Raw genomic sequence first — 113,388 nt, 5'->3', positions numbered from 1 at the left:
TCTCCCACTTGAGCCACTCCACCAGCCCTTTTTTGTATTGAGACGGGGTCTTGTGAACTATTTGCCTGGGCTGGTTTTGAACCGTGATCCTCCTGATCTCTGCCTCCTGACTATCTGGGATTACAGGTTTGTGCAACTGGCTCCCAGTTTCAGAAAGTTTTTTTTTTGGGGGGGGTGGCTCAAATAATGTATACAGGTGTAAGTGCATGCAAAAATGATTAAAAAAAAGGTTTTCTGATGGTGATGCTGACCGCGTCTTTTTACAGCTACAAGGCAGGAATCAGGACTTCTGGGTCCTTCTGCCTCTTGGGTGAGCATCTGCCTCGTCCACACGTCCTTAACCCAGCCTAATTTTCCTAAATGGCCTATTCCATCTCAGCCACCTGATAGAGGGGGCGCCTGGGATTGAGTCCAGCTCTGCCGTGAAAGAGCTGATCCCCCACAATAATCGCATCTGTGAAATTGCAGAATTGAGGGTACATTAAGGATTTGACCTGTGCTCCACAGGGCTCCAGACTCTCACTTCCACCCACAGTGAGAAAGATAGGAGTGGAAGCCTGGAACCAGTGGCTCACGCCTGTAATCCCAGCTACTCGGGAGGCTGAGAGCTGGAGGATCTCTGTTCAAGGACAGCCCCAGAGAAACAGTTCTCAGGACCCATCTCCAAAATAACCAGAGCAGAAGGGCTGGCTCGAGTGGTAGAGTGCCTGCTTAGCAAGTGTGAGGCCAAAATAAGCAGAACAAAATGGACTGGAGCTGTGATTCAAGGGTAGATCACCTGCTTTGCAAGTGTGAAGCCCTGAGTTCAAACTCCAGTTCAAAAAACTTTTTTTAAAGATTCTATTTTTTCTACAGATTCTTCCCACCCTACCCTGCCCCCATTATTCACTCATTTTCTTCCTTTCAATCCTCTTCCCTCCTGATAACTAAGTGGCCTGTCCTGAATTTGGTCGCTTCTTTTTCTCAATATCCTCTAGTTTTTTAAAGAAAAAATGGGAAGAGGTGAATCGATGGCTTATAGAGTGACTCACTAAATTGTCATCTCAGCTCTATCCACCTGCTCCACTCCCAGGGTCCCCTTGTCTTTTGGGCTATCACACAGGGACTCGAAGACCTTCAGCCAAGACCAGCCATCAGCCCTGGGGCAGGGTGAGGCTCACAGAGGCTGGCTCAGATGAGACCTAGCACCTGGAAAGTTCCTGGACAAATCTGGAAGAAGGAGAGGCTGGGCTGCTCTGCAGGCCCCTGAAGATTCTGGCATTCCTCTCCCTAGGTACAGTACCAAGGAAAGAAAAAGAGGGGGAGAAGGGATAAAGGAGAATGATGGCATATTGTAAGAACTTTTCTAAATGTCACAATGTACTCCCAGTGCAATAATATGATAATTAAAAAAAAAGTAAGTTGGGCACTGGGGCTCACACCTGTAATCCCAGCTACTCAGGAGGCAGAGATCAGGAGGATTGCAGTTTGAAGCCAGCCCTGGGACAAATAGCTCACGAGAGCCTAACACAAAAAGGGCTGGTGGAGTGGCTCAAGACATAGAGAGTGTACTTAACAAGCATGAGGCCTTGAGTTCAAACCCCAGTACTGCCAAAAAAAAAAAAATGTAGGAAGTACACCAAAAATACTGGATGATCTAACAGAAGTGGCTGTTTTGTGGGTTTTGTGGTTGCATTGCTTTTATAATAAGACTTAAATATGTTAACTATCTCCATTCTAATCAGAAAAACAAATCAAGACACTTTGGGCTCCCACTGAAAGTAGCAGTGTCCAGTCCTCAAAGGAAGACCTTAGAAGGAGAGCATCTGCCTTCTCTCTCCCCCCAGCTTCCCGCTGGGCTCTGGTTCACCGAGACCCAGCTTATGGTAGAGCTGCCCAATGCTGCAAAAGCAGTGCTGGAGGGAGTGAGGAGGAGGACGAGGGGAGGATGGGGAGTTCCCAAGGACTGAGGATCCTTACCCATTGGCTGTGGTGACGCAGACTCCATAGGAGTCAGGACACCTGGTTTTAGTTCTCTGCCACTAACTGGCTGTGTGACCTTGGGCAAGTCAGTCTACCTCTCTGGGTCTCAGTTTCCTCATCTGTAAAATGAGGAAACTTGGTTAACTTTAAAAAAGAAATATGTCTCAGGCCCTTCCTCTGTGCATTGTCCTGATGCTGTAATACAAAAAGAAATAAGGGAGTCATTTATTCAAAAAGGACTTTGAGTGACAAATGCATTTGGTTGACATTGTGGTTAGAAATGAGTTATGTCATTGTCACCATGGAAACATTCAGCCTGATGGGGAGTAAACAAGTTATGACCAACCAAACGCTTGGTGTGGAGATAGGGGTGGGCACACTGGGGTGCAGGAAGTCACCTGTCATACTGGGGCCCACTGCAGAAGCATCAAAGCAGAAAAGAGGCCTGGACCAAATCTTGGAGGCGCCTTGGCTTCTCTCCTCAGAGTGTGCAGTCAAATCAGGCCTTAGGATGAATACCCAAGACAGAATGGCGCTCCAGGGGAACCCAAGTTCAGAGGGAAAAGGCAGGGCTGAGAAAGGGGAAAACAGGGAGACAAGTAGGTGTTGAGGTAAGCCTGGAAGGATTGAGTTTCATGAGAGCCTGCGAGAACATTCCAGAAAGCCATGCTAGTGAAAATGACCTTCACATGTAAAGGGTGAAGAGTCACCATGATGACAGCCACTGGAAATGATACTAAGCCAAACACTTGACATCCTCCACCCAGTTTTGAGACCCTGTCTCAAAAACAAATGGGCTGGGGGCATGACTCAAGTGGTAGATCACTTGTCTAGCAAGCTCAAGGCCCTGAGTTCAAATCCCAGTACTGCCAAAAAAATGGTGGACACTGGAGCTGGGGGTGTAGGTCATGGGTAGAGCATGTGTTGAGCATGTACAAGGCCCCTGGGGTCAACCCCTAGCTCCAAAAAAAGAAACAAAGAAGAAATTTGGGCCCAGAAGGGTCGATCTTGGCCGGCTTGATTCAGCCTCTTGAGATAGACCATCAGTGGGACTAGGGGATCTCTGTGACCAGGAGAAGGGATGGAGTATTAGAGGGGAAGGAATAGCTGAAGCACTGAGGGTTTGTGCTCTGCTGCCCGCTGGTCTTGGTTTATTGTCCTATGGTGGTGCAGGCTGCTTCCTTTCAGTTCTCTCTGGTCTGGCTTGTGTGGTGGGCCTGGGCATATCAGTGTGCACAATTAAGGTGGATATTTTTTCTTGTGGGAGTGGAGTTGCAATTTGTACACGCGCATACCGTCCAGGTACTGCTGGACATCTCATGGATTCCCGCCTCCAGTGCCCCAGCTTTCTCAGCTGGTCGGTCATGAACTTTTTTTTCAGGTGGTCATACAAGTGGCTCATTTTTTTCTTGGTCTTGTCCGAAGCGCTTGCCTTACAGGAAAAAAAAATACAGGTGAGGGCTGGGTAGACAGTGGCTCACACCTGTAATCCTAGAGACTCAGAAGGCAGAAAACAGGAGGATGGTGGTTCGAAGCCAGCCTGGGCAAATAGCTCACAAGACTCTAGCTCCAAAATACCCAACACAAAAAAAGACTGGTGGAGTGGCTCAAGTGGAAGAGCACCTGCCTAGCAAGTGTGAGGCCTGGGTTCAAGCCCTGAGTTCAAGTGTGAGGCCCTGACTTTCTAGTACTGAAGAAAAAAAAAAGCCTCTTCAGCAACAGAGTAATCGGGTGGGGGGGGCTGCTGATTTGGGGGTGGGAAATTGTGCCTCCTGACCCAAAATTGATTCCATAAATACATTGACTCACAGGGAGCCTCAGTTTCCCTATTTGTAAAAAGTCAGCAGTAAGCTGAATCATCACTATGGTACCTCTGACAGTCTGCAGCTTGTCACAGATTGTGACATCCCTTCTATCACAATAAATTCTAATTTAATCTATGACATCACTTCTGTCCTGCCCCTCAACAACACTGTAAGGTCTGGGGAGGCACGGCCTACGTCTTACTCATTCTGTTATTTATTGCATGAGCTAGCTGCAGGAAGGGACACTAGAAAAATCAGCCACAGGTGTTCCCAGCATGTAGGTGTTCCCAGTAGGCGAAACACGTGACCAAATATTTCTCAGCCAGGCCAAAAGTGATCTATCCCTAAAAGATGCACAGAATTTATAGAAGGCAGCTATCAAGAAAAATTGCATAAGCCAGGTGCTGGTGGCTCACACCTATAATCCTAGCTACTTGGGAGGCTGAGATCAGGAGGATCATGGTTCAAGGCCAGCCCAGGCAAATTGTTCTCAAGACCCTCATCTCCAAAATAACCAGAACAAAATGGACTGGAGGAGTGGCTCAAGTGGTAGAGCGCCTGCTTTGCAAGCTCAAAGACCTGAATTCAAACTTCAGTCCCACCAAAAGAAAAAAGAAAAACAAAGGTTGCATTGGGCTGGCTGTGTAGCTCAGTGGTAGAGGCTTGCCTAGCATGCATAGGGCCTTGGGTCCCATCCCCCCACAGAGAAGAAAGGAAGGGAAGGAGGAAGAGAAGGAGGAGCTGCCTGGAGGAGTTGTGTTAGTGTATAAACTGGGGTTAGAGGCTGAAGGAGTAGCTCAAGCAGTACAACACCTGCTTTGCAAGTGTGAAGCCCTGAGTTCAAAGCCCAGTCCCACCAAACAACAGTAACAATAAAAGTTTGGTTGGAACTTAACCTTGAAAAGTAAATCTAAAATGATAAAACGTAACGAGCTAATTTTACCAGGCACCAGTGGCTCAAGCCTGTAATCCCAGCTACTCAGGAGGCAGAGATCAGGAGGATTGTGGTTTGAAGTCAGCCCAGGCAAATAGTTCAAGAGACCTTATCTCGAAAATACCTAACGCAAAAAAGGGCTGGTGGACTGGCTCACTGTGTAGGCTCTAAGTTCAAACCCCGGTACCCACAAATAACTTAATGAAATTGAATAAACTGGGGTTGGGTTGGGAGGATGGGGAGGTTTGCAGGCATGTGAAGACTGTGGAAGGAGGCGATCTTGGGAGTCTAAACTTTAACAAGCTTTCCAGGCAATTCTGCTCAACTTGGCCCTAAATTTTAGTTACTACTTGAAGATGCAGCACAATGTTAAGCAAAGAAATCCTTCTTAAAGGCCCATCAACGTTGACAGGAGTTAAAGAGCAAGGGTAGGTGACAGAAAAAAACAAAAAGGCACTAAAAGACACAGTTCAAATCAGAGGTGTCCATCTTGTCTGAAGATAAGCTACTTGATAAAAATATAGGACCCAGAGATTCTACTTGAGTAAGTAGGGTTTGGATGGGAGCCAGAAATCTGTATTTTTGTCGTGTACCTGAGATTTTGTGACCAGTCATGGAGAAGCAAGTGGCTGTTTGCAAGTGGCTTTTTGACCTGTCAGCTGGTAATGTCACCTTGAGCATGACTCCCCTGGGCTCTCCCTCCTAAATGCTAATGGTAGCCACCTCCCTTCCACGGTGATAACTAAAAAACGCTCCCAGACATGGCCGATGTCCCCTGGGAAGCAAGACCTTCCCTGCCTGAGAGCCACGGCCACAGACTATGACACCAGCCACCAACCACTGTCTTCAGGGCATGTGCAGGGAGTCCCAACACATAAACTCTGGCTGTCTTCACTGAAATCAGTGGCTGGTCCAAGCTACCTCTTCCCCCCGACATGTAGCAGTAAGCCATGGATGAGGAGATATGCACTGGGAACCTAAAACGCAGGAAGAGCTCACAGGTCTCTAAGAAAATATTATAAATTCCCAACTTCCAGGTGACTAGCCCGTTAAGGTCAAAATAGCCCACCGAGGTCACGGGATGTCAGAGATGGTTCTGAGTCCCCTACCGCCTAAAGATTAATGAATGGGTTTATTCAAGTCCAATGTGGGTCTCTTTAATTTAACAAAACAAATACCTAGGTGTAGCTTAAGTGGTAAAGCACGTGCCTGGTAAGCTTGAGGCCCTGAGTTCAAATCCCAGGAAAGTGAAAGTGTGTTCCTTTCCTAATAAACTTTACCACCACTTTCACTACATTTCCTGTCCGGTCTGAATTCTTTTCTCTCTGGAGCAAGAATCAGACAGCTATGCTGACCCTTGGGTGATTCTCCAATGTCAACACTGAAAGGACAGAAGCACTGCCACCCTGTTCACTGAATTCCTATAAGCCAGACTCTCAGTCAACAGGTCAAATGGGAGAACCTTCCTACCCTGTGATTAACCAGACTTAGGTTGGTGACTCTGCTGTGTGACCTTAGTGAAGTTATCTGTGTCTCCCAACCTCCATTTCCTAAGGATCCTAATATACAATGGATGACAAGTGCCACTATTTAAGTGGTTCAATACCACTTTAAAAGGAAGCTTCTGGATGCCAAAGGCAGGACCCAGGCAACACAGAACTGTGCAGGTACTGTATTCCACACATCCTTGCCCACTTACGAAAGGCACAGCCACCCACCACCCACGCTCCCCACAGTGGGTATAGACGTTGGCTCTCAACCCATCCTTGGGCCACCCAGGATACCCCACACTATTTTGGCCACGGTGCCTGGAGCAGTGACTTGGCCGTGACACAATTAGAGTTTTCTCCAGGACTCATCTAACTTGAGCAACAGCAAAAACACTCTGCTTCCTTTGTGGCCTAAGCCAGGCTCTCCTGGGGGACAGGCTCCCTAGAAACAGCCAGTCAGATGCGACCAATGTTCACAGGTGAAGTGGGGGAGAGGAAAACATCCGGATGGCACAGGAGCCCCTGGCTTCTCTCATCCCAAACACTGGTGACCCCACCCTAGCCATCTCTGGTTATGTAAGCCCAGCTTCATTTTGCTAGGACTAGTTCAAGTTCAGTCTGTATAACCTTCCCTGTAACTGAAAGGGTCTTAATAGATCATGTTCTACAAATGAGAAGAGAGCTCGGGAGGAAATGGGATTCTCCCAAGGTCATACAAATTGCCCCCCCCACCTCCAAATCTACCCTATTTCCACTTCATCATGCCACAGGAAGTTGCAGAGTGAGAGAAATTCCCAGGCCCCTGCTCTGCTTCTGTTTTGTATGATTCCAGTTGCTGGTGGTGGAACTCAGGGCCTTTGTACATGCTACCACTGAGCTCTACCCCTGCCTTTTGCTTTTGGTGGCCTTGAATTGGATCTGGCACCATCTCTTAAGGCTCTTAGGCTCTTTTTGATGTCAGAATTCCAGACTTGGCCCTGGAACTTAGAGGGAAACTCAACAGGTAAGGAGGCAGCAGCTCAACTCTGGGCTGCCCACTTGCTTGGCTTGAAGAAATGCGTTTTTGGAGTCTATCCTGTTCACTCGTCCTTTCTAGTGCCTAACAGTGTCTGTCCCAAGCAGACCCTAAAAACACAGTTAATGAATTAATGAGTCAGGAGCAGTGAGGTGACTGTACTTTGGTTTTCCACTAAGCAGGTCAACTCTTTCTTGTCTATAAACAAGAGTGAAACAAGAGCCTCTGTTCTTTTTGGGGGCGCAGAACTGGGGTTTGAACTCAGGGCCTCACGCTTGCTAGGCAGGCGCTCTGCCCTGTTTTGTGTTGGGTATTTTTGAGACAGAGGTCTCACGTGTTGTCTGAGCTGGCCTTGAACTGTGATCTTCCTGATCTCTGCCTCCTCAGTAGCTAGGATTACAGGTATGAGCCACCAGACCCACCAGACCCAGTGAGCCTTGATTCCTTTCTAGAAAATGGGGATGACCCTCCCTGCCCAACAAAGGGAAAAAAAAGTGATCACATAGTGTTGATGTGGATTCAAACTCTGAATCTGAGGTTTTGTATAGGAGACAATGTGCTTTGAGAAAGAAAAATGCCACAAGAGCCAGGAGCTATGAAGTCTTTCTCCCAGGAGAAGTGTGACATGCTGAGCAAGCCACTAATCCCAAGTGTCATCTTCATCTACCTCTTCTGTAAAACTGGGGCCTGCCTTAAAGCACCTGATGGCTTACTGTGACCTCTGGGACCATAGACTCTCCACGCTTCACCCTGACCTCTGGCATTGACAATACAGTCAGTGCTGGTCCATTTTCAAGGGAAGGCATTTAACCCTAGCTGCCTGCTTTGGTATCAGCTTGCAGCTGTTGGTGGGGAAGGGGAAACTGATAAAGGAACTTAAACTGGGAGGGGCAAATCATGATAGAATGAAGAAATGGGTAAAATGTGTACTGCCAGAAAGCACGTGTCACAGGAGACCTTCCCCCACCTCACCACAAAGGGAGGTGGGTACCATTTAAAGCGTGCCTCTAAAATGTCACCAATCCCAAGAAAGGCACATTTTAAAATAACCCAATAGGAATTAGGCTACGCAGGGGGTAGGGGGGAACAGTATATAAACCCCAAAGTACTCAGCCAATGACAGACCTGCACAGTACAGAATACAATGCTTGCAATCACTTTGGGGGCCTGTGCTCATCAGGCACCCCATCTTGCAAGATTGCCATTAAAGTCTCACTTTCAGCCAGGCACTGGTGGCTCACGCCTGTAATCCTAGCTACTCAGGAGGTAGAGATCAGGAGGATCACTGTTCGAAGCCAGCCCAGGCAAATAGTTTGAGAGCCCCTATCTCGAAAAAACCCATCACTAAAAAAAGGGCTGGTACTGAGTTCAAATCCCAGTATCCCAAAGGGGAAAAAAAGTCTGGTTTTTCCTGTGCTCCACGTGTCTGAGACTATTCTCTTGAGTTTGGATAGATGAGTGTTATTTCGCACACCTAGGTATGGAGCCTGTGAAGTAAACATGGTCCCAGCCACTAACAGTCTGGAATGCAAGAGCTTGTGGTTATCTTACCTCCATCTCATAGATTCGCTGTGCACTGAAGTTGTCATGGATAATCACCCGAGATAAATGGCTCTTAGGTAAGCATTTTCTCACCGCTGCTTCACTGGAATTCATTAGGCTGGAGTGGGGAGGTAAAGGTAACACAGGTTACAGATGGCCGGGGCCTGACTCCATGGGGTGCTGGCGAAGCAGGGGCGGCCTCCCCAGGTTTCTCAGGACAACCTCAGTTTTTCCGTAATTTTCAGAGAAGCAATGGAGCAGCGTTAAGTTTCACTTTGTGGATGTGATGAGCTAAAGGGTTGTTTCTTGGATGTCAAGAGGAAAAGCCATCCTGAGAAGAGTGTAGGAAAGTTCAGAGCAGAGCAGTCCACAAGACTGTCAACAGAGGGTTGGGCTTGGTTGTACATCCTTATAATCCCAGCACTAGGGAAGCTGAGGCAGGAGGATAGAGAGTTCAAGGGCACCCTGGGCTGCACAGGGAGCCCCTGTCTCAAACAAAACAAGAAAAAAACCCAACAAAACAAGAGACCACTCTTTTTATTATTATTATTAAATCTTTCCTGTCTTGCTATTCACAGTACAGACCAGGTACAGGGTCTGGGCCAAGGTATATATGGGGTAGGTTTAATTTGCTTTCTTTTTGTTGTTGTTGTTTTTTGCAGTACTAGGATTTAACTCAGAGTCTACACCTTGAGTCACTCCATCAGCCCTTTTTTGTGATGGGTATTTTCAAGATAGGGTCTTGTAAACTATTTGCTCAGGCTGGCTTCAAACCACGATCCACCTGATCTCGGCCTCCTGAGTAGCTAGGATTACAGGCATGAGCCAGTGTCCAGCAGGAGCAGTTATCTTAATGAGAAAATGCAGGATGAGGCAGGAGGTGGGGGGGTCTTAGAGGAGACAAACAAACAATGAAAGGCAGAGGTCCCAGGGATGAATTTTTGGGAGGTCAAGGCAGAAACTCTTCCTTCACTAGAGGGTTTTTGAGAAGTGGGGGCAGATCAGAGCAGAGAACAAAGTTTGAATGGGCGCTGGCTGGTTTAGGAGGGTAATCCTAAGGGAAGAGGGCTTGGGAAAAGTTTACAGAGGTGAGGGAAGTTTGGGGTGGGCTGGGCCTTAGGAGACGCTAGAGGGTGGGAGGTAGACGATGGGATGGGGTAGGGAGAAGTGGGGAAGAATGGAGCATGGTGCTGCAGGCAAAAAAAAGGGGACAAAATGAGAAATTGATCAAAAATGGATGTTGCCAGCCACTGAGTTTTCACTTCTTGATAATTTGGTTACACCATGAAGTGGCTTTACAAATATATACCTTTAAACGGTTTTGCCCATTTAAAAACAATTGTTCATATTTTTTCTTTCTTTTTTGGGGGGAGTGTAGGATGTAGTCTCATGTAGCAGCCTGTCCTCAAACCCTCAGTTCTCCTGCCTCAGTCTCCCACGTGCTGGCACTACAAGTATGTGCCATCACGCTTTGGCCATGTTTCCTTTTCTTTTCTCTCTCTTTTTTTTCCTTTTTAAGTGGTACTGGGGATTGAACTCAGGGTGCCACATTTTCTTTCTAAAATTTGGAAAGTAAATGGTACAAGGAAACAAATTAGTAATTTTGGTAAAATAAAATACACATAATTTACATAACCATGTAAAAACATAAACATAACCACGTAAAAAACATAAACAACTTTGGGGTACCAGAGAGGGAGAAAAAGCAGGATAGAAACAGTGAACTTTTTGTGACTTTTTTTTTTAAAGTATAGCACTATATATGAATGAACCTAGAATCATATACATCAAAAAGTTAGTGCTTGTCCCTGGCCTCTCATTTTGTTGGTCTGTCTTCTCTGATTTTTCTCTAAGTGTACACTACTTCACTAATTAGAAATTTTTTTTAAAAAAGATGATTTTTAAAGGGTAAAACAAGGCAGGTACTGGAGGCTCATACCTGTAATCCTAGCTACTCAGGAGGCAGAGATCAGAAGGATCACAATTTGAAGCCAGCCTGGGCAAATAGCTGGAGAGACCCTATCTCTAAAAATCCCATCAGAAAAAAAAAGGACCGGTGGAGTGGCCCAAGGTGTAGGCCCTGAGCTCAAGGACCAGGACAGCAAAATAAATAAATAAATAAATAAAATTGAAAAGACCAGGCTCACACGTGTAATCCTAGCTACTTGGGAGGTTGAGATTGGGAGGCTCGCGGTTTAAGGCCAGCCTGAAAATATTTAAGGACACGTAAAACTCTCTTCGCCCACTTAAGTGGTGCGCTAAACTCACCAATACTGGCAAGGTTTTTTTATTTTTTAAGAAAATGATTAAAAGTCATCTTTTCAAGTAATAAATAATGGTCATTTTGAACCAAATCGCTTTCCACTTAAGTCCTCTGGGAGCCTGGAGGACGCAGGAAGGGAGGTCGAGGAATGGAAGGGGGTGGGGGAAATTGGGGTTCGTGAAAATTGGGTCAAAGGGAACTGGGCGGCTTTTCCAAGGCTGTGGGGAACGCGAAGGCTGAAAACAGGGGTGTCGGTCAGGTTAGCACTTGAGAGGACCTGGGCCTTGCCAGACTGTATGAGGTTCAGTGATCGCCCCAAAGGGCGCTGGGGGCGCGCGATGTCCAGCCTGGGGGACCAAAAGGCCAAGACTGGAGGGCTGGTAGGTGGGTTGGAGATGGCGACGGGCCTCCGCCCGCGATCTGGGACCCTGGGGTCCCCAAAGAGTTGAACTGGGAAGGAGCCAGGGCTGAATCGGGGTCTGAGAGTGGACTCTTGTGGGGGGGGGGGACAGGCAGGAACTATCGGGTCCGAGGGTTCGGGGTCCCCCACGGGTCCAGGACTCTGACAACCGCGCCGCACCTGAACAGCACCGGCGGCTTTGGGGTCCGCGGCCGCAGGAAGTAGACCTGCGGCTGGGACCCTGCGCGGACTTCTTGCTGGCTGTCCAGGGTATCGCGCCGGAAGTTCGAACCTGAGGTGGAGCCGGAAGTGATGGACGCCCTGGCCATGGTCTCAAAATCAGTAGACGAGCCTAGATCCCATTTGACTGCGGGCCTCTGTTGGGTGGCAGCGTCTGACACCCTCGACGAGTCGAAAGAAGAACCCATGATGTGTGACCTTGCGCGGACAGCGGAGTGAGACCCAGAGCAGCCTCCGGAGCGGTAGTCCGCGCGTTGCCTGGGAGACGCGTGAGAAGGGCGGGGCCAGAGGGCGGGGGCCTGGGGACCAGAGGGCGGGGCCTGAGGGTGTGCCTGGGGCGGGGCCTGAGGGCCAGAGGGCGGGGCCAGAGGGCGGGGGGGGGGGCTGGGGGCGGGGCCTGAGGGCGGGGGGGCCTGGGGGCGGGGCCTGAGGGCGTGCCTGAGGGCGGGGCCTGAGGGCGTGCCTGAGTACGGGGCCAGAGGGCGGGGCCAGAGGGCGTGCCTGAGGGCGGAGCCAGAGGGCGTGCCTGAGGGCGGGGCCTGAGGGCGGGGCCTGAGGGCGTGCCTGAGTACGGGGCCAGAGGGCGGGGCCAGAGGGCGTGCCTGAGGGCGGAGCCAGAGGGCGTGCCTGAGGGCGGGGACTGAGGGCGGGGCCTGAGGGCGTGCCTGAGTACGGGGCCAGAGGGCGGGGCCAGAGGGCGTGCCTGTGGGCGGAGCCAGAGGGCGTGCCTGAAGGCGGGGACTGAGGGCGGGGCCTTACGTGTTCGCGAGACTTGGAGGTTGCCAGAGCGGCAGGATTGTGGCTGCTCCGCCGCCGTGATGCCGCCATGGGCGTTGCGGTGGAGACGGGATGGCGTGGTCTGGCGTAAGCTGAGCCCACCTGGCTTCACCACGTGGTCTGGGGTATAACCGAGTGGGTCAGGGCGACGCGGAGATTGCTCCGAAGACTCGGGATGACCCGTTTCGTCCCCGCGAGGAGGGACCGCTGCTACGGGGCGGGCCGGTACTGTGGTCCAGGATCCTGACGGGTCGGATTTCTCTCTCTCTGGCGAGATCATCGCCTGGGGCTTCCAGGCCATCCTGCCAGAAAGAGGTAAAAGGGTGGGGTCTTGTCACCGCGTTGGAAAGCCCGTTCCAATGCCATCGTCTCCCGAAACCTGCCGGGATCACCTGGAAGTGGCGCCTGGCACCCGTCAATGCGTGGATTTACCAGAACTTAACCGTCGCCCGCGCATTCGACCCACTTCGTCCACATATTAACGGACCAGGGGCATCCGCTTTCGGACTTGCTGTGTGACCAGGACACAGCGCTTTCCTCCTCTGTGTCTCGCGTACCTGTGACTCCGGGCCGATTAGGTTGCTTTGAAGATGGAGCCAGAGGAGAGAAGCCACGAGTTTGAAAGGCGGTAAAACGGTGAGACGCCAAACTGTTTTGAGACGGGGTCTGGTTAGGCAGTTCAGATTGGCCTCCACCTCCCGATCCTCCTGATCAAACGCTCAGCCCAGCTTTAAGGTCTTAGTTGGCTTTCTTCACTTGGACTGGCAGGTATTAGGGTTGGATTTGAACTCCACACCCCGCCCTTGCTAACCATGCAGGGCCAGAACTCCGGCCCTTTTTGCATTAGTTATTTTCCAATAAGGACTTGGGTTTTTCCCAGGGCGGGCCTGGACAGAGATCTTCTATCGACTTACACCTTCTGCATAGCCGGGGGACAGGTGCCCCCACCATGCCCAGCTTGTCTGGTTAGGCTGGACTCTTGCTAACTTTTTGCCTTGGGCTGGCCTTGAACGTCAATCCTCCCAGCCTCTGCCTCCCGAGTAGCCGGAATTTCAGGTGTGAGCCGCAGTGCCTGGCCAGTGGGCTGGTGTTTTAAACTGGAGCACTGAACTATATCCCCAGCCCATGGTTTTGGTTTGTTTTTTTCTTTCTTTGCTGGGGGTCAAACCCACAAACCTAAGGCCTTTCACAAGTGATCTACCAGAGTTATATCCCAGCTCTTTATGTTGTAAAATCAGGCAACACTTTATTCTACAAATTTGAAACATTACGGTGAGACAAGCGGGGGCGGGGAGGGGGGTATGGTTTTATGGACAGGAAAGGGTTGAAGAGCAGAAGCAAATAGCAGATTGATCATTTCAAAGTTACTTTCCTTGACTGGTGGAATAGTAGAAAAATGACTGGCTAACGGTTGATTTAGATTAGCCTTTATTGTGAAACGGTTAAGACAGAGGGAACTTAATTGTATCATTTGAAACTGGTCTCTATTCTCCAATGGCCAGATAAGCAGCTTAGTTTTGTTACCAAGGGAAACCTAAATAAAACCTGTAGCTTTATCTGCTCTTAGTTGACTTAAAGATCAGTAATTGTGATCCTAGTTACTTGGGACGCTGAGTAAAATAGGAAGGATCACAATTCAACGCCAGCCTGGGCAAATAGTTCACAAGACCCCGTCTACAAAATAACCAGAGCAAAATGGACTGGAGGAGTGGCTCAAGCGGTAGAGCACCTGCTTTCCAAGTGGGAAGCCCTGAGTTCAAACCCCAGTCCCACCAAAAAAAAAAAAAAAAGCTCAATAATTGTGCAGGTCACCCCACTGGACAATACCTTATTGGTTTCCCACTGGCTTTGCTTTGGACGACACCTCTGACTGTGGCTGCGGTAACCTAGGTTACCTTTTACCAATCTGAACGTCACTTTTGCTCAAAGTGCTGACTCCATGTAGGCCTGCAGACATTTGAAACAGGATGAAAGTGGTGGCATCTGTGTCTTCCCCATTTGCTGCTTTGAGCTTGACCTTGACCTTTGGGTTGAATTCTGTTGGGCATGATTGTGAATTGGAACTGGTCTAGCAGCTTAAGCACCTGAAATCCTGCACTTTTTTCTCCACCTTCTTTCCCCTGAAGTCCCTGGGGATGTCCTTCCATTATTTGCCACACAGCAGAGTAGTCATTCAGATATGTTGGACCACTCAGCCGGGGGCGTGGCTCAGTGGTACAGTGCTTACCTAGAATGCACAAGGGCCGGGTTTGATTCCCAGTACTGCAAAATAATTAATAATAATATAAAGTGAAGAGTGAGTCTCGCTCCCACTTCTGTTGCTCAGGCTGCATGCCCGTTTCCCTCTCTACGAAAACTATAAATTATAGAAATACGTATACACGGGCTGGGGGCGTGGCTTAAGTGGGTAGAGAGCCTGCCTAGTAAGCACAAGGCCCTGAGTTCAAATCTCAGTACCTCCAAAAAGAAGTATGTACACAGATTGGCAGGCGCTGGTGGCTCACACCTGTAATCCTAGCTACTCAGGAGGCAGAGATCAGGAAGATCAAGGTTTGAAGTCAGCCTGGGCAAATAGTTTGAGAGACCCTATCTCAAAAAAACCATCACAAAAAAGGGCTGGTGGAGTGACTCAAGGTGAAGGCCCTGAGTTCAAACCCCATTACTGCAAAAAAAAAGAAAGAAAGGAAGAAATGTTGGACACCGGAGGCATGGCTCAAGCCGTAGAGCACCTGCTTTGCAAGCGGGAAGCCCTGAGTTGAAATCCTAGTGTTGCCCCCACCAAAAAAAAACCAAACAGAGACTGGAGAGAGAGACTGCAAGTGCTTTCCCACTTAGAGGGGCTGGAAGGAAGGAGAGAATTGTGAAGAGATGGGAAGAGAGAAGTGGAGAGTCAGGCAGGGCACAGCTGAGGAACACAAGTTGACCTACTCATCTCGATAATGAGGAGGGGACGGTCTAGGGAGTTTTAGTGCCAGGCTCAGGGACTTGCCTGGTGTGCTATAGGGTCACGCACCTCAGACTAACCTGAGAAGCTAAAATGCAGGCTCACTGTCCTCGCCCAAGGGTGTAACTGGTGGATTTGGGGCAGGACCTGTATAATTAGTGAGTTCCCTGAGTGATTCTGCTGAGCTAGTCAGAGAATCCCTTAGGCCCAGCCATCCAACTCCCAGAAGCCTCCTCGGGTTGGCCTGCTGGTCCCTACCATCTAAACATCTTCCTCCCTGCAGGGTTTGGTGGCCACAGCCCAGCGGAAAGGCGCGAGTCTCAGCACATCCCTAACTTCTGATCCATCGCCTTGATGACAGCACCCCCGTGTGCCTTCCCGGGTCACTTCCCGAAGCCCTCAGTCAGTGGCCTCTCCCAGGTCACCAGAAGCTTATATATCAGCAGCCGTGCAGCTGCCAACAACAGGCTCCTCCTGTCCAGCAACCGGATCACCTCAGTTATCAGTGTGTCGGAGGAGGTGGCAGACACCCATGAAGACATCCAGTACCTGCAGGTGCCTGTGGCTGACGCACCCATGGCGCAGCTATGTGACTTCTTCGACCCCATCGCTGACCACATCCATTCAGTGGAGATGACACAGGGCCGCACACTGCTGCACTGCAGTGCTGGCGTGAGCCGCTCGGCCACCCTGTGCCTTGCCTACCTCATGAAGTACCAAGGCATGTCCCTGCTGGATGCCCACACGTGGACCAAGTCATGCCGGCCCATCATCCATCCCAACAGTGGCTTTTGGGAACAGCTCATCCGGTACGAGTTCCAGCTGTTTGGCAAGTGTACTGTGCACATGGTCAGTTCCCCACTGGGAATGGTCCCTGACATCTACGAGAAGGAGGTCCGCTCCATGATTCCCCTATGAGCCCAGCCCCTCCGTTGGTGTCAGCATGCCAGATCTGCCATGGATCCTAGGTGAAGATCTAGAATTCAACATTCTACTTCTGCTGACACAGGAGCACAGCCTTTTCTAAAGGCAAGAAGAGCCCGGTGCCATGGCTCACACCTGTGTAAACCTACTCAGGAGGCAGAGATCAAGAGGATCGAGAGGTTTGAAGCCAGCCCCAGGCAAATAGTTCTCCAGACCCTTATCTCTAAAAAAAAACCCTTCACAAAAGAGGGTGGGTGGAGTGGTTTAAGGTGCAGGCCCTGAGTTCAAGTCCCAGTACCACAAAAAAAAGTAAAGAAGAAAGAATGGCTAAAGCTTTTAACCATACAGCCCACATCTTTAAAGATAAAGGTGTAAGATGGCAAAGATAAGTTTTCCACACTGTGAGTAGCAGGCCACAGCTACTGGCCAGAGGGCAGGAAGGTGGTAGCCAGAACCAAGGGCCTAGTGCAGCCCTCCCCTAGACTGACCAACCCAGGAGTGAGCCTGTCACAGTCCCACCTTGTCCCTTCAAAGCCAGAGCCCAGAGCATCCTGGCACTCAGTCAGGAGTTTCTCAGGAAGGGCCACCCTACAGGATAAGTGGCCTTCCAGAAGTGCTCCAGGAGCACCTTCACTGCTGTGGCCCAGCTTCAGTTGTCTACATTGGACTTAGGCAGGTGACAGTAGAGTTGGGCCACTGTGGTACAGGTGGAAGCCATCCCTGGTCGCCAGTTGTCTTCATGAAGTCCTTCCTTCCACTGGAGCCCAGCCTTTACTGTTTACAAAGTGCTCCTCCAAAAGTCACTGTGTATGGGGAAAACATGGTTTAAGTCCTACATGAGAAGAGGCCGAGACCTTGAAGGCTTCTTGGGTTCCCCGTGTTTAATCCAGACGTGACCTAGCAGTCCGGAAGCAAGGGCACGGTTCCGCTTATCCTAAAGGCCACTAGAGCCAATGTCGCAGTCCTGTGACTACAACGATTCAGAAGGACATATCAAAGGGACGGACTGCTGGACTCCAGAAGGAGTGACAAGGGTCACTCAAACATCGGTACGAGCATCTGGCTCAAGACCAGACGTTCCCAGAACTTTTCAGACAATGGATGAGACAAACAAAAGCACAACTGCTCAGCTTGATGGCTTGACCCAGCTGTCCATCCCGAGCCGAGAGAGGCGAAGACCCCTTCTCTCCAGGTCTCTCCGTGCCCCACTGTCACGGGGGCGGCAGGGGTGCGATGTAGGGGAGGCAGGGGTGCGATTTAGGGGAGTCAGGGGAGAAGAAGGGAAAAGCACCGTTCTAGACTAATGTCAAGAACGTTATTTGAATTTTTTTCATTTTTAAAAATTGTAAATGACCATACCATAAAAGTAACTCTTTGCGATGTACAGTTCTGTGAAGTTTGTTGTTTGTTTTCTGAGATAAGGGCTCAGTAGTCCAGGCTAGCCTGGAGTTCACTACATAGCCCAGGCTGACCTTGAACTCTCCATTCTCCTGCCTCTGACTACTGGGATTACAGGCTTGCACCACCATGCCCTGCTGATAAGACAGATGCAGTTTTACCTTCATCAGTGCCGCATCAGCTTGACTTCTGTGGCGTTAGAATTACATCCTAAAACCAGGTAGTGTGATTCCTCTCGTTTTACTTTTTTAAGTGGTTTTGGTTATTCTAGTTTCTTTGCCTTTCCAAATAAATCCTAAAATCATTTTGTCTATATCAGTAACAGCAGGAACCCTGCTGGAATTTTGTTTGGAGGCAGTAACTCAGTTAATCAGCTGGGGGAGTGCTGATGTCTTTCTCCTGTGGGAGCTTCTGGTCCGTGAACATAGTATACCTTTCACTGATGTAGGTCTTTCTTTCATTAGTGTAGCTTTCAGCATCCCAGACTGTTCATACTGACATAGCAGTATATGTATAGTACAGTTGTGTTTCTGGTGAAATAATTACCTCATTTGGGAGAGAGGATTGTAACTTTCCCCTAATTGTTCACCGTTAGTATACACAAATGCAGTCGATTGGCAATTGTGTCACCTGTGACCTTGCCGCCCTGACTTTTATAAGCACCTTTTTAGGCTCCTTGGCAAGCTACATGTAGACAATCACGTTTGCAAGTAGGGATGGTTTACTTCCTTCTAATCGAACTGCCTTTGATCTCATTTTCTTCTTGTTTTATTATGCCTTCTAGGACTTCGTGTATGATAATGAATCCGAGTGGCGATGCAGACACTCTTACCTTGCTCGTAGTCTTAGTCTGCTGGTTGCCTGAGGCCCACTCCTTGGGAGACTGAGAGCAAGAGGATCGAGGGTCAAGGCCAGCCCAGGCAAGTAGTTTGCAAGACCCCATCTCCAAAATAGCTGGAGCAAAATGGACTGAGGTGTGGTTCGAGTGGTAGAGCACCTGCTTTGCAAGCTCAAAGTTGTGAGTTCAAACCCTAGTCCTACCAAAAAGAAAAAAAGTGCAGTCTTTCATTAACTGTAGGATTTTTTGTAGATTCCCTTTATCAAGTTAAAAGAGATTAAGAAAAAGGAAAGTATTCCCTTCTGTTTTTTGGAAGACGTAGAATTGATGTATTTTTCTTCTTTTCTTTCATTCCTTCCTTCTTCCCTCCCTCCCTCCCTTCCTTCCCTCTTTCCTTCCTTTCTTCCCTCCTTCCTTCCTTCCCTCCTTCCCTTCCTTCCTCCCTTCTTCCTCTTTTCTTGCTCAGACTGGCCTCAAATCATGATCCTCCCAATATCAGCCTCCTAAGTAGGTAGGATTGCAGGAATGAGCCACCGGTGCCTGGTTCTCTGTGGTTTCTTATTAAATCCAGTCATGTTACTTCTTGTTCCCAGTAAGAAAGGCTTCATTTTCTCCAGCTCCTTTAAGAGTTTCCCCTTACGGTTTTCAGCAGTCTGGGGGTGACGTGTGGGCGTGGGTTTCTTCAGGATATCTTGTGAGGAGTTCACTGGGCGTCTTGGTTCTGTAATGTGGGAAGTGTCCAGCACATTGTATTTGTACAAATGCTGCTTTTTTGCACTTACTCTGATGCCGACAACGTGAACATTAACTTTTTGAGACCGTCCACGGATTCCTGTGACCATTGTCTTTTTCAAATATTGTTTTCTCTGCTGTTCACATTGGATATAATTCTGTTGTGATAGTCCCCCCGAGTTCCCTCTTCAAGTCGTTGATTCATCGTCACACTTACGATCGTTGGACTTAACACATTTTACCTTTATGGTGCTGTGAAAGCAGTACACTTTTAGTGGGAATTGTACTTTAAATTTTAAGTTTCCATCTTTTCCTGGGCTAGCCACATTCAGTATGGCTTTTGGGGGTGGGATTGGGGTTTGAACTCAGGGCTTTGCACTCTGCTGCTTGAGCCCCACCTCAGTCCTTTTTGCTCTTATTTTAGAGATGGGGTTTCATCAACTGTTTGCCTGTCCTGGCCTCGAACCTCGATCCTCCCAATCTCAGCCTCCCAAGTAGCTAGGATTACAGACATGAGCCACTATGCCCAGCTGGTATGTTTTGTGGTTTTGTTTTCTATTTTTTTTCCTCCTAAAGCATTTTTGCTCGCATACACCAGTTGTAACGGGGGATTCGCTGTGACATTTTGAATGTTCTCACATTGTCCATGGGTTAAGTTCTCCCTCATCACCTCCCTCTGCTAGTTCGTGTAAGTATATAAAGTGCATCGTCCACATTCACCCACCCTCCTTTACCCCTCCATCCTCCCTCCCCCTCCCAACCCCCAGGACCTATTTTACCATCCTGACCTCCATTTTTAATTCCACAGTCAGTGTTCACTGGGGTTTCCCATGTATCCGAGCTGTGAATATTCTTTACTTCCTTCCCACACCCTATTCAGTTTTCATTACATGTCCTGTGTCACCTACCCGCACAGGTGCCATGTTTTGCTGTATTGTTGACTGTCACTCTTTCCCTTTCCCTGCTCCCGAGTTCCATGGCGTGGTTCCACTGTTACAGACATGTCCTCTAATAAATGTGTGTGTGATCAGTGTGGTTCTGTGTATGTTTATCTTTTGGGTCTTTCACATTTGGAAGAAAACATGCTACCTTTGTCCTGAACCTGGTTTACTTCACCTAAGATGATGTTCTCCAGTTCCATCCATTTACTTGTCAACAAAACAGCTCTTCTTCATGGCTGAGTAATACTCAATTGTGTATCTATACTGCATCGCTTTTCTTTTTACTTCCTTTGGTGGTGCTGGGATTTGAACTCAGGGCCTCAGATTTGCTAGGCACGTGCTCTACTGCTTGAACCATTTATCAGTTCTGTTTTGTGATGGGTATTTTTCAAGATAAGTTCTCACAAACTATTTGCCCAGACTGGCCTCGAACTGCATCTTCCTTATCTCTGCCTCCTGAGGAGCTGGGATTACAGGCGTGAGCCACACTTCCTTGATCCGTTCATCAGCTCTAGAGCAGCTGGGCTGGGTCCATAGCCCGGCTGTTGTGGACAGAGCTGCAGTAAACATGGGTGTGCGTCTCCATTACATCCTGGTTTATATTCCTTTGGAAATATGGCCTGGAGTGGTATCGCTGGATATGGTAGGTCTATTTTTAGTTTTATGAGGATCTCCAGGTGTGACACTTGTGACACTGTGTAGGACCAGTCAGTCATGTGATCACGAGGCTGATGACCCGGGCCCCACAGTGTGCTCTGTGACTAAGCAGTGACGTTTGCTGGTGTATTCAGTGCCCTTTTCAACGCACAATGGTTGAAAAGGGGCCAAGGTCAGACGGATGCACGCACTGAGAAGCTCGCTCTTGAGTCTCAAGCTCCCTCCTCCTCAGCCTCCCCCACGCGCTCCATTTTCAAGACCCCCTGCCTGGTCCCCAACTACAAGGCAGGGCCTTTATCTCTGTGGTCCGCCATGTACCTTCTGTGAGTGGGTCTGCCCTGGAGCCCGGTCCAGAAAGGAGACCGAGGAAAGACAGGGAGGGTCCCTTAACCAGTTTTCAGACCACAGTCCTGTGTTCCAAACAAGGGGTCCCCTCTGTTGCAGGTCCTTTCCTGACCACTACCTGCTACCAGTGCCCAGTTTCAACTGGACTGTGGGACTTGCCCAGGACAGGGCCACAGTTAAATGAAAGTGAGGACTTTCTGTCTTCTGGAGTCCCCTTGTGCTGCTCCGACCAGGTCGGGCTGCTCTCGTAGCTTTCTCTGTGTGTCCAGTGAACAGTTTAGGATCCCCACCTGTTTTTTGCAGTACTGGGATTTGAACTCAGGACCTTCACCTTAAGCCACTCCACCAGCCCTTTTTTGTGATGGATTTCTTTGAGATAGGGTCTCATGAGCTATTCCACCAAGATCCTCCTGCTGTCTGCCTCCCGAGGAGGTACGACTACAGGCGTGCACCACCGGCACCCGGCTTTCACACTGCTTTTAAGATGAGGCTGGGAGAGAGAGACCAGAGTCAAAAATAAAACAAGAGCCTGGTGCCCGTGGTTTACACCTATAATCCTAGCTATGTGGGAAGCTGAGACTGGGAGGTGCATGGTTCGAGGCCAGCCTGAGCAGATAGTTGGCAAGACCCATCTTGAAAATAGCCCACACAGAAAAAAAAGGTCGGGCAGAGTGGCTCAAGTGGTAGAGCGCCTGCCTAGCAAGTGTGAGGCTCTGAGTTCAAATCCCAGTACTGCAAAAAAAAAAAGGAAAATCTGTCTCTTTCCAAATAAATAACATCAGTTAAATTTAGTTGAAAAGTTTCTGTTACTTTCCCTGAATGACCTCTTTAGGCATGGTCGTCTCATTACAAATGCCAGGGCAGGTCTCGACCTCGAAGCACACGCTTTGCTGTCTCTTAGTTCCCTTACTGCTGCTGCAACACGACGCCTGAGTCTGGATGCTTTGCAAAGAAAAGAGGCATGGCTAGCTCACGCTTCGGTGCTACGAGACCAGGACTGGGCAGCCCCACCTGGTGGGCCTCTCGGAAAAGCAGCCATCGCTTGGTGTGGATGAGGTCACTTGGTGTGCGTGTCGTCCCGTGGCGACAATGCACACAGGCCATCACATGGTGAGACGGAGCACGAGAAGAGTTAGCCTAGCTTTTTCTCTTCCTTTGATAAAAGGTCTCACTGTGGAGCCCAGGCTGGCCCAGTGCTTGGATTACAGGCATCGACCACCATGCCCAGCTCAGCTTGATTCTCTTCTAACAACTCACTGTCAAAGGAACTAATCTACCTGACGACCTAAACAGTCCAGGAGGCAAACATGGCTCTCTTCCTGAGGGTGGTCACCACCCAAACACCTGCCTTAGTTCCCTTGTCTTCAAGACCCCACTAGTGCGCTGTCACTGGGGACCCAGCTTCCTGCACGTGAACTTTTGGGGAAGAAACACCACCCAAACCTGGGACATTAACCCCAAAAGCCCCAAGAATCCACCCCCTCTCCCTGTGTCACCTGGGAAGCGCCTGGGATGAGAACAGAGAGAGGGGGGTTCTCTGACTTCCACCAGCTCTGTGACCTCGGCACCCCTGGAACGTTCTGGAATTCTACCTTCTCTGGCAAAGGAGACTCGGTGTCACTTGGTGACCATATGCAGGACTCCAATTCCAGGAAACAGTTGACCAAGGGCCCCCTCTGTGACCCCATGAAATCCTTCACCCTGGATCTGCTGAGACCAGAAATCCTGACTCAGGCTCGGTCCTGAGATGGGAGTCCATTGGTTCAAGACCTCCTGACGACCCTTGCTGAACCTTCCTTGGTGGGGTGACTGAGGAAGGCTTCTGCCCAGCCTTGCTCCCTCTCCCACCTGTTACCCTTACAAAATCCTCACCTTCAAACCCCATCTTTTTGGGGGTGGGATTTGAACTCAGGGCTTCACCCTCTACCACTTGAGCCACACCTCCAATCCATTTTGCTCTGGTTATTTTGGAGATGAGGTTTTGTGAACTATTTGCCCAGGCTGGCCTCGAACCACGATCCTCCAGCTCTCGGCCTCCTGAATAGCTGGATTACAGGCGTGAGGCACCGGTGCTGGACTGGAACCCCATCTGGGTGTCTGCTTCTCAGAGGACCCAGCGTAACTCATCAGCCTGGAACCCCAGGCTGGGCCCGCACAGCCTGGCTACTTGGTAGCCTGGGTCTCTTCACGGCAGACAGGAGCAGAAAATGACAAAACCTGCTTCTCCCTCTTTGCACAAGGTCATCTTGGTTCTTTCTCCTGCTTCAGCTTCAGTTTCTTCATGTATTATATAGTGGAGATTGAACCAGATCTGTAGTTTTCAATTTTTTTCTGCCGTTACTGGGATTTGAACTCAGGACCTCCTTGTGCTTGCTAGGCAAACATTCTGTCATTTGAGCCATACCCTGGCCCTTTTTTTTTTTTTTTGCTTTAACTATTTTTCTCGAGAGTTTCTCATTTCTTGCCCAGGCCAACTTCAAATTGCAATCCTACCTACCTACATCACCTGAGAAGCTGGGATTACAACTGTGTACCACCACACCCAGGTCACTTGAGATAGGGGTCTTGCTAACTTTTTGCCCCAAGGTGGCCTCAAACCGAGATTCTCCCAATGTCTGCCTCCGGGGTAGCCGAGATTACAGGCATGAGCCACCATACCCAGATGGGCCTGTGGTTTTTCAACCAGGACTCCTGGGACACAAGGTGGTGTGGAGAAGAGCTCCACTTGCCAGGCACTGGTGGCTCACACCTATAATCCCAGCTACTTGGGAGGCTGAATCAGGAGGATCACAGATTCAACACCAGCCCTGGCGAATCGTTCAGGAGACCCCATCTCCAAAATAACCAGAGCAAAATAGATGGAAGGTGTGGCTCAAGTGGTTGAGCCTCTGCTTTGCAAGCGAGAAACCCTGAGTTCAAACCCCAGCCCCACCAAAACAAAGAGTTCCTCTTCCAAATAGTTTGAATACACAAAGGCAAATGTCCACCCTAGGCAGCAGGTGCTGTCGGGTCAGAATCTACCCAGTGCCCCCAAGCTGGCCGTCCTTAGAGAAGAGGGGAGGGGCAGAGGGAGTCTAGCTACCGGGAGGTCCAGTGGACATAGACTGGGAGCAGGGGTGGAGAGGCTGGGGCAGCTCGGAGATACCAGAACATCCGGGGCTTCAAATACCAGGCCAAGGACCCAGAAGGACAGAGAAGGCTTCACTACGTGCTGAGTGCGGTGCGTGTGTTGGGGCCGAGGGGTATGCAGAGTGTTGTCAGGGAGCCTGTGACCTGTGGCTAACGAGACACGACCCAGACCAGAAAGTTCCCAGGAAAATCCTGGTGACCCCAGGCTATGTGCTCAAGTCACTCAACAAACATTCACGGGGGAGGCAGCCAGCCTCCAAGATGGCCCCAAGGATCCCATCCTGTATACATGTCCTAAGTAGCAATGTGGGGAAACCCACACTGAATAGGTTTGATCTATACAACCAAGCTGATGACAGGTGCAGTGGGTCACGTCTGTAATCCCAGCACTCAGAGAACCCAGCCTGGGTCAGACCTTGTCTCACAAAAAAATAAAATAAGCCAGGTGCCGTGGCTCACACCTGTAATCTCAGCTACTCAGGAGGCAAAGATCAGGAGGATCACAGTTCAAGGCCAATGGGGCAAATAGTTTGAGAGACCCTATCTTGAAAACACCCAACACAAAAAAGGGGCTGGCAGAGTGACTCTAGCTGTAGAGTACCTCCCTAGCAAGCATGAGGCCCTGAGTTCAAGTCCCAGTGCCACCAAAAAGAAAAAAAAAGTGAAGTAATAGAATCTAATAAGGTCAGAGTGTGACATTGTGGCTTCTTGCTCTCTGAATGACTCACTCTGGTGGAAGCCAGCAGCCATATGTCCTGTGGCCAGGAACGGAGGCCTCCAGCCAAGTCATGTGAGTTGACTTTTTGTTTGTCAGTTTTTGGAGACGGGGTCTCACTTTGTAGCTCAGACTGGCCTTGAACTCACTCTGTCACCCAGGCTGGCTTCAAACCTGTGGTCCTCTTACCTCAGCCCCGAGTGCCGGGATTACAGGTGTCACCACCACGCCAGCATCTAGACTACAGCTTCAGCAGAGCCCCTGAAGCAGAACCACCCACTAAACCACGTCCAAATTCCGATCCACTGAAAGCAAGAGGTGGTACATTTGTGACCTTAGGTCATTGCGTTTGGGATAATTCTGCCAAAGGACAAAATTAAAATTTAGTGTAAAGATTTTTTTGGGCCTGCCTAGCGAGCATGAAGCCCTGAGTTCAAACTCCAGTACTGCCAAAAACACAAAAGGATTTTTTTGGGGGTGGAGGGGTGGGGAGCAGGACTGGGATTTGAACTCAGGGCTTTGACCTTGCAAAGCAGATGCTCTAATCCTTGAGCAACCCCTCCAGTCCATTTTGCTCTGGTTATTTTGGAGATGGGGTCTCGTGAACCTGGCAGGCCTGAAACCTCAGTCCTCTTTATCTCAGTCTCTCAAATAGCTAGGATTACAGGCGTGAGTCACCGGTGGCTTTATTTTTAATTGTAGAGGACAACAACACTCCACTGTTACTGGAAAGTCAGAAGAATTCGGGGGGAGGGAGGAGTGACAGTGACAGTAACTTTATAAGGAAAGGAATACACTGCAGGCCATTGCCTCAGAAAGAGAAGTACAGAAAAATATTTTTACCCTGGCAGGAGCTTTTAGAAAAGTGGGAGAGGCTGGGAACTTTAAATCCCTTCCTGGGACCAGCCCTTGAGGCTGGGGGGGTCTACAGATTTAAACTATTACTGGGTCCATCGGACCCCCGGGGTATGGTTTACAGGTCCAGGTCTTTGCTTTGTTAAATTAAAGATCTACTGCTGGGATTACAGGTGTGTGCCACCACACCCAGCCTCCAAAGTCACTTTCTTCATAAGGCCAGAACCGGAGACAACACACAAGCGGTTGGTTAACAGCAGGTTCCTTCATGTTACTTTTGTGTAAGGATTAAAGGATTAAGGCAAAGGGAATTTGGCTGTGCCATTTCAAAGTGACTTTTGGCTATTTCTTCCTCTCCCAGTTTCTGACTAAAGTCAGATAAACAACTTAGTTTAGGCTTGATGGTGTGACCTTAGCATAGGTGACTTCCATAGTCTGGGATATTGGGGACTAGTACAGAAGTTAAGTCCAAAATAATGGCCTCTTGAGCTGGCTAAGTGGCTCAAGTGGTGGCACCTACCCAGCAAGCCTGAGGCCAGTCTCTATCAAAGGAAAAAAAAAGAAGAAAGGAAGCTACTTTGAAAAGAAGGAAGCCATGATTCATGGCTGTAATCCCAGCTACTCAGGAGGCAGAGATCTGGAGGATCACGGTTCAAAGCCAGCCCCGGGCAAATAGTTTTCGAGACCCTATCTCAAAAAAACTCAGAACAAAAAAAGGCTTGTGGAGTGGCTCAAGGTGAAGTCCCTGAGTTCAAATCTCAGTACCACAAAATAAATAAGTAAAACGTTAAAAAAATAAATAACATAAAAGTAAAAAACAGTGGTCTCCTATAATTTTTAAACAATCAGCCAAATCAATACAACTATTTCCCCCTGTGACCCTAGGCAGTGTCCCACTGTCATCAGTGCACCCGGGTCACTACATCAGGTCTCCCCAAAAGCCCTGAGTTCAAACCCTAGTCCCACCAAAAAACGAAAAAAACCAACTAGTCCTTGTTTGCCCCTCGTCCTGGAGGACAATCCAGGGGCCCCCGGGCGGGGCAGAGCAGGAGGGGCACCCTGGCAGCTGGACTGAGACAATGCTTTGTTCTGGTCTCCATGGTGGCAGGAAGCCCAACACAGCCCCGCCTTCCCTCTTCCTCCAAGGCAGGGCGAGGAGGGTGTGTAGGGGCCCCAGTGTGCGGTGGAGGCCAGGCGGGGTGGGGAGGTGTGCACAAGGAGCCTTATGGGGGGGGAGGGTGGAAGCAGCTACAGTGAGTCAGTCTGCTATCACTGGCTGGGGTCCTGTTGCTAAGCAACAGCCAATCATGTCTTCCTGAGGTTGGCCGGGGTCACCTTCTACTGCTGCCTGAGCCCTGCCTCACGCCAGAGCCTCATGGCAGGACTCGAACCCAGGTCTGACTCCACAGCACCTGCTCGTCACTAAGATGCCAGTACTCCCTTATGGCTGGTTTCATTTGCCACAGTTGCTGTTATTATAGTCAACTGCAGTCTGAAAGTATGGGTTTATTTTTATTTTTTTGGAAATTCTGGAAATAAAACAGTCCATGTCTTTTCAATTTTTTGCTGTTCTGAGCACACATTTCATGCCACACTCTGCATCCCTTTGTGCAGTGTCTTCGCAGTATATGCTACCCTCCCGGTAGTCACTTAGAAGGTGTCTTGGCTATCATGGCTATCACGTGGGTGCTGCTGTCACAGTATCCCTTACAGGAAAAAGGGGTTTATTAAGTAAATATTAAGAGCCCCAGTCAGGCGCCAGTGGCTCGCCTGCAATCCTAGCTACCTGAGAGGCTGAGATCAGGAGGATCAAGTTCTGAGGCCAGTCCAGGCAAATAGTTTGTGAGACCCCCATCTCCAAAATAACCAGAGCAAAATGGACTGGAGGAGTGGCTCAATCAGTAGAGCGCCTGCTTTGCAAGTTCAAATCCCAGTCCTACCACCCCTCGCACCCCCAAAAAGATGGAAAAGACATTGAGTTTGTACACGTTTGCATAGGAGAGCATAGCACAGACGGGGCTCGGTACCCCCCACCACACAGTTTCAGTCGTCCCCCGGGGATCGTGGAATGCACCCCTGGCTACGGGACAACTCCTGTGCTCTCTGTCAGAGAGACTGGATTCAAAGATGGAGGCTCAGAGAGGTGAAGACACTTGTCTGAGGCCACAGAGCCCAAAAGTACAATGACCTTGCAGGGGGACTGTGCCCACTGGCTATCCCTCCATCGTCACTCCTAGCAACCCCGGCCTGAGGGCAGACGGTGAGGAGAGGAGGAAGGGCCGGGACTGAAAGCCAGGCTTTCTAACTCGATGTTCGGGGCTCTCTGTGTCAACAGGAGGAGTGATGACTGTTGCTACCCAGGAATCTCATCAATGTCTCATGGTCCTGCATCTGGTGACAAGCCAGCTCCCGAGTCAGGCAGATACCCCAGCCACCAGGGTTTGGACTGACAGGAGGCCAGCATTCCACAAGGCCCAGCAGCCTGGGGGCCTCACTTGTGTCATCAGGACAGTGGGTCCCCATGGATCAGGAAGGGCTGGGAGTCACCCCAGAGGCTCTGACCAGCCGAAGCCACCTTTCTCTGTCCTGCCCGGCCAAGCCTGAGGGTGCAGTCTGGAGGTGCCTGAGCTGCTGGGCTGGGCTGGGACCATGGCATCTCTGAGTCACAGGGAAGGAGGGGGTGGCAGTGACTCAACCAGGCCCACTTCCTCTGCTAAAATGCCAGCCTGGGTGGAGCTGGGGACGGGAAACCCCAGGCCTGTCCTCCTGGGTCCTCACTGCCTGCTCCCCACCCAGCCTGGGGCTGACCGTCCACACAGCCCTGCCTGGCTGCACAGCTTCGATGCCCTCTGTGACTAACGGTCTAGAGGAGGATGAGCTGTGGTCTAACTCTTCATTCTCACACAAAGGGGGGACATTTCCCAGACGGGTCTGGAACGTCAGAGAGGGACAAAACAGGGACAAAAGCCCCGCTGGACACTGGCCATCTCCTTCCTTGACCATAGTCTTGCCCACGGGGCTCCTCATCTGGATCGTCAACCCATTTTGCAGATATGAAAACTGAGGCCCAGAAAGAGCTACAAAGCGAAGGAGACATAGGACAGGATTGGGCCCCAGGTCTCTGCCCTCCAGGCAGGGTCCTTGTCATTTTTCACAGGTCACTGGATAGGGGAGTTGAGTGCATAACCCCAAGGAACGGCTGAGAGGTGACATGGTAGAGCCAAGGCCAGCTGGTCGAGGGGGGCGCCAGGTGCCCGTAGCTCTGGGCACAGCCCTCTGTCATCAGGTTTTCTCTCCCACTCCCAAACCAGGATGTAGCCAGGAACAGGGGACCGGACAGTGCAATGGCACCAGTGAGTGTGGGTGGCACTGCTGGAAGGCAAAGTCCATCAGGAAAAAGCAGCAAAATGAGACGGGAGCCTGGTCTCAAACTCACGACCTTCCTTGCTGGGATTACAGGCATGCGCCACCGCTCCAGCTCAAGGAAGTTTTCTTGTTTGTTTCTTTTTCTTTTTTTTTTTTTTTTGCAGTACTGGGGTTTGAACCCAGGGCTTCGCGCTTGCTAGGTAGGTGCGCTACCACTTGGGCCACTCCGCCAGGCCTCAAGGAAGTTCTTTGTCCCCAGAGCTGTCCCTCCAGGTGAAGGGGACATGGAAGATGCAGTAGGTGGGGCCAGAGCAGCAGAGAGGAGTTTACTGCCACCCTCAGGAAAGCAGGCGATGGTGACCGGGCCAGGGGAGGGATTGTGACAGGTTAGTGACAATGTGCTAGTTTCTGCCTGGGGTGGGGGACACCACTCTCCCTGAACCCCGAGGAATGACACAGGTGTCCAAGCAAAAATAGTGTATTTGAGGGTGGAAGACCCAAAAGCAGAAAGCCCAGGGAATGAGGCCACCTGGAGCTGGCACAGACACGCCAAGTCCCTGGGACCCCTCACCGCCTCCCCACGGAGGAAAAAGGACTGTGCAGCCACCAAGAATCATGGCCGTCATGACAACACTACGGCTTTCTAAGTTTTGACCAACAATGTTCAGTGTAGCCACTGGGACAGTGACCGCCAGGCTTGGACCCACCGTCCAGTGGTGGGTGGGTGACCCTGTGACAGGGTCAGGCAGGCCAGGGCAGGACGTGGGTCTGTCTGGGACAGCCTGGTCCAGCCTTCCCGAAGGTTCCTCTCCTTGCCCTCAGCCTCAGAGTGGCCACCTGCTCTCTCTGTCCGCTCTCCCCATGGCCAATGGCCTTGGCCAACGCTGGAGTGACATCGGGGCTGTCCCGATGTGGCTCGTGGACGCTCTCAGGTGCTAAAGTCCTTTGCCAGGCTGGCCCCTCTGCCACAGGCCCCGGCGGGCAGCCCAGGAGGCCACAACCTCACAGTTGTGATAAAGGAACATTCCAGAAAGGATGAGTGCAATGCCCACATAGCTGAGGGCGCTGAGGTGACTGCCAAAGAGGAATCGGGACAGGGTGAGGTTGCCCACGACGCTGAGGTTACCCAGGACATGGACGGTGAGGGCGGAGGTGAGGGCCAGCAAGGAGAAGCTGGCTAAGTTGTAGACCACGGACAGGAAGCAGCTGAGCAGGACACAGGCCCAGAGGCGGGAGTCAGTGGGCACAGGCGCTGGGGACACGCCAGCCTCCAGCACCAGGGTGGCACCTGCCAGCAGGCAGAAGCTGGGCACAGAGGTGGCATACAGCAGGGTCACCGCGTCCATCCTCCCCTCCTGGAGCAGGGCACCTGGGACCAAGACAGTGACTGTCAACACCCAAGGTAGAGACGACCCCCGCTGGTCAGGCCACCCTGACCACCCGCCACCACCATCACTGACTCCTGCTCAGAAGTGTGACAGAGAGTTGGGGCAACGGAAAATCCTAATGCACCGTGCAGTTGTGAAAACCTACAAAGATAGAGATAAATCCGCGGCCCGTGGCTCACGCCTGTAATCCTAGCCACTTGGGAGGCTGAGATGGGGAGGCTCGTGGTTTGAGGCCAGCTCAGGAAAATAGTTCAAGACACCCCATCTCCAAAATAACCAGAGCAAAATGGAGTGCAGGGGTGACTCAAGCAACAAGCACCTGCTTTGCAAGCTCAAAGCCCTGAGTTCAAACCCCAGTCACACACACATACATCCCAGGCTTTGAAGAAAGCAGCCTTAGGTTCTTTTTTTTTTTTTTTCCTAAGACAGGGTCTCATTATGTAGCCCAGGCTGTCCTTGAAATCACTATTTCGCCCAGGTCAGTCTCGAACTCACAACCCCGTCTTGGCCTCCTCCAGAGTGCTGGAATTACAGGTATGCTCTACCATACTGGGTTCTTAACCCAGCTGTGCACCAGGTGGGTGACCTGATTTCTCTCTCTTAACCTCATCTCTTTGTTTTTTTTGGCAGAACTGGGGTTTGAACTCGGGGCTTTGCACTTACCAGGCAGGCACTCTACTCCAGCTATGTCCCCAGCCTTTTTTGTTTTGTTTTGTTTTCTGGATAGGGTCTTGGGTCCCTGCTTTTTGCCCCAGGGCCAGCCTTGGATCTGATCTTCCGTCCTACAGTCCCTCATGTACCACAGATGTCACCGCGGCCGGCCTATCAGCAGTCTGCTCCCAACACTGGGACTGCCCAGGTGACTTCAGAACTAAGAGAAAAGTCTTTCAGCTTTGCCACCTTGTCCAGGTGTGCCTGGGAGTCTACACCTGCCACCACCCAGCCAACTGAGAGAGGAAGTGGTGTCACCATCGAATCCAAACCCGGCCCAGGTGACACGAGGACAGTGACGGTTCGGGGCCTTCTCCAAGCGTTAGGGGACAGGGAGATGAGTAATGACACAAGTCTCCTCCCAGGCGGGGTTTCCTGACACGCACTTTCCACAGGCGAGGCTTAGACAGGGAAATTTTCGCCTCTCTCCACCTCGTTCAGTTTGGCTCTGCTCTCTAGGCAGCCACCATCACGGCTCCAGCCTTTCTGGAAATGAGCAGAAACTTGGACTGCCTCCTGCTTGTTGGCTCCGAATTTAGCACTAATCGTCTGGGCTGGGATTATAGGTGTGCGTCGCCAGACTTGGGTTCCAAGGCTTTTTGGTTTCAGCATCTAATTGTGCCAGAGCTTCTGTCACACACAGATGGCAGATGGCCCTTCTCTAAGTCCTGATGCCTGTCCCTCTTCACCCCTTCACTTGCTCTCTGTCTCTGTCCCCTTACAGGAGCGTGCGAGGTGCAACTCGGGTCTGATGCCCAGTGGGACCGCTCAACATGACGTCCCCCCAAGCTGATCCTGCCGGCTGACACTCAGGATGCCCTTCCCTGCTTGTTCCATGTGGGTAAAAGGCGGCATCGCCCTTTTTAAGGGCCTGCAACGGGACCCTGCCCAGAGAGGCCTCTTCCTGGCCTCTCATCCTCTGCTCCCTGGGGGCTGCTCAGTAAAGAAGCTGGCATCAGCCATTTGCACTCTAGTCTGAATTTGGCTCTGGCAAAAGAAACCTCTTTTTCTTTATCTTATTTATGTATTTACATTTTTGGTAGCACTGGGGTTTGAACTCAGGGCCTCATCGTTACTAAGCAGACACTCTTACTACTTGAGCCACTCCACCATCCCTTTCTTGTGATTTTTTTTGAGGTAGGGTCCCACGAACTATTTGCCTGGGTGGCTTCAAACCACGACGATCCTCCCAAGCTCTGCTCCTTCGTAGCTGAGCCACTGGTGCTGGCTCTTTTTTTTTTTTTGGTTGTACTGGGGATTGAACTCAGGGCTTTGCACCTGTGAGGCAGTCATTCTACAACTTGAGCCACTCCTCCAACCCAACTTTTCCAGAACCCATCTCGGTTTCTGGCTGTAGTCTGTCCTCATCGTGGCCGGGCTGCTACCTCTGTGAGAGGGCCTCTAACTCCCTGAGCCACCTCTCTACATTCTGAGCAATAAAACCCTCATTTGAGGGCTGGGAGCCTGGCTCAAGTGGTAGAGCACCTGCCTAGCAAGCGTGAGGCCCTGAGTTCAAACCCCAGTCCCACCAAAAAAAAAAATAGTAATAATAATAGATCTATCATTTGAGTATCTGCTCTGTGCCAGACACACAGATGCCCCCATCCTTGTCTGGAGCTTCGTAAAGGGGAAGCAGAGGACACCGTGGGAAGCCAGTGCAAGCATCCAAACTACCCAGCAGGGCAGGAAGTTGAGACTTAGGAGGGAAGGAGCAAGCTGGCAGAAGCCAAGAAGTGACCAGATGCCAGGCATTTTTGTTTGCAGGCCTAGGGCTAAAGGGACCCCGCGTGAGGCGCACTGTGGGCCTGAGGCCTGGTGACTCTGCCCAGGAGGGCCCCACAAGGCCCCAACTCCTGCCTACTTCAGGCCCCAGCTCATGTAACCTGAGTTCTAAAATAGAACTGGGTTTGGCGCTGCCTCAAGGCCAGGGAAGATGGGGACAGGAGGACATCTGAGGCCCAGCTCCCAAGATGGCAGTGCAGGCTAAAAGTTCTGACTCTAACTGTCCCCAGCTGCAGGTTGTCCCCAACCTTAGCCCGGCATACCTGAGGTCCCCCCACCCCTTCTCCTAGGCTGGAGCCATCAGACCTCAGAGCTGAGAGGGAGGGAGAGCATGCAAGAGGCCCCTCCGGCCGGGGGCTGGTGGCTCACTCCTGTAATCCTAACTATTTGGGAGGTTGAGAGTGGGAGGACTGCAGGTTGAGGACAGCGCAAAGAAACAGTTCACAAGACCCCATCTCCAAAATAACCAGAGAAAGCGGACTGGAGGTGTGGCTCAAGTGGTAGAGCACCCACTTTGCAAGCGCAAAGTCCTGAGTTCAAACCCCAGTCCCACCAAAAGAAAAATGAGGGCCCTTGCGCTCTTATCAATTCTCACACTACTTCCCTGAAGAAGTGGGGAGACTGCGGCCTAGAGAAGACCCAGACCTGCCAAAAGTCACCCAGCAAATAGGAGCAAAGGCATGGCTGGAGCCTCGGCCCTGTCTTCTGCCCCCTCAATGCAGACAGAACCTGGAGTCGCGCACGCCATGCTTCCAGCCTCAGGAGCCCTACCTGTGATCCTGGGACGATAATAAACCTCTCTGGCAGCACTGAGAAGGTCAGGGAGGAGGAGCTCAAGTTCAAGGTCAGCCTGGGCTATATAGCTTTCCTTACACATCACTTGAACAGCATGAAGTCTGAGTGTCTGGGTTCAAATCTTGCCTCTGCTGTTCACTGGTACATGGCCCAGGGCAAACCTGCCTTGGTCAGGGGCAGGACGGGGGTACAGCAAGATAAAAGACTTGACAAAGGTCACAGGTCACTATTCTTAACAATTGGCCTAGGCCTCCAAAGACGAAGTTTGGGGCTTGGAATTCACGGAACTCTTGACCGTCTCTGAGCCTCAGTTTCCTCATCTGCAAAATGGGTTAACAGCCACACCTCTGGCTCAGGGGGACATTTAAGCCACACACCCAACCCAAATCCCACCTCCTGAGATGACAACCCGGGCACTCACTCTGCTGAACGGATTTGAAACCTCGGAGGCAAGTGGCGGCCAGCAAGAAGCCACAGCCAGCGGGCGGTACCCGGAGCTCTCCTGCCAGGCTGCAGGCGGCCCCCAGGCAAAGCAGGCCCATGGCGGCAAACTGTAACGGATGGTGTCTTCGGCCAAGTAGCAGTGCAGACAGGGCCAGCGTGAACAGTGGTGTAGTGGTGGTGGCCAGCTGTGCCAGGTCCAAGGGCACCGTGCTCAGGCCCACGTTGCCACAGGCCATCGAGGTGCCGAAGGTGAGGCTGAGCAGCAGTATCCGGTGACGGGTGCCATCGGGCATGGGGCGCCTGGCCCCCCAGTGGCATACCAGAGCTGCCGCCAGCATGTGTAAGGCGGAGAGCAGCAAGGGTCGCCCAAAGCCATGCACCGTGAAGATCCATTTGTTAAGGCTAGACATGCTGGCTCCCGCCAGCAGCCACACCAGTGCCACCAGTGCCACCCGGGCCCGGCCAGGCCGCCTAAGGACCTGAGGACTGCCAGGAGGGTACGCAGGAGGTCCAGCCTCCCAGGCACTTCCAGTCACTGCCACTGCTTCGGCTGAGGTCATCCTGCCTTCATGATTCTCCAGGGGACGGCACATCCGCACCAGGGGAGGGGACCCCCGCTGATCCCCGCTTGGGGCCAGGCCAGATCCCGGTTCTTTGGACCTCAGACAGGTGGGGGCACCGCTTCTGATGGCCGGCCTTGGTCAGCCGAGGTCTGGGAGCCTCAGATGGGGCACAGTCGAGGTCGTGCCTGCCAGGATGCTGGAGCCTGGCCTCGTAGGCTCGGGGCACCTGTGTCCGGTGCCAGGTGAGATCTCCCCTGTCCTCCTGATCAGTGCTCGTAGATGGAATCCTATGTCCTTCTTTGGTGTCCCCAGGCCGATAGGAAGGGGATCCTGACTCCGGGGCCTCTTGGGTGCTCAGGCCGTGTCCAAGCCTGGCAGGGGCGACCCGGGCTTGGTACCTGGTGGTACCGGGGAGTGTCGGAGGGGGGTGATTCGCAGATCTCTGGCGGCCCAGGAGATGCGGCCGACACGGTCCGGTGCCAGTCGGCGAGCTCGGCTTGGCTCCGGCTCCGTCTCCCGCTCCCGATCCGGTTCTGGATCCCGGCTGCTCCGGTTGTAGCCCGAGCTGCGACTACGGATCGATCCAGTGTCGCCTCCAGCCCGGCTCGCCCGGCTCTTCCCGGCCCGACGCGGCGGGCGCGGCCCCGCGCTCGTGGCCACGCCCCCTCGCCCGCGCCCCACCCGGGAGAGTTGGGCGGAGCCTTAAGCCACGCCCCAACACAAAAGCCACGCCCCGGAGCGCTGAAGGTTGCCATAGGCTGTCAGCTGAACGCCCCGCCCACTTCGGCAGGCCACGCCCACAGCAGCTCTTTCCCTGCTCTCCGCCCATGGCCTGAGGGTCTGCGGGTCCGAGCCCGCCTGGTGTAGCAGCCAGCCTGTCCCCCGTGCACCCCGCCATCAGTGGGGATCAGTCAGGGTCCTCTCCATCCATAGACACGAGTATGCCACAGAGTCACCCAAGGAGCAGAGCCTAAGAGCGCCCTACAAGCCCATCCCAGGACCCCCGACCCAGGCTACAAGGATCTCCTGGGACCTTGACATCCCAAGGAGATGACATGGACCAACAGGGCCCCTTAAGGCCTCATCGCCCCTCCTAGACCCTCCCCTGCCTCCTAGTCAGGGTGGGGTCCCTTCTGAGCCACCAGAGGGAAGCTGAATCACCAGGACCAACCACAGCTGCGGAAGGAAGCAGGGTACCGCAGGCTGGCATCCATCCCTGGCCAAGCAGCCCCCATCCTGTCCCCTGGGCACTCAGAGCTGACTCAGAGCCAGACTTCTCAGGCTCCACCCTTTGCCCCAGCCCTGCCAGGACAGAGCCCTGAGCTGGGAGACACAGCAGACACCACTAAGTCCTGCGTCTCCGTTTTCCCATTCCAACAACAGCTGGTGTCTGAGTTGAGTTGGGTGAGTAGACCGATCGCCCCAGAGCAGAACAGGTCGACACAGATTGCAGGCCTGGCTCTGGAGGCGAACACGGACCAAAGCGGCAGTTAGCCATGAGTGATGGGGAGATGCAAACAGAGCCTAAGGTGCTGATTCTTCATGGTCTCTCTGGACTTTGTAATTAAGCCTTCCAATATTTCTTTCATTTTGGTGGCACTGCGGTTTGAACTCAGGGCCTCACGCTTGCTAGGCAGGCACTCTACCACTTGAGCCATCCTGCCAGCCCTTTTTCGTGTTGGGTATTTTCGAGATAGGGTCTCATGAACTATTTTGCCTGGGCTGGCTTCGAACTTTGAGCCTCCTGATCTCTGCCTCCTGAGTAGGTACGATTACAGGTGTGAGCCTGTGGATCAAAATAGCCCACGAAGGTCGTGGGATGTCACAAAATATTTTGGAGTCACCCACCCTAAGGTGGGTGGACCTCAGTTCCTGAAACAGTGGATCTTAACAAAGACCTAGGCCTATAAACCTTACTCTGGCGGTCAAAGGGATCCAATAATTGGTAGACTTAACCTAGCCTTATGACCTGGGGCAAGTCCTTTTGACCTCAATAAAAGCTGGTGCCAGTGACTCACACCTGTAATCCCAGCTACTCAGGAGGCAGAGATCAGGAGGATCGCGGTTCAAAGCCAGCCCCAGCAAATAGTTCCTGAGACCCTATCTTGAAAAAACCTTCACAAAAATAGGGGGTTTTGTACTGCAAACAACAACAACAAAAAAAAAACTGGTGCCAGAGTACAAATAATTTCTCACTGTAGCGATGACCTGCTTTCAATCTATTGAAAGTGTATTTCTTTTCTATTAGATGTTGTGATCACTACATTCTCTTGTCATTCTCTTCAAGACACAAGGACAGAGGCTGGATCCGAGCCTCACCCCATTATCCTCTTTCCTCCCCCCTGAGGAAGCTATTGCTCCCCCGTTTAGCAAGATCCTGATGGTAACAACCTGCCTGAAACCCAGTCCACGGAGGTGGACATTAGTCGGGCCCAGAGCGCCCTCTAGTGGTCATGTCCCCGAATGGCTGCACTGTGCCCCAAATCTTCAAATCATTTAAAATCAACCCCCGCCCCCCAAAAAAAGCTTTACAGGAGACCAGGAATGAATCAGGCCTCGCTCTGTCTGAGATCCTAGGAACCTACACTGTCACGTTCCCCTCTGATGGTTCTGGTGAATAACCACACTGAGTAGCCCAAGTCACACAGGGGACAGGACTGGGGCGGGTGCAAACAAGAGAATTTCCAGGCTGAGACCTAAATATGGGGGCTTTAAGATGGGGTTCATCCAGCAGGGGCTGTGGGAGGGATGCTGATCCAGCCAAGGGGGAATCTGGGCTCCCAATGGATTTATTCTTTTGGGGATTTTGTCAGTTTTCTAGTAAGTTTCCTTTAATTGGAAAAACAAAAACAAACAAACAAACAAAAAAGCAGGGCTGGAGATGTAGCTGGGTGGTAGAGCACTTACCTAGCATGCACCAGGTCCCTGAGTTCGACCCTCAGCTCACCAACAATTTAAAAATTAATATATTTACTTATATGTACTTATACATATATGCAATACTGGGATTTGAACTCAGGGCTTCATGCTTGCTAGGCAGGTGCTGTTTCTGTTTCAGTCACTCCATAAGCCCTTTTTTGTGATGGGTTTTTTGAGATAGGGTCTCAGGAACTATTTGCCTGGGCTGGCTTCGAACTGCGATCCTCCTGATCTCTGCTTCCTGAGTAGCTGGGATTACAGGCGTGAGCCACTGGCTCCCGGCTTGCTTTAGTTATTTTAAATAGGTTCTCATGGTTTTGCCTGGAGCCAGCCCCAGACTTCTTTCTTCCTCCCTGTGACCTTCCAAGTAGCTAGGATAACAGGCACATGGCTACCACACGAGGCTTCCTAAGAATAACTTAAAAACAGAGCTGGAGGACTGGTGGTGGAGAACCTGCCTAGCAAGTGCGAGGTCCAGAGTTCAAACCCCAGTGCCACCAAAACAATAAAAAATAGTAAAAGCACCTTGAACTTTTCAAAAGCTGAGCTGGCTGGAGTGCTGGGTGGTGGAAGTCCCTTTATGCCACCTCCAAGGCCACCACAAAGTGATTCCTGCCTGGCCTGCTGGGTGAGAGGTGGTCATGAGGAAAGTGAGGCCTGGTGGACCTTGGTGGCCGTGGAGCAGGCTGCACACCTTCCTAGGGTGAAGGAGGGGACTGAGGGCAGAGCCAAAGAAGTTGACCAGCAGAGGCCAATCCAGATGGGAGCCCAGTGGGACTAGGGCATAGGAAAACAATGTCACCAGCTGCCAGGTCTTTATCCCATCTGTCCCATCTGCTCCCCCGATACCCCTGGAGGCAGGAGTGGGGAAGACAGAGGGCTTGGGGTAGAGAAAGAAGCCAGGTACCCAGGGCAGCTTGTGAGACACACGCCAGGTCCGGGTAGCTCTGGGTCCCCAGATTTCAATTTGCCTCTGCCGGGTGTATGGGGACAGTGGAGCTCACAATGGGGAGGACGGGGACCCCGGGGGTCCGCTTCGTGGAGGGCAGCAGGGAGCTCCTTCACAATTCTTGGGGTCCACCTGAAAGCCCAGAGCAGCAGGCAGTGCCCACGGCTCCCCAATCTGAGTCCTGCCCCTTGGGGACTTTTTCAGAGGCAGGTGAACCCCAGAGACACTCAGGGATTCTGGGAAGGGAACAAGAGTCTGTTTCTAGTAACTGGGCCACACAGACTGTGACATGGGCCTGTTTTCTTGTCACCACACGACCCTGGACAGTTCCCTTCTGTACTGAGGCTCAGATTTCCTGTGTGTGACCAGTGAGGACATCACAGACACGGTTATGCCGTAAAGCAAGGAACGGTCCCACAATTCCGAGTTAGAACACAGGAGGGGACGTGGCTGGTCTGGAGCCAGGCAGACCCACGTGCAGGCCCGGGCTTCTCTGGGTCCCTGCTGGTCTCAGACTAGATTCTGACCCAGTGGCCCTGTGGCTTTGGGACATAAGAGGGGCAGGAAGTAGAGGTGGCTCAGCCCTGGCTGGGGCTGCACCCAGGGCAAGCTGAAGAGGAGGTCACAAATCCGACAGCAGGCAGGGACACTGCAGGAGACAGCAAGGGACATGGCTCGGGAGACAACTGCGCCTGTAGTCCCCCTTGCCTGGGGGCCTAGACAGAAGGACCACCTAAGCCTGGGCCACAGAGCGAGACCCCATCTCAAAAACCACGGCCTAAACGCAGCCTCCTGGGTCCTCCACTTAAGACACTGAAAAGTGGGGACTTCAAGGACCGTGTCACTCCACGGCAGAGCCCATTCAACTGGAGGCCAGAGCCAGGGTCTCCTTCCTGTTTTAGCCGAGGAACACCCAGATCACGGGGACCCTGCCTCTCCGTGGGGTGCTGGGGCCCTGGCTGGGGCTCAGCCCAGGAAGGCGCCCACTGCCCCCACCCCATGCGCCCCGTCCCTTCCAGCTTAGGGAAAGGGCTGCCCTTCAAGTATGACCTGGAAAGTCAGACTTAAGCGTGTGACTTTTTTTTTCTTTTTTTTTGTGGTATGAGCCCAAGTTCTCACACTTACTTGGCAGCTACGCCCCCCAACCCCAAGCCCTTTTTCTTTTTCTTTTGTTTTTGAGCTAGGGTCTCGCTAACTATGCCTGGGCTGGCCTGGATCTCGAGCCTCCTGAGTAGCTGGGATTACAGGCGTGCACCACTGTGCCTGGCTAGAAACCATTCTTCTGTACTGAAACACACAAGAGAGGGTCCGAGCTTTTAAGGTGAACTGTCTTCACCCGGAAACCTGGAGCACTTGTTCCTTTGCTCTTCCTTAACTGAGCACTGAGGACCTGCCCTGTGACCTTCCCTTAATAACTGTAGGATGGAGAGGTGGAGACTCAGAGAGGTTGGCAGCTCGCCCAAGGTCACACAGGCTCAGAGCTATTGTCCTCAAGGGATGATACTTGACCGTGCATTTCTCCGCTGCCCCCTTGCCCCTGTGACATGGCCTAAGGAGGCCACAGGCCCCTCCCAGATGAAAGAGACTGGCAGCAAATCACTGAAAGGTCACCTGCTGGGGCCCAGGGTGTAGCTCGGTGGTAAAGCACCCTGGGTTCCATCCCCAGTACCCAAGGGTATTTGCTGAAATGATCCAGCCCACCAACTTGGGAGCAGCTGAGCCCAGTAGCAAACTGGCCCAGGAACCCCTTACTCCTGTCCACCCACCCCCCAGGCCCTTAAGACTTCTTTTCTTTTTTTTCTTTTTTTTGGTTGGACTGGGATTTGAACTCGGAGCTTTCATGCTTTCAAAGCAGGTCCTCTACCTCTAGAGCTGCACCTCTGGTCAATTTTGCTCTGGTTTTTTGGAGATGGGGGTCTTGAGAACTATTTGCCCAGGCTGGCCTCGAACTGTGATCCTCCCGATCTCAGCCTCCCAAGTAGCTGGGATTACAGGTGTGAGCTACTGGCTGAGTCACTTTCCTTTTTCATCCCCCCTTTCCTTGTCCATAAAGCACAGATAAAAATGAAAGCATTCACAGCCCCCCAGAGCTGCACTGAACAGTGCGTATCTAGCCCATGCCATGGCTAGGGTGACTCCCTGTGCTCACGTGCCCTGCTGTCCTCCCTGTCCCTGTCCCTAGGAGACTCAGGACACCGTCCACATGCTCACACAAGAATCGGGCTTTAATCATTTTGGAGGAGGGTGAGCAGTCTCACCAGCTGTCACCCATGACCACCTCTGGGACTTCCCTCTGTCTATACAGTGGAAAGAGGGGGACACGGGCACAGCCCCTGGGCCATGGAGGCCTCCGTGCTGGTCTCCAGTCCCAAAGCAGTGGTCTTCACAACGCCACAGCCACCAGCAGAACCTCTTCTCCTGCTGTCAGAAGGCTGAGTGCCACCTGTCCCTCAGACCGTGGGGTGGACTTCGTGGGTGGCCTGCAGGCCAGGCAGGGCCAGGCTGGGCCGACAGGCTTCCCAGAGAAGGTGTGTGGCTCTTCTCTGGGGTGGGCCTTGGCTTAGATTCCCGCAGGGGTGGTGGCTGTGGTGATTGGGGACATTGCTCCCAGTGTGCAGAGGTTTCTGGGAGGACCAAGGCCATTCAAGGCTACCAGCTAACCAGCCTCAGTTCCACGGTTTCTCCGTCCTGGGGTCTGTAGTCAGCGATGCCTGCAGAAACATCGAGCAAGGGGAGGCTGACAGGGCACAGGGAGCCGGGCACCATGGCTCACGCCTGTAATCCCAGCTACCCAGGAGGCAGAGATCAGGAGGATCGTGGTTTGAGGCCAGCTCAGGCAAATAGATCGAGAGACCCCATCTCAAAAATCCCTTCACAGAAAAGGGCTGGTGGAGTGGCTCGAGGAGTAGGCCCCGAGTTCAAGCCACAGTACCACAAAAAAACCCAAAAACAAAAACAGGGCCCAGTGTGTCATCTCCACCCCCCTCCCCGCCCCAAATCATCTGGACCCCCCACACATCCGTCCCCCAAAGCCGGGCTCTGTAAGATCTATTCCAGGCTCGGTGCTGGGAAGCTAGCAGCTTTCTGGAACCAACTGGAAGATTGGTTGGCTTTTTTTTTTTTTTGATGGGACTGGGATTTGAACTCAGGGCTTCCCACTTGCAAAGCAGGCGCTTTACAGCTTGAGCCACGCCTCCAGTCCACTTTTCCTGTCTTGGAGATAGGGTTTCTGAAACTATTTGCCCAGGCTGCCCTTGAACTTGGATCCTCCCGATCGCAGCCTCCCAAGTAGCTGGGATTACAGGCGTCAGCACTGGCGCCCGGCTACAGCACCAGTAATTTTTTGGCCCAGGAGGGCTGGTGTGTTTCGGGGATGGAGGGAAGGAGTGACGGCAGGCCAAGGCCGAGGGAGGGGACACCCCCAGGCCACCAGACTCACCTTGCTGCAGGGGGGTGTCGGGGTCTCGGAGGAGCTGCCAGAACTCCCGGTGCCCAGCTGTTTTCCCCTTCACGGAGGTCAGGTAGGGGCCGGACAAGGACGCCTGTGTCCCATACCTAGATGAGGGAAAGGGCGGGCGAGAAGAGGTGACGTGTTCCCAAGAGAAGGCGCAAGGTCCCCACACCAGCAGAGATGTCATGCCCCAGCCAACTGGGCCACCTCAGCACGGGGCCCCAGGTCTCACTCCGCCCCCCGTCCGGCCCCACTGCCTGCGCTGACCGTGACCGTGGCCTCCGGGAAGGCACACCTACTGTGTCACCCACCCGGCAGTCGCCCTCTGTCTGGGGGCTGGTGTCACGGGGGGGATGAGGAGCTGCCGGCACCCCACGGAAGGTGCCAGTGTACAATGGGGCCAGCGTGGGGAGAGATGAGGGGAAACCGAGGCAGACACAACCACCATCAGGTCTTGTTCCCCAAGATTCCATAGCTCAGTGGCGGTCGGTCCCTTCTTCTGGGCCCCATGCTTGCCGGGCAACCCTGTCTTTGGGTGTTGGGTATTTTGAGATGGGGTCTCACTTTTTGCCGGGGCTGGCCTCAAACTGTGATCCTCCCAGTCTCAGCCTCCCAAGTAGCAAGGGTTACAGGCAGGAGCCACCGGCACCCAACTTTATTTTATTTTTGAGATGGGGTCTCCTTATCTCAGGTTGGCCTCCTGCCTCTGCCTCTGGAGTAGCTTGGATTACAGCTGTACACCACCATGCCTGGCTGAGCCCGATGTCTTTGGGGAGGGTGGGGCAGAAATGGGGAATAAACCCAGTTGAGCTATGTCCCCAGCTATGTCATTTCACTTCAGATAGGGTGTCACTATGTAGCCTAGACTGGCCTGGTGCTCCCCATCTGCCTGCCTGAGCCTCCTGAGTGAGTGCTGGGATTACAGGCATGCACCACTACGCCTGGCCTGTCTTTTTTATTTTATCTTTGAGATGGGGTCTCACTAACTTTGCCTGGGGTTAGCCTTGAACTCTCAGTCTTCCTGTCTCCACCTCTGGAGCAGCTGGGATTACAGGTGTGGACCACCTCACCTGGCCAAGCTTATTCTCTCAAGGATGATGCTGACCCATGGCTCCCTGTTTCCATGACAGAATAGATCACATAGGAGTGTGGAAGGGGGACACAGAAGTTGAACCAATATCTGTCTCTTGTTCCTTCCATGACCCCGTGGCAGGCACGGGGACCCGGGGAGGTGGGGGAGTCTCACGTGAATCCTCCTAGCTTCTGGGCCTTTCTCAGGACGTCTTCCAAGGAGGACCCAGCCGGCATGGCGATGGCCTGTTTGTATGGTGGCAGGACACTGTTCACCTTCAGTGTGACACTGATGGTCGCGGGGTCGTGGATGGGTGCAGGGTCCTCAGGAGGGGCCACCAACATGACTGCACCAGGAGAAGGGAAAGGCCGCTGGTGTAAGGACGGGGAGCCTGGGTTCGAGTCCTCCTTCCTTCCCACGAAGTCTCTGTGCCCATGGTGCCCATGTCCTTCCAGGGTCAGTCAATGTCATAGCCACTGCTCAGCGGAAACCTTTTCCCCTCAGCCTCCACCGCCTCCATGGCCCAAGGTCGGGCTCCTCACAGGTCCTCTGCATCTGGACCCTCCGCCACAGAGCCACCTGCCCACTGTGTCCCGGGCTCGTTCTAGAACTTCCCCTGCGCGGTCACTCACCTCCCTTTCAGCCTGGCCCGTCACCCTGCTCACGCTCCCGGTCCCCATCCTCTCGCTATGAGCCCAGGCTGGCCTCGAACCGTGCACCGTTACGCCTGGCTCCCCTCAAATTCTTTCTGCGTGAAGGATTTTTTTTGACATAGGGTCTCGAAAACTATTTGCCTGGGCTTGGCTTCAAACCTGGGTCCTCCTGATCTCCGAGTAGCTAGGATGACAGGCACCTGCCACCACACCCAGCTGTTGGTTGAGATGAGGTCTCACTAACTCTGTCCCCCCACATCGTGGTTCTCCCAATCTCTGCCCTTGAGTAGCTGGGATTATAGGCAGGAGCTACTATTCCCAGTTTAAATTCTTTTTTTTTTTTGTACTGGGGTTTGAACTCAGGGCCTTCACCTTGAGCCACTCCACTAGCCCTTTTTGGTGATGGGTTTTTTTCAAGATAGGGTCTCTTGAACTATTAAACTGGGCTGGCTTTGAACCTCGATCCTCCTGATCTCTGCCTCCTGAGTAGCTGGGATTACAGGTGTGAGCCACTGTGCCCGGCATCCAGTTCAAATTCCTAACCTCTCTGTGCCTTTGCTTTTGCTGCCTTCTCTGTGCCCTGTCCTCCCTCTCCCCTGCAAGCCCCACTCACCTCCCCCCCCAGGCCATAGACACCCCATTTTATTGCTACCGCAACTGGACGCTCATCACGAAAGTGTGTCTCTCATTCACGCCCCATTCGTTCACTCAAACATGTCTGCCCCGGGTGTCACCTAGGGGGCCGACCCCCAGTGCTCCTTTGGTTTCCGTGTCCCCACACTGAGTGTGTGCAGCCATCCACCACATCTCAGCTGCTGTGTCCCACGCAAATCAGCATCTAGCAAACTCCTGTCCCTGGCCAGGTGCCACGGTGCACGCCTGTAATCCCAGCCACTCAGGAGGCAGAGCTCAGGAGGATCGAGGTTCGAAACCAGCCTGGGCAATTAGTTCATGAGACCCTGTCTGGCAAAAACCCTTCATAAAAAAGGGCTGGTGGAGTGGCTCAAGGTGAAGGCCCTGAGTTCAAACCCCAATGCTGTTAAAAAAAAAAAAAAAACCCAAAAAACAAAAACCTCCTTTCCCTGGAGGCTGAGAGGCCGTTGTAAAGGGCTCGGTACCTCTGGGCGCCTGGCACTCTGGGTGGATGAGGTCCAGGTAGGTCTTGCGGTTGAGGACAGGCAGCAGCTGAGAAATCATGAGAACATTCTGGAAGGCCCCCTCCTTTATGCTGGCCAGAAGAGCTGTCCCCGCCTTCAGACACACTGTGCCCAGCTCCGCCCCGGGCTCAGGGGAAGAAGCCCTCAGCAACTGTGACAGGTGGCAAGGACAGGGAGAAGGTGGCACAGCTGCGAGGACAGGTGTTCTGCCCTCCGGCTGGCCCACCCTCCGGTGGCCCCCGAGGTGGCCGTGGCGCCTGTCCCACCTGCAGTGCCAGCGGGGTACTGTAGACATTGCCAAGGTGGCCCTCGGGGGTCTGGGCCAGCAGGATCTTCCCCCGCACTGTCCCCAAGGCCGTGGCGATCCGTTGACGCATCTCAGGGTTGAAGTCCATGCGCTCCAGACAGGAGCAGGCCAAGCCAGCCATGGCCAGGGCGTCTGGGGGACAGGAGCTCGGATGAGCTCGATGGCCACGTGGGCCAGGCCAGCCAGGCATGACCTTGGGGTGGTGGCTCACGGGAGGACGTAGGGGAAACCCAAGGTCAGCACAGCAGGGTCACTGTGCTTTGCCCAGGACCCTCACTGGGACGCTCTGTGTCCCTGGCAAACTGGTTTGGCTGGTCACCTTACTCCCGGGAGGTTAAAGGTCAGCCAGAGTAGAGGGGGCGCCCAGGAGCTGTGGCTCCTTTACCCAAATCAGCCCTGGCACTGGAACCTCCAGGGGGGTTTCCTTCCTTGTTTGTTTACGGCGCTGTGAGTGAAATCCTAGGCAAGCATTGAGCTACCCCCCCACTGCCTCAGTTTACCCCCAGGAAGTCTGCTTTAACTGGTATGGGGCCTTAGGGGGTTTTTTTTGGTTTGGTTTGGTTTTTTGAGACAGGGTCTTGCTAGGTTGCCCAGGCTGGCCTCAAACTCAGGATCCTCCTGTCTTTTCCTCCTCAGAGCTGGGATTACAGGCATGTGCCACCATGCTTGGCTCCACTGGAGTTTTTCGATAAGCTTCCTGGGGCAGAACCAGCTCCCTGCTGGCAGCTCTTTGGGCCCCAGCAAGACAGTTCTTTCTAGAAGGTCATATAGGAAGGGTCACCTGGTCCTACAACGAGCGTGGGAGGGAGCGGGGTCAGGCTGAGCCCGCCGTTTCACCACTGAGGAGTTTGATAAGGGGCAGGGGCAGGTGAGCATGGGGACAGGACAGGGAGGCCTGTGGCCTGGTCCTGGCCTACTCACCCACAGACAGGTGGCCCTGGTGGAGGTGGTCGTGCTCCACAGCGTACAGGAGCTTGCCCACCACGCTGTCGTGGACCCGCTTCTGGTGGACGCATAGGGCGAGGATGCTGAGGCCATATTGGTAATAGCTGCTGTGGGGTTGGCCACTGTGATCGTTCCCTGGAAGGGAGAAGAGCAAGGGACCAAGAGCTCTCGTCAGGCCTCCTTCCTCCCAGCAAGAAGCTGGGTGGTACTGGGATTTGAACTCACAACCTTGCACTTGCTAGACAAGTGCTGTACCACTTGAACCATGCTCCCAGCCCTTTTTGCTTTAGTTTGTTTTACGGATGGGGTCTTCCAACTGTGGCCTGGACTGAGATCTTCCTACCTCTGCTTCCCAAGCAGCTGGGATTACAGGTGTGAGCTACCATATCAAACCCGGCTCAGGACTGCTGTTGAAAAGCCTTGCTCTGGCTGTTGTCAGAAGGCCAGAAAGTTGGCAGAGACGGGCTAAGGAGGGACAGTAAGGAGGCCACACGGTGTCCCAGAGGTGGGTGGTCATTTTTGTTTTTTTGGTGGGACTGGGATTTGAACTCAGGGCTCACCCTTTCTTGAGCCATCCCTCCCTGATTTTCATCGAGAATCTCATCCGATGACAGCCAGACTCGCGCCTGTCATCCCAGCTACTCGGGAGGCAGAGATCAGGAGGATCGCAGTTCAAAGCCAGCCCTGGGCAAATAGTTTGCGAGACCCCATCTTGAGAAAACCCATCACAAAACAGGGCTGGCAGAGCGGCTCAAGTGGTAGAGCTTCCGCCTCACAAGCGTGAGGGCGTGAGTTCAAACCTCAGCGCTGCAATAAAAAAAAAAACAAAAACCCCAAAAGACTCATGTCTTTTTGGGACGCCCGGCCACACAGACGGTGTCCCCTCACCGATGGCCTTCTTCTCATCCTCCAGGAACCACTTGAGCTGCGACACCAGCTTGTCCCCTTTGCGGCCCCCGACGAACTCACAGTTGGCCCTGAGGGCCAGGAGGTAGACAGCCAGCTGACCCATGGACGGCCTGGTCTGGCACTCACTGTTGTCATTGTCATCGTCAGATCTAGGATGAAGCCAGGGAAACAGCGCCTCTGTGAGCAGACGTCGTCTCGGTAAGCCTGGCTTGAGGAACAGCACAAAGTAGAAAAAGTCCTAACAGCTGGGGGCTAGGCTGAGGCCCTGAGTTCAAATCCCAGTACTGCCAAAATTTTTCTATGTAACTTTTCTAAAACCAGCAGATTGGGCGTAGTTAGCTATGCTGTTGAGCACGTAGGCCACGGATATTTAAAAAGAGCAAAGTTTGTTTTATTTTGTAATTTTTTGTTGGTGCTGGGGTTTAAACTCGGGGCTTTTGGCGCTCTCACCACTGAGCCACACTCCCAGCCCTTTTTCCCTTTAATTATTTTTCAGCTAGGCTCTTGCATTTTTGTCTACAGGCCGCCTCAAACTAGGATCTGTCCATGCCTCTCTGTAGTAGCTGGGATTATAGCTGTGGATCGCCATGCTCCATTTATTAGTTGAGATGGGGTCTTGCTAATGAGATCTTCCTGATTTCTGCCTCTTGAGTAGCTGGGATTATAAGCTTGCACTGCCATACCTGGCCCTAAAATGAAAGATTAAACTCTGAGGGCTCCTAGGTCCAAATCGGCTGTTTTTGACCCATATTTTGGCCGTGCTTTGCTCGTGCCCTCTTTCCTTTCTTCCCTCTCCCTCCCCTGCATCCATTTCTTGAGAGAAAGAGAGTCCCAGTAGGAAGGTGAAGAGTCTTGGCTGCTCCTGATTCTTCACTTCTCATTCAAATCTCTGAACAGGGCTCTCCTTAATGCTTCCTGGAAACGGAGCACAGGAGGACGTTTATCTCTGGGGTCCGTTGGAGAGCTTGGCCCTGCATTGGAGATGATGGCTGCCTGCTGCACAGGCTGGTGCAATGGCAGCTCTAGGACCCCACACTAGCATCTCTGGTCTAGTCCAACCAACCCCTTCCTTCTGCAGGTGGAGAAAGGCCCAGTTAGCAAAGCTGGGAGAGGGACACCCAGAACCCCGGTGTCCCGTGTCTCAGGGGAAGAAGAGAGAGGGCAGCAACACCTCAGGAGGCACTGCTGATAGTCCAGCTTGAGCCCGTGCAGGTAGAGGTCCTCCTTGGCCCCGGCCTGCAGGCTGGAGAGGCGGAGGCCCAAGTAGAGGCTGGGGTTCAGATGCTCAGGGGACACACGGTCCAGCCACGGCAAGAGGCGCTGGCCCAGCTTCTTCACCACCTGGCTGTCCGCCTGCGGTATGACTGAGGAAAGAAAACGGGGCGAGTGAGGCCACAGAGCCAGGCCGCTGGCAAACAGCTGCTTTGACCTGACCAGGGTTTTCCCCAGGGAAAAAAACGGTCCCCTCCCAGCACTACCCAGGACACAGGCCACCTGCACAGACAGATGCCTCTATACTGAAATGCAGTAGGTAAGCAGATACCCCAAAGAGCAGTTAGGGCCAGGTGTGGTGGCGCACGCGTGTAATCCCAGCTACTCGGGAGGCGGAGATCAGGAGGATCGAGGTTCAGAGCCAGCCCAGGCAAATAATTCAGGAGACCCTATCTCGAAAATCCCTTCACAAAACAGGGCTGGTGGAGTGGCTCAAGTGGTAGAGCTTCTGCCTAGCAAGTGCGAGGCCCTGAGTTCAAACCTCCACACTGCAACAAAAACAAAAACTTCAGCCTGCACGCAGCCCAAATGATACATCCAATTTTCTCTTCTTTGGCTTTTGCGGATGGTTTTTGAACTCATTGAGCCACTCCACCAGACATTTTTTATGCTGGTTTTTGTTTTTTTGCGACAAGGTCTTGCAATCCATTTGCCCAGGCTGGCTTTGAACCATGATCCTCCTGATCTCTGCTAGTTTAGGATTACAGGCACCAGGTTCAATTTTCTTTTCTTTTTTTAAAATTTTTTTGGGGGGGACTGGGATTTGAACTCAGGACTTCACACTTGCAAAGCAGGTGTTCTACCACCTGAGCCATTTTGCTCTGGTGATTTTAGAGATGGGGTCTCACAAGCTATTTGCTCGGGCTGGCCTGGAACCGTGATCCTCCCCATCTCTGCCTCTCAAGTAGCTGGGATTACAGGCGTGAGCCACTGCGCCCAGCTATAAATCCAATGTTGCCAGCTGGCTCCCGTGTGTGTGTGTGTGTGTGTGTGGCTTCCTGGTGAAACGCCTCCAGCAGTCTCAAAAGGACACGTCCCCTGCCACGTCTGTGTTTAAGTGAAAACGGCCCCGCGGCATCCATTCATCTCTGAGTGTCGATTTACTCGAAGCTCTGCCAAGACACCGGCATAGTCCAGAGGCAGAAGCCTCAGGGTGGGTTATTCCCAGCTCCGGCTGAGCTCACAACAGGGTCCCCAGGGCTGGGCATGGTGCTGCATGCCTGTAATCCCAGCTATGCAGAAGGAGAAGATGGGCGGACCTCTGTTCAAGACCAGGCAAAGATTAGTGAGAACCCCAACTCAACCTACGGGCTGTGTGTGGTGACTCACGTCTGTGATCCCGGCTACTTGGGAGGTGGAGGCGGGAGAATCATGGTCTGAGGCTGGCCAGGGCAAAAGCACGAGGCCCTATCTCAAAAATACCCAACACAAGAAAGGGCTGGAGGAGCGGCTCAAGTGGTAGAGCACCTGCCTAGCAAGCGAGAGGCCCCGAGTTCAAACCCCAGTGCCACCAAAAAAAAAAAAAAAAAAAAAAAGGGATCCCTTAGCGTAGACTGTCATGGAGGCACTTGGACTTTCTGTCCCCATTACAGCTGCTGCTGGCTCCATCCAGGGTACCAGGAAGGCCACCCCTCCCAGGGGACTAAGGACAAGTGTTGCAGGGCGCTTCTCCTGCCCCCAGGGCCTCCTGTCCCCATAACCAGGGTTCCTGGACCATAGCCCCGTTTCTTCAAGTTTGGGTCGGACCCCCTTATGCCTGTTTCCCCCAAAGTCACAGGCATTTGTTGCTATCCGGTGACATTTCACTGGTGACAACTCTAAATCATTCTTTGCTGTGCCGGGCCTGTCTCTCACCAAATATTCACTCATTAAGAGAGACGGAAGCCGGCCACCGATGGCTCACGCCTGTAATCCCAGCTACTTGGGCGGCTGAGATCGGGAGGATCGTGGTTCGAGGCCAGTCCAGGCAAATTGTTCATGAGACCCCCATCTCCAAAAAACCAGAGCAAAATGGACGGGAGGTGTGGCTCAAGTGGTAGAGCGCCTGCTTTGCAAGTGGGAAGCCCTGAGTTCAAATCCCTGTCCCACTAAAAAAAAGGAAAAGAAAAAACAGAAAGGGAGATTGCTTTTCTTTTCCCTCCCTGGCTGTCTCTGTCTGCATTCCTGTAGCAGTTTCTCTCTCCCCCTCCCTCTGTCTCTCTCCCCCTGCTCTCTGGGTCTGTCTGTCTGTCTCAGTCTATCTGTCTCTCTGATCATCTGTTCCTCCAGAATTCTTTTCTTCTCCTCCTTCCTGACCTGCAGGCTGTGAGCCAGCTGGGGTTGAAGTGATAAGATGGGAGGGTGGTGGAGTGGCTCAAGTGGTAGAAGGAGTACTGGCAAGTGTGAGGCCCTGAGTTCAAGTCCCAGTACCACCAAGAAGAAGGAGGAGGACGAGGGAGGAGGAGGAGGAAGAAGGGGGAGGAAGAGGAGAGGAGGAAGGAGGAGAAGGGATGGAGGACGAGAAGTGACAAGAACAGGAGTGGGCAGACAGCTGATCACCGCAGCGCCGCCCTTAGAAGGAAGAAGCCAGATTTACCCAGGCTCAGAAAAGTGGGTGAGGCCTGTTCCCACAGGTGTGCAGAGCCGAGGATCGCAGGAGAGAGGCGGGCAGTCAGAGCCTGAGGTCTGTCGCCTGGCCCTGGTGCACGAGTGACCCTAAACCTGTGGTCTGAGACACGCAGACAGGTCCTGAGCGGTCCCTCAGGGTGCCCCCTCCACAAATTGGTACCTGATTTTTTTTTTTCTTTTTGGTCTCTTTTCTAGAACATAAATGCAGGGATCAGCCCTGTCCCATTCTTTTTTTTTTTTTTTTTTTTTGGTGGGACTGGGATTTGAACTCAGAGCTTTGCGTTTGCAAAGCAGGCGCTCTACCCCTTGAGCCACACCTCAGTCCATTTTGCTCTGCTTATTTTGGAGATGGGGGTCTCAGGAACCGTGTGCTTGAGCTGACCTCAAACCTTGATCCTCTGGATCTCAGCCTCCTAGCTAAGCTAGGATTACAGGCGTGAGCCACTGCACCCGGCCTGTCCCACTATTTTTTTCTTCAACCCTAACATTGGGCCTTGGTGCAGCAAAACCTAAATTCAGGTGTGTTGAATGAATAACCAAACAGATACCCGAAGTAATGGAGCAGATCTTATCTGGTGGGGAGTCAGATATCTAATTAACCCCTACACAAAATATCGGCCCTAACTGCCGCGGGAGCCCCGAGCTAAGTTCCCCAGCCCACCCTCAAGCCTCAGTTTCCCCAGCTTTGTAATGAAAAGGAGTTGGCCAAGGCCGTCCTCCCTCCCCAAGACCCAGGGAGGAGCACGGCATCGGACAGGGTCTGTTACTCACCACAGATGTCAGCCACAGCCCCCAGGGTCCCCAGAAGGAAGAGAAAAGCCCCGAGGTGGCCCATGGTGGAGCAGGGAGAGGTGAGTGGCGGGCAGATGGGCAGCAGGTCAGACTCCTCTGACCACAACCGGTCACCCCCGACAGAGGTGGCTCCTGTCACTGATTAATCTCTCTAAGCCTGCAGCTCTGTGAAGTCAGCAGAAAGAAAGGGAGAAAGGTCTTTTGTTAAGGAGGCAGGGGAGGCCAAAGAACAGAGGACGGAAAAGGCAGGGCAGCTGTCCTCATCCTCCCGGAGGGGGGGACAGAGGAAAGGGAAGGGCGACTCAGCAGGACAACTTGGAGCCACCTGCTGTTTAAAGAGCCCTGGAGCAGTGCAGACAGACAGACTGCCATCTTTGCTCCCCAAGTTTTCCCCACTGTGCCTGGGTCTGGTCCACAGCTCTGCAGAGGGGGACGATCAGGACTGGGGTGCCTACCTGCTGCTCCTCATAGGAGTCCCTCCAAGCGTCCTCTGAGGCTGGGGACAAGTCCCAGAGCAGGGAGCCTCGGTGGTCACATGAGTGAGAGTTCCAGAGTCAGCTGTGCTAGGCCTGCCTGCCCTCCACCCTGCCCAGGGGCGGGACAGCCAGCCCTGGACCGGCCCAGACAGCCCGGTTTCTCCACCAACCAGAGAAAGCTGGGGTTTCCCCAGCCGACGGAACAAAACAAGTCACAGGAGACTGAATCATGGGAGTCACAGAGCTGCTGGAAGCAAGGCTGCCTGCCAGGATTGTGAAAGTCACTTCAAAATTATCTGCCGAGAGAAGAAGGAACACAGCCAGCCCCGAGAGGGAGTCAATATTCAATGTATGTGAGTTGACCAGCGAGGCTGTGTGACCTTGGCCCAGTTACTCAACCTCTCTGAGTTTGAAAAACTGCCAAGTGTGAGAGATGAGAGTTGGACAAGATTATTCCAGCAGCTTCCTTTCCAGTTCAACATGTGAGGTTATAAAACAGGTTGAATCATCTCCGGGTTGATTCAATTATTTTAGGGAGAATTGCCAAGCTTCCTTCTTTCAAGATAACCTATTTTGTACCTGATTTATTGAAGTCAAGTTCTCTGTCTCTCTCTGTCTCTGTCTCTCTCTCTCTCTCTCTCTCTCTCTCTCTCTCTCTCTCGTGGCACTGGGGGTTTGAATTCAGTGCTCTACTGCTTGAGCCACCCTGCCAGCCCCTAAATCAAGTTCTCAACACAGCTAAATATGGCGGTGTCCTTCTGTTTGTTCTTAAGAATCTAATTGTGTGTGTGTTGTTTTGTTTGAGATAAGCCCTTGATGAGGCCCAGACTGGTCTCAAACCCACCGTGCAGACTGGCTGGACTTGAACTTGCTATGTAGCCCAAGCTGGCCTCAAACTCAACATCCTCCTGCCTGGGATTACAGGTGGGCACCACCACGCCCAGTGTGTGTGGGTGTTTGAAGATATGGACTCACCATGTGGCCTGGGCTAGAACGCAGTGGCCATCCCCGGGTGGGACCGTCCTGCTAGATACCGTGAATGCCTGTGTCAGGAAAGAAGGTCCCTGTGGTTGAATCACAATCAAAATGACTAATGGGCCTCCAGCACGGAGTTGGGGCTCAGTGATTGCTCTGCTGCTCTCAGCCTCCTGTCCATCCTGGAGCAGCTGTGATGTGTGACAGGGTCCAAGGTCAAGGGGCAACATCTGGTGATGGCCTTCTTCCGGCAGACTCCTGAGGCACAGGGTGTCACATAGCAAAAGACAGGAAAAGCCTGTGGCACTGGGGTTTGAACTCAGGGCCTGCACCTCAAGCCACTCCACCAATCCTTTTTTTTGTGTGTGTGTGTGTGCTGCATTTTCTTCGAGCTAGGGTTTCACAAACTATTTGCCCCGGCAGGCCTCGAACCTCGATCCTCCTGATCTCTGCCTCCTGAGTGGGATTACAGGTGGGAGCACCAGTGAAATCTTTAACAACTGAACTGCTGGCTTGGGAACAGCCTCTGCTCCACTTATCACCATGGCACCTTCTTTGCTTGTCCAGCAATGAGTAAACCAGACCCGGATCTGGTTAGGATAAAAAAATGTCTGAATAAATAATTAACAACTTGATTTGTGAAAACAGAAGGCTGCACCCAAGGAATCTTGAGAGCTTTCCAGGTACCAGGTGGCTTATGGGAACAATATACTTCCCTGTGTCAGAGGAACTCAGCTTTTGTTAGCAATGAATTATTTTAGTTTTTGGTAGGACTTGGATTTGAACTCAGGGCTTTGCAGTTACAAAGCAGGCGCTCTACCGCTTGAGCCGCTCCTCCAGTCCATTTTGCTCTGCTTATTTTGGAGATGGAGTCTCGAGAACTGTTTGCCTGGGCTGGCCTCGAACCGTGATCCTCCCAAACTCAGCCTCCTACGTAGCTAGGATTACAGGAGTGGGCCACCAGCATCTGGCAATTATTTTAAATTTAAATAGCTTTAAGTGAGTGACTGGTGATGATCACACGGAGTTGGGCTCACTCTTAAACTCCCAGTCACTCTGGGCGGAGATCAAGAGGATCTCGGGTCGAAGTCAGCCAGGGCAAACAGTTCGAGAGACCCTGTCTTCAAAATACCCTTCACAGAGTGAGGGTATTTTGGTGGAGTGGCTCAAGGTGTAGGCCCTGAGTTCAAACCCCAGTGCCACAAAAAAATAAATAAATGAATAAATAATAATAAGGTGAAAAATAAAAATAAAATCTCAGTCATCACAGGGACATTTTGATTTTTCTAGCACTTTCTGGTTTCATTTCACTGCACATTTGTTCTGTGGTCCTGCTAACAAGTCCATGGGGGATGGAAGCTCAGAGAGGTGAAGACGTTTGTTCAGAGCACCACAGCTGCCCGTCGCTCTCTGTACACAGCCTTGGTAAGTCAGGCTGTTGTCTCTTGAAAATCGCATCCAAGCAAAGGCCTCCAGGTCACCTCTGGTGTCCCCTTCCTCCTCCCCCATGGACCCCAGCTCCCTCACACTGTTGAGTGGTGTGTGCTTCCCACTAGGAAGGGGACATTCCAGAAGCAGTGACATCTCTGCCCTCCTGTCACTTTAAGCTCGGACCCATCTCTGGCCTTGGCTTTCCACCCCTCCACTTGTCCCACGGTGCAATTTGATTGCAATCTGCTAAGAAACAATGGTTTGAGACATCCTTCTTATAGAAAGAACCTTCTGGGCTGAGGGGGTGGCTCAAGTGATAGAGCATTCCTGCAAGGGCAAGGCCCTGAGTTCAAGTCCCAGTCCCACCACCCACACAGAAAACCCAACCTTCCACTCAGCTCGGCACCAGCACTTCTTCTTGAGTCCTACCTCAGCGTCTGGCACTGTGTTAGATGCTTTCAAAACATTAAGGCATTTTTTTTCAGATAATATTTTGATTTTTATCCACACTATACACACACACACACAATCAGATCTTATCCCCTAAGCACTATCTCATTTAATACAAAGAATAACTCTACCAAGATAGATGAGTGAATACAAGAGCGTATAATTTGAAAATTATGATAAATAAAACAGACAAGTCAGCAGATAACTTATCAACAAAAAAAAAGGGGAGCCAATGCCAGTGGCTCACGCCTGTAATCCTAGCTGCTCAGGAGGCAGAGGTCGGGAGGATCACGGTTCAATCCTGGTGAATTGTACCTACCACTTAAAGAAGAATTAACGCCGGATTAACGCCTCCCCAAACTCTTCCCCAAAATAGAAGGGCTCCCCAGAAGTGCCTGCTTAGCATGTGTGAGTCCCTGGGTTCCATCCTAGCATCACCAAGACCAACCATAGAAGAGGAAGAACTCTTCTCAACTCGTTCTACGAAGCCAGTGTTACCCTGGTACTGAAGCCAGACAACGATACCACAAGAAAACTACAGGCCGATTTCATCAACAGCGAGGAAAAATCCTCCAAAACAGACTCCCGAGTTCAACAGCAATGCTGAACGAACGGGACACCATTCATGAGCAAGTAAGGTTCCTCCCAGAATTCAAAAGTGCTTTATCACAAAAATCAGTTCACACAAAACACTTCATTAGCAGACAAAGGCCACAAACCAACCACAAGATCATCTCAACCGATGTAGAAAAAGTGTCTGACAAAACCCCGTACCATTTCATGATAAAGCCACTCAGCGAACTAGGCACAGAAAACAAAAAACAAAACAAAACAAAAAACCTTCCTTAACACAGTAAAAAGCACTTAGGAAAAAACCCAGTGCTAACACCACACTGGATAGTGAAAGCCTGAAAAACTCCCACCCTGAATAAAGATCAGAACAAGACAAGGATGCTTGATTTCACCAAAGCTATTCAACCTTGTACTAGCCATAGCAATTAAGCAAGAAAAAAAAATCACGAACCCATGTTTCACACCTGTAATCCCAACTGCTCAGGAGGCAGAGACCAGGAGGATTGTGCTTGGAGGCCAGCCCAGGGCAAATAGTTCAAGACACCCAACAGAAATACCCAACACAAAAAAGGGCTGGTGGAGTGGCTCAAGTGGTAGGGGACCTGCCTTGCAAATGTGAGGCCCAGAGTTCAAACCTGAGTACTGACACTCACGCACAAAAAAACCCTAAGACTTTCAAGACAGCTCCAGGGCAGTGGACCAAGTACGAGAACCTTGGCTGAAACTGGAGTTTTGGATCCTGGCCTTCCATGTGTCACGTCCAGCTACCTGCACCTGTAAATGGTGACAGTCATGTCCCAGGAGATGCCATAAGAAGAGGCAGAGTAAGCACTCAGCTCGTCTTCAGCCGTCTTCAGGGTACAGACAAAGAACTGGGGACAGGGGACAAAAGGCATGAAGAGTTACACAGTCCCCGTTCCGGAAGGGTTCCTATGGTCAGAGATAGCACCAGGCAGGTGGAGTTGCAGCTCCTTGTGTCAGGACTGGTCCAGTGGGGCCCGGATGACCTTTATCTGGTCCAGTGGGTCATTGTCCTTGGGAGTTTTCAAGGAGAAGTTGTCATCACTTGAGGGGAGCAGTCTGGTTCCCAAGACATGATGACTCCTGTTCCAGGGTGCAGCCTTGTCACTGCAGGTCACTGTCCTCATTTGGGGGGTGGCCTGTCCTGCAAGGCTCCACTGTTCCTTAGGGGGAGTTTTAGTCCCTTGTCATCAGATGTGATCAATCATTCCTGTCCTTCCTGGATTCCAGGGTGGCTGCAGGAGAGAATGGCTCGGCGCAAGGGACGACAGGTACAAGATGGAGACGGAGATGCCAAGCTTTTCTCCTGTTCTAAGCTAATTCATGGGCCCAAAAAAGGAGTCAGTGCTTCTGAGACAAAGCATTTTTTGGGGTGGCCTCAAACCACAAAATCCTCTGGAACTCAGCTTCCCAAGTAGCTGGGATTTCAGGAGTGAGGCACTGGTGTCCAGCAGCAGAAGCAGTTTCAGTGTCTCTTACATGGTGACTGTCCCAGTCCAGCCACACTCCCTTCATGAGTCAGCCATTGCTGCCCTCACCTCTTGCTGCAATCAGACGCTCCACATTTCAGGCATGATGACTTCTGGAGTTTTCTGAATGTGCTGCACGATTACCCTGACCTGGGCACTCCCTCCTCTCCCCCTCACCAGCATCCCTTCTTTTGACCTCAGATATTTTTTTTTATCTTTTTCATTTTAGTTTCTGATTAATTTTTGACAATACTGGGACTTGAACTCAGGGCCTGACACTTGCTAAGCAGGCAGTCTACTACTTTAGCCATGCTCCTGAGCCCTTAGTTTTTGAAAAACTGCCTGTGGTGCTGGGGATGAAAGCCAGGGTCCCATGCATGGGATGAAAAGGCTGAGCCCCAGAGCTCCACTCCCAACCCTGTCCCCAGTTCTTCCTGAAGGTTCTGCTGCGACCACCCCACACGTCTGGTTCTCCTCACATTTCTCTGGGCAAGTTCCCGCCACACCTGGCAGATTATACTTTTAAAATATGCCACGAAGAGCCCGGCGCTGGTGGCTCACATCTGTAATCCCAGCTACTTGGGAGGCTGAGATCTGGAGGATCGGGTTCGAGGCCAGCCTGGGGCAAATAGTTCACAAAACCCCCATCTTCAAAATAACCAAAGCAAAATGGACTGGAGGTGGGGCTCAAGCCTTAGAGGGGAAGCCCTGAGTTCAAATCCCAGTCCCACGAAAAAAAATGCGACTAAGTGGGTGAATTTGATCAAATTACATTTATATGCATGGATGAAAATATCACAATATGATATGATTTTGTACAGTTAATATACACTAATTTTTAAAAAGCATCATTTTCCCCTTTAATTATTAACTTTTTGTGTTTTTGAAAAGCATCATTTTTGGATGAAATGAATTCAGTACCAGCCCCCATTCCAAGGACGCCTACCAACTGTTGCCATGACAACAGAACTCGGGTCACTGCACAGCCGAGCGTTGTTTCCCCTCTGCATCCCAGAAGGCACTGCACTATCTCCAAGTCTTCCGCCCCTCTGTATCCCAACATGCAACGGGGGCATCACATGGGGGCCATCGTCATCAGGGTGTTTATTAAAATGCCTGAATTCCCCCTATCGTTTTAAAGTTGACACTATGTATAATAGATGGACCGATGGAAAACATCAGGAAAAACTGCCTCATTCATTTATTCTTAGAGGGCTTAGGTGTAAATCTCGGAATGAAATCTCCACTTACCCCCATATTCTTACAGGCATCTCCCTGGGCAGCCCGCGCAGGCAGGCGGGGCGGGGCGGCGGGGGGGTCCTCGAGGTCCTGCGCAGGGCACGTACAGGAGGAAGTGGCGCTGTCTGTCCGCGCGGCGCTCGTAGGCTCCTCAACGTGGAGCCATGGGAGGCCTGGAGAAAAAGAAGGTGAGTTGGGGGAGACGCTGGGGTCCCCAGCGAGTGAGAGACGGGAGGTGAAAACACCGATCGCTGTCTCTTTCCCTGGCTTCGGCCCCCTATGGGAACATGAACAGAAGGATCAAGGCGACAGGAGGCCGCCACTAGAAGGGGTTCGGGGGACCGTGGGGGAAGAACTGTGGAGTTCTCCGTGTAGAACACCCTGAAAGAGAGTTGAGCTCACCAAGCCCAACGTCACCCCAGGATCAGGCCGAGCCGTGGGACGACAGTTCCCGAAGGAGCGATCAATGGGACGTACAGTTCATAATCTCTAAGACTTAGTCCTTTTCCATTAAAACCAAGCACCGGGGATGGAGACGAAAACAGATGCGGTCCCTGCTTCACTCGAGCTCACTTTCTGGTACACGGGGAAGATGGACGCAAGATCAGACATCCAAATAAAATGATTACAGGGCGGCAGATGTGTCATGAGTGAAGCCATCGAGGGATGCGGGTGGAGACTGTATTAGGGTTGTCTTGGAAGTTCTTTTCAAAGCCCAACGCTTAAGTGGAAATCTGGAAGATCTGAACCTCTTGGATAGGTTCTGGGGCATGGGACTGGGCAGTGGAGACTTGATGTCAAGACTCAGATTGCTGAGTGCGGAGGTCTGTAAGGCCATCCACAGCACTGGGATGCAGTGAGGGAGGGAACAGGGCCTTCTGGTTGAGGGTGGGGTTCGACAAGATGTAAGACCTGTTGTCTGTTGGTGGTCATGGAGCTGGAACTTGGTAGGTAGGTCCTCTACTGCTTGAGCCACACCTCCAGCCCTTTTCACCTTCTAGTTATTTTTCTCATGGGGTCTGCGTTTTTTTGCCTGGGGCTGGCCTCAACACAGCAGCCCTCCTACCTATGCCTCTCGTTCAGCTTGTGGGTCGAGATGGGATCTTGCTGACTCTTTGTCAGGGCTGGCCTCAACCTTGGTCTTCATGATCTCTGCCTCGAGAGTAGCTGACATTACAGCCATGATGCACGGCATCTGGCCTAGTTTTGATTAAGAGGAGAGTCACATAATCCAAGTTTGCCAAGGAGCTATTCTCGTTGCCGTGTGGAGAATCACTTTGGTGGCAATGAAGAGACAGAGGAGGGGATGCCATAAAGAGGGTCACACTTTCCTTCATCTTGAAAGTTTCGTTTGTTTTTAACCCAACTCACTCTGAGGATCCAGTAAGTGCTCAACCATTGCAGCTAGCAAGGTGTCCCATGGAAAACCTGTCCTTGAGCTGAAGATGCAGATATGGAAACGCATCACTACGCTTCTTTCATAGTGGTTTCAGAACCACTTTGACATAATAAAATAATTATTTGCCGTGAGAAGGCTGTCCTGTGCATTGTAGGATGTGAAACCACATCTCGGACCCTCTACCCACTAGATATTGGTAGTCCCCAACAACCCCAAATTGTTGAAATCTAAACACTCCCTCTCCCCAATCCAGGGAGTAAAATCATCATGTGCAGAAGTAATTATCAAGGGCTGGAGGCCTGGTTCAAGTAGTAGAGTGTCTACCTAGCAAGCATGAGACCTTGAGTTCAAATCCCAGTATGACCAAACAAAAACTAAAATTAAGATTTGTTGGAGTGACTCAAGCAGTAAGAGTGCCTGCCTATAAAATGTGAGGTCCTGAGTTCAAATCCCAGTGCTGTCAATAAAGAGAGAGAACTAATTATCCTCTTAATGTTTATAAGGATAAACATGGTGACCAAGAAACATGGGGGCATGGGGCAAGTGAAAACACTTCCAATAAAACCTGGGCTTGTTTTTTTGTTTGTTTGTTTGTTTTCTTTGTGGCATTGGGGTTTGAACTCAGGACCTTACACTTGATAGGCAGGTGCTCTACCACATGAGCCACACCTCCTCCAGTCTACAGCTGAATTTCTTAAGACAATCTGGAGGCCATTTTTGTAACCCCAGGACTTAGCATGGGCCTGATGGCAGTAGAAATTAATGAGTGTCTGAAGGCTTGAATAAATTCGTGGCTGAGGATTTATTGATAAACGTTTCCAGGGGGCTTCAGGTACACTCTTTAGAGCTGAACCTGGCCATGGAGACCCCCCTGCCGTCTTGCTCCAGCTGAGATCTTGTTTGGAAAAGACGTGGTCGGCATTGAAGGGCGTTCAGTACAATGCACTGCTCTCTGTCAGGGAGGCGGGGAAGTGTGAGGCCCCACGCTGGCACCGGAGACGTGCAGACGGTGCACGAGACAGGAAGAGACCTGGCCTTTTGTTTCTCTTGCCCTCACAGCATCCAGCTTAATCCTTTTTTTTTTCCTTAGGGGCTACACCTTGAGCACTCCACCAGTCCTTTTATTTTTCTTTTTGTTTTTTTCGAGATAGGATCTGGCAAACTGTTTGCCCAGGCTGGCTTTGAGCTGTGATCCTCCTGATCTCTGTCTCCTGAGTAGCTAGGATTTTAGGTGTGAGCCACCAGTGCCCGGCTAAGGCATGATTTTTTTAACCAGGGTGCCATCATCCCTGAGGAAACAAAAATTTTTTTGGGGGGTGGGGTGCTATTTTAGCTATTAGAGCGGTTTGTGTCCCCTTCAGTGACCACATAGCAAATTCCTAGTATATCTGGTGCTAAAGTCTCATGGGGCTTTGGAGAAGAAAGGGTAATGGGTGGTGCTGGGTGTCTGAAAGGTCTTCTAGTGGTGGTGAGGAGGACGTCGTGGGGAAAAAGGATCCTGACACTGGCTTGGCTGTTAGGTATACAGGCTGTGGACGCAGGCCTGGGTTTGAATCCCAGCCCCAGCTCTTACAAAGCTGTGACCTGGGCAGGCAGTTTCACTAAGCTTGTTTCTTCCTTCATGTAATAATAGGGGTTCAAATGCCACCCGCCACACAGGGTTGTAGGACTGAATAAAACAAAGTGTGGATCACCAATTGTTCTGGCTGAGACACAGGTAGGACTGAGTACTTGGCACAGGGTCCAATTCACAGCCACCTTCCGGTCCCCATCATCATCCAGCTCTCTGTGTCCTCGAGGCTGACAACTACAGGGACTGAAGAGTGTGTCTTCAGACAGTCAGCTCTCTCCTATAACCATTCCTGTTCCAGAAGCATCTTGGCCACTTAGCCAGAGTGATAGCTGCCTCTGGAAGTCTGCAGGCCAGGGTTTGATGCCACTATAATCATCACTAACAGAGACTTGGTTTTTCCTCCTCAAGTATGAACGAGGCTCTGCCACCAATTACATCACTCGCAACAAAGCCCGGAAGAAGCTGCAACTGAGCCTGCCTGACTTCAGGTGAGGATGGAGAGTGGTGGGGTAGGATTCTTGCGGTCCTTACCTGCACTGCCACACTGTCTGGAACCCTGGCATTCCTTCTCTCTCTTGCCCACCCTGCATTAGTGAGCTGTGCATTGCCAGGGGCGGGCTGAGGGGAAGCTACACAACTGGGTCTTTGCCACTCACCCCTCTCTTCGACAGGTTTGGCTTCTGTTTGTAGAGTCAAGTTCAGCCTTCTCTACAACTATGGGCCCTGCCATTGGGCCAACCTTCACCTCTGCAGCTGCCCCTGGACCACTTTTAGTTCTTCACACACAGCCAGCTTTTGATGCCCTGATGACCTTTGTCCCTCTGCCTTTTCTGTGGCTGTAACACCTCATCAAGGCCTTTGCTGACTTAGGTGCCTACCGGCCCCGGTCAGAATCCTGTTTGTTCTCTTTCTGGTGCTTGTGACCATCAGACTCTGCACTGGGACGTGGCTAAGGGCAGGGTCCCCAAGCTCCCTGGTCACTATTAATTTCCAGGCCCAGCTATGCCTTTACTGATTTCACAGATGGCTTCTGTCTTCCAGGCGGCTGTGCATCCTGAAGGGCATTTATCCCCATGAACCCAAACACAAGAAAAAAGTTAACAAGGGCTCCACAGCAGCCCGAACTTTTTACCTCATCAAAGACATCAAGTTTCTTCTCCATGAGCCCATTGTCAACAAATTCCGGGAATACAAGGTGAGCTCTAGTGTCTGCACGGGTCCCCATTGCGACTCTGCGACTCCCCAGCTGTGACTGGACCGGTCGCTCTGCGTCAAACAAATGTCATGAGAATTCACTGAGGTCCCCTCTGGAATACTTGCACAAGACCTCACCAGTGATTGGTGCATTACCTGCTAACAATTTTCCCTGGCTCTTTCGGGAAAGATTACATTTTTTGCTCCCAAGGCACAGGCGGTGCTATTTCAGGGGCTTTCTGGTGTCCCCTCTGCCCAAAGAAACAGCTCCTGTTCTGGAGCTTTCTGAGATTGCTCCCAGGAGACCCAGGTTTCCGTTCCACAGTGAGATCATTTAAGTGCGCAGATGCCACAGGGACAGCTGGAACCTGTTCCACCAAATGCAGACAGCGGAAAGCAGGCTAATGAACTGAAGGTAACTGGGAGGCCCGCCGAGAAGGGCGCCACCTGGTGGCCCATAGGAGAATGGGCAGCAGCCGTTGCTGGGCTTTGCAGCCACATAAACCGCCTGTGTTAGGGGGCTGTGGAGGGAGGCAGCTGTCCCCGGGCTGCTGGGTATAATCCCAGATGGTCTTTGAGCGTCTCAGGGGCCCTAGGCCTGGGCTGAATAGCCGTACTTGGAAGGAGGACAGCCACTGGTTCAGGAGACCTGGTCTCAGTTGCCCTTTTCTGAGTGGCAGAGTGCCCTGTAGGCACTGTTTCCTGTGGTGCAGACAGGCTGGCCCTTCTGACCCTGATCTGCCTCGATGACAGGTCACTTGGACTCTTTTCAGTAGGAAAATGGGGCTGATAGGCCTTGCCTTCTCCCCACGTAGACAGGTGGCATTGCCACAGCCGCCCTGGTCTAGCTCTGGTGGTTATCATGGGTCCGTCTGGGGCTCGTGGTGTTGGCTGTTGTGTAAATCCTGGGCTGAGGGCTGGGGACACAGGCAGATAGCATGGCCTTCTGCCTTCCAGGTGTTCGTCCGGAAGCTCCGGAAGGCCTATGGGAAGAGCGAGTGGAGCACTGTGGAGCGCCTGAAGGACAACAAGCCTAACTACAAGCTCGACCACATCGTCAAGGAGCGGTGAGCCAGGCCCCGAGAACAGTTGTTCACTGCTGAGCTCCGTCCCAGCGCTGGGGACACAGCAAGTGACAAGACCTTGCTCACAGAACATCATCCTTTGGGAGGAGGCAGATCCAAAGCCAGACTGACCAATCACTGTCGTGGTTGCACTTGGCACTGGGTACCGGGAGGGTTGCAGGCAGTGTGAAGGGGACCTGTGGGAGGTACAGTGGTCAGACAGTGTTAGAGGAGGCCTCTCTGAGTGGAGACATGTTGGGTTTCTTTCTTCCTTCACTCCTCTCCCTTCCCTTCTGTTCCCTCCCCCTCCCCCTTCCCTTCCCTCCCCTTCCCTTTTGTCAGTTCTGGGTTTGCACTCAGAGCCTCGCACCTGCTCGACAGGCGCTCTTACCGTTTGAGCCGCTCTGCCAGCTCTTTTTTGTCATGAATATTTTTGAGATAGGATCTCACAAACTATTTGCCCAGGACCAGCTTTGAACCATGGTCCTTCCATCTCTGCCTCCTGCATAGCTAGGATTACAGGTGTGAGCTACTGGTACCCAGCTCTCAGTAACTTCTTGCCTGGCCTGGAATCAAACCACAGTCCGATAGTCTGTTGAGATTAAGGCATGAGCCACCATGCCCAGCTGAGAAGGAACACGTCTGGGCCAGCCAGGAGAAGCATGTTCCAAGCAGAGGCAACAGTAAGGGCAGAGCCTGCGGTGGGGCTGTACTTGGGGTACATGTAGACAACACTCAGCACTGCCCTCGTCCATCCCCTGCCTGACCTCAGAAGCCCCCTCGTCCGTCAACTAAATCAGCCCTTCTTAGCCAGGACTGATCTCACTTCTTCCACAGTTTGGATGGGGTGCTTTTGGTATCCGTCAGGTACAGGCTGGTAGGGCAAAATAATTCTCAACACAGAACAGTCTGGCTGAAAATGTCAGCAGTGGTCAAGTTCAGAATCCCTGGGCTGCTAAGTGTCTTTTTTCTCTTCTGGGCTGGTGACCCAAGCTCATTCAGCTTCAGAGTGGACGGGCTTGGCTTTGTTCAGGTCGGACATGTGCTTTATCAGAAGGCGCTGGCCTAGGAGCTGGACAGCTGGTGTTCTCACCCTGGCCCTGTGGCCCACGAGCTGGGCAGCCAGAGGACAGTGCCTGCTCTGAGGAGCTTGCCCTGAGTGAGTCCCCACAGCTCTGTCCAGTCTGTGGTGCAGCTGTTACGTGAGACAGGTGAAAAAAAATATTTAAGAAAAAACCAAACCAAGTGCCAGGGTCCACGTGTATACCAGGTGACATGGTCTCCCAGGCCAGAACCAGAACTTAAGAAAGAAAATCAAGAAAGGCGGTGCCCTTCCTACAAAGCGCCTGGGGGGCTGGATTTGTCTCCGAGCTGGAGACTTAGGATACTGAGGTACCTGAGGGCTGAAAGAGGGTCTGCTTCTGCCCTGTAACCCAGCCAGCTCTCTTGTTGCCTCCTCACGGGTCCCTCCAGGCCTTTCCTCCATCTCAGCCTGTGTTAGAAGACCTGGCCAATTTGGCCTGAGTCACTGCAGTGAGTAATGCCACCTGGGGCTGGAATGACTGGGCAGTGTCCAGTCCTGTGCCCCTCAGAGCTCCTTATGGAATTGCAGAACCTTCTTTTCACAGAAGGGAGGCAGTGTGGATGCTCGCAGCTGTGTGGCTGGGGGAGGGAGGCTGAAAGCCCTCTCTGTCCGTCTGTGCCCAGGCTATCTCTAGGAAGCTGCAAGGGACAGTTTTAAGCCAATGGTCTGGTCCATTGATGTCACTTTGCAGATGAAGCAGGGACTGGATGAGGGTGGTCACAGCTCAGAATCAAGGTGTCATTACTTGTGGCTCAGTGATTTCTCCACGCCCCACATCTCTGTCCCTCATCCGGGCAGCCACCCAGTGGTGGATGTCACCTGTGGTCTTAATGTCTGCTTCCTCGTTTCCCACAGGATTCTGGGAAACACGCTCTTGCTGTAACTCCTCCTGGCCCAGGTCCCAATTCTAGCATGTTTGCCCCCAGTTCTGATTGTTTTTGCCACCTAGACAGTGCTGCTGAGGATACAGCCCACCTCATCATTCTTCCTTTTCCACCGTGAGCCCTTACCCTTCCGTTAGAGTGATGACAGGACACGGGAGTGGTCAGGGGTGCATCTGTGGTGGGTGTCTCGAGGTTACCCCATCTCTGGTCCTCAGAGCCCAGTGGCACATCCTGGTTCAGTGTTTCCCAGGGCCGTGGCCAGTTGTGGGAAATTGCTGCTGCTGCTGCCAGGTTAGGAGGTGGCAGTGGCAAGGCCCGGCTTGGAGAGTGGTGTCCTAGGAGCCAGGCTGAGCAAGCTCATGAGCACTGCCCTGCAGGTACCCCACGTTCACCGACGCTCTGCGGGACCTGGACGACGCCCTGTCTATGTGCTTCCTCTTCTCCACCTTCCCACGGACGGGCAAGTGCCACGTGCAGACCATTCAGCTGTGCCGCCGGCTCAGCGTGGAGTTCCTCCACTACGTCATTGCCGCCCGTGCCCTGCGCAAGGTGAGCAAGGGGATCCTGGGGGCCCACCCCTCCCTGCCACCTGTGGTCTTCATGCTCTCTGCCCCTGTCCCCCAGGTCTTCCTGTCCATCAAAGGCATTTACTACCAGGCGGAGGTGCTCGGGCAGCCCATTGTGTGGATCACACCCTACGCCTTCTCCCATGATGTGAGTACACAGCCCAGTTCTGCCCCTCCCTTGTCCCCACTGGCAGCTGCCAGACCGTACATAGCCAAGCTGCTTCACTCTCCCTCTCCTCCCCTGCCCTGTTCTCCCCACAGCCTGGAGGATGGGGCGACACTGGGGAGGCAGCACACACACGGGCGCTGCTCCCTCTCTTTTTAAGTCCTGACAGTTGTTGGCAAGGTGCCTGAGAGCAATCCTGGTTTTGCCTCCTTTGGGGAGGCGTCCTTAGCACCTGGTCCCCTAGAGGGTCTGGCCTGGCCTGGCTTGCCACCCGCCTTACCTGTCTGTGGCCTGCACTTGGCCCTTCCCTCCTGCCTGTTCACTGAGCAGGAAGCGAGGCTTCCCTGGAGAGCAGGCGCCAGGCCCAACTGACAGCTTGCTGACTGTGTTATGGTACTCCCAGGGTGAGCCACAGGTCCGCCCTACCTTGAACTATTAGTGCAAGGGCTGGAACCTGTCCTGACTGTCGCCATGTGGTGACGCTCGGTGGGCGGGCTGTAGTCTGTTCATGATGAGAGGGTGGGCTTGGCACTCAGCAGTATCTGTTCCCACTCCCTGGGGCAGAGGCTAGCCAGAGCCTGTGGCCCTTCCCTCTCCACCCCCATCTCCTTCTTCCGTCCCACCTTCCTCTCTGGCTCTCTGTCCTTCCTTCTCTCTGATGTCCCACCCCTGCGCTTCTCAGACCAGTCTTTGTACGCCCTCCTGGGTGGTGAATAGGGCCTGTGGAGAGCCAGCCTCCACACAGCTGGCTGTGGGTTGGGGGAAGGGCAGAAGCCGTCATGCAGCCTTCCTCCCTGGACTGCTCTAAGTCACCACAGAAGATCCATGACCACTACTGGGGTGTTGCAGGGTGACTTTCCCCTGAACAGCCAGTGCTGGGTGCATAGCACTGTGGCCCAGGGCTGTGGTAGGGACATTAATAACCTGCTTGGTGCTGTGGGAAATGGGGTTGGTGGCCAAATGCCCACCAGGCCTGTGAAGGGCCCCAGGCAGAGCCCCATGGCACAGGTCACTGTCTGGCAGCAAGCTGGAGAAACAACTCAGTCATGGGCACCAGCACTGGGGAGGTCGTGGTCATTATAAATTCTGACATTTCTGGGAGAGTCTGACCATGTCCCAAGGGTCAGCAAGGTCAGGTGGGCCTCCTTGCTTTTAGGTGGTGGGACCATTCCAGGGTCCAGGTCTCAGATAACTTCTCAAGGACAAAGATGAGCCCTTCCACGTCCCCTGCCTTTGGGTGGCAGCTTGTGAGGGTGGCTCTGTCTCTGCCCCAAGCAGCCCCTGGGGCTGCCATTTCCCAAGGGCCCCCTGGGGCAGAGCCAGGCCTTCTGATCATTGTCCCAAGGCGGTTGCCGGGGTGTGGGTGGTCAAGTTCTGTTCACCTCCTGCTCCAGGTGGGCTTGACTTTCCAAGGCCCCTTAGTCAGCCAAGGTCTGTCACCACACTTCTGGCCCTGGACAGTGCTGGGTTCTGACAGGGCTGCCTTCTTGGTGCTTCCAGGGACCTGGAGAAGATGCTAAGACAGATTGTGGGGTGGGGCTGGAGGAGGCCTGAGCTCTGTCCAGGTCAGGGAAAGCGGCCTCTTCAACAACAGACATCTATGCTAGGAGAAGGCACAGGACCGAGGGCGCCAGCCATGGGGGCAGCAGGGACCTCCTTGTCTGCCTCTGGCTTCTTTACCACATGGGGGTCTGGAGCTGGCCCCCACGTACTCTCAGCCTTGGGACCCCTAGCCAGAGCCTCACCTGTGTCCAGAATGCCCGGGGGGAGGAGGAGCACACAGTCCACCCCTGCACACCCAACTGCCGACGCCCCCTGTCCCTCCCAGCACCCGACAGACGTCGACTACAGGGTTATGGCTACCTTCACCGAGTTCTACACCACCCTGCTGGGCTTCGTGAACTTCCGCCTGTACCAGTCCCTTAACCTCCACTACCCACCGAAGGTAGGGGCTAGCCCTTCTCCCCACACAGAGGCAAGGGGCTAAGGGGTCCTCTTCCCTCTGACCATCCCCCTGCTACTCCAGCTCGAAGGTCAGGCCCAGACAGAGACGAAGGCCAGTGAGAGCACCTATGCATTGGACTCCGAGAGTTCTCTGGAGGTGAGAGGGCCTGCATCTCCCAGAAGGGGAGTCCTTATCCGCAGCACATCTGGGGCTCTGGCCCGGGAGTTGGAGGGTGGGTTGACCAGGTGGGAAATCTCCGAAGTTGCCCAAAGCCCCAAGCCATGGGCGGTGCAGAGCTGCTGCTATTTGCCCTCCCCATCTGGCCACCCACCCAGGAGAGGTCCCTCCTGCAAGCAGACAGCCCTGCCACCCTGCTTCCCTCCTGTAGAAACTGGCAGCCCTCAGTGCCAGCCTTGCCCGTGTGGTCGTGCCCGCTGCAGAGGAGGAAGTCGAGGCTGACGAGTTTCCTGCCGATGGGGTATGCTGTGCTGCCTTTTGGAGGGGCGGATGGGGCCCAGGGGTGGCACTTGGAAGCTGGGGGCTAGAAGGAATCTGGAGAGCAGTGCCTCCACTCCCTGCCCATATTGGGAACGGGTGGCCCTGGTGGAGCAAGGCCTGGCTCCTCTTGGCAGGAGGTATCGGTGCAGGAGGAGAACCGCAGGAAGGAGCTGGAGGCGCAGGAAAAGCACAAGAGGCTCTTCGAGGGCCTGAAGTTCTTCCTGAACCGTGAGGTGCCGCGGGAGGCCCTGGCCTTTGTCATCAGGTGAGGAGGCCCGCGGCCAGCCTGCAGCACTGGCCCTGCCAGGCTCTGGTTTCGGGGCTGCCCTAGCCGCTCTCGGTAACATTGGGAGGGCACCTAGGAGGCATTCAGTAAGGGCAGAGCTGCCATGGCTTTGGTAGCATCCAGGGTCCTCTAGCCCAGGAGTGAAGGTAGCAGCACAGACAGGAGGAACTGGGCGGAGGCAGGGCAGGCGCTCTTGGCAAGGTGAATTTGTGAGAGCGGCCAGTGGGTCCCAGAGAACTGGGCCCCAGGGCAGCTGGCTGATGCCCTGGGGCCCGATGGGCTCTCCCTGTGCTTGTAGGAGTTTTGGAGGGGATGTGTCCTGGGACAAATCTTTGTGCATCGGGGCCACCTATGACATCACAGACTCCAGCATCACCCATCAGATTGTTGACCGGCCTGGGCAGCAGACCCCTGTCATTGGCAGGTAGGTCCCCAAGACCTTTGTGCACTGTTGGGAGGGATCTGTCTCCGAGGCAGCTCCGAACCCCCTGTGATTCAGTGGTGCCTCTCGTTGCTCCCTTGTGACCTGTCTTTGCCGGCCGCTCTGTGCCAGGTACTATGTGCAGCCCCAGTGGGTGTTTGACTGTGTGAATGCCCGGCTGCTCCTTCCTGTAGCAGAGTACTTCCCCGGGGTGCAGCTGCCCCCACACCTTTCGCCCTTCGTGTCTGAGAAGGAGGGAGATTATATCCCGCCCGAGAAGCTGAAGCTGCTGGCTCTGCAGCGGGGAGAGGACCCAGGTGAGTGGGGTGGCTGGGCCTGAGCTGGCCTTTTCCCTTGGCTACAGAGTTGGGAAACTGCTGGGAACAGGGCAGGCGGCTCTGTTAGGTGTTCTGAGGAGCTGAGCAGACCGATTTAGGATTATCCTTGTTCGCACAGAGGTGACAGAGTTCGAGAGTGAGGGCCTCCAAGTTTCCATGGAAGGAAGCTCAGCCGGGGTCGTCGGGCGTGGTCAGAAGGGGCCATGGGAACAGCCTAAGCTGCCTTTGCAGTGTCTGAAGAATGGCCAGCGAGGGTGATGCGTGGGGCCTGATGCTGGGGGAAGCAGCAGGTGTCCAGAAGTTACCTGTTGTCTCTAGGAAGCCTGAAAGAGTCAGAAGAGGAGGAGGAGGAGGAGGAGGAGGAGGAGGACAATGAAGGTGATGGTGATGAAGGGGGAGAGATTGAAGAGGAGGAGGAGGTGGAGTCCGGCTCTGAAAAGGAGGAAGAGACCTGCCTGGCAGCCTTGGAGGAGCAGAGGATGGAGGGGAAGGTATGGGGGCTGGAGCAGGACCCCACTGGGGCAGCAGCCCCTCTGGTCCAGAAGGACGGGAGCCAGAGGACCTGTACCCACAAGCGCCCGCCATGTGTCCCCAGAAGCCCAGAGTGATGGAGGGCACAGTGAAGCTGGAGGACAAGCAGCGGCTAGCCCAGGAGGAGGAGAGCGAGGCGAAGCGCCTGGCCATCATGACGATGAGGAAGCGAGAGAAGTACCTTTACCAGAAAATCATGTATGGGAAGAGACGGAAAATCCGAGAGGTGAGTTCCCGCCGCCACCCGAGGCGCTGTGCACGTGCGCTCAGAGGCCGCTGGGCTGTCCTGGGCACCCTGGCTCTCTTCCTGAGGTCTCCTGGTTAGCCTCGGCTTCCTCGGGGCTTCAGTCCCCTTCCTGCCCCCAGCTGTTCCCGAGTCTCAGTCTGGGAGCAGAGCAATCCCGGCAGTCTTGGGAGAAGTGTGATTTTTTTTTTTTTTTCTTTTAATCATTTAACCATACGATCTGTCCTCTGGGATGGGGTTTTAGTCATGCTCAGAAAATGCCTCCGGGCAGTCTGTCCACCTCTGAATGTTTCTGCAGGCTGAGTTCTTAGGCTTGTAACTGCTGCCCAGGGAAGACTTCTCTTTGCACCCTCTGCCAGCTCCTCGTGCAGTTTAAATGGGCTCCAGCTTTCCCCAATGGAGCTGTAAAGTCTCAGAGGCTCTTCCGCTCTGGGGCCTAGATTCTTTAACCTGGGCATTTGTTTTAAGATGACAGCATCTTAAAGGCAAGGGCGGAGTTGGATGGTCGGTTTCCTCATCCTGGGTGAGTCAGGTTTCTTCCTGGGGTGACTCCCTCGATAGCTCTCCTAGAAGCTGTGCTTTTAAGGGGTAGTCCCAAGTAGGAAAGGGGGGATTCCGTCTCCACACCACGTGTCCCCATCCCTCCCTCTTCCTCCCCACAGGCCAACAAACTGGCAGAGAAGCGGAAAGCCCACGATGAGGCCGTGAGATCTGAGAAGAAGGCCAAGAAGGCAAGGCCGGTGTGAATTCCCGTGGTCCCTTACCGGGCCGAGGCCAACTCCCAGCAGCCAGACCAGCAGGAGCATGCCAGTGGATCAAAGCTTGGTGACAGACCAGTCACCTCTTCTCGTACACTCTCCCCAGCCCCTGCTGGCCTGGCGCCCTCGTGCTCTCTGGCTGGGTGTGTGGCAGTCCTACTCTCCTTCGGACAGAGCTCCGTGCTGATGGCTGGGCAGAGAAGCCTCTGTTCCCAACCCAGTTCTGTGCTCCCATGGGTCTGTGGCATGGGGGCAAGGGGTGACCCAGCTTTCACTTGCTGGCTTGTTCACCCTACTTTCCATAACCCTACCTATGCTGCTGGACCCAGTTCTCAGGGTGCTGTGATGGGGTAAGGGTGGGGAGCTTTCATTAAATGCTAGACTTTTGCAGCCAGTGGACTCTGTGTTCAGGAGCCTTCCTGGGGTTGGAGCAGGGCACCTGGTGCTCTGTGCTGCAGGCTGGGCCAGCCCTGGGTACTGACCCAGATGGGCCAGCTGCACTCAGCTTTCTGATGTCTGAGGACCCCTCCAGGTCCAGGGATGCCAGAAGGTAGCACGAGGCTTAGGACTTGAACTCTGACTTTGGCTCACAGGCACCTTGCCCAGGCACTCAACCTTGTGAACCTGCTTCCTTGTGGGGTAGGGGTGGGATTTCTGGATCCTCCTGGGAAGGGCCCACTTGAGGTAGCTGTAGAGACTCACTAGTGGGTGTCATTTGTCTCGTAAGTTCTCTATACACCACTTCCTGCTGGAGCTGGCCCAGAAGATATGAACCAGGGCCTAAGGGCAGGTGCTTTCCTAGCTTTCCAGGCAGACTGGTAGGCAGAACTGCCAGTAACTCCAGTGTGGCCACTGCTGGCAGCCTTATTTGCGACCCTGTGGGCTTGCCTCACAGCTTCCCGCCCGAGCTGGCAGTGCTTTTTTGGTGACCGAGGGGCATCCCTTGTCTGTGGGTGGCAGAGCCTTAGGGCTCCAGATGCTCACCCTCCTGACGCTGCTCCTGGGGGGCTGGGGGTGAGGAACTGGGCCCACCTTCCCAGAATCGGCACCTGAAACCTTGGCCTCCTGTAGGAGAGTGATTTGTGGCAGTGGCTGCAGACCCACCCTGTGTAGGAAGAAAACAGCTTGGGGAGTCGGGGGCCCTGCTGTGAGCTCAGGAGAAGAGGGCTGAGTCTGGTGTCCACTTAGGAGCGCAGAAGGTGCAGGGACTGCCTCCAAAAGCAGGGACAGAGGCTCAAGCCTTCTGGAGCCACGACCTGCAGCCCCAGGATGACTCAGGCCTGCCTGGGTGCGGGTGTGTCGCAGGGCCACAAGGTCGAGACCAGGCCCGTCAGATATGAAGAAATGCCTGGCAGCCATGCTGATGTGGAATTTTCCCCGTTCCAGAGTGGCCCAGAAATGGCGGGGGCAGTGGGGCCCTCTGACACGGCCCATGTGCCAGTGGGCAGTCAGCTGGCTCTGTACTGCCCACAGCTGGAGCGAGGAATTCCTGCTTCTCACTGGGCACTGGTTCCCATCCCCGGCTGTGCTCCTTTGGGGTGAAGGAGGAAAGCCTAGATCTGGAAAGGGAGGGGGGGGGCTCACATCAGATGGGCCTAGCTCTCTAGCGGTGACAAGCACCCTGGACAGGAGGGGACAGCTGACACCTTTAAGTGGCAGGGCCCTTTGGGAGGAAATCTCTTGCCTCAGCTCTCCTCAGGGATCCCAGCTCCTCCCCAGCCCTGCTTCTTTGGGGGCCAAAAAACGTGTCCCCAGCATTCGTGGAGTGGAGCAGGGGGTCCTACCCGCCCCCAGTGCTCCTGACAGGTTTAGCATCTAGTCCAGCCGCTTTTTCCTCCAGAGCTGGGGCTCCCCTCCCCACTACCACCATCGCCGAACCGGGGCAGGGGGCCTGGGGCTGAGCGACAGGACAATGGTCCCGTTGGCGCGTCGGAGACAAACGGGCCTTGTTGGACTGGCGGCGGGGGCGCAGCGCTGGGTCCCCGGGTGGCTGAATGCAGCTTCTGTACCGCCCCGGGCAGGCGCAGGGCCCGGGAGGGGGCTGGGGCCCCGGGGCGCCCATTGGCCTTGGCGTCGGGGGCTGGGCCAGGCTGGTGGCCGCACCTGGCCGGGATCGGAGGGCGGGCACATGGACCAGGCCTGGCAGAGCGCGGGGCCCCGGCCGGTGCGCCCCGGGCGGGCGGCGTGGCCCAGGCCGAGTCAGCCACGCTGAGCCCGAGGAGGACGGGAGCAAGGTATGTCCGGGGGTCCAGCAGCCATGTCGGCTTGTGCCTCGCCTCCCAGGGCACCCTGTCCACGCGATTCCCCACCCCAGTCATCAAACCGGGACCCTTTGCGCGCGTGGCCCCGGAGGGGGTATGGGACTGTCGCATCGCTGCTCCAGGGGCTGGGTGTCCTGAGAACTCAGGTTGGTGCTGGCCCTGACCCCTGGGTTCCCCCCCAACACACACACTGGTCCCCAGTCCCTGAAGGTGGGGTGGCTGGGGCAAGCTGGTGGCGCTGGGCTGGAGCTGCCAGTCCATTAATAATTAATCTCTGGTGGCCTGAGCCCTAGTGGAGGAGGAGGGGCAGGAGCTCCCCTTTTCCACCCCCAGCCCTTCCCAGGACAGGGCTGTCACAGCAGGGACAACCCTTCTGTTTGGAGAAAACCCTGATAGTGCGGGAGGCCGTGGGAGAGGGACAAACCCAAAGCGGTTCTGAGCTGGATTTGCTTGTTCGAAGCCAGCCCAAGCTTTTTGGGAGCAGCACCGAACGTGACTGTGGCCCCCTTCTCAGTGGAGACCCTCTCCCCACTGCCCGGAACAGGAAAGGTCAAGGTCACACATCTGGCTGCCGTAATCCACACCACCAGGGAGAGGGAGGGAGAAGGAGAGGGAAGCAGACCTGACACCTGATCCTGGGTTGTCATGGTGACAGGCGCCATGGAGATCCTCAAGAGGAAAGAGGGAGGAAGAGAAAGATCCAAACTCTTCCTCTACTGAAGGGGTGGCCTAGGCCCAGAGAGGATGGGGTTTGACCAGGGCCACTCGGGAAGCCCAGGAGGACAGAGCTGGGCTATCTTTTTCACCTTGCCTTACAGGGAGCATTGCCATTTCTTCCCATTATCCAGAGGAAGAAACTGAGGAGCAGGGAAATTCAATGACTTGTTCAAGGTCACATAGTTCAGAAGGGCTGAGTCGACTCCAAGTCACAGGAGTCTTCGCGGCCCCTACCTCAGGAGTCCCAGCCCTAGCCAGGCCCTTTCTGCCCCACTGGGGTCCCAAACTCCCAGCTAGAGATCCCTCCCCCTCGCCTTCCTGGCTCCCAGCTCTGCCTGACACCCATGGGGGTGATAGGCTGTTACCCTGGGAGCCAAGACAACAGAGCCCTGTTCCCAGCTGCCACCTCCGGCTGCTTCATCCCCTTCTTCTGCCTAAAGGAAGCTCCCTGGGCACAAAGAATGCTTGCTTTCCCTGCACTCCTTTCCTGACTGGCTTCTACCCACTCTTGTCACCCAGCATGGGAGGAGTGTGTCCCCTCCAGTCACTGTCCTTGGGCTCCAAGACATTGAGTGTGTTACCCGGTGAAGGAAGCAGTGATTGACCTGGAGAAGAACATACAAATGGGATTTTAGACTGGGCCACTGGCCCGTGAAGAGCCTGGCTCGCTGTGACTGGGTGAGATGACTCATTTTAGGAGCCCAGACAGGGTGGGGCAGGATCAAGCAGAAGTCCCCAGATCACCAGGCTGGGGACTGCTGGAATGGCCAGGTGAGGGGTGACACAAAGAAAGTGCACCCTGTTTTCCCACATGTCAAATCCGGGGCAGAGAAGAGGTGCCACCCGGGGAGAGTCTCTCCTGTATGGTTGGGACAAAACCGGTCTGGACCTGGGAAATAGGGGTCCATATGGGACGGAGAGGGTGCCTTGCAGGCATTTGCAGTGACAGATCCTGCTTCCTCTGCTGAGTGAGATCTAGAAGGACCTAGGAGGACCACGACTAGTAACCACGATAGGAACACCAGGTGCCAAGGTGCCTTGTAATGGGCTCTGCACACCTCACACCATTGGCTCCTCCCAGCAAACCTGTTTCATGAAGCAGGTTCCAAGGGGAAGGTACTTCCCCGCCGGGAAATGGTGGAGACAGAATTCATCAGGCATCTGAGAGAGTCCAGGAGTGGAGTGGTGGCCATGCCTGTCCAGAGCACCGGGCATAGCCAGTCCTCAGCATTTTTAGAAAGCCTTTCTAGTGTGACAAGTGCATTAAAAAATATTGCAGGCACAATATAAAGTACCCCAAATGGTTATTACCAGCTCCTACGTGCTCCCTCGTGGGGCTCTCAGAATTTGGGGAGCTAACACTTCTGGGTGAATCCGTGACTCACTGCTCTCTCCACGACAGCTGCTCCCCAGATCTGCCACTAGGAAGGGAGGTGATTTTTCCCAGGCCTGGCTCTATAGCAGAAAGAGCGGTGGGCTTGCCTCAAGTCCTGGCCTTAGCCCCTCCAACGATACTGAGCCTCAGTTTCCCCACCTGTCACCTGGGGCCAGCAGATGCCCCTCAGAGGGTCTGTCAGGGTCGTGGTGGTCTGTGTTACTGTCTTTGAGTGGCAGAGGTAACACTGCAAAATTCAAAAGTGCTTTCTGAACTGGCAACGTATGTCACCCCCCTCTCAGCAGCCAGGCCTGGCACCACGTGACACCCACACTCACAGCCAGAGGGGCAGCAGAGTCAGGGCAAGGTTATCAGGGCTGCCAGCTTGGAGGTGGCCCTGGGAGCCGGCAAGTTGAGGCCTAACTGACCAGCCCACGTAGGACATCCTCCCTGTCCCCAGTTCCAGATAGCTCAGCATGAGGAAGCTTCTGGATCATTGCAAGTCACTCCTGGAGGGAGGCCCCGCCTCTCCCACTTCCTGGCTGTGTCCCAGGTGGCCGCAACCTTCCCCACTCGGACGAGGGAGTTCAGAGAGGGCAGCGCACCTGCCTCAGACACACAGCGAGGTGGACAGGCTTAGCCTTTGCCTCTCCTCCCCCTGCCAGTCCCTGCTTTGCAAAATGGAACTGTCTTCCATCTCAATTTTTTCCAGAGTAATGAAGACTTTTGTCTTGAGAATATAGTATCACAATATATCACAAAATAGGTATCTTATACTACATAATCTTTTATAATATAGTCTATTATGTGTGTAATTATATTAATCGTGTATTGTGTACATTTATATTTGAATACCAAGGTATTACATATAATTAATTGTAATATCATTTTATACATACAATTACAAAATCAAAATGTGTAGTTTACATTTGGGTATCTTTTCAGACCCTCTACGCAAGGACAGCAGGGAGAATTTTGGTCCACTACCCCCACCCCCTGCCCGTGGTCCACGCACGCCTGCTAGGCAAGCGCTCTACCACGGAGCCTCTTCTTGTTCCACTCTTAAAGCCTCTTCCGGCGTCCCCATGGGACACTGGGAATGTCCTCCAGCCCTGGCACCTTCCCTGCCAGAACTCTGAGCGCTCTGTTCCTTTCTTTGTATGTGTGTGTGTGTGTGTAGGGTAGGCGGTCTGGGGATTTGAACTCAGGGCCTCATGCTTGCTAGGCAGGCGCTGTACCACTGAGCCATGCTCCCAGCCCTTTCTTGCTGTAGTTATTTTTCAGGTAGGGGCCCGGGGATTTGCTAGGGACCAGCCTGGACCTCCATGTCTTCTACCCACCTCCCACATGGCTCCACTGTGCTATGGATTGCCGCAGTCTAGGATGGGTCGCGAAGGACCCGTGGTGCCACTGGATGTGGCAGTGGCCCTGGCTGCTCCTCACCCCTTTCCTGGAGACTCCTCTACTCCTGTGGCCTCTCTCTCTCCTTTCGTGCAAATCGCCCCCAAATCCCCTCAGGCCTGCTCCAGGCGTGCACCCTACAATTCTTTGGACCATCTGTGACTCAGTGTGGGGGAGGGAACCACCACTGAGCTGCACCCCCAGCCCTTGTAATTTATCCTTTGTGAATTTGTTGGGTTTTCTTGAGATAGGGTCTCAGCTGGCCAAGGTCCTCCTGTCTCCTCCTGAGTGCTGGGATTTCATGTGTGAACCATGCCCGGCTGTCTCTGTGTTCTAATGGAACCCGACATCGCCCGCCCCACCCCAACCATAAATCTCCCCATCTCAGCCTGCACTCCCCGCTAACCAGTCACCCCAAATGAGACCCCCCCTCCCTCCACACCCACTGCCAACTGTGCCTGGACTGACAGATGGCTCCCATGCAGGCAACCCTATACGTGAACGTGAACGTGAACGTGAACGTGAACGGCTGAGGCCTACCTTCAAGGACTGCCAGCTTCTCCCCTTCCTCCCCTGCCCCTGCAGCCCGCTGGGGGCCATCGCCTCACTCCCAGACAAGACCAAGACCCCTACCCCTACCCGGGGCCCCCTCATCACTCTGCTTGTCTCTCTTGGTCTTTTTTGTATTTCTTAATTTTTTTTTGTGGTGACACTGGGGTTTGAACTCAGGACCTCATGCTTGCTAGGCAGGCGCTCTGCCTAGGGAGGAAGGAAGGGAGGGAGGGAGAGAGGGAAAGAGGAAGGAAAGGAAGAAAGAAGAAGGGAAGGAAGGAAGAGAGAAGGAAGGAGGGAAGGAGGAAGGGAGGAAGGAAGGAGGGATGGGAGGAGGGATGGGAGGTGGGAGAGAAGGAAGGAAGAGAGGAAGGAAGGAAGGAGGAAAGAAGGAAGGAGGAAAAGATGGAGGGAGGGAGATAGGAAAGGAAGGAAGGAGGAATGGAGAGAAGGAGGAAGGGAGGAGGGAGGGAGGAGGGAGGGAGGAGGGAGGAAAGAAGGAAGGAGGAAAAGATGGAGGGAGGGAATAGGAAAGGAAGGAAGGAGGAATGGAGAGAAGGAGGGAGGGAGGAGGGAGGGAGGAGGGAGGGAGGAGGGATGGGAGGAGGGAGAGAAGGAAGGAAGAGAGGAAGGAAGGAAGGAGGAAAGAAGGAAGGAGGAAAAGATGGAGGGAGGGAGATAGGAAAGGAAGGAAGGAGGAATGGAGAGAAGGAGGAAGGGAGGAGGGAGGGAGGAGGGAGGGAGGAGGGAGGAGGGAGGAAAGAAGGAAGGAGGAAAAGATGGAGGGAGGGAGATAGGAAAGGAAGGAAGGAGGAATGGAGAGAAGGAGGGAGGGAGGAAGGAGGGAGGAGGGAGGGAGGAGGGAGGGAGGAGGGAGGGAGGAGGGAGGAAAGAAGGAAGGAGGAAAAGATGGAGGGAGGGAGATAGGAAAGGAAGGAAGGAGGAATGGAGAGAAGGAGGGAGGGAGGAGGGAGGGAGGAGGGAGGGAGGAGGGAGGAGGGAGGAAGGAGGGAGTGGAGGGAAGGAAGGAGGGAGGGAGGAGGGATGGGAGGAGGGAGGGAGGAGGGATGGGAGGAGGGAGGGAGGAGGGAGGGAGGAAAGAATGCAGAGCACAGGAGGGCTGGAGATGGTTCAGAGTCCACACGATAAACCCGTTGCTTGTGCTGTTTGCTGCCATGTCTACCCTGGTCTGTCCCCTGTAAACTTGGCTTTGCTAGCTCAGCCCAGAAGGCAGAAGGGCCAGTGAGTGTTAGAAAAAAAACCCTCCATAGCCCCTAACCCGCTGTGGCCCTCAGGGAGAGCTGAGGTGGTGGCTGTGGCGTGTGGTGGCCGTCGGGGGTCTGGTCAGGGAGTAGCTGTGCTCAGTGTGGATTTAAGGAAAACACAAATAGTCTTCAGCGCGGCCAGTTATTAGTTAGGGAGCTGCGGGTGTCAGTCTGAAGACAGTGACTTCCGCTCTGTCCTTCCTGGACACAGGGGTCAAAGCCAAGAGAAGGAGGCCTGAATGGAAGGGTGCCCTCTTCTGCTGACAAGGGTTGGGATGTCCAGTCAGCCCTAGACCTGCAAGGCCGGACCCGGTGTCCTGTGTCCCCATCACGCTACAGGACAGTCAGGGGCCACCTGGCATGGACCCCACGCCCTCTCTGAGGAAGGACTCAGAGTCCAGAGCCCCAGAAGCGCCCAGGCTCACTCCCCACAATCCGCAGCCCTTGGTTTCATCTCGGCATCTTTCTGGATCTGGTATGGCTTTGACCTTGACCGTGACTGGCCCGTGCCTCAGTTTCTTCCCCTGAGCAGGGGCACTGATGGGGGTAGCCGGCCCCCAGCCAGGGCAGCCAGGAGAGGTAGCAGTTACCCCTGCTTCCAGCCCCAACCTCAGCCTGGCTCTCCGCAGGGCTCTGCAGAGCCTGTGTCCTTGGTCCAAGGACACCTGGCACTTCTTGAGCCCGGATGAGAGAGCCGCCTGGCTGTTGGAGCCAAAGGAGGCAGGGACAGCCAGGAGCTGGCCAGCCGGGGGGGGGGGGTCAGAAGGCCAGGGCACTCCCTGCAGGGTTCTGGGGTGTCCCCAGGGAGGGAACTCATGAATATTTATACCTGCCCTGGGAGGCCGGCCAGCCTCTGCTGCTGGGAGTCTTGGAGCATAGCCCTGTCTGTCAGTGACCACGGAGGCAGCCTGGGAGAGGACAGGTGAGCGGGTCTCCTGTGTCCCCGCACGGGGCTCTGGCACTCTGACAGTCTGCCATCTGGGCTCGGTGTCCCTGTGTGCTGGATGCTGGGGGACAATCCTCTCGGTCTCCAGTGGGTCCTAGCTGAACGGGACAGGGTCGGCCACTGAGAGCTTCCAACGTGGCTTGGGTAACCCCCAGGGAGGGATGGCTGGGGGTCTGTCCTGAGTGCCTGGGTTTGTCACCACTGTCGGGAGAGTCAGGTTCAAGTCCTGTCTCTGGGGCCGCTGTGCTGTGTGACCTCATGGCTGCTTCTTTCCCTCTCTGTGCTAACCCTCTCTGTCTTCCAGCCCCCGCAGACTGCGAGGTGCCCAGGCTGTATGGCCACCATTCTTGAACCTGATACCTTGGATTCGGGCCAGTAGGCACACACATCCATGGGACCAGGTCCAGGACCCTGGAAGGTCCCTGATCATGATGACAGCAGTGTCTTCTCTGGGCCAGCCAGGGCTAGGCAGCGTTGTAGCTGGAGGAGAAATTGAAGCCCAGAGAGGGGCGCAGACTTTGCCGAGAGCACACAGCACAGAAACAGCATAGCTGGGATTTAAAAGAAAAATTATCGATTGATTGATTGTGAGACAGGGTCTCACCATATAATGAGTTTAAGCTGACTTCAAACGTCCCATCCTCCCGAGTACTGGGATTATAGGTGTGTGCCACCACACCTGGCTTCAGAACTGGGAGGCTCTGGGTGGCCGTCCTGTGTGGTTCAGGGAGGTGATGACTGCCTGGCCTATGGTCACTCGTCAAACGACTGCCCCCGCCCCCCCTCAGGACAGAATGTGCCCGACTCTGGGCCCCGAGGGTGGATGAGACCATGGGCCCGACCAGGTGCCAGGCTGAGGGAGTCCAGGGACCAGTCATGGAGCCGGGCACAGGGAGGACTTCTGTCCCACACCCAGGCCTCTGAAGCAGGGCAGTGCTCACTGCGTCACTATTAATAATTAATTCGTGTGGGTCACCTGAATGCAGACGTTCCCTCACTAGACTGTCACAGCCTCAGGACTGTTCTTTGTCAAGCCAGGCTCCGCTCCACCAGCCGACTCCTCTCTGGGCCTCAGTTTACCCAGAGACTCTGCCTGTGGTCGCAAGGGGCGATGCCTGCCCTGACGTTGGTGTTGTACACGAAGACCTTTCTGGGCCGCAGAGAGGGTGAACTTGTTTGGTTTTTGGCTTCTGTTTTTTTTTTTTTTGGTGGTCCCAGGTATTGAACTCAGGGCCTCGCACTTGCTAGGCAAACGCTCTACTACAGTCTTTTTTGCTTTGAGTCTGTATTTTAGATAGGGTCTTGTACTTTTGCTTGCACCAACCTCTGACCAAGATCCTCCTACCTCTGCCTCCTGAGTAGCTGGGCTTATAGGTGTGCACCACCATGCCCTGCAAGGGTGAACTTTGTGTCCAAACTCAGACGCCAGGAAGGAAGGGATGACCAACCTCGTACACCTCAAGTGGCTGCCATAGTAGGACCAGCCACCAGGGCCTCCTCTGCTTCCTGTCCCCTCCTTCAGCCCCTGCCGTGCTACTGGGACAGAGCCCCGGCCATGCCTCGGCTTCCTGTGACGAGTTTCGGCTGTGCACGGCTTCCTTCCTTCCTGTGGGCTTGTGGTCCACCAGGCAGGGTCTGCTGTGTCTTGACTGTCTGCCCTGAGTTCAAATCCCAGCTCCACCAAAAGAAAAAGGTGGCATCCCAGTGCAGAATGGCTTAAGATGTAGCAGCCGACAGGGGCCTGGCGAGGGCTGAGGACTCCGAGTGGGAAAACGAGGAAATGAATGAGGGAAGCAGTGAGGGGTGGGGGCCGTCCTGGGTGGGGCCAGGTGGGGCCTGATTGGCAGTCTGGGAGGCTGCTCTGCCCCCTGCTGTCCGTCCTCCGCCCCAGACCTCCACCAGTCTCTGAGAGTTCTGGAAAATCCTGCGGTGAGTGGGGCAGGGTGGGCCTCGGGATTTGCAGAGGGCCAGGCACAGGAATCCTCTCAGGACGGAGAAACTGAGGCCCAGGGTTCTGGCCCCGAGTCTGAGGGTCCTGCAGGAGGCTGGCTCAACAGACACAGGGAACACGGGGCAGGCCTGTGTCTGGTGGGCGTCCCAGAGGCCACACCTTGTCAGGCTGGGCTGGGATCCTCAGTGTCTTAGAAGAGAGAGAACGCTGTGCTGGCCACTTGGCCTGGCCCATGTCACAAGGCTCCCCAGGTCCTTGTGGGGTGCGAGCTGGGTAACCCAGCCAGGAGGGGTCGCAGGAACCCTCACGTTCTGGACCCCTCAGGTCTGTGCTTGAACCCAGCACGGCGGCTTCAGATTAGCCAGAGACCCTGTTTTATTAAATTAAATTTAATATTAATTAATTTATTTATTTTGCAGTACTGGGGTTTGAACTCAGGGCCTTCACCTTGAGCCACTCCACTAGCTCTTTTTTTGTGATGGGTTTTTTGAGATAGGGTCTTGCAAACTATTTGCCCAGAGCTGGCTTCAAACCAAGATCCTCCTGATCTCTGCCTCCTGAGTAGCTGGGATTACAGGCGTGAGCCACTGATACCTGGCAGCTTTGGTTATTTTTGAGATAGGGTCTCAATTTATACCTGGGTTGGCCTGGACTGCAATCTTTATTCCTTCCTTCCTTCCTTCCTTCCTTCCTTCCTTCCTCCCTCCTTCTCTCTCTCTCTCCTTTTTCTTTCCTTCTTTCACAGTACTGATGACTCCTGGGAAGCCACTGTGGTTCTTCCCAGTTTTTTTCTGTTCCTGAACGAGCTGATGTGAGCGGTGTTCCATAGAATGGACAGAGGTAGCAGAGTGACAGTAGCCTCTGGACCCCTCGCCCACCCTGCCCCAGCCTGGTCCACCTTGCAGAGGGACCCAGAATATCTCACCAGGTCTCCCTGGTGGCAATCAGGTCTCTTCTTGTATAGACTTCCTCTGCAAAGCGCGTCTTCATGGCCTGTCCCATGACGACAAATTTCCAGCTCAAAGCTTGGTGCCACCTCTCCGTGGGCCTGGAGAGTCCTAGTTTGAGAGTTCCTCCCCCAGGCAGGCAGGGACAGGTGACAGGGTAGCACCTGTGACCTCTTGCAGCTTCGGGGGCTCAGGAGCGGGAGCCGGGATGGGACAGGAAGCTTTGGGGCGCTGGCTTTGCAGCCAAGGGGAGGCGGAAAGGCCTCACGAGCCCCAGCCTCAGCCAGGTCTCCATCCGGGTCAGACAGGGTTGTCACACTCAGACCAAACCCTTGCCTAAGCAAACGACGACGAAATCGAAGACTGAGTTTTAGGATAAGCAGAGCCCATGCAAAATTTGGGACATACTTGTGTGACTAAAAATGCGCATCATTTACCCGAATTTCAGGTTCAACTGGGCACCCTTCCTGGGGCAATGGGACAGAAGAGGGGGGTGTGTGGACAGTGGCCTGGCTGACCACGGTGTGACCTCAGCCCTCTTCTTCCCAGCTCCTTCCCTTCGGATCAGTGAGGAGAGAGGAGGAGTCTTGGCCCTCACCGGGTGACACAGGGGACAGTTCTGAAATGTAAAGGTTCAGGCTCCAGAGAGTCCCTGTAGTCAGCCTGGCCCAGGCGTGGGGGACCAGGACACTGGGAGGGAGTCTGCTTGTCCTTTTTTTTACTTAGGAAAAAAAAATGCATTACAAAGTCCAAAAAAGTCTAAAGAATAAAATAGTGAATTGTCATTCCTCACCCAGCACCGAAAACTTAAAGCAGAACCTCCCCACCCCCTGCCGCCCCCTCCTCTCTTTGAGCTGTGTCCCTGTCTGTCACTTTTTCCTCTCTCTCTCTTTTTTTTTTTTTTTGGCAGGACTGAGACTTGAACTCAGGGCCTTCACCTTGAGCCACTCCACCAGCCCTTTTTTGGTGATGGGTTTTTTTCGAGATAGGGTCTCTTGAGCTATTTGCCCAGGCTGGCTTCGAACCGCGATCCTCCTGATCTCTGCCTCCTGAGTAGCTGGGATTACAGGCGTCTGCCACTGGTGCGTGGTTGTTTCTCTCTTTGGTGCCTCTCTGTCCCTGCTGGGGGTCCACAGAGCTGGCAAAGGCAGGTCCCTGCTGCCAGGCCAAGGCAGCCATGGGGAGGGAGCAGCGCCCTGTGGACCACCTCCTCACACGTGCCCCCTCTGCACTGCCCCCCGACAGGTGCTCGAGATGCTGGCCCTGCAGAAGAAGGGCTGGGAGTCCATGGCCAAGGGGCTGGTGCTGGGCGCGCTCTTCACCAGCTTCCTGCTGCTGCTGTACTCCTACGCCGTCCCCCCGCTGCACGCCGGCCTGGCCTCCACGTGAGTGACTCAGTGGGGCAGCAAGAGCTGGGGGTGGCAAGGGGCTGCTCCCCCAGGGGGCCATCATGACCGCAGCGTAGGCCCCTTGGAGCGAGGCTACCACCTGGGCAGCCACCCTGCCCTCGGCCGTGCCAGGCAGACGTTCCTGTACTGAGGACAGAGCTCCCGGTGTAATCCTGGACCTCGGTGTGCCCATCTGTGAAATGGGTACGGTGGACCAGGAGAGTCACAGGACACCATGTGTGTCCAGGGCTCTGACGGGGCCACAGTGGGGGCGACTTGTCCACCAGCCTTTAGCTGGCACACAGCCTGGGGCCTGTGCGATGCCAGACCTGGCTTCTGCCTCCCGACGGGGCAAGCCTGACACAGCGTGTGACCTTAGTTGATGGTGTTAAGTTGAAGTTGTCAATAACTGAGCGTTTGGGGCCTGTAAAATGGCCATTTCGTGTGGTCCTACCTGATATGACTTTTTTTTTTTTTTGGCCATAGTGGGATTTGAACTCAGCGCCTCAGGCTTGTTAGGAAAGTTCTTTACCACTTGAGCCACACCCCAGCTCTTTTGGCTTTAGTTTGTTTTCAGATAAGGTCTTGCATTTTTGCCCAGGCAGCCTGGGGCCAGACGGAGACCCTCTTATCTCTGCCTCCTGGGTGGCTGGGATTACAGGGGTGCACCACCATGCCTGGGTCCCAACCTAATACTTTCTGGTTTTTATTGTTTTATTATTCATATGTGCCTACTAAGGCTGCCCCCCACCCTCCCAACCTAATACTTTAATACTTCTTTTTTTTTAATTTCTTTTTTTTGTGGTAGGTGGGCTTGAACTCAGGGCTTACATCTTGAGCCACTCCACCAGCCCTTTTTTGTTTTTTTTTTTTTGAGATAAGGTCTTTCAAACTATTTGCCTGGGCTGGCTTTGAACTGCATCCTCCTGCTTTGTCTCCTGAGTAGCTAGGATTACAGGTGTGAGCCACTGATGTTCTGCACTCTATTTGGGGTATTTTTGAAGCAGGGTCTCCCTATGTAGTCTAGATTGGCCTGGAACTCTTTATCCTCCTGCCTTAGCTTCCTGAGTCTTGGGATTATAGGTGTGCATGAACACTGACCACAACTGGCCTCCATGTTTTGTTTTTTTCCTAATGCTAGGGTCTGGCTCATGCTAGGCATTTTTTTTTCATTTTTCTTTTATTATTCATATGTGCATACAAGGCTTGGTTCATTTAATACTTCTCTTTTTTTTAATTTCTTTTTTTTTTTGGTGGGACTGGAGTTTGAGTTCAGGGTTTCATACCTGCAAGACCTTGAGCCACGCGTGCAGGTTATTTTGGAGGTGATGGTGGGGGGGAGGGGGCGTGGATCTCGAGAACCGCCTGCCTGGGCTGGCCTCACCCAGCCATCCTCCCCTGCCTCAGCCTCCCCGAGTAGCCAGGATGTGACAGGGCGTGCACCATCCCGCCGTGCAACCGCCGCCCCGTCCGGGAGGGAGCCCAGAGCCTGCCCCCTTTGTCCCCCCGTGTCGCCCACAGGAGCCTGGAGGCCCCGGCGCCCTGCTCCCCGGGCCCGGAGGCGGAGGCGGAGGCCGGCCGTCGGGGCACCAACGGCTCGGGGGGCCGGTGCCGGCCCAGGCGCGACATCGTGTTCGTGAAGACGCACAAGACGGCGGGCAGCACCCTGCTCAACATCCTGTTCCGCTTCGGCCAGAAGCACGGGCTGCGCTTCGCCCTGCCGCGCGGCCGCAACGACTTCGGGTACCCGGCCTTCTTCGCGCGCCGCCGGGTGCGGGGCTACCGGCCCGGCGCCTGCTTCAACCTGGTGTGCGGGCACATGCGCTTCCACTACGACGAGGTGCGCGGCCTGGTGGCCCCGGGCGCCGCCTTCATCACCGTGCTGCGCGACCCCGCGCGCCTCTTCGAGTCCTCCTTCCACTACTTCGGGGCCGTCGTGCCGCTCACCTGGGCGCTCCCGGGCCGCGACAAGCTGGCCGAGTTCCTGAGGGACCCCGATCGCTACTACGACCCCCGCGGCTACAACGCGCACTACCTGCGCAACCTGCTCTTCTTCGACCTGGGCTATGACAGCGGCCTGGACCCGCGCAGCCCCCGCGTGCAGGAGCTCATCCTGGAGGTGGACAGGCGCTTCCACCTGGTGCTGCTGCAGGAGTACTTCGACGAGTCCCTGGTCCTGCTCCGCCACCTGCTCTGCTGGGACCTGGACGACCTGCTCTACTTCAAGCTCAACGCCCGGCGGGACCCCGCCGCGCCCCGCCTCTCGGGGGACCTGTACCGCCGGGCCACCGCCTGGAACACGCTGGACGCCCGCCTCTACCGCCACTTCAACGCCAGCTTCTGGCGCAAGGTGGACGCCTTCGGCCGGGACCGCATGGCCAGGGAGGTGACCGCCCTGCGCCTGGCCAACGAGCAGATGCGGCTCATCTGCATAGACGGCGGCCGGGCCGTGGACGCCGCCGCCATCCGCGACGCGGCCATGCAGCCCTGGCAGCCCCTGGGCGCCAAGTCCATCCTGGGCTACAACCTGAAGAAGCGCATCGGCCAGCGACACGCGCAGCTCTGCCGCCGCATGTCCACCCCCGAGATCCAGTACCTGACCGACCTCGGGGCCGACCTGTGGGTCACCAACCTCTGGAAAGCCATCCGGGACTTCCTGCGATGGTGACACCGCCCCCCCCCCGCCCCCGCCCCGGGCCGGGGACCCCGCGGGTGGCCCCGGGGCTCCCTCTCCCCCCTTCCCCACCCACGCGCTGTCCCCTCCCGGTGCCGCCCTGGGCGAGCTGGGGACACAGCCAGCCAGGCAGGACTGGGCCCCCTGACAGTACTTCACTAATTGTGCCACTTCAAAAACCGACAAACAAAATTAAACCGTCCCCGTATTTGCAGCCTCCCCTGAAGGGGACCTCAGAAGCAAAGGAATTCCACGTTGTGCTTTCTGTCAGTCGCTCTCGGTGTGCTTCTTGGGGGTCCCGGGAGGGTGGGACCCCAAAAGAGCGTGGTGGGGTCTCTTGGGCGGGAGCGTCCATACACGCTGAACCCCGTGTGGCTCAGGGAGCCGGAGAAATCATCGAGTCCGCACCGGTGACACTTTGCTCAAAGCCACCCACCCAGGGACTGCCACAGTGTCATGCTACAGACAGGAAGAGGGTTCAGAGAGGGCGAGTCACGGGGCCACGGTCACACAGCGACTAGGTGGTAAATGTGGAGCAGGGGCCTGGTGGGTGGAAGATGTAGGGGAGAGAGAGAGAGAGAGAGAGAGAGAGAGAGAGAGAGAGAGAGACACACACACACACACACACACACACACACACGTAACCGGTGCAGCTGCTGTGCAGAGGTAAAGATGGCCGCCGAGCTCCCAAGGTATGGCCAGGTGTGACTGACCAGTACAGGGACGCACCTGGCTTTTTCAGGGTCCCTGGGCGGGGGGACAGGGACATTTAGGGGGCCCAGGGCCTCAGAAGACACAGCCAAGCCACTCTTTTTTTGCTGATCTGTTTGTGTTTGGCTCCAGGCCAAGGGCTTAGCTGGATATTTACAACCTCCCTGCTTTATAAACCAAGCTCAGAGAGGCTAAGCGAGCTGCTCAAAGTCACACAGCTGCTTAGCACCAAAGCCACAACTTAGCCCAAGATTTGTCAGCTCCTAACCCCTCCCTGGCTTTGGGTGAACCTTGTCTCCTGGTGCTGAGCTTCTGGCCGGGATGAGGGGGCGTTAGGGTGACTCTGTCCCAGGTTTTCTGAGACTGTAGTACCAAAATGCTACACCCCAGGAAACCAGTCAGTCCTGAGCACCAAGGCTTGATTGCACCAATTCCTGGAGCCACTGTCCGTTGCTTCCTAATGATCTTATGAAATCATTTTATTTCTGGCAAACCCTCGGAGCCTTTATTTAGATCATATAGAAAGAAATAAGCACCACGAAAAATGGACAAAGAAAACAGATTTCAAATCTATGAGCTCACTCCGTCTACTTTTATTAATCGAAGACAGGTAGTTACTTCTTTTTTTGCGGTACTGGGATTTGAACTCGGGGCCTCCACTTTGAGCCACTTTTTTGTGATGGGTTTTTTTTGTTTGTTTTTTTTGAGAGAGAGAGGATCTCGCAAACTATTTGCCCAGGCTGGCTTCGAACCGCGATCTTCCTGATCTCTGCCTCCTGATTAGGTAGGATTACAGGCGTGAGCCCCCAGCTCCTGCTCAGGGTGGGTTTCGAGGCCTGAAGATCCTTGACACTTTGCTTGTTGACCTTCACAGTCTCAATGTCACCCAGCTGAAACACTGCAAGGGTCCAAGGGACTTTGCTTCTTGTAGCCTGCAGTTTCCGTGCCTGGGCAGCAGAGGGCGCCGTGGAGCTGAACCGTGCCGTGTCCACCTCTGGCATTCCTGGGTCCCCACCCTTCCCACCTTTTATTCCCAGGGACCAGGCATTTGCTGACCTGATGTTTGAAATTCAGAGCCCCCTTCAAGAAAATCAGTGCTCTCCTCTTTTCTGGGTTCAATTGTATCCCTCCCCCCCCCAAAAAAAAAAAGATTTGTGCTGAAGTCCTGGCCCCTGGTACCCTCCTTCCATGCCTGACTTGGAAGTAAGTTGAGATGAGGTCGTTCGGTTAGGCCCTAATTCAGCATCTCTGATGTCTGCATAAGAAGTGGAGGGCTGAGCATGGTGGTGCATATCTGTAGTCCCAGGTTCTCGGGAGGCAGAGGTAGGAGAATCTTGATTTGAGGTTGCTCTAGGCAAAAGTGAGAGAACCTCTCAAAAACTTGCCTAGCAAATGCAAAGCCCTGAATTCAAAGCCCAGTAACACCGGGTGCCTGGGGCTCACTCTTGTAATCCTCGCTACTCAGGAGGATCGCGGTTCGAAGCCAGTTCAGGCAAATAGTTCACGAGACCCTATCTCAAAAAAAAAAAACTCATCACAAAAAAAACGGGCTGGTGGAGTGGCTCAAGGTGGAAGCTCTGAGTTCAAACCTCAGCACCACAAGAAAAAAAAAACCCAGGGAAAAATGCCATGGAGCAAAGGCCACGCCCAGAGGCTAGGAAGAGGCAAAGAAAGATTCTACCCAGAGTCCCACAGGAAACACAGCTAACGCTCGGCGTCAGGCCCTCTGCCCTCCAGAGCTGTGTAGGATAAATGCCTTAAGGCACCCAGTGTGTGGTGCTTTGCGATGGCAGGCTCTGTGGCCTCACTCATGCTGTCCCCTCTTTCCTTTCCAGGGTGTGCGTGTGTTACTGGGGTTCGAACTCAGGGCCTTGTGTTTGCTAGGCGGGCGCTCTACCACTTGAGCCATGCCCCCAGCCCCGAAGGCTGCCTTACTCTGTTCTCCGTTGCTATAACGGAATCACGGAAACTGGGTAATTTATAAAGCAAAACATTTATCTAGGTGACAGTTCTGGAGACTGGAATTCCAAGGTGCGGTGGCTGTGTGTGGTGGGGCATTGCTCCCTTTCCTCAGAGTCCCCAGAGTCTTTTCCATAACAGCTTCACACCCTTCCTTGAGCACGAGGTAACGGCTTGGCCGAGGAGGCCTCGATCCCTGTCCACGTCTGGAAAAATGTCATTCTGGGAAGATGGCTCACCTAGGCTGGGCAAAGGATGTCATCCTTTCCAGCCTCAGTTTCTTCACTTCGCCTGGACGCGACAGCTGTGTCAGGTCAGGATTAATTTAATGCTCAGCCCGGGGGGTCCCCCGCTTCGTGTTCCCAGAGACATAAGGGTGTCAGCTCATCTGGGGAGCGGGGCCCCGAGAAGGTTCTTTGAGGTTCCCCCCTTTAGAAGCCAGGGAAATAGAGACCTGGACAGAGGGAAGTGACTCTGAGAAGGCCACATGAGCACTGCTGGCTCTGTCCAGAGCTCTTCCACATTCATCAGCGTGAAATGTCACCCACCTGGGTCATCAGACCCTGTATGGGGGCTCTGACCAGCCTGGGGTCTGTCTACACAGCGTCCCCTCCCAGGCGGGGCCGAGCCGTCCCCTCACTCAGGCCTGGATGTTGGGTTCGAACACAGGTTTGTGATTTGCCTGCTGGTTCTGTCACTGACTGACTGTGTGACACTGGGCAAATTGCTCAGCCTCTCTGAGCCTCAGACCTGACTGGGCCCAGACAGTTCCTGAAGATAAAGATAATGGCACCTTCCTGTCCCCAGAGCCCTGAGGAAAGGCAGACTCATCTGTCCTGTGTACCTGTCACCCACATTTAATCCTCCCGGGAGTTTGTACAGCTCGCTCATTCTATTTTCATTCCACCTTCCAGAGGAAGAAAAGGAATTCTCTCTCTCTCCTCTCTTTCCCTCTCTCTCTCTCTCCCCCTCTCTCTTTCTCTCTCTCTCTCTCTCTCTCTCTCTCTCTCTCTCTCTGTGTTTTGCACTTGTAAAGCAGGCACTCCTCCCATCCATTTTGCTCTGGTTATTTTGGAGATGGGGTCTTGCAAACTCTTTGCCCTGGACCTCAAATCTCAGTCCTCCCAATCTCAGCCTCCCAAGTAGCTAGAATTACAGGCGTGAGCCACTGGTGCCCTGGCAGGAAGATAATTCTGAGGTATGGTTGATTGCATCCACAGAGCTGGAACTCAGGAAACAGAAGGTCAAAGGTACTCCTAAGCAGAGCGATTTTCTTGTATTTATTTTTGAGGCCCAGGGATTAAGTGGGCCTCCTAGCTCAGCCTCCTACGTAGCTGGAACTACAGGCATGTACCACTGTGTTGGGCTAAAAAACAGAGCTGCTTTAAACAGGCAGAAACGTTTATCTCCCACAGCTTCCTCGGCCAGGATCTAGGGAGAGGCTTAGTTGAGGGATTCAGGCCTACGTAGCCCACTGGGCTGTGGTCAGGCTGTCATCTACAGTGGGCTGACAAGCAAGAGGCCCTGAGTTCAAATCCCAGAGCCACCAAAAAACAAAGATGGCAGCCAAAGCTGCCCTTGAGTGAGGATATGACTGGGGCTCGAGGATCTGCCTCCAAGATAACTCACAATCCTGGTGAGTCTGTGCTGGCTGTTGAAGGCCTCAGTTCCTTCTCAGAGAGGCCTGTCCCTGAGACCGCTTGAGTGTCCGTACAACATGGCGGCTGGCTTCCCCCACGTGACTGATCCCAGAGAGCAAGGGGAAGTGGCGTGTCTTCTGATCACACCTCGTGTGAAAGTCAGCTTTCCATCACTGTCACAAAATGCCCAAGGTGGGCAGCCTAAAGGAGGAAAAGTTTATTTCGGCTCACGGTTTTAGAGGTGTCAGTCTGTGGTTGCTTGGTTTCATTGGCAATGACACATGACAGGAGTGGAGTGGAGTGAGGCTACTCACCTCATGGGTGGCCAGGAAGAGAGAGAGAGAGAGAGAGGGAGAGGGAGAGGGAGAGGGAGAGGAAGAAGGAGGAGGAAGGAGAAGGAAGAGGAAGAAGGAGGAGGGCAGGGGGAGGAAGAAGGGTGGAGAAGGAGGAGGAGAAAGGGCTGCTCAGGTTCCCTTCAAGGGCAAGCACCAATGACTCCACTTCTTTCCACTAGGCCCCGCCTTCTAAATGGGCCTTTGGGGACACATTTAAGTCCCAAACCACACGCCTGTCAAGACACATCCCATCATTTCAACTGTGTCCTAGGCTACACGGCTCAGATCTGCTCAGTGTGGGAGGGACCGAGACGGGACTGTGGATTCCGGGGGTGAGGACCACTGGCAGCCATCTTGGAGGTGGCTACCACAAAGAGCAGTAATAAGTACGACCATATTTTGAGCACTAAGTCCATACCAGACACTGGGTACACAGTCTTAGTTATTATTCCCCTCCTCCATGGACCAGGAAGAGGGGGTAGGAGGGGGGAGGAGGAGATGGAGGAGGAGGAGGAGGAGGAGGAGGAGGAGGAGGAGATGGAGGAGGAGGAGGAGATGGAGGAGATGGAGGAGGAGGAGGAGATGGAGGAGGAGGAGGAGAGGGAGGAGGAGATGGAGGAGGAGGAGGAGATGGAGGAGGAGGAGATGGAGGAGGAGGAGGAGATAGAGGAGGAGGAGATGGAGGAGGAGGAGGAGATGGAGGAGGAGGAGATGGAGGAGGAGGAGATGGAGGAGGAGGAGGAGATAGAGGAGGAGGAGGAGGAGATGGAGGAGGAGATGGAGGTGGAGGAGGAGGAGGAGATGGAGGAGGAGATGGAGGTGGAGGAGGAGGAGGAGATGGAGGAGGAGGAGAGGGAGGAGGAGGAGGAGATGGAGGAGGAGGAGGAGAGGGAGGAGGAGGAGGAGATGGAGGAGGAGGAGGAGATGGAGGAGGAGGAGATGGAGGAGGAGATGGAGGAGGAGATGGAGGAGGAGGAGGAGATGGAGGAGGAGGAGGAGATGGAGGAGGAGGAGATGGAGGAGGAGGAGGAGATGGAGGAGGAGGAGGAGATAGAGGAGGAGGAGATGGAGGAGGAGGAGGAGATGGAGGAGGAGGTAAATAAAATCAGCATAGGAAGGAAGAGGAGTATAAAAGTAAAATCGGAAGATTTTGTAAGTTAAATAAACTAACAACAGCACTAAAATACAGTAAAGAGAACAAGTAGAGAAAAAGAAAGAAAGGAAACAGTTCAGAATGACAGGGAATGGGCCCTGCTTCCTGGGCTATGCAATCTTGGAGCCCGCCAGGTGGAGGCGGTATTGGCCCGTCGTGAAGTCAGCTGTGGTCCTGCTGTTCAGGCAGGTGGGGTCAGTCCTCAGCCCAGGGCTGCGTTCTCCCTGAAGGGACAAAGAAGTCCCTTTTTGCACCCATAAAAAAGGGTACCGATCCCCATTACCAGCTCTGTGGCCTGTGGGCTTGTCAGGTTCCCAGTCACTTCAGAGGCCTCCCACATGGTACACCCAGGGGTGGCTGTCATCCAAGCCTGGGGACGTCCCTGAGTGCATCAGGAGGCAAAGAGAACTGAGGGGGGAGCGAGGGAACCCCGGATTCTGCCCACTGGTGGGGACACCTTCAGACTCTGCCAAGTGGCAGACAACCACGGGGGACGGGGCGGGGGGCGGGGAGATGGATGCTTGGACCTGGGTTCAGGTCCCACCTGGCAAAAAACCACACGTGGCAGGGAGGCAGTTCTGGAGATGTCACACAGCCATCCTCAGGCAGTGGGGATCCCTTGTCACCCCCAGACACAGGCCCTCGGTAACCCTCCCATCTACCCAATGTTTTAGCTGGCCATCTCCCACCCAGACGGCATGGCAGGGTCCCCAGGCTCCCTGACTTGTGTTTGTTCCTCGTTTTCAGGTCCCCAGAGAGACTCAGGCCCAAACAGGCCTCTTCTGAAGATGGCACCAGGTGTTGTACACCAATAAGTGACAAAATGATTTTTTTTCTTCAATGCTCAACAGGAGAAGTCACTGTCAAGCCTTAAATTTTTGGATTTAAGGCTTACAGGAACCGTGGCTAGCTAGCTAGGACTGCCAGTCGGTTGTCACCAGAGGTCCTGCATGTGCCAGTCACCTTGTGGTTAGTCCTGACGGACAGTGCCTGGGGATCACGCCACACTTCCACGCGCCTGTCAAGACTCTGTGCCCAAGAAACCAGAAGTGAGGCCTCTGTTCGGTGCCCAGGCGTTGGGAGCTGCCCGGAAATGGCTGTGCCCTGTGGGACCTTGAGTATGGGGTAGCAGGTGACTCAGGAGAGTGACACTTAGATCTTATCCTTTCTGCCTTAGGCTCCACACTTTCTCTCAGACTGGAGGCAAATTGCAGAGATTTTCAAGTTCGTTATAGCGAGAGGTCAGTGAGCCAGCCCAGGTGGGGGGACAGAGGGTGTGGGGGTGACAGGGCAGGTACCTGAGGCCCCCGGGGGACCCTGATTCCCCAGCCAGCTGCTGAGGGAGCACCTCCATGCGTCTCGGTCCCCAACCTGCTCACCATGGCTTCAACCTGGTCAAACTGTACCTGAGTGACACCCAGGAAAATGGTGGTGACTCGGGGAGGTGACCGAGTCGCTGGGGCTCGTCTCCAGTCTGGATGGAGCCTGGCATTTCAGATAGCAGGCTCTGGCACCCACTGCCGTGTGACACCCACTGAGGACAATTTGTCCATCAGCCAGAGGACCGAGAGGCCCCTAGGGGCGGCAGGAGCGGGGTGCCCCGTTTTGGGGTTGGATGATTGACTTGAAGATCGTCTTTGTGAGGTTTTAGCTGCCAGGTGAAGGGCTGTGTCCCCACCTTGGTTTTGTCATCTGTAAAACAGGATAATAGGATCCAAGTTTCCCAAATTATACAACTAACGCAGCACGGAGATTTGCAAAGTAAAGAGTTACTGCTAATGCTCTTTTTCAAGGAAGATAGTTTGAGGGCTGCCTAGCAAGTGGGAGGTCCTGAGTTCAAATCCCAGTGCCGCCAGCACCCACAAAAAAATACGATTTTAAACTTTGCGACGCTCTTCTGTCACATATGTGCTCTCCTGTGCGCACTTACGTAAGAAGATGTTCCCATTTTGGTAAAGTGGGAAATTTAGGCTGTTGGTTATTTTGTGCCTGACCCAGGTACAGGGTCCCCAGGGGACGGGGAGCTGGGGAGACCAGCATGGCTCAGTGCCCGCTCACCCATCCTCACCCCGCAGATCAGCTATGGGGGCGACGTGCCCAAGAGCTGCCACCTGTGCAAGCAGGTGCGGATGCAATGCGAGCACACGGTGACCGTGGGCCGCGGCTCCTCCCAGCAGGTGGAGAGCGAGATCCTGGTCCCAGGTGAGTGCTGAGGTGGGGACAGGTGGCCGCCCCACTCCTGGGCACAGCAGGAAGGGGCTGCAGGGGTCATCGGTGACACCCTGTCCTCTGCAGGTGGCAGTTTACATCCAATGGTGGGGACATCGGCTTTGGGATCTTCCTGAAGACCAAGATGGGGGAGCAGCAGAGGGCTGGGGACATGACAGAGGTGCTGGTGCCCGAGGGTGGGACCCTCACCTGCCTCCACCTGCAAGTTGCCAAGGGGCGTCCGGTCCTCCTGCCAGGGAAGGGACCCTGCTGTGACAGGCGCAGCGTGGGGCTGGCTGGACACTGGCAGTTGTAGCCCTGGTCCCCTGGTGTGGGGACCCACACGTGGATTTGCCAGTGACACCACGAAAGGGCTGTCCCCACACCAAACCTTCACGGAGAGAGAATTCTAGGCAAGCCTGTCATGGCCGCTTCTCTGGTTTCTGGAGTCACAGTTTGCTCGTGGCTTTCCCTGGCCGGACCCCCATCCGAGCTCCCCAGCCACAGAAATCCCACCCTGATGGCCTGCTCCCCAGAAGCTTGCTGGGACATGAGGCCAGGTGGCCGAGCAAAGCAATACAGACACTCTTACCTCCTGGGACCTTGAATTCAGCAAAAAAAACCCCAAAAAACCCAAAAAACCTCAGGCCTCTTTCTACGAACCAATCCCAAAAAACAAGTTACTAGTCTTTTGTTGCTTTGGTTTTTTGGAGGGACTGGGGTTTGAACTCAGGGCTTCACACTTGCAAAGCAGGTGCTCTACGGCTTGAGCCACTCCTCCTGTCCATTTTGCTCTGGTTATTTTAGAGATGGGGGGTCTCACTTTTGTGCCGGGCTGGCCTCGAACTGCGATCCTTCTGATCTCAGCCTCCCAAGTAGCCACCGGCACAGGGCACTATATATATTTTTTTGATACAGGGTCTCACTCCGTGGCTTAGGCAGGCCTAGAACTCTCCACCCTCCCATAATGCCGGGATTACAGGTATGTGCCACCATGCCAGGCCGTGATGGAACTTAAGTGAACGTCTCAACTTTGGCTCAGGAATGCGACGTGGTCTCCTCTTGCTCTCCTTCCTCCATCTTGCTGCCTTTGTCACTGAATTTAGGGCAGCTCGGATTTTGTTTGAGGTGCTGGGGATCGAACCCGGGGCCTCACACCTGCGGGCAAGCGCTCTGCCACTGAGCTACAGAAGTTTTCTTTTATCAACCCCATGAAATCTTGGACAGAGCCGAACCGATCCCGTAGTGCCCGAAAATAACTCGGCAAAGAGGCTGAAGGTCAAAGGTGAAAACAGATCCATGGCCTACAGCGAACTTTGGAGGAGGGGACACGTTGAGTTCCCTGCGTCAAAGGCGGGAGTGTGGACAGCTTGATTTCACGATAGATAATAAAATCACTCTGATAGCCAGCACCCCAAGTTCAAGGCACCTTGGGAGACACCCCCAGGTTTCAAGCCTTCCCACCCAGGGTTAATTGATCAATAACTCTTTTCTGGGTTTTTTTGGCAGTACCAACATTTGAACTCAGGACTTAGGACTTTGCACCTTGCTAGGCAGGCGTTCAGCCCGTTCTGCTTCAGTTGTCGTTTGCGTAGGGCCTTGTGTTTTTGCTTTCCCTGAGGAGCTGGGATTACAGGTGTGTACCACCACACCCAACTTTCCATTGATTGAAATGGGGTCCCACTAACTATTTGCCAGGGCTGACCTCGAACTGTGATCCTCCCGTCTCTGCCTCCCGAGTAGTCAGATTTACAGGCGTGAGCCACTGTACCTGGCTACTCCAAGGAATTTCTAACGACAATTTTTTTTTCAGGTCCCAAGAAAAACCGTGAAAGGCTAATTTTTACACTCACGAGACCCTGTGACTCAGTGGCCCTGAGTTCAAATCCCCAGTCCTACCGACAAAAAATCTTCTGTAAAGAATTCACAGGTCACTCCCTTAGGCCAGGCAGGGACCAAGAACTGGGGCAGAAGTGAGGTGCTGGCTCTCACTCCCATGAGCCTTTGCAACAACTCATGTCTGCTTTCCCTACTTTGCCCTCCCACTGTCCCCAGGTCACTGTTCATCCGGGCCCAGGTCACCTTGACGGAGCACTTGGAATTCTCTTCCCCTACAACCTTCAATGGCTCCCGCTGCTGAGAAGGGGTGGCCGCAAGTCTCCAGCAGGGCCTGGAGTCCATGTGAGAAGTGACCTCAGTCTTTTTGGGTCCTCGCGGCATCTCTGTCTCTCACTGCGGTGGCTTTTCCTCGGGTGGTCACCTTGATCATGACATCCTTTTTGTCATTTCCACCTTAATGGCTCAGGTCACATGCATGGCCTCCAGGGACAGGGTCCTTCTCCTCCACATTCTAGAGCATGGTGTCTTTGGGGACCCAGGACACGTGGTGGCTTAGGATTCAGGGTTCGAGTACAGACACACGAGGGCTCCAACTTAGGCTGTGGTCACTTCTCGTGTAAAATGGGGACATACACACGGGAAATAGGGCCTGTGACCTTGAAAGCCTGACGGCTAAGGGAGTGAGTGACACTGTCGCAACAAGCAGCGTCTGCCTGGAGCAACACTGGGGGGTCTTCGGGAGCCTTGGACTGGAGGGTCAGACAGGTGGGGAACAGTGTTTAAGTCGGAGGGAACAGCATTGCAAAGACTCCATGGTAGAGGGAGCAGCAAGGACAGACAGACAGGCCCCGTACTCGCCTCACCTGGCACCAGGTGACTTGGGAAGGGCCAGCACCCACCTGGCTTGTGTAGGGAAAGAAAGATCAAAGTCCAAGGGTGGTGACAGAGGCCCAGACCACTGCCCCACCTCCATCCTGGTCCTGGGTCTTTCGTGCAGTCGGTCAAGTTCTCCTTTCTCACCCCTCTGCCTCTCCTCGGCCCTTGCAGTCAACTCCCTTCCTGGGGAGCAGAGTTGGGGGTGGGGACATCAGGCCCCACCTTTCCCTGGGGTCACCCTGAGTTGTGGGTCAGCCAGGAGACATCCCCAGCAGCCCGGGGAAGCCACTTGCCCAAGCGGACACTTCCAGCTCATTGTCCAGGGTCCCCCCAGCCAGCTCCTGTGGGCGGACATCCAGGGACATCCATCCGGCCGAGATGTCTGCAGGGGAGGGCGGAGGTGACAGAGCCAGGGCTTCCTCCGAGGCTCCTGTGTCCCACTGTCCTTCCTTTGGTTGCCAGGCCACACGCTTTATCTAGGACCGAGTGCCAGCAGGGCACCTGTGACCCATGAGAGACATAGGACACCTGCAAGGTGGGAGGGAGCATCACCCCAGTGAGCGGGTGACTCACACATGGTGACAGAGTCACCACCACGTCCCAGAAGGGACCGAGGGCCTGAAAGAGGACATCCCTGGCCCCAGAGCCACTGGGGCCCAGATGTTGGCTCTGAACCCTCCATGTCCAGGCTGAGGTCACAGAGGACGCCATGAGCTGAGGGGGAGACAGGGACTTTGACGGTGACCTGGACCACGGGGCTTGGCACACTGACGTGGTGACAAACCATGTCCTAGCTGGGCCCTGCCGTCCCTCCTGGACACCAATCCTCACTCTGCTTTTTGGTGGCCTGAGACGCTGGGAGGCTTTGATGGGGATAATGACAGGCTGTCCCTCCTGAACAAGAACAAAGCGGAGTCACTGAGCCAAGCCCATGCTTTCCAGCATGGCAGCTGCTCACCACCTGTCCCCTGCAGCAAGCTGAGTGGCTTCAACAACCAAAGTTTGTTCCCTTGCCGCGCTGGAGGCTGGAAATTCAAGAGCGTTCCTTCTGAGGAACAGGTGCCCCTCCGGCCTCAGCCTCCGGCGTGCTGGGATTACAGGCGTGCACGCCCACGCCCGGCCTCTGCCCCTACTTTCTGATGGTTTTCTGGCAATCTTTGGAGACCCTGGGTTTGAAGAAACATCACCCAACTTTGCTTTCATCTTCACATGCTGTTCTTTCTCTCCGTCTACATCCAAGCTGTCCCCCCTCTTTTTTTTATAAGGATGTACTAGAGTAGGGGGTCCGCCTACCGACTGCAGTATGACCTCATCTTAACTCATCACATCCGCAATGACCCTGTTTCCAAGTAAGGTCACGTGCTAAGCTGCTGGGGACTGGGAGGTTAGCGTTTGAATTTGAGGGTGCCAGAACCCCAAATTTTGACTAGTTGGAAAGATATATGCTATATTAAGTATATACCGGATTTCAAAGATTTGGTACAAAAAGGAATATAATAGCTGGGCACTGTGGCTCACGCCTGTAATCCCAGCTACTCAGGAGGCAGAGATCAGGAGGATCAAAGCCCGTCCCCGGGCAATATCTCCAAAAAACCCATCACACAAAAGTGTAGCCCTGAGTTCAAGCCCCAGTACCGCAAAAAAAAAAAAAATCCAATGTCTCTAATAATTAATTATTGATCAGATAATCTACCTCATAGGTTAGGTGTATTGACAGCATGTCGGAATAATATTCGGATATATTACAGAAATGCTTTTTTGGCAGAACTGGTGGTTAAAACCAAGGGCTTCAGGCCAGCACACAGTCACAGAGCTCCATAAGTTGCCCAAGGTGGCCTTGAACTCTGGATTCTCCTACCTCAGCCTTCCAAGTAGCTGGGATTATAGACATGAGCCACTGTACCAGGCTATGTAAACCAATTTTCATAGGTTTTTTTTGTGTGTGGGGGGGGGGATTTGAACTCAGGGCTTCACGCCTCCTGGGCAGGCGCTCCATCACTTGAGTCACTGCACAGCCCTCATAAAAGTTTTATGTGGCCGCTGGAGAATTTTCCTCTTGGGTGAACCCATATGGATGCCTTTCCAGCAGGGCTGGTGAGTGGAAAACACCTGAAAGTGCTAAACAGCCGCCCTTGCTGGCACTTTTCTCTCTCTCTCTCTCTCTCTCTCTCTCTCTCTCTCTCTTCCCCCCCTTCCTTCCTTTCTTTTGATTTAAAATTCTTCTAGAGCAAATGTTATTCAAACGAATTATAATGCAAGTCACAAATGCAAATCACCCATGCAATTTTTAAATTTTACATTTTTAGGAGTAAAAGGGTAGAGGAGCTGGGAACATAGCTCAAGTGAGCGCCTGCCTAGCAAACACAAGGCCCTGAGTTCAAACCCCAGTGCTGCCAAAAAATAAAAATTAAAAAAAGCCTGGTGTCCAGTGGCTCACACCTGTAATCCCAGCTACTGGGAGGCAGGGTGAAGGAGGATCTGTGTTGGAGGCAAATAGTTCCCGAGACCCCATCTCCAAAATGACCAGAGCAAAATGGACTGGAGGTGTGGCTCAGTGGTAGAGCGCCTGCTTTGCAAGTGCAAAGCCCTGAGTTCAAATCCCACTCCCACCAAATAGTGAAAGAAAAGAAAAAGTAAAATTTATACATTATAATTCAAAGGTTTAAAAAAGTTGCAATCACCTTTAATTTTGCATTTATTCCCATAGATCTAAACATTTCATATCAACATGTCATCAGCAGCAAAATCAATGAATGAAGCATTTTACTGTGGGCCGCGACCCAGGCTCACAGCTGACTCATTGTCACCAGTGCTGAGCCACACAGGACCGGTCATCTCACACCCGGAGCTCGGTGTGACGCTGTGGGAGGACAGAGGGAAAGGTCTCGGTGGCCTGTTCCGCTGCCCCTTGCCCCTGCCACCTGCACCTTCTGGAAAATTCAGGTCCAGCCAACTGCGTCAGCCACCTCCCACTGCCCGGTCCCTCACCCAGGGCACCACCTGGGCCGTCCCAGGGTCTCCAGCCCTGCAGCTGCTGGTGACAGCCACAGTAACAATTATGAAACCGTGCTCCTCACAGCCCACGCTGAGGGACTGCAGAATGCCAGGCCACCACCAGGTGACCCACAGGCCACCGCCTTATCTAACCTTTCCCCACACCTCCAGGACCAGAGCCATTGGCACATCCAGCCTGCCAGTGAGCATGACCAAGCCCGGCCTCTGCTCAAGGTCAGAGGTAGCGGGGACCGAGGGCTGGGTGTGGTGGCCCACATCTGCCATCTCAGTTCCTTGAGAGCCGAAGAACTGAGGTTTAAGGCCATTCTTGGCAAAAAGTTAGCGAGACCCCATCTTAACAAACAAGCTGAGCGTGGTGGCGCAAACCTACCATCCCAGCTATGGCTCAAGTGGCAGAGCACTGAGGCCCTGAGTTCAAACCCCAGTACCCCTCCAAAAATGGCAGGGGGGAGCTCCTTAGGCAAAAGGACCAGCGAGTTGACCTCTCCAGGTTTATAAAAAGTGCCTCCATTTTGTTCAGAAGGGCAGGTGACACACATCCCCTCCCCCCAACTCCTTCCTTGCCACCTGGGAATTTGGACGGTTTCCCCTTAGAGTGAGGCTTGGGTGGGGTGGGGGAGTGGAGGTCACCTGCTGCCCCAAACTCCAGTCTGTGCTCCTGGACACCTCTTGGGGCAAGTCACCTCCCTGTCCCAGATAGGGTGCACTTGGGGATTGGGACAAACAAAAACTCAGAGGGGAAGAGAGAGGCCTGGCAGGGCGGAGCAGGGCCAGCAGCTCCCTTTGGGGCGGGACCAGCATGTGACACCGCTGGGCAAAAACAGGCGAGTGTCCTGCGGGGTGTCCATTTGTCCTGTAGTCTTGCACCGTGTCCCCCAGGCACCATGAGCGGCAGAGTCGGGGACCTGAGCGCACAGCAGCAGGAGGCTCTGGCCAGGGTGAGGAGCCTGGAGGGCGGGGGGCTGGGGACCGGCCTGGCTCAGTCCCCACCTTGGGGACAGGGACACGGAACGCACGCCTGGAGCACAGGGCGGCCACCGTGTGCAGCACCTGCGACGGGAGCCATTTTCTGGGCTACTAGAGGAAAGGGGGGACAAACCCAGCCCCCCCCAGTTCCCTGGCCCTTGTTCCTATGGGGGGAGGAGGTGACCCTGTGTTCCTGGGAACCTGGGACAGACAGATTCCAGATCTGTGCCCAGATTGCGACATTTGTTGTTTGGTTTCTCTTCCTGGCCCTCAGGACCCAAGCCTTCTTTCGGTGGTTGATTTTTTTTATGAGAGGGAAGTGGAGATTTGGAGGTGACAGTGACACTGTCCCCAGGGCGCTGGGGAAGGGGGGAATGTCTGGGTCTTAGGTGTGTCCCCCTGGCTTGCACTTGGGCCTCTGGGAAGGTAATTCAAGATTTGTGTGGAGCCGGGCATCAGTGGCTCAGGCTGTAATCCGAGCTCCTTGGGAGGCTGAGATCAGGAGGATCGGGGTTTGAGGCCAGCCCAGGCAAATAGTCCCTGTGACCCCATCTCCAAAATAACCAGAGCAGAATGGACTGGTGGAGTGGCTCAAGAGGTAGAGCGCCTGCTTTGCAAGCACAGAGCCCTGAGTTCAAATCCCAGGTCCCCCCACCAAAACAGAAGATTGTGGAATGACTTATTTCTCCCTGGGGATGCGTCCTTCAGGGAGAGAGGGAGGCAGAGGGTGAATTCTGCTGTCCCAAACTTTGTTTCTGGGACACCTCTTGGGAATGAGGGAGTCACCTCCCTGCCCCAGATAGGGGGACATCCCAGGGTCCCCAAGATAAAAGAGGGGCCCTCACATGAGAGGAAGGGGCTCTCAGGTGAAGGAGGGGTCCTCACTGAAGGGGAAGGGGTCCTTTGGTGAGCGTCCAGCATGATGGCCTCGGGGAGGTCCCAGGTACCAGGCTCAGGAGGGAGACCTGAACTTTGGGGTGAATTATGGTGGAAATCAGGGGCCAGAAGTTTAAACAATGCCAAAACGAGCTTCTTTTTTTACTTTTTTCCATTATTTAAAAGTAATGAGCACTTAGCATTTTAAAAATTGGGGCGGGGGGAATTGAAAAGAAAAAGCAGGACAGGTGATCCACGATCTGAGAACTATAAACCCAGGAGTGTTTCCTTCCAGATTCTTCCCACAGCTGGTCCCACTGCCAGGCAAGGTTTTGTCCCTTTGTGACATCATCGCAAGGTGATTTTCCGCCAAGCGCAGCACCTGCTTGGTGGCTTTCTTTCCCTCGTCCGTGCCAAGGACAGCGTGGGCTGGCTTGCCACTTCCCCCGCTCTGTCCCTGGTGCAGATTCTCCATCACCGCAGCCTCAGTTTTCTCATCTGCAAAATGGGGGTGTGACCTTGGCCTCCTCCTGCCTCAGGGCATGTCCTGAGGTCCAAATGAGGAAACCCCATAGTGCTGGGGGGAAGGAGAGGGACAAGGTGATTGCTTCCGGGGACCCTGCCTCCTTCCACCGCTGCCCCCCAAAACTTCCTTGGGCCCCAGAGGCTGCAATGGCGTCTCATGTAGGAATCTCCCTTGTCCCTCGGGATTTGCAGCAGACGCTGTCGGGGCTGATGGCACTTGGTAACTCCGAGCACCACGTTTGTCACTATTTCCATTTCACAGATGGAGAAACTAAGGCTCAGAGCGGTTAAGTAATTCACCTCCAAGCCCAGAGCCCCCCAAAGGCAGCCATCAGGGGCAACCCTGCTGAAACCTTCTGCCTGGGTGGCGTCAGAGTGACCCCGGTGACCCCCAAAATTTGAGAAGGTCTGGGTGGTGCCCTGTTCCCAGACGCCATAATGGTTCGGGGAAGGTGTTAACTTTGTGGTCTCCGCCCAGCAGGGTCCCCAGCTGAGGGTGGGTGGCCCGTGATATGTGACAGTCATTTCTGTCCCCTTAGTTCCGAGAGAAACTCCAAGATGTGCTACCCACCCTGCCCCAGGCTGATGACTATTTTCTCCTGCGCTGGCTCCGAGGTGACACCACAGAGATGGGGGGGGGCAGAAAGGGGAGGAAGTGGTCATGGGGGGGGGCATTAGAAGAAGGGGGTGGGGGACTTCCGGGGTCAGGTAAGGAACACGGGCTCAGGATCCACCTGCTCTGGGCTAGAACCTGAGCTCCCCCGTGTGTCAGCACGGGACTAAGTCTCTGCCAAGCCTTAGTTTCCTCATCTGTGAAATGGGTGGGGTCCCCAGGTGGGTACAGACTCGAAGTGAGGCTAGAACCAATGTCTGGGGCATCCTCCAAGGTTAACTGGCCTGGTCGTGGGCCCGACATCACTGTACATGGTCTTCTGAGACTTGCCTTTGGGTCTGTCCTCAGTTCTCTGTGGATAGACTGTTTTGTCCCCATAAGGAACTGACACGTCTGCTGGGACATGGAACAGGTACCCAGCAAATACTGAAGGGAATGGCTTTAAAGAAAGCTGGAGATTGAGTTTCTTTAAAGACTTTTAGCTGCAGTAGGGGAAAAGCATTTGAACCCACTCCATCCCATGGAGGAATTTCACGTACAAGGTGAGAAAAGTCAGGGGTCGGTGTGGCTGAAAATTCTGCTCTTTGGGCTGGCGGCGTGGCTCAGTTGGTAGAGAGCCTGCCTAGCAAGCGTGAGGCCCTGAGTTCAAACCCCAGCATTACAAAAAACAAATTGATTACATTTTTGTCTTCAATAGGGCAAGCTGGCCACTGAATCCCAGCCCTACAACAAGCTAGCAGTATGCTGGTGACAAGCCGTTCATTGTACCTTAGCCTTTCTTTGTTAACATTGGTTCCTACCTTCAGGGTGCGTGAATGGCAAAACGCCCTGCCAGGAGCTGACTGTTCTATTCTGTTTATTCTATCTTTTTTTTTTTTTTAATAAAAAACAACTATTTTTATAAACTTTATTTTTTTTAGATTGGCTTTAGATTTTCAGAAAATGCACAACCATATAGAGAGTTGCCATCTGTAGTGTACCTAAGGTTAGGAACAAGGAAAGGATGACATCAGTCACCATTGCTGGCTAAACATGGAACTAGCAATCTTTGCCAATGCTATAAGACAAGAAAAGCCAGTGGCAAAGACTAGACTTATTTTATTTTATTGCAGATAAATAGCTTCTCTCCCTTGTTAACCGATAGAATCAACAGGAAAAAAAGTCTAGAACTAAACAGAAACTTCATCAAGATGACCAGGTAGAAAACTCAATAGCAATTCTCTCTGCAGCAATATTCACCTAGAAAACGTAATGAAAAGTCAGACATGACTCAAAACAGCAACAAAGCCTATAAAATATCTCGAAACTTAACCTCAAACCCAAGCTCTCCATGAGCAACACTCATGGCAATTTCCAAAACAGAGCACAGCCAGGCTGGGTGCCAGGCCTCACACCTGTAATCCCAGCTACTTGGGAGGATGACATCAAGAGGATCCAGGTTCGAGGCCAACCCGAGCAAATAGTTCTCAAACCCTGTTTCTAAAATAACCAGAGCAAAATGGACCGGAGGTGTGGCTTCAGCAGTAAGAGTGCTTGCTTTGCAAGTGTGAAGCCCCGAGTTCAAACCCCAGTGGTGCAAGAAAAAAAAAATTTTCAAAGAATTTCCAAACTAAGGCTGGTAGTGCATGCCTGTAACCACATAGTTCCAGGCCACCTTGGTCTACATAGCGAGACTATGTCTCAGACAATAAAACAAAGCAAAAAATCCAGACCCACTGGATTCTTGGGATGCAAAGAAAGGGAGGGGGACCCCCAGTATGTCCTCACAAGCTTTTGGGGACCCACTAATTTGAGATCCAGTCTCTTCTTCCCTCATCTTCTCGTAGCTCGGAACTTTGACCTGCAAAAGTCAGAGGACATGCTTCAGAAGGTGAGAACCTGTTACCTGTGTCCCATCTCCCATGCTCCCGGGGGGCTGTACTCCGGGCATCGGTGACAAAGAGTGGCCTTGTCGTGTTTATTCTTCCTTCCTCCTTGGATCCCTTTCTGCACAAGACCTGGGTCCCTCTCCTTTAAATTTTCTCCTGTCCCCCTGGGTGGCTGCGGGCAGAGGGACCAAACCTGGTGTCCCCAGATGCCCATAGAGGCCTTTGGGGCAAAGTCTCCAGCTCCTGCCACTTTCCTGTAGCACCTGGTGTTCCGGAAGCAACAGGATCTGGACAATATCCTCAAGTGGCAGCCGTCAGAGGTGAGCCCCACACGGCATCCTTGTAACCCTCCTACCCCATCCGGGTCCCCCGCTGCCCGCGTCAAGCCCCTGATCATGTCCTTGAGGTGGCTTGAGTCAGGACCCCACTGTGTGTCCAGGTGTTGCAGCTCTACGACTCGGGCGGTCTGTGTGGCTACGACTATGAAGGCTGCCCCGTGTGGTTCCACGTCATCGGGACCCTGGACCCCAAGGGACTGCTTCTGTCAACATCCAAGCAGGAGCTGCTCCGCAAACGCATTAAGTCCTGTGAGATCCTTCTGCACGAGTGTGAGCTGCAGAGCCAGAAGGTGAGGCCCTGAGTTCAAATCCCATACCACCCCCACCAAAAAAAATATACCCAAACACCAGAAGGTGGGGTACATGAGGACCTAGGCTGTCCAAAGGGAGACTCTGGGTCCAGGGACAGGTGACACCTCATGCCCTGACTTCTCCCCAGCTCTCAGGACTGCTAACCCTGCTGTTGGCACGCGTCGATGTCACCAAAGCCCTTTTCCTTCTGCATTAGACACTGACCACAGATGCAGGCAAAACTCTTGCTCTGTTCGCTGGGAACTCTGGGAAAAGTGGGCTTTGCCTTTGGAAAAGATTTTACCCACCATTATAAATATCATCCCCATCCGAGAAAGCCTCCTCAGCCAACATGGTGGATCTTCCTGCCTCCGAGCGGCCCTCTGCCTCCTTCAGAGTGAAGCCAGGCATGGCCCTTGTTGGTTTTGTGACAGAGATGTGCCCAGTGACACTGTCATGTCACATGGCATGGTTTGGCTACTTGCTGGCTCCACAAGACCAGGATGGGGCCTGTGTCACCAATGTCTGGCACAGAAAATAGGCCAGCAAATATCCCCAGCAGAGAGGGGGTGGCTGGAATGGAAGTGAGTCAATCAACCAACATGGCTGACTTTCTAGGGTTGTCACAGTGTCTGCCACTTTAATGATGGAGGTGGTCCTTGTGGTGGTGATACGATACAAATAAAAGTATTTGCTAATATTTATCAGCAAATATCTTTGTGTATCATTTGAATTCTCATAGCAATTGTATCAGAACCAAGAATGAGTCTCCTTTTACAGAGTAGAGCAAGGCTCAGAGAGGTTCACAACCTGCTCAAGGCCACACAGCAGAACTCTGGCTTGGACACAGCCGTGGTCTACAACGAGGTCAGCTTGTCTGTGTCACCAGCACCTCGTCTGCAGATTCACTTAACTGAAGATAGGAAATATTCAGGGGAGAAAATGGATCTATACTGAACTGTCCAGACACTTTTTTTCTTTTCGGTATTATAAATCACCTAGAGATTATTTCAGTGTTCAAGAGGGTGTTCACAGGTTAAATGCAAGTTTGGCACCTTTTGATATAAGAAATTTGAGCACCTGAGCTTGCATCTGCAAGGGGTCCACCAGTGAGCCGTGTCTTTCATTAATTAAAATTGATTTGCTCCACGCCGTAATGTTGAGCAGACTCTGAAACCTTCCCCCGCCACCCCCATGAGCCCACAGAGCCTGTGAGGGCTCAGATGAGCGTCCCCACACATCCTAGATAGACTCCCTCTTTTTGGGAAATGCCACGGGCTGCCCGGAGGTGTGAGTGACACGAGTGTGTTTTGCTCTGGCCGTGCAGCTGGGCAGGAAAATTGAGACTGTGCTGATGGTGTTTGACATGGAAGGACTGAGCCTGAGGCATCTCTGGAAGCCAGCCGTGGAGGTCTACCAGCAGGTAAGGCAGGCGTGGACCCCGGGACAATAGGGAGCCACAGCCTAGCCAGTCCTTGGAAAAAGGAGACACACCTGCTCCTGGAGGTGGAGGAGGCGGGTGGGCCTCGTGTCTCAGTAGCCTCTGAGGCCACAGAAGTCCAGGGGTCAGGGTGCAGGAGCTTAGCCCTGACCAGGCTTGTCTTTGCTTCACAGTATTTTGCCATAATCGAAGCAAATTATCCAGAGACGGTGAAGAATTTAATTATTATTCGAGGTGAGCCCCTGACCTCCTAAGGGGGGAGAAGTAGGGAACAGGGTGGGGGTGGATAGTCGGTAAACTTTTAGGTTCAGGTAAAGAACCATTTTTTTCTTTGTAGTTATTGAGATTTGAACTCAGTTCCTCATGCTTGCTAGGCAGGTGCTCTACCATTTGAGCCACTCTACCAGGTCTTTTCTGTGATTTTTTTTTTCAAGACAGGGTCTCCCAAACTGTTTTCCTGGGGCTGGCTTTGAACCTAGATCCTCCTGATCTCTGCCTCCTGAGTAGCTGGGATTACAGGCGTGAGCCACAGGCACCAGCCCATTTTTTTTGTCTCATCCTTTGCAAGCACACACTTTTCTAACACACAAAATCCCACACTAGTCAAATAAGTTTTGACTTCTAAGTGTTTGCTGTTGTTTTCTTGGCTTACTTTGCTGTGGACTGGTAACAGATGGTCCTTGGGCCACACTGGTTGAGCAAGAATGGTCTCTGTCTTCCCCGGCCACGTGGGGAGAGGTAGCCACTTGTTCCCTGGGGTCCAATGGTCTGGGTTCAAATCTAGCTGGCTCTATGACTTGGGGCAAGTCTATTGCATCTCACTGAGCCTTCGTTTCCCGCTCTGTGACGCTCTCCCCACACAAGAGCTGGGTGTTAAGTGAGACAGTCATAGCAGAGCGTGGCCTGCTCAGCGAGCAGGTGGCCTTGCACCCAAGAGGGTTCCATGGCTACTGGGGAAAACTCCAGTGCAGAAAGGGACAGGTACCATGGGGGAAATCGCCATTGCTGGACGAAGGACGACAACAGCTGATTGAGTAACAGCACTGATTCCGAGAGGGTGTCACTCACTGACGGTCACAGAGCAAGCAATGTCTCACGCCTCCCTGGCCCAGCTTCCCGAGGGAGTCTCATCTGTTTCAGCCCCCAGGCTATTTCCAGTGGCTTTCAACTTGGTCAAGTCGTTCATGAGTGAGGAGACCCAGAAGAAGATAGTGATTCTGGGAGGTGAGCGCTGTGGCCTCCTGGCGAAGCCCATCTCTGCATCTGCCTGGAAAGCAGAGGTCGTTGCCGGAGGAGGCCCCATTTCTGCTTGGCTCCTCCTCAGTAGTCACTGACCCTGGACTGTCCGTGTCGCCTCTGCACCCAGGGCAAGGCCTTAGGTTCTAGGTCATGGTCGGGTGGCCATGGTGTTGGAGTAGATGTCTGGGGGAGTATCTGGGGTCCTGGGCCCTCTGCTGATCTCCCTGAGCCCCACGGAGGCCTTCGGTTCTCTCCCTGAGTCTCCCTGAGTGTCTCAAGGCCCCTGTCCCCATCCTGAGTCTTGTAAGCCCATCAGAGACACCCCCTTCTTCCCTGAGTCTCCCCAAGCTCCCTGGAGGTCCCCCTCCCCTCCTTAAGTCTGCCTGAGACCCCTGGAAGTCCCCTGTCCTCTCCCTGAGTCTCCCTGAACCCCCTAAGGTCCCCCCTCCTCCTCCTCCACAGACAACTGGAAGCAGGAGCTACAGAAGTTTATCAGCCCCGACCAGCTGCCTGTGGAGTTTGGGGGGACCATGACTGACCCCGATGGCAACCCCAAGTGCCTGACCAAGGTACAGGGTCCCCAGGGGACGGGGAGCTGGGGAGACCAGCATGGCTCAGTGCCCGCTCACCCATCCTCACCCCGCAGATCAGCTATGGGGGCGACGTGCCCAAGAGCTGCCACCTGTGCAAGCAGGTGCGGATGCAATACGAGCACACGGTGACCGTGGGCCGCGGCTCCTCCCAGCAGGTGGAGAGTGAGATCCTGGTCCCAGGCTGTGTGCTGAGGTGGGGACAGTGGCCGCCCCACTCCTGGGCACAGCAGGAAGGGGCTGCAGGGGTCATCGGTGACACCCTGTCCTCTGCAGGTGGCAGTTTACATCCAATGGTGGGGACATCGGCTTTGGGATCTTCCTGAAGACCAAGATGGGGGAGCGACAGAAGGCTGGGGACATGACAGAGGTGCTGGCCAGCCAGCGCTACAACGCCCATATGGTGCCCGAGGACGGGACCCTCACCTGCCTCCAGACCGGCGTCTGTAAGTGCTGAGGGTGTCCCTGGAGTTGTTTCCCTCTTGGTGACAAGGACAGGAGTGCCCATGTCTTGCCACCCAGCCTCTCTGTGTACCCTCTGTTTCGGTTCTTGGGAGGGTGCAGGGGTCCGTGTAGGTTCTCAGATCCCATGGGCTCCCGGGAGCTGGCTTCAGGGTCTTTGATCTGCTGAGGGACCCGTATGTGTGGGTACAAGGATAGAGGGACCTTGCAGAGGAAAAGGCAGGCTTCGGAGCCCAAGACTGTGGGCTCAGCTCCAGGGAAATCCCCATAAGCAGCCAAAGTCACAGTAAGGTGTCACCTAGCCGTGTGCACCACCCTACTTCAGGAATCCAAAAGGTGTGTCTTCCTCCTTTCGCTGCACCTCCTTTGTCCCTGAGTGGGGGTCAGCTTGGTCAGTGTTACCAAAAGCAACATTGCCCAGTGTCTGTCACCTTCCATGACTATAACAAAAGACCCGAGATAACGAGCTTAGAAAGAGAAAAGGTTTATTTTGACTCACATTGGCCCCCATTGCTTCTGGGAGTGTGTGCAGAGCAAAGTTGATTACGTCACAAGCGTGGGAGCAGAGGAAAGGGGAAGGGGCTGGAGTCCCAGAGTCCCCTCAAGGGCACCCCAGTGAACCTGCTGCGAGGCCTCACCCGGTATAGCTCCCACTCCCTTTAACACAGGGACCCATAGGGGACACTTATCCAAACCACAGCAATGGGATTGGTTGTCACTTTCAAGTGACCAGCTGTGAGGACACGGGGAGCTGTGACGTGGGACGTGCTATCTGGTGCACAGAAGGTGCCACACCGCTTGCTGGCGGCCACCACGACTCCTCTCTAGGTAGCATGGCCGTCACCAAGGAGGTGGTAGTGAGTCTTGGTCTTGGGGCTGGGCAGTGGCCCATGTGGCACCAGGTGTACACATGGGTGGGGCTCGCTACCTGGTCACTGCTGTCCTTTCAGATGTCCTACGCTTTGACAACACGTACAGCCTGATGCACTCCAAGAAGGTCAGCTACACCGTGGAGGTGCTGCTCCCTGACAAAGCCTGCGAGGAGAAGTTGCAGGGTGTCCAGGCACCGAGACCCTCCCCAGCCCCGTGAAGACCCTGGCCACCGCTGCACCTGCTCCCTCCAAGCCCCCCGCACCCGCTCCTCTTTCCCTCCCCTCCCAGGTGGGGTGGCTCTGAAGGTGGCCACCTATGGCCACCTACCCTGTCTCTCCCTGTCAGCCCACTTGTGGCCTAGCGGTCAAGCAGAACTTGGGGCGGGGGGCAGGGGGCGGGGGGTGACCACCAGTGCCCAAGGATTCAGACACGTATCTCATCCCCCGTTCCTTGAGAACGGGACTGAGGAAGTGTCCACTGAAGAAGCTGTCCTTATGTCCTCCTGACGGGGTCCACCCACCCCAGGACTCACCTGTGGGGAGAGGTTTTTTTTTGTCTTTTTCTTTTTTGGTGCTGGGATCGAACCCAGGGCCTCACGCACGCTAGGCAAGCGCTGTACCACCGAGCTACATCCCAGCCCGAGGACTCACCTGTGAATGGTGTCCCTGCTTGGGGTGGGGAGGGACCCTGCAGGGAGCACAGCTTCAGGCCCAAAGAGCAGGGGACACTGCTCTCGGTCCCCAGGGATGGACGGGGCCAGCTGGAGGCAGCTGGGTGGGAGAGGGGCAGGAGTGAGCATCCGGGTTCTGGCTGAGCACTGAAATTTCACCTTTGGAAGGAAGACAGGAAATGGGCAGGCAGGACCCTGTGGGGTGCCACCAGGGGAAAAGCCAGGGCCAGCCTTGCCCAGGGTTTGGGTGTCCACACCTGCAGGACAGTCAGCTTTGGCTCCTTCCATCTTGAGTGAGGCCCAGATCAACACAGCAGACCTTGCCTGGAAATAAGGTCAATCGGTGTGGCTCAGTGGGTGACTCCAGGTGGAGGCAAAGCCGTCACCTAGGGCCCAGGATCCCTTCCCTGCCCTCTGTCCTCTAGCTGGGCCAGAGCCAGTGGCCACTGTCATCTCAGAAGACCTGTGTCCTACCAGAGCTGACTCAGCCTCCCCTGCTTAGGATTCCTTGATTGTGTTATGGCACGGTTGTCCCACAGCACAAAAGAGTGCTGTCCATCCCACGTCCTGGCATTGAGTAGCCAGGTGTCCTGTAAAGGGGACAGCAAGCTGTCAGCAGCCTGGCTGTCAGCGTCCCTCCCAGGAGCCTTATCATCAGGCCACCTGTCCAGGTGTTTTGCAAGCAAGAAGCCAGGCTTGGCCCCGTTCCCGCCTGATTCTCATTTGGTTTTCTCCAGTTGACAGGAGCTTCGTGACCCAGGACGTATTTTCGGGGAGAAATTCTGAGGCCTGAAGTGGGGGAGTCTCCAGGGGAGCCGTGTGGGGACCCCTGGTCTGAACAGGGACTCCTTTGCAAAATACAAAAACAAACTCAGCTGATACCTAGGGCCAGCGCGGCAAGGAATTCCTGTCCAACACGGTCGGAAACGGATTGGAAAAAATAAATAAAAAAATAAAAATGGCTGTGCTGCCTCCATGGAGTTGGAAGGGAAGGGGAGGGGAGGGAAGGGAAGGGAAGGACTAAGGTTTGGGTTAGGGTTAGGGCTAGGGTTAGGGTCACAGGTCACCCCCAAGTCCAAAGGCTGCCCCCGTATCTAATGAGACATGACAGGCACTTCCACTGCCCCCTTGCCCTATGTAGCCCCTCCGCAGAGCCACTCTGGCTCCCCAGGGCCATTTTCCCACGCTCCTTGGCAGACTGGTGGGGGTTTGTTAACTGCAGTCAGAGGACCCTGTGCCAGATTTCATTGAGCCTCCCTGTTGTCATGACGAGGACTCAAAATGCCTCAATGCACCCGACACCTGCCCTGTGTCAAACAAGAGGCTCTGATGTTAAACTTGACCCTTGCCCTGCTAACCACCACGGTCAACTTAGTCCAGTTTGCTGCAAACCTCACTCTGCCCCATGCACAAGGGTTTCCCGAGGCTCCCATCACAGAGACTACACACAAATACAGGGGCCGGGGTTTGGGGTAGGTGACAAGGGGCCACATGCAGAGAGGGGACCAGTGGCTCTGGAACAGTGTGCTTGGATGGAAAGCAGTGAACCCAGCGGTCACCTGTGGAGGTAACAAGAGGCTGAGGACACTGGGCTGACCCAACTCTACTGACTGGAAGCTTGCTTGTATTGAGGGAGGCAGGAGTGACTCTGATGATCGGTGACCAAGTGTGTGTGCGGTCACACGTGGTGCTGGTGACAGCCCAAAGCCAAATTCTGGGGGAGCACACAGCAAAAAAGTCTGACAGGAGGTCCAATGACCTTTGCCTAAGAAAGTGACCATGAATAGCCAGGAGCTGGTGACTTACGCCTGTAATCCCAGCTACTCAGGAGGCAGAGATGAGGAAGCCAG

The 113,388-nt window shown here is 53.8% G+C and overlaps 7 protein-coding genes and 1 long non-coding RNA gene across 27 annotated transcripts; 5 read left to right on the top strand and 3 right to left on the bottom strand.

Moving 5' to 3' along the window:
- Nucleotides 1–1,954: 1,954 nt before the first annotated feature.
- C18H5orf52 (chromosome 18 C5orf52 homolog) lies at nt 1,955–12,502 on the bottom strand. The gene is given in 5 exon segments (XM_074061006.1): nt 1,955–3,279; nt 3,281–3,394; nt 8,758–8,866; nt 11,592–11,950; nt 12,411–12,502. Coding segments are annotated over 5 exon segments (729 nt in total). The 5' UTR covers nt 12,480–12,502; the 3' UTR covers nt 1,955–3,201.
- A 422-nt stretch (nt 12,503–12,924) lies between these two features.
- Nucleotides 12,925–20,758, top strand: Dusp18 (dual specificity phosphatase 18). Of its 2 annotated transcripts, XR_012443523.1 has the most exons (4): nt 12,925–13,064; nt 15,656–17,488; nt 17,812–17,914; nt 18,479–20,758. XR_012443523.1 is itself a non-coding variant. In XM_020179994.2 (2 exons), the coding sequence occupies exon 2, from the start codon at nt 15,727–15,729 to the stop codon at nt 16,288–16,290; it is 564 nt and encodes a 187-aa protein (XP_020035583.2). In that variant the 5' UTR covers nt 12,925–13,064; nt 15,656–15,726; the 3' UTR covers nt 16,291–17,534. The 2 variants fall into 2 exon arrangements, 1 of the variants encoding a protein (XP_020035583.2); XM_020179994.2 differs by lacking the exons at nt 17,812–17,914; nt 18,479–20,758 and having other exon boundaries at nt 15,656–17,534.
- A 4,102-nt stretch (nt 20,759–24,860) lies between these two features.
- On the bottom strand, nt 24,861–35,609 carry Slc35e4 (solute carrier family 35 member E4). 2 transcript variants are annotated; one of them, XM_020179999.2, is made up of 2 exons: nt 34,370–35,608; nt 24,861–30,641 (listed from the first exon to the last, which is right to left on the bottom strand). In XM_020179999.2, the coding sequence occupies exons 1-2, from the start codon at nt 34,983–34,985 to the stop codon at nt 30,208–30,210; spliced, it is 1,050 nt and encodes a 349-aa protein (XP_020035588.1). In that variant the 5' UTR covers nt 34,986–35,608; the 3' UTR covers nt 24,861–30,207. The 2 variants fall into 2 exon arrangements, with proteins under 2 accessions (XP_020035588.1, XP_073917106.1); XM_074061005.1 differs by having other exon boundaries at nt 30,363–30,641; nt 34,342–35,609.
- A 5,421-nt stretch (nt 35,610–41,030) lies between these two features.
- Tcn2 (transcobalamin 2) lies at nt 41,031–52,102 on the bottom strand. Its single transcript, XM_074061004.1, has 9 exons — nt 51,968–52,102; nt 48,489–48,681; nt 47,297–47,466; nt 46,385–46,543; nt 45,423–45,595; nt 45,118–45,307; nt 43,521–43,692; nt 42,263–42,378; nt 41,031–41,534 (listed from the first exon to the last, which is right to left on the bottom strand). The coding sequence occupies exons 1-9, from the start codon at nt 52,029–52,031 to the stop codon at nt 41,473–41,475; spliced, it is 1,299 nt and encodes a 432-aa protein (XP_073917105.1). The 5' UTR covers nt 52,032–52,102; the 3' UTR covers nt 41,031–41,472.
- A 576-nt stretch (nt 52,103–52,678) lies between these two features.
- Nucleotides 52,679–54,074, top strand: LOC141418862 (uncharacterized). The gene is made up of 2 exons (XR_012443524.1): nt 52,679–52,813; nt 53,863–54,074. It is a non-coding gene; the product is annotated as an uncharacterized lncRNA (long non-coding RNA).
- Nucleotides 54,075–58,712: 4,638 nt separating this feature from the next.
- Nucleotides 58,713–71,967, top strand: Pes1 (pescadillo ribosomal biogenesis factor 1). Of its 2 annotated transcripts, XM_020179995.2 has the most exons (15): nt 58,713–58,810; nt 62,003–62,082; nt 62,636–62,789; nt 63,746–63,855; nt 66,198–66,369; nt 66,445–66,534; nt 68,381–68,497; nt 68,579–68,653; nt 68,886–68,975; nt 69,130–69,260; nt 69,580–69,705; nt 69,835–70,019; nt 70,359–70,531; nt 70,636–70,797; nt 71,478–71,967. In XM_020179995.2, the coding sequence occupies exons 1-15, from the start codon at nt 58,787–58,789 to the stop codon at nt 71,559–71,561; spliced, it is 1,773 nt and encodes a 590-aa protein (XP_020035584.1). In that variant the 5' UTR covers nt 58,713–58,786; the 3' UTR covers nt 71,562–71,967. The 2 variants fall into 2 exon arrangements, with proteins under 2 accessions (XP_020035584.1, XP_020035585.1); XM_020179996.2 differs by lacking the exons at nt 70,359–70,531; nt 70,636–70,797; nt 71,478–71,967 and adding an exon at nt 70,159–70,317.
- A 1,696-nt stretch (nt 71,968–73,663) lies between these two features.
- On the top strand, nt 73,664–87,323 carry Gal3st1 (galactose-3-O-sulfotransferase 1). 13 transcript variants are annotated; one of them, XM_074061443.1, is made up of 6 exons: nt 73,677–73,807; nt 75,071–75,229; nt 79,356–79,619; nt 83,899–84,070; nt 84,234–84,373; nt 85,898–87,323. In XM_074061443.1, the coding sequence occupies exons 5-6, from the start codon at nt 84,243–84,245 to the stop codon at nt 87,042–87,044; spliced, it is 1,278 nt and encodes a 425-aa protein (XP_073917544.1). In that variant the 5' UTR covers nt 73,677–73,807; nt 75,071–75,229; nt 79,356–79,619; nt 83,899–84,070; nt 84,234–84,242; the 3' UTR covers nt 87,045–87,323. The 13 variants fall into 13 exon arrangements, with proteins under 13 accessions (XP_073917547.1, XP_073917552.1, XP_073917544.1 ...); XM_074061444.1 differs by lacking the exon at nt 79,356–79,619; XM_074061452.1 differs by lacking the exon at nt 83,899–84,070.
- Nucleotides 87,324–101,551: 14,228 nt separating this feature from the next.
- Nucleotides 101,552–112,495, top strand: LOC109696779 (SEC14-like protein 4). Of its 5 annotated transcripts, XM_020179993.2 has the most exons (12): nt 101,552–101,724; nt 103,693–103,768; nt 105,593–105,636; nt 105,895–105,954; nt 106,074–106,262; nt 107,591–107,686; nt 107,878–107,938; nt 108,845–108,928; nt 109,406–109,512; nt 109,590–109,729; nt 109,810–109,979; nt 110,946–112,495. In XM_020179993.2, the coding sequence occupies exons 1-12, from the start codon at nt 101,671–101,673 to the stop codon at nt 111,083–111,085; spliced, it is 1,221 nt and encodes a 406-aa protein (XP_020035582.1). In that variant the 5' UTR covers nt 101,552–101,670; the 3' UTR covers nt 111,086–112,495. The 5 variants fall into 5 exon arrangements, with proteins under 5 accessions (XP_020035582.1, XP_073917530.1, XP_073917531.1 ...); XM_074061429.1 differs by lacking the exons at nt 101,552–101,724; nt 103,693–103,768; nt 110,946–112,495 and adding an exon at nt 110,664–110,921 and having other exon boundaries at nt 103,843–105,636; XM_074061428.1 differs by lacking the exons at nt 101,552–101,724; nt 103,693–103,768 and having other exon boundaries at nt 103,844–105,636.
- The last annotated feature ends 893 nt before the right edge of the window (nt 112,496–113,388 follow it).

The sequence above is a fragment of the Castor canadensis genome, chromosome 18 (assembly GCF_047511655.1).
Source record: "Castor canadensis chromosome 18, mCasCan1.hap1v2, whole genome shotgun sequence".
NCBI lineage: Eukaryota > Metazoa > Chordata > Mammalia > Rodentia > Castoridae > Castor > Castor canadensis.
Note: the sequence above shows the minus strand (reverse complement) of the source record. Positions and strands in the feature narration are given on the sequence as shown.

What these genes read in the sequence shown, in the direction of transcription:
- Dusp18 (XM_020179994.2), top strand. Translation starts at nt 15,727, where the DNA reads ATGACAGCACCCCCGTGTGCCTTCCCGGGTCACTTCCCGAAGCCCTCA.
- Slc35e4 (XM_020179999.2), bottom strand. Translation starts at nt 34,985, where the DNA reads ATGTGCCGTCCCCTGGAGAATCATGAAGGCAGGATGACCTCAGCCGAA. An exon ending in TTTCAAATCCGTTCAGCAGA is followed by an intron (nt 30,642 to 34,369) that starts GTGAGTGCCCGG and finishes TCTTGGTCCCAG; the next exon opens with GTGCCCTGCTCCAGGAGGGG.
- Tcn2 (XM_074061004.1), bottom strand. Translation starts at nt 52,031, where the DNA reads ATGGGCCACCTCGGGGCTTTTCTCTTCCTTCTGGGGACCCTGGGGGCT. An exon ending in TATCAGCAGTGCCTCCTGAG is followed by an intron (nt 47,467 to 48,488) that starts GTGTTGCTGCCC and finishes GCTTCATCCTAG; the next exon opens with ATCTGACGATGACAATGACA. An exon ending in GGATGAGAAGAAGGCCATCG is followed by an intron (nt 46,544 to 47,296) that starts GTGAGGGGACAC and finishes TCTCCCTTCCAG; the next exon opens with GGAACGATCACAGTGGCCAA.
- Pes1 (XM_020179995.2), top strand. Translation starts at nt 58,787, where the DNA reads ATGGGAGGCCTGGAGAAAAAGAAG. An exon ending in ACTCCGAGAGTTCTCTGGAG is followed by an intron (nt 68,654 to 68,885) that starts GTGAGAGGGCCT and finishes TCCCTCCTGTAG; the next exon opens with AAACTGGCAGCCCTCAGTGC. An exon ending in AGCAGAGGATGGAGGGGAAG is followed by an intron (nt 70,532 to 70,635) that starts GTATGGGGGCTG and finishes ATGTGTCCCCAG; the next exon opens with AAGCCCAGAGTGATGGAGGG.
- Gal3st1 (XM_074061442.1), top strand. Translation starts at nt 73,831, where the DNA reads ATGTCGGCTTGTGCCTCGCCTCCCAGGGCACCCTGTCCACGCGATTCC. An exon ending in TGGGTGTCCTGAGAACTCAG is followed by an intron (nt 73,981 to 84,233) that starts GTTGGTGCTGGC and finishes GCCCCCCGACAG; the next exon opens with GTGCTCGAGATGCTGGCCCT. An exon ending in CACGCCGGCCTGGCCTCCAC is followed by an intron (nt 84,374 to 85,897) that starts GTGAGTGACTCA and finishes TGTCGCCCACAG; the next exon opens with GAGCCTGGAGGCCCCGGCGC.
- LOC109696779 (XM_074061428.1), top strand. Translation starts at nt 105,265, where the DNA reads ATGGACCGGAGGTGTGGCTTCAGCAGTAAGAGTGCTTGCTTTGCAAGT. An exon ending in CAGAGGACATGCTTCAGAAG is followed by an intron (nt 105,637 to 105,894) that starts GTGAGAACCTGT and finishes ACTTTCCTGTAG; the next exon opens with CACCTGGTGTTCCGGAAGCA. An exon ending in TCAAGTGGCAGCCGTCAGAG is followed by an intron (nt 105,955 to 106,073) that starts GTGAGCCCCACA and finishes CTGTGTGTCCAG; the next exon opens with GTGTTGCAGCTCTACGACTC.